The 102336-nt window shown below is 43.1% G+C and overlaps 3 protein-coding genes across 5 annotated transcripts; 1 reads left to right on the top strand and 2 right to left on the bottom strand.

The window, feature by feature from the left end:
* Positions 1–16161: 16161 nt before the first annotated feature.
* On the bottom strand, positions 16162–54830 carry pou2f2b (POU class 2 homeobox 2b). Its single transcript, XM_073485676.1, has 15 exons — positions 54731–54830; positions 26067–26132; positions 25893–25927; positions 24527–24580; positions 23416–23535; positions 22902–23231; positions 22487–22592; positions 22300–22391; positions 22024–22173; positions 21769–21910; positions 21524–21672; positions 20515–20712; positions 20185–20390; positions 18503–18576; positions 16162–16545 (listed from the first exon to the last, which is right to left on the bottom strand). Exons 1-15 carry the CDS (start codon positions 54828–54830, stop codon positions 16217–16219), a joined length of 2151 nt encoding a protein of 716 aa, XP_073341777.1. The 3' UTR covers positions 16162–16216.
* A 28188-nt stretch (positions 54831–83018) lies between these two features.
* dedd1 (death effector domain-containing 1) lies at positions 83019–95351 on the bottom strand. Of its 2 annotated transcripts, none has more exons than XM_073485482.1 (6): positions 95312–95351; positions 94806–94975; positions 93889–94396; positions 93599–93727; positions 92991–93131; positions 83019–85037 (listed from the first exon to the last, which is right to left on the bottom strand). In XM_073485482.1, the coding sequence occupies exons 3-6, from the start codon at positions 94361–94363 to the stop codon at positions 84616–84618; spliced, it is 1167 nt and encodes a 388-aa protein (XP_073341583.1). In that variant the 5' UTR covers positions 94364–94396; positions 94806–94975; positions 95312–95351; the 3' UTR covers positions 83019–84615. The 2 variants fall into 2 exon arrangements, with proteins under 2 accessions (XP_073341583.1, XP_073341582.1); XM_073485481.1 differs by having other exon boundaries at positions 95299–95344.
* A 1661-nt stretch (positions 95352–97012) lies between these two features.
* Positions 97013–100967, top strand: rabac1 (Rab acceptor 1 (prenylated)). 2 transcript variants are annotated; one of them, XM_073485154.1, is made up of 6 exons: positions 97013–97075; positions 98447–98582; positions 98792–99004; positions 99165–99262; positions 99595–99696; positions 99877–100967. In XM_073485154.1, the coding sequence occupies exons 2-6, from the start codon at positions 98461–98463 to the stop codon at positions 99963–99965; spliced, it is 624 nt and encodes a 207-aa protein (XP_073341255.1). In that variant the 5' UTR covers positions 97013–97075; positions 98447–98460; the 3' UTR covers positions 99966–100967. The 2 variants fall into 2 exon arrangements, with proteins under 2 accessions (XP_073341255.1, XP_073341253.1); XM_073485152.1 differs by having other exon boundaries at positions 97035–97075; positions 98450–98582.
* The last annotated feature ends 1369 nt before the right edge of the window (positions 100968–102336 follow it).

Raw genomic sequence — 102336 nt, 5'->3', positions numbered from 1 at the left:
ACATTTTAATCAAAACACATCGTCCTCACACCCTCTCACTGACACATACTGCACAGAGCAGCTCTCAAACACACACACACACAAACTACCCCCTCTTTCACCCAGAGGACGATCCGGCAGAATCCGGCAGAATCCTTGGCCGGTATCCTCAGTGCCCCCCCCCATCATCAGCTGGGCATGGAGACAGCAGGCCTGTAGGTGGTTCAGCTATGTGTCATACATTACATGCCAGTGCAGGGGAGGAGGACTGACACAGAGCATGTGTTACACTTGCTCAGTTTGATGTGCTCTGCCCTCGCACAGGCACCACTGTGGGTGGCATAGCTATGTGTCATAATCACCATCATCCTTTGCTTTGTCGGATTTCTCCTTGTGTGTGCGTGCCTGCTGAATGTGTGTGTGAGTGTTTGTTTTTGCGTTGCTATACTGTAGGTCCCTTTGTGGAGGTGCCGCACAGTGGGCTCATTCACAGTGTGGGAGCTGCTGTTATCCACTGATTCATTTTTTTCTGACCTGTGTGTGCCATTGTGTTTTGTGGCAGTTTGACAGCTAATGTTTTACATCATGCACGTCCTCGACTAATTATCTGTGCGTCCTGATGGGATTTATTGTGTGCAGTTATGTGTTCAGCGCAGCTCAGTTGAGAACATAGACAACAGAATAATTCACATTTTGAGAGGAGTTGAAGCAGCAGGAAACTTTTTGTAGTGTGTCAAAGAATTTATCTAACTGAAGGTCATCTCACTAGTTTTTCTCAAGTTATTAAACTGCACCTCTTCCTCTGTGGATGGAGAGAAACAAGGATAAGTAGACAACTCTATTTGCTGAAGAAGACAGCGATGTGTGCTACAAAAGCCAGATGTTTTAAACTAAGCAAACTTTGTGGTTTCTGTCCCGTAAATTGGCCACGTTGTTATGTATTATCAGGCTCACATAATTGGCTTAGCTTCTTTCTTTTAGGCTGGGTGAGGTATATCAATAAACTCAAAGTGTTTACTTTGCCAACAGCTGTTTGTCTTTATGTGATAACCTTTAAAGCTAACTACCATCACATTTGTTTCCTTCTGGACCAATCACATATGACAAAACTTGAACATGAACTTCTTCGTCAAGCAACATAAGATAAACCCCAATTAGCGACAAAACACTTACACACTAATAACAAGCTGATTGCTAGTCATCACATAAATATATATTAAGATGTACGAAAGTGATGCACATCCAAAATGTGAATAGCTTAAGTAAGTTTTTGTCATTCTGCCAGCGTAGCCATTACAGTCGCACTCTCAGTCGAGTGATTAGTCGAGACTGAAATGATCTAAATAACTACTGGGTGGATTGCTATGAAATTTGATATCCATAGTTGCAAGAGGTTGAATTGTTAAAAGTTTTGGGACCCTTTCACCTTTCCTGTAGCACCACAAGCAGATATATTTGACTAGATCCAATACTGGTTTATGAGCAAATATCTGCAAAACGAATTTGTTTTGAGAGCTAATTTGCAAATGTAAGCATACTAGCACACCAAACAAAGATTGTAAACTTCGTAAATATTATACTTGCTAAATATCAGGATGTTTGAACTGTCATTGTGAGCACTGTCCCTCTGGAAAACCCTCCGTAATAACTACTTGGAAAAGGGCATTTTCAGGAAATACTTGGCAGGTGATTGGATGAAAAATCGGTTTATCACCGTATATCTCAAGCTAACTTTAACCAATCAGATCAACAGTCGGAGAGCGCTTACACTGGAGCATGTTGATAAAACAAACTCTGGCCGAAGCCAGTGGAGAGAAGAACTAAAAAATGTTTTCCATTGAGAAAAACCTTCAGTGCCGTTCTTTGCTCTTCATTCAGTTAAAGGAGACCTATTAAGTTTTTTCAATTTTTCCCTTTCCTTGTTTTATACATGTCCCTGTGTATGTAAAAGCCCTTAAGGTAAAAGTCCACATCAACAGATGCTCCTCTGTCCCACAGAAAACACTGCTCTTGAAACGCCTTGTCAGTAGTCCCGCCTTTATTTCTGTGACTTTGTGACATCACCATGTCACACATTCACATCTTTTATGCCTAGCGATAGTTTGGCACGTAAGAATTGATTTAGCACAGCTGCTCTGTTGTTGTTAGCGATGTTCAGGTCAGGCGTGTGTGAGCTGACCAATCAGAGCAGACTGGGTATTCAGGAGGAGGGGGGCCTTAAAAAGACAGGAGCTGATGTGTTTTTTGAGCACTAAAGCATGTAACCTATTCTAGTAGTAACCCAAAATAAAATGATCAACCTGGAAATGAGCATAATACGTCTCCTTTAAAAATATTCTCCAGTTCTGATATAACAGATGCTAAAGCAGCTGCGCTAACCTGTTGAAGAGCTGCCATTGTTGTTTATAAGCGAACAGTCACTTCTACATCCAAAGCACGGCTGCAGCTGCCAGTAGTTTTTTGTTGGACGCTGATTGCTCCGAACCATTGTGGTTCTGACACAAACGCACAGCTTCAAGCCTGGCAAGATGGATTTGCAAGATCACATTATGAAGAGATCTCGCAAATCCAGCTGCCTCGCAAGGTAATACGTACAGCCCCATAACCAAAGCTGTTCTATTGTTCACTCTGGATACCAAACAGCTTTGTTGTCTGATCCTCCTTGTTAATATTGTTGAGGAGCTTTAAATCACTGAAGAAAATTAAAGTCATCATCTGCAAGACTGTGGGGAAGAGAGGAGGCGTGAGTGTTATGGAGGGCTTCTCTGGGTGGTGGGAGCTCTGGGTGATGTGTCATTCAGGGGGCGGACGGCATCCCTGCTGTGCCTACTGTCGGTGTGTGTTCATATGTGTGTGTGTGCGTGTGTGTGTTTCTGAGTGACGTTCAGATCCAATAAAATGTTGTGATGCAGGAATGGAGGAGGCACTTGTACTAAATGACTGTCATATCCTTATCTCTCCCGAAGCGCTCTGATGTTAATTTCTGTGAAGTGTCGGCACCCTGCTTCCATTCAGGTTTTCTGGCATTTTATTGACGGGGTGAAGGCAGAGGGAATGACAGAGAAGATCAGAGGAGGCGGATAAGAAGACGCAGGAGCTGAAATATACAACATATCCAACAGTCTCACTGCAACGCATTTATATGAGGCTGATTACCCCTTTGTTCTAGATTTACCCTGAAGCACTAAAGTCTAAGCACTTAATGGAAAATGAATAAATGACAGGAAGTCAAAGAACAGCAACAAATATGAAATGAGAGTTTCAGGAGGTAAGGCTCGCTGCAGACACTTATTTAATAAGGTGATTTAATAATGCAGATTTTCAAGTGACTGTCACTTAGAAGCCAAGGCCAAATCTATCTGTTAAAATAAAGCTGTAACATGAATGGAAAAATCGATTAATTTTATGTTTGTGAAAGAGACGTATTAAGAGCTGAGGTTATTTTCTTTTTTCTGCTGCCATAATGAAGAAAGGAAAGGGCAGACAATGATGCTCCAAAAGTTTGTGCAACAGGAAGCAAACAAAACTTATGTCAAATGAATGAAAACAATGACATTGTCCTTGTCCTGCCGACTAAAATCTGCAAAGATTTATCGACAGAGATATATGTTTATTCGTCCTTCAGTAAACTACGGCGACAAAGAATAGGTGACCGTAAAGAGTAAGCTAACAGCAGGCGGGAAAGCAGTGTCTCTGGTTGTAGGTTTCAACAGTGATGTCACAGAGTCTTGGAGTACACGGCGACATCACTAAATCTACATCACTTAAATCTACATTTCTGGCCATATCTTTTAATTATAATTATAAATTTGCTGCTTTTTTCTATTCATCTAATTATAAATTGAATATCTTTTGATTTTTTACTGTTAGTCGGACAAAAAAAGCCACTTAAAGACGTCACCTCCAGGTCTGGGAAGTTGTGTTGGGCATTTTTCAGTATTTTTCAACTACTTATAGATTTATGAATAAACATTTACTCAAAAGAAGCTCAGAAAATAATCATTTGTCCCAACTTCAATATGTTCAAATTAACATTTCTGTACAACACTGACAGTTACATTGTACAACTAATAATTTTAGGAAGCAATTGACAAATCTAGGCCTGTGAATTATCAGCTGAATTAATAAAAACCAAAAAGTGAGAAAATCATTTTCAAAAATGAAGTGAGTTACTCCTACCTGAATAATTTCATCTGAAAGCACTTTAACACCAATACTCTCTCCAGGTAGAGGGCAGGAGGTCTATGGGTGAGGCAACAGTAGCTTACACTGACACACACACACACACACGCACGTCTGCACACACACACACACACACACACACACACACACACACACACACACACACACACACACACACACACACACACACACACACACACACACACTGCCACTCAGGGAGGGAAACCAGATCTGTCTAGTGGCACTTCACCGCTGGCACCGTCTCTCACTGGCACCAATAACACACACACACACACACACACACACACACACACACACACACACACACACACACACACACACACACACACGCACACACACACACACACACACACACTGGCAATGTTCCTGCTTAAACTGACAGCTGGCATTCTGTCTTCTCGTACCACTGACACACTGAGGCCTTATTGGTTCCAGTTCCACCTTTACTGGGGTTCTTCCAAACCCAGTAGAATTACCGCTGTGTTAGCCGACTCCTCACCTAACCAGATATGTTGCTCTCCAGTTACCCGCTCCATGCCATAGAGCGGTTTTACAGTCATGGAGAGTGACTTTACGGGCGGCACTTCCAAGATGATGTCAAACATTTAGTGCTCCAACAATGGCACGCAGAAAGTTATGATGCCCATCAGTGCCACAGCGAATAATTTGCTCCTTCCTATAATAACTGTCTGGAGATACCATGACATTTTGACTCAGTGCTGTTACATAGCAACAACATTTGATCTAATAAAAGTGATTATCTAATTTTGGAATGAAAAAGAAAAATAACCATTTGGGGAGTATGATACGCCTTACTGAAAAGAAAACCATCAACATGAATATATGCAGTTATGGAAGAAGCACTACATGATTGAAAGCTGAGAACGTAGTAAGTGGACCTTGAGTGAAGAATTTATTACTCACAAGGTCAATAATGAATCTTAAAGCTCAACCTGACTGGGTTTTATAAAAAACAAAAAAACTCTTAGTATTTTTAGACTCAACATTTTATGATTTAAATATCAAATATGAAAAATCTTAAAAATCTTTATTGTGTCCAGTCCAAATTTCCAGAGCATACATTCACTCACGACTTCAGTATTCCTTAAAATCAATGGCCCTGCTCAAAATTGTTTACTTGAGTAAAAGTAACAATATTACAATGTAAAGTGTTGTACAAAGCAGGAAAGAGTCGTGCTTGAGTAAAATTAAAGATATCGTGTTAAAATCTGACTTTTGTAAAAGTGAAAGTCACTAGTACAAATATAAATTAAGTAACAGTCTGTAAGTATCAATAACTGTACTTAAGTACCAAGAGTACAAGTACAAGTAAACTTCACATATACTTTACAGTACATGATTATCAAATCCAATATTCAGCATTTTTCTGATTATTGGAATCAGCATTTTGTTTATCTGATTGCCTTTAAACTAAAATGTGCTCTAAAACTAAAAAAATGGCTCTCATGCAGCATATAATCTGCAAAGGAACTGGTAACTAAATTTATCAAATAAATATAGTGGAGTAAAAAGTACAATATACTTTTAAATGTGTGCTTAGGCACTCGAGTAAATGCACTTAGTTACACTCCAACATTGAGTATATGTGATGAACAGCAGGAAAAATGTAAGTCAAAGCTCCGCAGAGAGATATTTCAACATAAACTACAGAAATATCTCCAAAATGGCTCCAGTTTTGAAAAGAACAAATGTTACATATTGCTGCGACAACACAGCAACACAGATCTACCCGAGTCACCCTGGTGATAGGATCACATGCTCACCACCGCCGTCCGTGACTCAACTCGGAGGTGGGTGTCTGAAAGCTGTCACACTTACACACTCCAGCATCCTACCTAATCATCCACCTACTGTGCCACACAGCAGGGGGGAGCAGGAGAGAGGGAGAGGGAGACAGACTGAAGAGGGAGGGCGATGAGCCGGAGGAGGAGGAAGAAGAGGAGGAGGAGGAGGAGGAGGTGGAGGAGGAGATGGAGGACAGAGACAACAAAACAGTCAGACAGGGTGGCAAACACATTCTCTTCTGGTTCAGATGAGAAGGCCAAACGTACGAGATGCTGTTTGTCAATTAGCAGATGTCCCCTGACTCAGCTGAGAGAAAATAAAGGGAGGGAGGGATGAAGATCTGACTCCTCTTCTCCCTCCAGCAAGTCTGCTGGTGTGAGAGCTTGTTTCCAGGGTGTGGGGACACAGGATGTACACAGGATCTCCTCAAATGTGAGATTTTGTTACTTTTCCTGATCTTGCGTCAAAATAAACCGAATATACATTATATTTATTTATAGTTATACAACATGACATTCAAACATGCAAAGGAGCAGATTATAATAGCTCATAAGCAACAATGATTTTTCTGATTAATCTGCAAATTGCTCGATCTATAAAACGTCAGAAAACAAACAAACAACAACAAAAAACAAAACAAAAAAAGAAACAGTCAGAAAGCACAAAATAATTACTTTACTGGACTGCAAACAAGGAGAATTGACAAATTCTCACATTTTAGAAGCTGATTTTCTAAACAATGATCTGAATGATAAACTGATTATAGAAATAGTTGCTGATTAATTTGCTGTCTATTCGCTGCAGCTCCAGTCAACAGTTTGAGTAAAGGTGCCAAAAGTCACACAAGAAAATACTGTAATACTTATGCCTAGTCAAAACAACCCATTGTCTCAAGTTTTATCGGTGACCTCGATGGTTATCTATCCATAATAATAATCTTGATAAATTTTATTTCTATAATGCCTTTCACAGCTAGAGTTATAAGGTGCTTCAAAACGAGACTATAGCACATGTCGAATTTACGAAAAGGCCCAAATAATTAAAGATTTGTCAGAACGAGCGTTTCAAGTTTCTCCTAACTTAACAACTCACAAAATTGAGTGATTTTCTAAGGGAGTCTGGGGACTTTCTCTCCCTCTTCATCTCCTTGCCATTGTTGACCAGAGTTGATGTGGCTACTTTGACTTAAAATATGTTGGTGTTCAAGTTTGCAGTCTGCTGTCGTGCAAAATGTTCTCAAATTGTTGTAAATTATTGTTAATAATAATGATAAATGTTAACCTGGACATTTAAATTAATACAAAAAACATGAATATCACGCACCATTTATTATAACGCCATTATATAGACTGACTCCTCAGCACCCCAACTGTGACTGACTTCCCACTTTCCTCTCTTCAAGACAATACCACACTGTAAACGTAAAAATTTGACTTTACTTTCAAAAAGTCAGGAGACCGATTGCCTCAGAATTACCACATAAAGTAGACTATTACATTTAACTTTGACGAGCAAAAAAGTTTTAACAACTTAAAATTATTACTCTACCTTACTTGGTAAATGTGAGGTTGTCGTTTTCCTCCATTTTTTTAAGTGACGCCACTTTAAAATTTTACAGCGCGTACAATATATGTGCAAAGCTAATGAATCATAGAGAAATAAAATAAAATAAAATGCAATAAAATCAGGGCGTTCAAGAGCAATAAAACAAGAAGTATAAAACAGAGAGATAAAACAAAATATATAAGAACAACATGCACATACCATTTAGAGTTAACTCAGTGTTGAGTCTCAGCTCTAGTGACACAAACTTGGTCAGTTTGTTGTGAAAACTTTATAGATTATATAATGAATCCATGAATAAACTGACTTAAATGTCCAATTTGTAGAGTAGTTGATTGTTGAGTCAACTCATCAAATATTGAGACTTTGGTTCGGTGGTGTCCGGCTCGACCTACCTACTTGATGAGTTGGGAATGAGACTCAACAATCAGCTACTTTACAAATTGGGCTTTTAATTACTAAGAAATTGTAATTGATATTTGAATGTTCAATATTCTGGCGAAACATAGTTGATTGTTGGGTCGGTCGGGCCACCAAGCCAACGTGTTGGCATTTGACTACCTCGGGATGAGACTCAACAATCAATATTCTTATTGCACCTTTAAATGCGTAAATAAAAGAAATATAACAAGAATTTACATGTTTAAATGAATCCATCAATGAATAAGTAAAATCAAGGGGGGATTTATGGAATAAAAATAAATAAAGCACATGAAAGGGAGTTGCCCCTGGTAACACCTGATTAAATTATGTATTACTACTTGTGCTGTTATATCATTCTTTAACTGGAGTTATTTGTTTATGGATTCATGAATTCATTTGTAAAATCTTGTCTTGATTCTAGTTTTTATTGTCCAATCAGTTTTATATTAGATATTTTTCCTTGACACTCGTGGTCCTCCATAAATGAGAGGGTGAAAGGAGCAGCACAAGTATCAGCTAGGAGCTGTACCTGATGTGGCCTCTGTTGGGGAAAGATATTAAGTCTCACAGCTCCCTCCTCTGGTTAAAAAGCGACATGACAAGTCGAGTCACATTTCCTGTTTCGGAGGTGAGGTTTCTCCAGACCAACTGAAACCTGAGGTTCAAGGTGAAAACGGATATGCAGAGTCGAGCTCGACGAAAGAGGCTGAAAGAAACAAGACAAGAGGCGGGGGGAGGATCATCTGTACAGTTTTTGTCTCCTGTTTTATTTGGATGAATGAAACACTTTCAGTTACAAAAATGACTTAAAATGAACAACACTGTACAATGAACAAGTAGAGTTATTTTTCTTCTTTTTTTTTTTGGTTTTCAAGATAAATACACTAAAAGGCTAACTTGCTACCACAAGGGAGAAGAAGGGGGGGAGACAGAGAGGGAAATGGGGAGGGATTGGGAGGATGGAGGACATGTGGGGAGGAGTGATGGGAAAAACACACACACACACACACACACACAATAGGGGAACAAGCTGGCTGTTGTGACAGGGGGAATTCAAGCTACATGTATTAGGAAGTTGGCAAACAGTACGTTACAGTTGACAGTATGTGTGGGGGCTTGTCGTTGTCCAAAGAACAAGGAATCTTTTTGTCTTTTTTGCAAACTGCTGCGGCGAACCACACCCGTCCTCACCCGTCCCCAACCCGTCACGCACACACACTTGCTCGCTCGCAGGTGGAAATGTAGCAGACTGAAGCCCTCCCCTCTTTAACAGCAAACAACAAGAAACCAGTTTCCAGAAAAAGTCTTAAAACTTCCCCTTGTCAATGTTTGACAGCTCACTCTTTCACACACACACACACACACACACATGGGCGAAGACAAACATCCAGGGGTAAAGGTCAGACAGGTAGACGTTAGGACCAAACATTGGGTAAACCAAATGAAAGGGGGGAGGGGATGGGAGGGGAGGGAGGATGAGAGGGGGCTGATGGGAGTTAAGCAGTACTCTCTGGCAGCACGAGCAGAAAGGACAAGAACTTAAGAAGGATCAGAACAGCTACAAAGATACCAAGAGAAACTTCATTATCATCATCATCGTCATCATCGTCGTCGTCGTCATCATGATCATCATAATTATGAGAAGATTATTTTTCCAATGACAAATACTTAAAAATATACATTTCATCATCATCATCTTAATTATTCATCATTATTATCATTATTATTATTATTCCCCTTTGGATAGCTGAGGTTAACGCTTCAAAGACCGGCTCGCTAGGTGACGGAGGAGTTCAAGGAGAGCGGACAGGAAGGGGTGGATGGAGGAAGAGAGAGAGAAAGAGAGAAGTGAAGGATGCAGTGGAGGCTTTGTGTTGAAGAGAGAAGGTCAAGTTAGAGCTCTTTGGTTTTATTCTTTAACATCTGACTCGCTTTGCTGTGTTGCTGGAGGAAACCTTTGGACTAAAGCTGTATTGTAGAAGAGAGAGAGAAAAAGAAAGAGAAAGAAGAGAGGGATGGAAGAGAGGAAGAGGTGTGGATGAGAGTGGGTGGAGGAAGAAGTAGCAGCTTGCTTTTATGTTGTTTTCTTTGCTCCGCTCGTCGTGTCTCTCCAACGACAGTGACATCTCTCATGCCTTCCCTTCGTGACTAGACACATTTGCTTTCAGTTTTAAAGAAGTAGTTCAACATTTAGAGAAGTGGGCTTATTCACTTTCTTGCCAAGAGCTAGATGAGAAGGTTGATACAACTCTCGTGTCTGTACAGTAAATATGAAGCTACAGCCGAGGGGGTTGGTTAGCTTAGCTTAGCATTAAGACTGGAAACAGGTGGAAACATCTAGCCTGGCCCTGCCGACTGAGGTGGAAAGCATGAATCACTTTGCTGATTCAGTCTAGCCACTGACTATGTTCACTGTTTCTGCTCTTTAGGACGTGCAGTAGTAAACAAACATTAATCATAACACTTTTATTGTCGCTTCATTTCAAGTTCAGCCTGTTGCTGGTTAAAGTTGGTACTCACAGTCTCTGTTTTTAGTGTTAGAGCTGTCAAACTCTAATAATTTATGGGACTTTCTGTGTCTATCCGTAAGCCTTAAACCAGGCTGTAATACAATGTGAATCAAGGATCAAGGTCACCACTGAGGGGAGATCCATGGCTGTCTACCAGCACCTGTTACACTCTAATTGAGATCTAAATAGTTTTAGTTGACACTGCACAAAATGTGTAGTCTGTTCTCATTGAGAAAATTACCATAAAAGTCAACTATGAAAGAAGCTTAGAAGATCCATATTTAGGTTTGTTGTTAGACGGCGACCTCTAGTGGCTGTAGTAATTATTACAGCTGCAAAAGAGGAAGTGAGGAATGTCCAGTGTAAAACTAGAAGTCAACGTGAGTTTTTTTAAAAACTTACTAAGAGTTTAGTTGGTGCACAAGGAGTTATAAGCTGGAACTATTTCCTGGCCGGCTGCAAAGACTTCCTGTCCTCTTGTCATCCCCACTTGCACTTGGCTGTGGCTTCATATTTACCTAACAGACATGAGACTGGCATCAATCCTCCCATCTAAGCCTCAAAATTAATTTAAAAAATCAAGCTGTTCCTTTAAAGCTTCTTTTACAGATGGTGTTGTGAAAGTACATCTCTGAGGCGATGTGTTTGTGTGGAAAGAGAAACACTCTACAGAGGAAAGTGGAGTTTCTGAACACTCGGGTGGACATCAGGATTTGACGGAGTGTGTATGTAGTGCTGGATCCCGTGGCAGGGCATTGACTTTGGTATCATTCACTAAGGGGGTATCCCCACCACAGAGATCTACGCTTTACACCCGGTTCCTCAAACCCTGAAGTTCACAGAGTGACGTAGCTCTTTGCTTTTCCTCTAAACACACAGCAAGAGCAAAACAACAAAATGTGAGTTTGATCACGTGCACACTTCTCCCTCCGATGTCCAACATCTCAACACACAGAGTCATGAGAAGTGTCTGTATGCGTCATCTAGCAACCCCGGTCTCAGCCGTTCCCCAGTTACCTGCCCCGCGGCGCTCCCTGATACACACGGACATCAACTGGTCAATACGCCCCCTGATCAGGCAATGAAGACCTAAAGGCGAGAGAGGGCTTGGCGACCTCTGTGATAAAGTTGCTCTGAGGCATGAAGCTTTTTTAAGCCAAAAAATTGATCCAGATTTGATCCTAGATCTGCGCCAAAGAGCAGCTTTAAACCTGCAGTCCGTGTTTGACGGGGAGGTGGCAGCGAGGGTCAGATACAGAGGAGAGGGCTGTGTTCAAAGCTCAACACAGACAGCGGGGGGTGTTTTCCAGGGGGACAAGGTGTGTGTGTGCGTTTGAGGACAGGAGCATGAACCAGTACCATGGAGAAAAACTGCAATCTATTCGATGGTCTTCACAGATCAGTCCCACACCTGTGTGTTTGCCTCCACTAGGACAACGACCTTTGACCTGCTGTGTCCGCTCCCGGCCTCACCAACACACTGACCACACGTACCCTGATCCCCACTTGAACCCCGCATTTTAAAGCATTCATCTATTTGGTTTATCATCAAAGAATATGAGGTATATGATGAACTATCTCTCTTTTACATCCTACAGTGGATGAAGAAAACAAGTCGAAACCCAACTTACAGAAAAGTGGAAACAAAAAGAGTTTTAAAAAAAGAGACAAAGTGAGAAGTTAGAGGTCAATTTACGGCTGGGAATCAGAAATCACCCTCTCCTCTCTTGCCTCCTTCTTTTCTCTCTATCATGTAAAAAACTTTAGCCCCAGTTGATCTTCTTCTTTTGTGTTTTTGGTAGTGTAGCTGTAAAGCTTTCAGTGTGTTCTCCCTGTGGAGAAAATATAGAGAACAGAAGCAGCACTGCGCCTCAGAGAACACTTCACGCTGTAACTCAGGCACTTTTTCACACACAAATCACATCCATTGAAGCTTTTTTGTCTTAGGAAACACAAAGGCATGTCTGTCCAGAAAGCCTATACCAAATTCACTTTTTTTTTCTCCTTATCTCTTTAAAAGTCCTGTAAATTATGAGGTGTTCGTCCACACAGTGCTGCCTCTCTTTACCGTGAGCTTCCACTCCCCTTTAAGAGGAGCGTCGTCTCAGTGAGGAAGAGAACATCTTTATGGCCGACCATCCAATCAGCCATATTCTCTTATCAAGTCCCTACAGGACCTGGTGGTTGCATTTCTGGTATTATTTGGTTTAAAGAAGTAGGAAAGAACTTCAGCAGGGGGCCCAAAAGAAAACAGCACAAATACATCCCAGAATATGAAAAAAGCACCTCTAAAAATAAATTAAGAAATAAATAGCAAGGCAAAAAAAGATCACACGCAAATAAATCAACCCTACCCTGAATAAATAGTACAATCAAAAGTCTAAATCATCGTAAGAAGGAGAAATAAAAAGTCCAAAGAGAGATAGTTAAAATTTTTGGTCTAAAATCAAGTTATTATCATCAATGTTTTTTAGGATCTTTTTTTTTCTCAAAGTCTTTTTTGTAAGTTTTTTCTTTTTAATACATTAGCGATAAGTAAGCAGTAGAACATAGATCTTTTTTCTACAAAATCTATAGAAGCACTAACAGATACATTCCGTCTAAGAGTCAATGTGGAGAAAAGGTTTCACCTTCTCGGTGCGAACCCCACATCTAAAGTTTGGTTCGTGAAATGATTCCTTGACTGTTTTTCTGGTGTGGATCAAACCAAATATTCTTTGGATATGTTTGCGTCCAACTCTCAAACCGTCAGCTTGACTGAGGCCGTCGCTGTGTGCGCTATTCTGTATCTGAAGGGTCAAAATTAATGACAAGACATCACTGCAGACCCGACACATTTGACTTTTTTCACTGTTAAGCCTCCCGTAACGTACAGAAGAACACACAGTTCCACCTCAGACAAACTGACTCTAACCCATCTCGGTGCCCTCATGCAGAGGAGGCAGCTCCTGTTCCTCTCTACTGTGTTTGGTTTGGTTCAGTATTTGGTTTGGCGTTTTTAAGGTTTGCTATTCAACTTTGTTTTTGGCTTTTTGTGTGTCTTTTTTTTCTGCCAAGACAGTCTGTTTCTTTATCTAATAAAAATCTGGAAGCTAAATTTTCACAGTATTTTTTCCAACCACCTGATAAAAATCTCTAGCACGACTACGAAAAAAATAAGGAGCTCTTGTAGTAAGTAAGCGAGTACGTTATTCCAAATGAGTTATAAGCACTAAAGTACAGTACATAAAACGGCATCAAGAGACACAGCAGAGATTAAAACAATCAGAACCAACCAACAGAAAAATAAAAACAGATTTTTTTTTTTTTAGAAGATTTCAGTTCAGTGAGGTCATTTGCGTTTAGCTCCATCCAGGACCAGAGAGCTGAGCTGGAGAGAGTGAGAGGCAGAGGAGGGGAGGAATCATCGTCCTTCTTTTGGCTCGTCTGTCTATCTGCCTGTCTATCTGCCTGTCTATCCATCCCTCCATCCATGCTACACAGTTTCAGAGTGGGGCGAATGCTGCAGCCCTAAAGCTAACAGACAGACAGACAGATGCTTTGCTCTCTTTCAACACCTGCGCTTCGTCCTCCTCCTCTCCTCCCTCCCTCCATTTGGTTAGGGTTCTTTTTGGTTTGTTTCTGTCATTCCTTGGGTTGTGTTTTTTTTGGTTTGGGTTTATTTTTGGTATCCTCTTACAAAAAAAGTGTGACGCCTGCTCCCCTCACTACAGTGTGTCCCTGCTTCGCCTGTCCCAGTGTACCCTTCTGCCAGGGGGTTCGGAGTAAAGGATCAGTTCCCTCAATAAAGCTTCCCCCTGTGGGTTTTTTTTGGACGGGCCAGGTGGAGGGGATTACACCAGGGGGCTTCCAGTGGTAAAGTCCTGTTCTCAGCCCCCCTTCTGTGTCTTTATTGTGTTCATATGTCTTGGCTGAGGCTCTTTACAAAGAGCTTGAGACAGCCTTGAGAATGCTTTGGTTTCCATTTGAGAATTAATGGCAGTCTGAGGTGGAAAATGACAGTGAAATGTGACTGATGGAGTGATGATGGAAACAGACAAATATCAGTAAACATGTCTAGACAGACAGGTGTCGAAGGCGTCTATGCTGATTGACGAGGCAGGAACGAGAGGCGGCTGTGACTAAACTTGGCTTTATTGACTTATTTAGCCTTCAGTCTCAACAGTTATTACTTTAAATCTCCAATCACAGCCCCATTTCATACTTTCAAAACGGTCGCCACTCTTAACAAACGTCATTTTCAGTGTGTGAAGTTTCCCAGGGCATGTTCATTTAGCCGTGGACTCACCGATAATGGGTTATCTTTAAGAGTGAGGGAAGAGTGGTCTGATTAAGAGCACAAAATTTCACATGTTTAGGCCTTAATGAATTCACCCACACCTTGAAATCAACTCGCAGTAAAGTGTGCCAACTCTATTTTGGATCTATGGCACTTGGTGAGCATCTTTGCGCCCTTGTCATCTCTGTTCCTGCAGAATAGTCACGTAAAAAAAATAATGCACATTGACAACACAAATGCATGTGATGAAGACGATGATGATGACACTGATGATGATGAGGATTCAAATCGGAAAAAGCTAACACTTAAAAAGGCTGCAACAATAAATAGGAGCTGGATTGTAAAATGACACTAATAAATAATTAAAAAAAACAAATGGTACTTCTCAAAATGTAAAAAATAGATGCTGAATAACAACAAGCCTCTGTCAAGGAAATCTGAAATGCAAAGTTGAGAGGACAAAACTATTCTATGCTCTTAGAACCAGAGGTAGTAAAGAGACTAACACATGGAGATACAGCAGAACCCACGAGCTCCTGACTCGTCTGGTAACAATCTTTTACAAAATCATCGAAAAAAAAAAAATAGAGCGTGAAAACCTACGAGAGACACATGAGCTGACACAAACAGGATGAGTCGATGGCGGGATGGAGTGGCTCTTGATGTGTGTGTGTTTGTGTGTGTGTGAGTAGCAGTAGCAGTAGCAGTAGCAGTAGAGTCCTGGTCCTGGATAGCTTCAGTATTTACACGTCCTTTGAATAAAGCTTTTCTCTCCGTATTTTTGGTTTTTGGTATTTGGGATTTTGGTATGGTTGTCGTTTTTTTTTTTTTTCTTTTTGTCATTGTGTATTCCTCCTCCGCCTCCTCCTCAGGTAAATTTTTGGTTTAAACTTATCCTCCCTACTCCTCTTCCTTCAGACCCGCAGCTTTTCGAAATGATAATAAAAAAAGGAAAAATGTAAGCACAGTCCTCCTCTTTGTTTTTTTGTCCTTGCCGCCATTCCTTTGTCACATTAAAGTTATCTTTTGTCATTTTTGGTTTATGCACTCCGACATGCATCTCCGCCGTCTCTTCCATCTCTTAGTCAAAGAGTCATTGGTTTGTTTTCCTTCAGAGAGAAAGAGTGGTGAGGCGCCATGTCGATATCACGTGTTATTGACAAAAAGGTCCCACGTTGCCTCCTCCCCGTCGGTTTGGATAGATAAAGATTTTTGGTTTCAATCTTCCCCTTTCTCCCACTTCTCCCCTCTTTCACTTCTTTCCCTCCCTCTCTCCTCTTTCATTCTGTGTATTTTTGGCATCGAAAGACTGGGAGAGACGGAGAGAGAGAGAGCCATTGCTAGAAAAATAACGGAAGAAGAGCGCAAGAGAGAGAAAGAGATAGCTTTGGTGTGAAAGGCGAGGTTCTCGTTTCCTTCTTCCTCCTCCTCTCTGATTGGCCCTTGGGCGCGGTCACTCAATCTTGGCTCCGCCCAGAGAGGGCGGGCTGTGTGCCATTTCGCTGGAGGAACAGGAAGAGACAGGGCTGGAGCAAGGGGAAGGAGAGCAAGGGGTGGGACTGATGCTGCTGGCCGAGGGGAAGGGGGAGGGCTGGGAGGCTTTGGCTACGGCGGCGCTGATCAGTCCAGCGCCGGGGTTCTGGCCCATGTGGAGGAGGGCGGGGTGGTTGAGGAAGAGGGAGGAGGGGAGGCCTCCTCCCTGGCCCGCAGAGGCCCCCAGCATCACCTTACTGGCCCCCTCAAGACTGGAAAGAGGCAGCTGGCCACCACTGGCTGCTAGGGCTGAGGGAGGAAACGACAGGACAAAAGGGTTAAAGGAATATTCCACTTTTACAGTATTTCAGAATCAGAGTTATGTATGTTTTCACCCATGTCTGTTTGTTTATTGGTTGGTTATTTTGTCGGCAGGATTACACAAAAACTACCGAAATGATTTCCACAAAAATTAGATGGAGGATGATTCTTGGATGCTAGGTCTGGTGTGGTTAAATTATGGTTAAGCACTTATGAGTGGTTTAAACATTTTTCGAGTGATACAAAGCTATCAGGTGTGATCTTGGATTATTGAAATAAAGAGGACTGTTGGCAGATGTGTGCGCTCTACATAGTGCCAATTTACTTTCATTTGACACCCTCTCAGGTAAATGTTTTGATAAAAGTGTATCCTCCCTACTCGTCTTCCTTCAGACCCTTCAAAAAGGAAAACAAACGCAGTCCTGCGCTCTTTTTTTTTTAACTTGCTGCCATTTTTATTATTAAAAAGTCAAATTCACTTCTTTTGAGTTGTTGTCTTCTGGTATAAAGTGTTTCAATGTATGTTATCATCTCTCTGTAAGGCTTCCTCATTTTCAGTCCAAAGCAAAGCCAGAGAAAGTGCCTGAACTTGTTGCTTTTTCAGCAGAAGTTGTTGGAATAACCGTCACCACCTCTTTTCAAAGGAAAGTACGGAGAGGATCCGCAAGGTGCTTGGATTACAGCTGCTCTGCACAGTTTTCTGGAGCGCAGGTTGAGAAACTTTTCCAAAGAACATGATTTCAACACTGTGTCAAATAGAGATAACAGCTCGTTGTAATAACTGTATGTTGTCTACTATCTAATCTTACCGGATCAGATACAGCACTGCAACAGGTAAGCTGACGTGAGTGGTCTGTTGTTATGGAAACAAGTTTGATGACTGGATGTGAATGGCGCTTCACGCAGCTACATGTGAACGCAGCCTAATAATATTTCTGATCACATAGCAACAGAAAAACAGCTTTTTTTTCCTCTTCTTTATCATTTAGCACCACGACTACTGAAAGCTCGAAATGCCTTGTGGGTGCACTGCATTATGGTCTGTCGAGCCTACTTTTGGTGAAGAAACTGCCTCCTCAGTGATCGATCTCTTGGTGTGTGAGTGTTGAGCATCAAAGCGGTGTGAAACGGTGAATACAAAATATAACTCTGACACCAAAATCTGATATTTAAGGTAACGATGAAGATGAATAAAAGCCTCCAAACGACTTAATGACGTGCAAGAAACACTGAATTCTGTCTTCATGATGAAATGAAGAGATGAAAGGTGAAAGATGAGTGACAACACAGACGTACATGCACAAAAACATGGCCCACACATTAATGTAACCGTTGTCAGTCACACACAGACACTTCATGGGGTGGATTAATGGACGTCGATTGCGACACGTGAGAAATAAGTCACCCTTCCTCTCTGCTACTCTGAGCAAAAACCCTCCACTGCCTATTCATCCATGTCTCCAGCCTGCCGTCTACCAGCGCGATTTGATTCACCTACCATGCATAACTGCATTACTCATCATCACACTTCTCTTTTTAATGCATCTCTCTCTCCCCCCTTCTCACCCTCGCACCGCAAAGTATGATTAAAAATTAGCTCTGCTGACGGTGGTCGGGACTGTCTGGTGGTCATTTCTGCAGGATCGCTTTTGTGCTATTCTTGCATCGTTCTCAAGTGTAGGAAGGTGTGTGAGAGTGGATGTGTTGTGTACAGTATGTGGCTGAGTTTGAGCATTTATGCGTGTGTGGGAGTGTATGAGAGGAGGGAAATGTATTGCCAGAACATAACAACTCTTTTCTGGGTATTTTTATGTGACCCTGAGATTCTTCTAGAAATGTTAGTCTTGACCTCTAAATGATATTCTGCTTATCAGTTATCAGTTTTGTGTCTTCTTCTTTTAATAATAAACCCATTTCAGTGTCTCTTTCTCTCACACACACACACCTTGGATAGTGGCCAGGGGATTGTTACCTAGGAGGGCTTGGCTCATCCCTGTGTTAACTCCCATCACAGTGTTCCTGTTGTGTCACACACACATACACACACACATACATGTGCAAGCATATATACGACCACAGACAGGCAGAGGAGAAAAGGTGAGAAAAAAAGCAGGTTTAGCAGCAAGGACAAGCAGAGGGCAAATTCAGCCCTGCACATATAAAGTAGTGGCAGTAGTTAGCTGACAGTCGGCTGTAAACAAGAGGTTAGAAATGCGGAAAGAAACGTCTGAGAAAATGTTATACAACACCAAAATAACTATCCATTTATGTTAAAGTGAACGTGTATTGTGCTGTGAGTGTATCGGCATGTCGTATTCACCTCAAGTTTGCAGCAAAATCGGTAATGTAGTTAGACACGTCACCGTTCTTTTTACCCATACGCCATAAGCTGAAAACACAAGAACCACACACACAAACACACACAGGGTTATAAAGCACTGCTGCACAGGGGAAGCAGTGGTGGCGCCCAATGGGGTGTTGGAGTATCAGTGTGTGTGCGTGTGTGTGTGAGCGCAAACAATCACTGGGTGTGTGTGAATCAATCATTTAACTACAAACTGCAGGTGAACCGAGCATGGTGCAGTGTAGCATTCATGGTGAGTGTGTTTATGGAAATGTGTGGTTGTGTGTGTTTAAATGTGTTTGCCTACAGTTATTGAGTGGAAACAGTGAGGCTTTAATCAATATTAATGGTTCAGATTGGAGTGATAACTCAAAAGGAAACCAGCCACAGCTGTAACACAAAAAGGGTCAGTTCACCCAAATTTAAAAGTGCTATAGAGAAGTAAAGTGTGGACCATCAGGGATCTTATTTCAGAAAAAATATGTATAGCAGTGAACGGCGAGAGACAGAAAATATTTTGATCCTGCTTGAATTGGGCCTTGAATTACACATTTGATGTTTGTCAATTTAAAAGATACTTTTAAAGCTTGAGAAAGTCGCAGTTTGTCATGAAACTTAAGACTGTGAAAAAACATAATTAGAAAAACTGAGAAAAGCTTGCTCTTAAATGTCAAATCACAAACAAAATTCCATTCACCTTCACTGTGTTGGGGTGGAGGCAGAAATCTCAGGGTTATATTGTTCGAAAAGAACAAGGCTAATGTGTTTATAGTCGTTCTGAACGGCCACATTTGATGGCAGACAGTAATTGTTTAAAAACGGGGAAAAAGCGGCACATTTTCAGACAGCCTCGCCCTGAAGCAGTCATGTTGCTGCACTTGTTTGTACACATGAAAGGTGGCAGACATGGTTGTCGAAAATAGGGCTTAAGGGAAAATTCAAATCCTGCCAACTTTCTTCCCTGGCCAGTCGCTGCATGAAGTGGGTGTGAATGTTGGATAGTGTAAGAAAGTTAAGAAAATTGTTGGCCACGTTCCACGGTCAGAAAAACGTGGGGGAACAGGGTTTCAGAAGCACACTGACCCAATTTAGAGACAGATATCTTAAAACATGGCCAAATAAAACAATAAAACTATATGAAAGTCTGGATATTTTTAAAGGTATTTGGAAAATATGATTTTTAAAATAATTTAGGTGAAATGACGCCCTGACCAGAACCACTATGAAGTACTGGTATTGGTAAATCCCAGGTGCTGTACTGTGAACGTCTCGTGGCCTCTTACCCTGTGTTAAGGTTGAGTGTGCTGTGGCTGGGAGTGGCTGGGCTGGCCGTGCTGCGGGGAGGAGGAGGAGGAGTCACCGGGGAGGGTGCGGAGCTGAGGGAGGGGTGGGTGGAGGTGAGGCTGGAAGTCAGGGGGCAGATGGGGGACATGGTGGTCACTGTTGTGCTGTTGAGACTGGTCACGGCCTGCGACAGCTGGCTGGACATCTGGCAAAGAGACAGAGGGACAGAAAGCTGAAAAACAAGTTTTATTATCAACTATTCATTAAAATACACACAGGAAATATACTGCGAGGGCTGCAATGCATTTGTGTCTGGGTTGGATATTTACCATGTGAGGGCTGTAGCAGGGCGGTTTGTGCGTAGGTGGGGCAGTGGGGGGCTGGCTGGGCAGGGGAGGGGTGGCACTGCTGGGATTGATGCGTTTCTCTTTCTGCCGGCGGTTGCAGAACCAGACCCGGATCACCTCCTTCTCCATGTTGAGCTGCTCGGCGATCAGCAGGATCTCTTCTGAGGTAGGCTTCTGGTTCTGCAGGAAGGGAGGAAGACGGGAAGTCAGGTCGTTTCAGCTGTGCTACATGTCAGACACATGATGCTAAACTTAAAGAGCAACAAGACATAAATCATCTGTGTGAGGTGATACAAAATTTGGTAAGGTAAGGCAACAAACTTACTCAGGAAGTTTAGGTAAATATGATGCTTTGTGTAATAAGTTACCTTTTGTAACATACATACAGTAACTTAGGTTTACATCTGTTAACTTCCAGACTTAAGTTGAAAGAAGTCAACAATGTCCTTTGGTTTCAGAGGGACATAAACGGCAGTCTCATGGGTGAAAGTCCTGTGTTTGTTTGGTCCCGTCCATCCACCCCAATGCCCGCCATACTTGGACTTTCTCACTCTTTATACTATATCTGTCTTTCAGAGTACGCAACAGGAAGGATCGGCATATCACCTGCACATGAAACTGAACTTTGGCGAAGCTGCTGCACACAATTTTAAAGTCTAAAGTTGTGTTAGTTGTTTGCAGGTCGTCTGGGCAGGTATTAAGATGATGATTTAAAATCTTTTGTGGTCCTAACAAAATTTGCTCTTACACAATAACTGTAATATTGTGGTGAGAAAAAAACACACTGATCTTTATTTACACATACCAACTCTATAAAAGCATCATCAAGATTCAGGTTGAGATCAGGTATTATTAAATGAGTCACAGTCACACTTGTTTTATGTTGGTGCCAGGAAAAAAATCAATCCAAGAAAAACATATGAATAAACTAAGAGTGGATAATACTCTTTAATTGGCTTTTTCAAATTTCTCAATGAAACAATAATCTTACCGTCATGAATGCGCGTTCCAGGGCCACACGTACATTCGTCTCGATGCTGGTTCTCTTCTTCCTGCGGCGTCCAGGAAGCCCGTCGAAGCCCATGGAGGGCGAGGTCAGGGAGCTGGGGCTGGGCAGGGTGCTGTCTATAGACATGGTCTCTGATGAAGGAGAACAAACATACAGAGTCATACAAGCATGTACTTTAAACAGATGATAGTCAGAACGTAAAGTACTGTTATTTTGTGAGAGCTCACCTGCATCATTGAGCCACTTCTCCAGCAGTGGCTTCAGCTTGCACATGTTCTTAAAGCTCAGGTTGAGGGCTTCAAAGCGGGAGATTGTGGTCTGACTGAAGTCATTGCCATACAGCTTCCCCATGGCCAGGCCAACATCTCCCTGGTGGAGAGATAACAGAAGGAAATACAGTTTTAGACAAGTGGGAACATGAAACATTCAGCTGTGAAATAACCTGCACATTCACACACACCACTGTAGGTGTCTCTCCCTACCTGTGTGAAGCCCAGTTTGATGCGTCTCTGTTTGAAAGTGCGGGCGAACTGTTCCAGCTCCTCCAGGTCACTGGGCTCCTCGGGGTGAGAGGTCACTGAGGGCACCGTGGTCATGCCTCCACCACCGCTCATCTCCACACTCTTATCTCGCTGCAGCAGGTGTGACGTCAGAGGAATGAAAGTGAGACCGAGAGGGAAAGAGAGCTTTTGTTTATCACCGGTGCAGAGGCTGAGTTTTCCTTTTCCGCTGACTAACACTTGAGAGTTTCCTCATACCTGTGCTTGGAGTCCCATTCTAGTCGGAGCAGACAGCAGGCTCCCTTGGTTTTGCTGAGGTAGCGAAATAAGATTTGGTGTCGATAGGAGTCCTGAGGAGAAAAACAATCACATTATAAACTATAATCATGACAAAAAAAGATTTCATTTGAACATTTACAACTATTCCAGTAAGAGGCCTGCTCACCTTGCTGGCCCTGCTGTGGCTGTGGGAGGAGGAACTGGGCCGGAGACGGGAGCGAGTGGCCGGGCACCAGCACCAACGACTGAAGCTGCAGCAACTGCTGGATGTCCTGTGAAATCGAGAGAGAATGGACAGATCAGAGAGAGAGAATAATCATTTCTAAGAATTGATTAAGGGCTCAGTCATGCAAAAATGTGTCAGTATGTCATGTATCTACAGCTGAGGTGAGGATGGAGTAGGAGGAAAAACTTTGTTATTGTGTAACATAAAAGAAAACATAATGGAAAGTGTGTGCAGTCATGCAAGGTGGAAACTGTGAATCATGAAATATACAGTAGACACGCAACACGAATTGTTCCATGGCTGGTTCCTCAATCAAGCCGCCCATCAGGAAGTGGCTTTGATTGGCAGTCAGTACCTGGGCGGTGAGCTGGATTGGCTGGGAGAGGGTGAGCTGTGGAGGAGGAGGTGGGACAGGGACACTTTGGGCTGTCTGTTCCTGTGTGCTCTGTCCCTGTCCCTGGGACTGCGACTGGGCCTGCTGCCCTGTCTGTCCCGCCTGCTGCTGCTGCTGCTGGGCTTGCTGATTTGCTGCTGCGGCTGCCTGAGCTTGCTGATTGGCTTGGGCAGCTGCGTGGGCAGCGTGAGCGGCGTGGGCTGCGCTGGACTGCTGCACAGCTGCAGCCAGGAGCTGCGCCTGAGCCTGCTGCAGCAACAACTGCTGCTGGGCTGGCAACAGAGCTGTCAACTGGCAAAGAGGCAAAGAGAAGAGAGGAGGGGAAGAAATTGAGACAGAGCAGAAAAGAAGGAAATGGACAGAGGGAGACAAAGAAGGAAAGAAAGTGTTCAAAAAGCAGCACAAGAGAAGCAAGCAGAGTAAAAGCAAAGCGAAGTCTGTCTGTCTGTGTGCGTAAGTTGTAAATCCGTCTCACCCCTGCTAGTTGGGAGCCGGTCAGCATGAGCTGTGTGTGTTGCAGGGCCGTCTGTGAGGGGGTCGGGCCGTGTGAGAGAGGAAGGGCCGGGGACATCTCACCACACTCCTCCATTTTAGTCTGTGTGTCCAAGACAAAAAAAACAGAGCGGTTAATGTAGATGAACACTAGATAAAAAAAACAAAACATGAATTCTGTAAAAAGCAGGCCTCAATAATTGAAAAAGAGAGCAAATATCAAAAATATAAGACAGGGAGCTGCATTTCTTAGAACTTAGCATTAATCAGAAAGGCCAACAACTATCTCAGTTCAATTTAAATCAATTCAAAGTAGCTTTGGCAACAAAACATGAGCAGAATAAATGTAACTTTTGCTGTTAAAAAACTATATATACAGGTAAGTAGGAAAAAAAACTTTAAATAAGAAAATTTAAGACATTTAAATCTATACACATAAATACAAAAAGTGAGAACAACTACATAAGCTTACCTGGCTACTTAACAATACGACAGGCAGCGTTGATTATTAAAATTGTATGTAAAATTTCAGACAATGCTCATCATCAGTCACACGTAAGCTGATCACAAATGTTTCTCCACTCTGTCTCAGGGAATGAGAGCCCACTAGTCTGTCTCTCTTTCTTACAAAAAGGGATGAACTTTTGTTCCAGGATCGGGCATGTTTGAACGGGCAAGTGGGGACTCTTCCAGCGCACTGATTTGCATATCCCATGTGGTATGCAAATTAGGGCCAATTTCACCTTTTGGTGGCTGAGTTGTAGTATCATAGATTTATTGCACTTCTGAATGTGCTTTGTGAAGGGTGAGTGCCATCATACTCTCACTGAATTTCTGTTTACATTCAAGGTGGGGGGTGGGGGTGGGGGTGGGGTCGACACATTACGAACCTCAACGTTGAGCGTGACAAAAGAGAAACTGAACGCACGGCGATGAACAAAGAGCTGAGGCAGCTATACTGTCAATAAAACCTATTGTGTGACGTTAAAACACAAAAGATGCACAAACATAGGGCCAGACATACGCACAGACATGCACAGGCAGCTCAGTAACTTGAACTCACACACACACAACACACACACACACACACTCACCTTGCTGCTCAGGGCTGGTGAAAGGGGAAAGGGATTGACTTTCATTGACTGAGCCTACAGGAGGAGAAGAAGACACAACTTCATGTGAGAAATTGCTGCAAAACATGACTTTAAATGCATAAAGTTTTGTTGTTTCTGGGGTGTCAGGATAATCCTGATGTTAAAAATCTAAATATTGACATTGTGTTAATAATACACATATGACAATATGGTCCAAATAATCCAGCAAGATGTAAGGCCTCGTGCATCTTTTGTTCATCTGATTGCCTTTTAACTCGTAATTGAGCGTAATTGTTCTTTCTGTACACTTTTCTTTAAAGTTATGATTACAGACTCTCTCCACCTCCCCGATCGTATTTTAAGGGAAATTTAACAAAAAAAGAGATCATAAAAAATCATGAATTTGTTTGGACACGTTAATCGTGTAGTTAAAATCTGATTTGACTGGTTTCTATATTCTTTCTTCATACAAATATTGATGTAACAGTTGCTTTAGTTTTTAGTTTAAACACTCACTGCTCACTTCCAATTGTTTAAATGTGAGGATTTGCTGCTTTTCTCTTTTTTTTTATTTCATTGCTGATTTAATATTTTTGGATTTTGCACTGTTTTTGAACAAAACAAGCACCTCAACATGTCTCCTGAGAAGCTGTGATGCACATTTTGTATTACTTTCCAGAGATGTGGACTTCAGTCATTGTGACTTGGATTTGGGTCGACTTCAGTTACTGTTTTGATGATATGTAACTTGACTTGAGACCCAACTTGGACTTGGAAGTTAACGACTTGGGACTTGACTTCACACATGATGACTTGTCAGTGTTCGTTTGATGTTTTAAGTTAAGTTTAAAAAAAGTTTTTTTTGTCTGGCTGCCAGTATTTCACTGCTTTAAAAGCAATGGGGAAGAAATATTTTTACTGAGGAAAATTAAGAAACAAATAAGCCATGGTAAAATGATTTGTTTCACTGATCATCAGTTATAAAACAATACATTTCACTGTCATACTTTTTAAACTGGTTACAAAAATTGGTCAATAATATCATTATTAGACGGGTACTGATACCCAGTATTTTCTCTTTATAAAGATCAAAAACTGCATAAGATAAGACAATAAGACTGCAGAATCCTTGGGAGGGGAAGGGACTTGACTTGAGACTTACTTGAGACTAAATGATTTAAGTCTCATGTCAGTTATTTTCCGACATCATATGGACGAAAGAAATACGTGAAAATAGAATCGACATATTAATTGATGATGGAAATAATCAGCCCTTCAAACTGTCACTGTTATCTGTCTCAGTACATCAATCATGTAGGTGATCGCGTCGGAAGATGAACGTAATAATGACAGGAGTCAGATGTACCTGGTGATTTGATTCAGGTCCATTCCGCTCTGAATCTGCGTAGGAGGGAAAGGAAAAAGTGAGAAATTGATCACACGTGAGAGCACAAACGCACAGAAAACTGACATTAACAGTGTCACGCATGTACAGCCATTTCTACACAATGCATACGTGTATCTAACATGCACATCTTACCTGTGCCCTCCAGTGGTGAGTCAGCCCCGACTTTCTCCACCTCTACTGGCTTTGACATCCTGATATCTGTCAAAGGAAGACAGATAAGATAAACAAGTCAGCGTGCTTGACTCTTAAATCTGTGTCAGAGAAGAAGTGCAGACAGAAGCAGAATATCAGACATTTACGAAGCAGATGATCAGAATCTCGATGACGAAAAAGGAGAAAGAGGACAGCCAGGGTGTCGATCTCAGATAGGTCAGGGTTGAGTGTTTTTCAGGTCACAGACTCCATGCCTACACACACTGTACAACAAACACTGTGGCTGAATCATTCACAAGTAGCATTGAGCCCACATTCATTCATTCTTTCCAATTAGCGGTTGAACATAAGAGTGGGTTGCCTCAAGGTATTTGCTTGTTCTTAAATTAGAAAAGGTGTTTACGTGGGAGCAATGTCTCATGTTGTGTGTCATTCACTACAAGACCACATCACTTCCTGGTTGGTACTGCAATGGGACAGTCCCTATGGCAACGGCAGTGAAGGGAGGAACACAAGAAATTCAAGTCTTTAATACCGTTTGTTACAAAAGGAGTGGCAGCAGAGAGCGAAGGAAAGATGAGAAAGAGGGAATATGTGTGTGCGTGTGTGTGTGTGTGTGCGCGCGTATGTGTGTGTGTGGTTGTGAGCATGTTTATATACCTGTGTGTGCGTGTAGTTTTGTTTTGTTAATCACCCGCTTGTGTTACAAGATTTTTTATTTGTCTGTAACCACAAACTGTAAGACAACTTTTTGTTGTGTCCATTTGAAACCTTTTTTTCTCTTTCGTTCTCTCTCTCTCTTCCCTCACACACACACACACACACACACACACACATGCAGACACGCAGAGCTACTTCCCTTTTGTGAAAACATGCAAATCTGCCCAACGACCAACTAATTATATCTGCCACCTGCATAATAAACTCTCAGTCTCCCTCCTCCTTTTTCTCTCTCCCCTCTCACCCCCTCCTCTCCCCTTCATCTCTCCTCTCTTAGTCCTGTTTTTTTCTCATGTCACCAAGGCAAATCATTTCATGTTCCCATCAGCTTATTACTGCACCTTTTATCAAGTTGATTCACCAGACACAGAAAGTACTCTTACTGGACTTTTCCGCAACTGGTCAAGCATGGTTTTCACCATTGGGGGGCAGCAGTGACACATGGAGAAGATGACACACCTGCTCCACTGACCACCACTGACCTGATGCCACTTTTAAACAACAAAACCATAAATCCACTGCAGTCATTATAAAAGACGAGACCTTACAGATAAAAAACGAACCACTCCCTTGCTGAACGCACATTCAAAAGCGGGAGAAACACATGTGTATCAGTGAATCAGATGTGAGAACAGCGGACTTTGGTACATGCAGTTTCTTGAGAGGAAGGGGGAAGTGGCGATCAGCTAGAAAAGCTCCAGTCTGCTGCCACACTGGTTATAACCTGGGGTCAGGGAACACACACAGACTGACCGCAGGATTTCCCTTAAATAAACGGACTTCTGCAAAAAAGTTAATTCGGTCACCAACCAGGATGAGGACGTAACATCTGGTTAATCTATTATTAGGGTCAATTGGTGGTTATTCCAGCATTACAGGGGTCCGGTTTTAGCTATAGGACAAGTGTCCAGTGTTGCTCAATTTCTGGTTATAAAAACCACGGAATTTGCACCAATGTGTAACGTTTTCCGCTCAAGATGCACACATTTCAAACATGCAAAACAGAAATAATGCGGCTGAGTTGTAGCATCAGAAATCATCAATATGTGCAGTGTACAACACCAAAGCCAAATCCACCATATAAAATGATTGGCCAGCTCATAAAACAGCCGTAATGTGTAGTTCCCAAAGTACTGCACTGCATGCTCGCGGGACACCCGGGGAAGGTGTGTATTGATTCATGGTCCAAAATGGCCTACAGACAGTAGCATGGTGGATAATGTGGTCAGTAATACAGTGGTGGGACAGTATATCAAGATGCCGTGTCTTTTTTCTCACTTCCCCTCCCGACTTCCCCTTGTACCGGGTTGAACGCAGAGTGCTAAACCCAACACTTACTGTCAGCGAGGCTATTAATATTAGCCTGGGTTCTCTCTCTCTCTTTCTCTCACTCTTTCACTTTATCTTTTAAAACCTCTCTCACTTTTACTACACATTGTTGCACACACAAGCAGTAGTTGTCTACTTCTACAATAAGTGAATTTGTCTGAACAAGTTTGAGAGACAGTAGCAGCACCTCTTGCTCATCTTTGTATAAAAACTTAATTTACAGGAGAAGCATTTTTCCAACTACGAGTTTAAATCACTATGTCCTTTTCGTCCTTCATTAAGCTGTTACAGCGTATGCTAATCTTACAGCAAAGCTCTGGGTTTATCTTTAACCTACTGAGACCAGACAGCTACACCACACTCACTGTTTCTTAAACAGACCAAACTTAATGCTGTATAATCCTGTGTCATGAATAAATGATGCAATAAAAAAGAACGAGGAACAACAGTGTCCGTGCTCAGTGTGGACTGTTTCTGTTATTCTCCTCTGGGTATTCTGGCTGAGCTGAAACTCCGCTGCAACCATCCTGAACACCCCCCCACCACCATCACTATCAGAACCCATCACCCCACTTCCTGATTCAGGACACAACCCCAGCACCAAGGGGGGTGTCTGGGAACTGGAGTCATCACGTCTTCTAACGACGGATTTCAAAAGCTAACAAGAAATATTTTCCATCTAAATCTGAGCGTCAAAGAGTCAGCAGCTTCAGCACGTCTGGATGAGGGCGAAGAAATTAGTTTTGTTCAAAATTTGAGGAGACGAGGAGCTGAACATAAAAATAAGAATTTAAGAATTTAATTTAAGAATATAGGGAAAAAACCTGAGATGTCACAGCAGCAGCAGCTGACCATCAAGGCTGTGACATTGTTGGCTGTTTTATCAGCTAATGACTTAAAATGAGCTAATTAAACCCCTTGTAAATAGAGGGAAATGCAGCCCCCCTGACAGTTTAAACTTAATACAGAATTATGTCAAGAAATGCACTGTGAGCAGATGAGTAGGGTTATAAATGCAGGAGGCAAGACGACTCTATGAACCGTACCAATAATTAAAATTTGGGGGAAAGCCACAATTACATTTCCTATTAATTCATTTATAATTCAAGTATAAATTAGCAAAACTTTTAAACTGCTTAGTCAAAATTAACATGACTCAGATAGTAAAATCTAACAATAAATGTACAAACTGGAAAACTAATTATACATTTTTTATGACAGTTTTCTGGCACTAACATGAACCTTTGTTTTATTTACACTGTGGTGTTTTCTTCTTCGCTGCAGTTTGGGGCTGAAGATGTGTCACTCTGGTCCGAGCAACTTAGCGAAGGTCGCAGCAGTGACCACAACAGGTTAGGAAGTGAGTCAGTGATTTTCTAACCCATGAATCATGAATCACTCCTCGATAAACAAAGATTGTCAAAAAGACACTTGTCAACTTTTCAGAAATCACATCACAAATTATGAGCTAATTGACATTTAAAACATTTATTTCTGGTAATCTGTGAGTCAGCTGACAGCTGGCTGCTGTACTTTTCTCTGAGAGTTGCCGTCGGTCAACTGTGACTGCGTCTGTCACCCCTCTCACCCTGAGGTGACCGCTTAAACCAGGCCCCAGGTGAAGAGTGTATGCTTTGTTTTCATATCATTTTACTGAGAATGACAATTATTTTAGGCATTTCCTCTTTTTGGTGATCTGTCTTATTTTTCAAAGAAGTGTCTCTGTATTTGAGTGCTCTGAAAATGTGTCTTGAATTAAACAACGCAAATTAAGATCTGATTAAGCAATATTCAGTGTGACCCCGACACGTCCAATACACACACACACACACACACACACACACACACACACACACACACACACACACACACACAAACGCACACACACCCACACACAGAAAGTTAACACCGGTTTCAAAGTTGCACAGGGAGAAAACATAGAAGCCTAAATATCTGTAAATTGAACACAAACAATTTAAAGAAAAGCTGCGCTATCGTCACAAATGAAAAACATCCACAAAATATCCTTAAAAAACTTTTTTTACTGTACTCTCCTTCTTAGCATTTAGTACTCAGGATAAACACACACACACAGTGAGGCATTCTATGGGCTGGCGAGGTGTCTGACCTTTCCCTCTGCCTGCGACAGACGTCCACCCCTCCATCCATCCGTCCCTCCATCCATCATCCCTCCATCCATCCACATCTTTCTCTTCGCACCCCCTTTCACTCTTTGATGTTCTCTAATTAGCCGAGCTTGTTAGACCCAGTGGCATTAATCAACAGTGCCGACACAGTTCTCTCGAACACACTCTCTCTCTCTCTCTCTCTCTCACACACACACACACACACACACACACACACACACACACACACACACACACACACATACACACAAACAGTGCCCTCTCCCTCACGCAAAGCTTAATTGGTCTTGGTAAATGAGGGCCAGCAAAGACAGGGCTGCACAGACAGTCACTCACCTGGCAACCACATACTGGAGAAGTCCTTTGCTGCTATTGCTGCTGTCTTGGTCATATCTGTGTCTGTGTGTGAGAGTGTGTGTGCGCACGCTACGTTAAAAAGAAAAACTCTCACTCTCCCTCTCTCCGTCTCTCTAACCAAAAAGGAGGAGTGTATTAAATCATATGGTTGAGAGAATCACTCTCCCTCCCTCCCTCCCTCCATTCTCTCTCTCTCTCTCTCTCCTCTCGCACATGACAGCCACACCCCCAAAGCCCCACCTCCTCCCCACATCCTGCAACACAACAGGAAGTAAGCCTCAAAAGAATAGGAACTCGACACAGAGGAGAGAAAATATAAGACAAAAAAAAGAGAAGACAAAAAAAGAAAGGGGGACACGCAAGAGGTTAAAGAGTGGGAGAGTGAGTGAGTGAGCGAGGAGATAGAAGAGATAGACGAGGTGAAAAAGAAAAAGAGGGGGATGATGGCTGCCGACGGAAAGTGATGGCGCGGCTGGAAACAGACACTCACTCACTCACTCATTCACGCACGCAAGAGAAAAACAGCAAGCTTGACATTCTGAAAGAGCGTATGATACATTTGCACCACACATGACCTCTAAAGTCTTCTACAACTCATCTGATCAGAGCTTCTCCTCAACTCTTAGAGATTTTAACAAGCTCTTGTAGCCTTGTTTTGTCCTGTTATATCTGTGTCTGTGACTGCGGGGTTGTTGTTAGCGAGGACATCAGTGGGTGTGAGGTGGTCTGTCGAGGGAGGTCGACACCAACAAGAGAAGATGTGAGACATCCTCACCTGCCAGCCACAGCTCCACTCCAGCCCGATCGGAAGGAAAAACCCAGTCACATCACTCACTGTACCACTGACCACCTCACACTGTGGGCTGCACACAGTGATACACCACAGAAAGTCACAAATTGCCACATGTGGCGGGTAGATGTGGCATGAAAGTGGAACATTGCAGATAAACTAGATATGACCCACTATCAGTGCCACCCACTAGGATTAACACCCTCAGAACCTGCTAAATAAGTGAAAATTTGAATCTTGAGGAAGCAGAACAGCACGTTTCAGCAGAAATACTTTCTAGATTTTCACATCTGAGAGTGTGGATGTGCCGCTCTGATTGTAACCCAAGCTGACCACAAGGTGGCACTCTTGATTCTCTAATCCTGATCACCACACAGGTCCATCTACCGATGAGGAGACCAGGCGGACCACTGATCACCCCCCCTCCCTCTCCTTCTCCTTCTCCCTTGGTCTGAGTTCACTAATTCAAAAGCTAACGGCAGCAGAGTTCCCAAGTTTAACCTTATAAATACTTTATGTGGTGATTTACAACAGCCCAATGTACTGCTGGTGGATAGACGCTCACTCTCAAGTGCATACGGCACTGTGCTAGAGGTTTTTTAAATCTGTCCTCACATACATACAAAATACTGATGTTCTGACATGTTAAATTATATATATTTACCATGAAGAAAATATCAGTGTACAAACTTTGGTGAGATGGGTACAGAGCTTTCCTACAAACTCAGAAAATGCACAATATTTTGAAGTAAATAGCTGGATTTAGAGCTGAATTCATTTGTTGATTAATGATTAGTCTACCAAAATAAAATTAAAGGGGGCACTTTGTAGTTTGAAGAAATTCAAACTCAGAATTTTAATATTTACAATATTAATGAAGTACGATTACAAACTCGGAAATATACATCTCTTCCACAACTGAATAAACATGCTGTTCTCAGAGGAAAATAATCCCCAGAACACTGTTTGAAGCTAGAAAGGTGGCAGGGTCCGCCAAATATAAACAGTAAAACAGTATGAAACTGTGCTGTCCTTTAAGGTCAGTTTGTTTATTCAGTCATGAAGACAAAGAGAGTTTGTTTATTTAGTTTGTGAAGGCATAAAAAAAATGAATCAGTCAATTATTCCCCAAAACTACATTGCACACCTTTAACTGGCATAATTTCTGATAATCGGTTGATCATTGTGGTCATGTTTCAAGCAAAAATACTGAATTCAAAACCTCTCAAACATTTACATTTTCTACTTTTCTTTGTCAAATATAACAGTAAACTGAATGTTTTTGGGTCTTGGCCCAATGATCTAATAAAACAAAAAATTTGAGAAAGCCACCTTGGACTCTGCTGGGGTTTTATGACATTTTTTAGACAATTGACTTATTGATTCATCTATAAAATACTGTAATCATTAGTCACAGCCTGAGCAGGATTTGCTTCCCCAGTTCTTTCTTTTATTGTAGTGCTAATAAAACAAAATATCACAATCCGACACCTGCAGGTTGGAAACCCACCGACAATTCCTCATAATCACTAGATGTGTAACAATCCAATGATTCGGAGCGATATAGCAATTCAATGATCAACGATCCAATGTGATTGATGCAAAGTGAAAACATCGATCCATATCATCATTTTTAAAATACCCCTTTTTTAAAAAATTGCTTTGTCCCTGTGAGCCAAATTTTACACTCTTGTTGACTGTTGCTAAACCATGTTTTGTGTGTGTTAGTTTAAAGTAAATCTTTCTGCACATTATCGCTTACAAATATTTATAATTATTTATGTGTTGGTGTTTTTATGGTCAAAAGCAGGAAAAAAAGTGGTGGCAACTTCATCTGCAACCAATGTTTTTCATGTACAGATGGTATAGTTTCATATCGATCGCAGGCCCCTGAATCAAATCGATTCATAATCGTATTGAGGTAGACTTTGTGATCATTGTTCAAAGAATTGAGATAATATTGTATCGTGCTGAAACTGGTGATTTACACCCCTAATAATAACCAATTATTATTCTTTATTATTGATGTTCTGGCCTTCATCACAGCCTGAACGCACAGATTTGATTGTCGACCTGTAAGTAATCAGCCGCGATCGAGAGTGTATTCGGGGATGTTTGTGTGTGAGTGAACTCATCGGCCAGGCCCGTCCGAGGAAGGTGACAGACTGCGTGTTGGGAAGGGGGCGTTTCTCCAGGTCAGAGGTCGTCTGGGCAGCCCGGCTTTGGCCGTGACCTTTGTTCAAACTCCAATCTACCCACGTAACTACCACACTGTGTGCTTTTGTCCGTGTGTGTCTGTGTGTGCATACTTGTTTGGGTAGCTACAATAGGTGGCTAAGTGTGCTCTGTGTGTGTGTACAGTTCATGGCCATGGGGGGCCTTCCTGCTCCAAGGAGGTCAGACCGAGCAGCACTTAGATGATACTGGGCTGACGGCAAATGGTCTCAATTCAACATGAGATATTAATTGTGATATTATGGAAAAGTTTAATATATTTAAAAAAATTAAAAAATAGTGTTGTATTGATTGTCTTAAATAGGGAATATGAGCTATAATTAGTGTGTTTTGGTCACCAGCAGAAGTTATGTCAGTGAGATAATAAACACACCAACACATACGCACATTTATATACACACACACAATCTGATAGTGGGACCCCTGGGAGGAGGATGGGGGGAGGCTGGGGCCTCTAGAGCGCCATCAATCACTCCACTGTCAGAGAGAGAGGGAGAGGCAGGGAGGGGGGATTGGGGGAAGAGGGAGAAAACAGTAAAGGAAGGGAATAAAAAAGAGAAGGGAAAAAGGTGAGAGAGAAAGGATGTTAGCTTGGGGTGAGGCAGGTGGGAGGAGATTGTGTGTATAATGGGTCATCGCAGGGACAATTCTGAGGTCTCCAAACCAGTTCAGCTTCCCTCCGCGGCTCGGTCCTCCTATATCTAGTGCAGCCTCGGGCCTGGAGCACACACAGGCTCTAATTCATATAATCCATCATATTCCTCTTCTTATAGAGGGGGACAAAAGCGAGGCTCAGTGATGGACCCACCAAGTCCTATGTCGCAGTCCAACAGCAAGACTCTATTCTGCAAGGTGAGAGATTTAAAATCCAGTCTAGTGTATAGATGTGTGTGAGTGTGTGCAGGTGTAGCCCCATGAGGAGTCGCAGGATTATAAACAGTGGGTCTAACAGTGTGGAGACTACAGAGGTTGAGGTTTTGTATGAGAAGCAGCAGGGGCTAAAACACACTCACACTGTTGGCTATCATGGGACCTGCGCCATCTCACACACACACACATACATGCCGCCTACACCTTTACAACACCTATCCCTCTCCTGTCCTAATACCTCTCAATCGCTCCTTTTCCTCTGGCCCCCTCCGCCCCTCCATCCTCTCTCTCTCTCTCACACCGTTCCCCTCCTCTCTATATCATCTCGGCAGCCCATAGGGAGCCGGGCTTGTCTAGACAGACACCGCTCTCTCCCACGGCGCTGCCAAGGTTGAAGCTCAAATCTTTTTCTTCGCTCCTATCACAACCTCTTCTTCTTCTTCTTCTTCTTCTATTTCTTCTTCTGGCACAAGAGTGGAGGGACAACCGAGAGGAAGTGGCCTTCATCGCTGGCTCGAGGAGCATTGAGGCCACTTAGGACTAAACTGTTCACTTACACTGACAAAGCAGGCTGTTCATGAAACTAGCCTTCATATCCAGCCAATTAGAATACAAAAAAATGGGAGTACTTTAGTGGTCTTTCTGCGCGCTTTCCGCCCACCCGTCCCCTCTTTCACTTCGGCCCATTCTTCACCTGCTCTTCCTCTTCCTCCTTCAAACCCTCTCATCATCATCCCACTCTTTTTTCACGACCTTCCCCCCGTTTTCTTCCTCCAATTTAAACTTTCTCCTCTCCTCCTCTGCCTCTCTTTCTCTCTCAGACCTGCTGGTCAGCAGCAGCTGTGACATCACTGGCCACTGTTCTCCGCTCGGATTGGACACTCGGCCACGTTGCCAGGCAACAGCAGTGAAAGGTCTCAGTGTGAGCGTGTGTGCGGCGTGCGCGTGTTATGTGTGTGTTTATGTCTGTTTATAGCTACGTGAGTGAAAGGTGTGTGAGCGATTCTCCTCGCCTTGCCCTTTATCTGTGCATGAAGAATGATCAGAACAGATCTACTTCTGCGCTTTATCTCAGATCAAAGCATGTAGATGATTGGGCTGCCTCGCCGCTCTCCTCCACCACCGAAGAAGAAGAGGCATGTGTGTGCATTGCGTTAATGAAAAAGAAAGATGGTAGGAATGTGCGTGCGTGTCAGTGTCTGGACTTGCGTCGAACCAAATAAATGTGTATGTTCGTGTCGAATACGGGTTTGTGTCTAAATGTGTGTGCGTGTGTGTGTATCTATGTGTGTAAGCCCCCGGGAGCGGGTGGTTATTGTATCTGACACAGCGGCTCTTTCTCGCGCCTCATATTTCTGGGCCGATCGATTCCTCTGACTCCCGACAAGACAATAATCGCACCTCCCTCTCTCACTCCATCACTACCATTATTACTGACCTCCCCAGGGAACGAACAGGGTGGAGGGAGGGAGAGAGGGATGAGGAAGGAAGGAAGGAAGGAAGGAGGGAGGGAGGGAGTGTGAGGAATGAGAGGGGGATATAGAGTTGACAAAATGAGCCTATGATGATGAAAAAGCAAAAAGGGACAATGTCGAAAACGAGGCAGGAAGAGTTGGGGAACATCAGCGGGGTGGAAAGGAAAAGAAGGTGAGAGAGAGGAAGTTGAGATAAGGTGATGGAGGGATGAAGTCCGAGGGAGAAAAGAGGGCAGGAAAGATAGGGATGTGACATCGGTGTGAGCCGATACAGTGAAAAGAAAGAATGGGAGAAAGCTAAGGCATAAGGAGAAAGGACAGGAAGGAGGCGAAAAAAAAAACAACCCACCAAGCAATATAGATCACGGCGAGAAAAGAAAAGGAGGACACAAGTGAAGGAGTGCAGAGAGACGGAGGGGCCGAACGGAGGGACAATAACGGAGAGAATTAGTGGAGGAGAGATGAAGGATTCGCACTATCTTCTTCTAATAAAGGAGAGAATGAGAGACAGGGACCGGGGGAGGGAGATAGAGGGGGGGAGGGAGGGGTGGGGGTTAGACTGAGGTGAAAGAGGGAGAGACATAAGAAATATATAGGAACACACACACACGTACACACACACACACACACATATAGAGCGATGGCTGTAGCGCTGTGGAGGTCAGCGCTCAGAAATATTATTAAATTGACAAGAGTACAATAGTTGATTGGCAGGCTGACTCCTGCACTGCCATTCAGTTGAGAAGAATGGAGACAAGGACTCATACACACACACACACACACACACACACACACACACACACACACACACACACACACACACGATGCATGCACATCTGCACTTTCACTGAACAATCAACACAGCATGTAGAGATGCGCACACACGCACACGCACACACACACACACACACACACACACACACACACACACACACACACAAACACGCAAACTGTCTTTTGTCTGTTTTGTGCGCTGTGTGAGCCTGTCACTGCTGTGTCTCTATGCTTTGAATCCAGATTACAATTACAGTAATTGGCTCTCAATTCAAGGGATTGCTGTTTGACCCCCTCACCTCTCCCTCTCTTTTCTCCCCCGCTCGCTCCCTCACACATCCCCACACATTTTGCCTCTTCCTCCACCTCCTCCTCCTCATCAATATTCCTCCACCTCCTCTCTACCTGTATCGCTACATCCATCTTTCTCTGGGTGAAATCCCTCTCCCCCCCTTGTCCCTCCCTCCTCTCACATCCCCTCTCTCCCCCCTGCATCCACACACACTCACACACTTCATCCCCAGATATAACTATCCTTCCTCCTGTTTTCCATCCATCCTTCTCCCTGGTTGTTTTACTCCCCTTCACAACACCATTTTTGCCACTTTTTTCTCCCTCGTCTCCCCCTTTCTACCTTTCTTTCAGATAGTTGGGGAAACGGGGAATCTATTGTATACTTTATTCATGCTGTATTTATTATGGAGAGATAGCTGTTCAGCCATACAGTCAGGGGGATATATTGTGCATTTGGGGGAAGAGGTGAAAGAGCGATAGATAAAAAGAAGGAGGTAAGGAAAGGGGGTGATAGAGGTGGTGGTGATGGTGTGTTGGGGGAGCGAGGAGGAGGAGGTGGGGGGTTAGGAAATTGGTCTGGCTAGCGGAACAGCTTTTCACCTCTCTCTCCCTCTCTTTTTCTCTCTCTCCCTCTCTTTCTCTCTCCCTCTCTCTATTCTGCTTTGTATTCTGCAGAGATGACAGGGGGAAAGCTTTATTGCTCCGAGTTTGTATCGATCGGGGCCCCTTTGAGGGGGGAGGCCGGGGGACGCGCTGAGCAGGCCCTTTCTCAACGACCGCGGCTCCAGCAACCACCCCCCTCAAGCCTTCCCCTCCTTCTCTCTCCTGCTCCACCACCCCTCCTCCTCCTCCTCCTTCCTCCAAACCCTCCTCTTGCTCGCTAGCTCGCTCTGAAATTCAAATTCAAGGCTCTTATTCTCAAAGGTTAGGAGAGGGAGAGCACGAGGAAAGCAAGAGAGAGACAGAGAGATTGAATGAAAGAGAGATGGAGGCGTCTGGCTTCTTCCTCTGACTGAGGCCCTGAATGGAGCTGGGATCTGATAAGCAGAGCCCACAAACACAAACAAGGGAAGAAATAGAGAAATAAAGGAGAGCAAAAAAAATGGCCAAAAGAAAAATATATCAGCTCCGGTCGTCTTCTTTTACCCTCTCGCTGTCCTGTCCTCCTCCCTACTGTCTCTCCATTTTTTTTCCCCAGGTGAGAATGATTTTGTTGACAGGTGAAGAATGAGCCAGGTTTGAACATGCATAAACCTGCTTCTGTCCTACTTAAAGGGACACTGGGAGAGCTGTGATACACAAGAGACAGGAAGAGCACACATGGATCACACAGAATACTAATACTAATTATTTCAATGTGCAAAAAATAAAATAAAAAAGCTTCTATAACAGAAAGACAAATATCAGGGAGTTAAATAAAACAAATCACTGCGCTTCAGGCTTCTTTTTTCACTCTCCTGTTTGACAAGCATTAAACAAAAAGGGGCAAGACCCAACGTCAAAGCCACGGCCAACTGACCAAACACTTGACTCATACATGGAAGACACACACACACACACACACACACACACACACACACACACACACACACACACATACACACACACACCACACACACACGCATGCACAGACAGCCTATTTATCCGTTAATGGCATGCACAGCGCTGCAGTGAGGCTGGGGAGAAGAACAGATTGTCCATCAGGGGGTTACAGGGTTCAAGTCCATGACCAGAGGGCTAGAGGAAGGTTAGGGGGTTGTAGGTTCAACTCCCAGGGGATGAGGAGGATCCCTGCTGTCTCCCGTCCCCCCCTAAAAACCTCCTCCAGGACAATATAACCCCCCTACTTCACCTCCCTCCACCCTTCTTTTCTCTTCTCCATCCCGCTGCTGGCCCTTTTAAGCCCTGCTTAGTCTGATCACACACGTGTAAACCTGAGCCTAGCCTCCAGACTCTCTCCAGTGGTCTCAGATGGGCACATGCACGCGCACACAACACACGCACATTCACATGCAGTCACACAGATAACTCACCGATTGCACAAACATATTCATAAATCCAACACAAATGATTTGCTCTTGCTATCTTTTGTTTTCCCACCTTACAGCGGATCATTTTATGTAGGACCGACATCGTGATTGAAACGGTTTCTTCCCTTTTCCAGCTCCATCTCACTTACTCCTCTTGTGGTAAAGACCAAACAGAAACACCGCGGCATTGCCTCGGCTATCAGTCGCAGCAGATGTGAGTGGATATGAGATATTTGTGTAAACATTGGATACATATACTGTATATATATATTGTCATTGATATTGCTTGTGTGGTTTACGTGCAGCTCCAGATTGAGCTCAGTGATAGAGTATACATCAGAGACTTCAGCCTGATGCTACACGTCTGATTCATAGTAGAGAAGACACACACACACACACGCGAGAGCGTGCACGCACCTGCACAAACAGATACACACAGAGTACAATAACCTGCAGGCCTATAACCTGCCTTGTTGCCTGGATGGGTGGATGCATTATTAAACACTCAGGATTTCATATGTAGAGACAGAATATGAATGCTGCACTGGGTCCGACTGTGTACATTCGCTTCTTCGCTCCAGTCTTCACTCTTTTACATTTTTCTTGAAACTCTTTAACTTATTACACTTCATATTTACCTAATAAATTCAATTCAATATTGTCATTCTGTTTCTCCATATTGTAATTCTAATACTGCTGCTTTTGTTTACTCTGCATATACAACACTTATTGCACGTCTGTCCATCCAGGACGAGATGTTGCTGTTTCTCCTTCTCTTTCCTGTTAAAGGTTTGTTTTGTGGAGGTTTTCCTCGGATGGAGGTGTCCAGATTATAAAGCATTCTGAGAGAAATGTCTGATTTCAAATAAATAAAATTGACTTGGACTCTTCTAGCAGTGACAGCATCATTTGGTTGGGCCAATGTTCCAATAACACTAGATAAAAAACTGTTTGGAAAAAGAGGATCAGATAGAATATGGATCGGGGCCTTTCACTAGTCGAGGATGTCCACCTTGACTTCACAAATGAGACTTATGAGAGATCATATTTTGGAGATGAGAGGTCATAGGTCAGATGGTAAATCCATCAGATCTGATCCGCAGTCATCATAGAAAGCCGCGGAAACCAGTCGAAAACCGCTGGATCCCACTGATTAACCACGGCCCGCACACGAAGAGCGGTCGAACGGTAACTAAACCACAACACGAGCGCTGTGTGTGTTTACATCTGTAGGGCGGGCGGGCCGGGCCCCGACTCTCACGGTAATCGATGAACGAGGGAGGAAAAGGAGGTAGCGGGCGAGGCAGGGATGTGTGTGTATGTGGGGGAGGGCGGGTGGGAGAAAATCGGTAAAGAAAGCAGGTTATCTCCCGTCATTAGGGGAGGGGGAATCCCCGTCTGGAGGGGGGGGTGAGGCGGGGCGGGTGAGGAGGGGTGAGGGAAGACCGGGGTTCATTGATAAAAAGGGAGGGAGGGAGGGAGAGGGGAGAAGGGGAGACTATGTTTGGCATCAAGAGAGAGCAGACAATTATCTGTATTGATTAGAGCGGCCCAGTACTGTGAAGACTGAGAAAACTATGACTGGATCAATAGAGGGAGAGAGAGGGGGGGAGAGGGAGGGAGAGAGAGGGAGGGAGTTAGAGGATAGACAGACCAATAGAGAGAACAAACGACAGAGATAAAAGACACATATAATGACAAACATAAAGAGATAGAAACATAGTTTATGGTGCAAAACAAAGTCAAAGACCCAAAGTGGCATAAACAGTACGAGGGGAGTCGAGGGGGGAGACGGAGGGAGTCAATGAAAGCACAAGGAGATACATTACATTGTTGATGTCATTACTCTTTATCATTGATTTGTCAGCACAGCCACAGAGTTCATTCAACAAGCCCACCAGAGCCCTCCCATCACCACAGCGCACAGATAAACAGAGACTTAAAAAGGCATTAACTAAATACACGCTGACTGACCACAAACCGATCTGAGACTGGTGGACGACAACAAACCTGGCAACCCAGAGAAAACTGGCAACAAAAGGTGGAGACCACTGATGTATTAAGAGAAGTGGAAACGATGTTGCAGCCGGTGCCACATTTATACCAATGTAAATTGCTCACAAGGCACATAATGCACATGGAGAAAGTTTTCCTGGACTTTTGGCCTGACAGCATGCTCCTATTAAAGGGTAACTCCACCAATTTTACACATTTAAGTGTGTTTGCAAGTCTTGGGGAGTGCTGCTGCACATGAGAAAAAGGTTGTATAAAGCCTTTTGTGGCTCCAGAGGAAGCTGCATGTAATCTGATAAGTTGCCTCCATTGATGTTACTCAGTGACTAAGTTGCATTCTGGGTAATGTAGGCACCAGGTATTACAAGGGAAGAATACCTGTCGGAGTGCAACGCTAGGCCAGTTTGCTGCTGTCAAAATTCGGTGCCTACATTACCCACAATGTATGTTTGAGACTTCCTGTTGGCACACAAGAATGGCTTGAAAATATTGAGCACGTTTATGTTTCCGGTTGTGAATGAGAGAAAGTCTTTCTAGTTTGTGTCAGGCGACCGAGGATTAGTCGTGAGCTATTTCTGTGAATAGAGACGGCAAAACTTCCTGTGAATGCTCCAGGCTGTACACTGACATGAGAACCAAGAAAAATAAAAGTCAAAGGGTTCCCAAAGTACCAGTTTAGATGAATACAATTTTAAATATTTCCTTTTTTTAAAATCAAAAGAAATCTTGTTTTGATTCTATTTCTTTTCTCATATTTTTATATCTTATCTTTATAACATTATTTGTTTAATGTTATAAGGATTTGTTTACTACATAATAATGTAGTTGTATAGTGTTTTCGAGTGTGGAAGTGTGCAAACCATTTGCTTGTTTTTTATTGCAAACCTTGTGCAACATGTTTAGGCGATACTTAATTTTGGTCATGCCAGTGAAGCTCATTTGAATTTGAGAGAGGGGTGAAGAGAGAAAGGATTTCAGATGAGAGAGGGAGGAGAGTGAGTGTTGGAGGGGGAGCTTTGAAAAATATCAGGAGGGAGGAGGTGCTCAGGTAGGGGGCCTTGCTGTGGGGCCTCTTTTTGTCCAGAACAAAAACCAAAATGGTGGAATAGGAGTGGAACAAAAGGCGCACGGGGGGAAACAGGAGAGTGACAACCTGTGCTGAGTAAAAACATCCTGCTGGCACACACACATACACACACACACACACACACACACATGCACGCGCATTAATCCCTAATCAGACCCCATTGAGTGTGTGTGCATTTACCCACTCACCACACTTCCGGTTGCAACTTAAATTTCATGGAATCCTTGGCCCCATTACCCAGGCAACCCACACACACACACACACACACACACACACACACACACACACTAAACACGGGGGACCTCATCTGTCATTCCTTAGTTTATTGAACATTACAGGATGATAGAATTCAGCCTCCCGCTCTCTCAATGTCTTCTGACACTGAAGAGGAACGCATTGTCAGAAAAGGTTTATACAAAAGCAAACAAACAGATGAAAAAACATAAACTGCGAATGGGGGGAGCCAGGCTGGATATTGAGGAAACCTTTGGTAAGGGCAGAAAATGTCAGGTTTGACAAATGACCTTTTAAACATGGAGCAGATGTAGAGAGTCCTGTACACTGTGGACAGAGGGCAGCTCAACTGTCTGTCTCTTAACAGCTAGTGAAAAGATAAGCGTCACTGTTCCGGACTGTTAAAATAAAACACTAACGTTACTACGAGTTTGAATCAAAATCTCGAACAAACCAAAGCCATTCCTAAATCAAAAGTGAATTTTACTCTAGCGGGAAAAGGGTGGTAAATCCGTTTTGGAGATGAAATAAAAACCACAAGAGGAAGCAAGACAAAAGAGAGGGGAAAAGTGTAGAAAAGCATTTGAGATGAGCGTTTACATGTGCATTACTATCCTGGTCTGGAGCCTTATCCTGTTTTTTGGGGGGATGTGGCATTCACATGGAACATTAAAAACCTGGTTTCTGGTCATCTGCTTGCAGGTGTGTCTTGTTTTCTCACCATCCCAGCCACAGTGAGTTGGTTAAGAAACCTGGATAAGTAGTGGAAGTACTCCAGATACCATACCCTAGGTTTTTGAAGATGTTTACATGCGCAAAACATAACCAGGATACTCCAAAACCCAATCATAATCAACGCACTCACAGCTAAAAAAACAAACAAAAAACAGTAAAGTAGAAAAAAAAGAGGAGGACGGCAGCAAGTAAAGAAAATTGTGACAAAGACAGAGAGGAAGGGAGAACGGGACATGAATTACAGGTGTAGAGTTATGCATGCAGGACATCACTGGACCCCTCCTCCAGCCCTTGGGAATGGGCACCTTGGAAACGGTCGCTAAGGGAACAGCGTACTGAGAGAGGGAAAGAGAGAGAGAGAGAGAGAGAGCAAGAGAAAAAGAGGGGTGGACAGGATGGTTGAAAAAACAAATTCAAGAGGTACAAGTAGATAGCTGATGAAACACTGGATTCAACCTTAATAAAGACAAAAAAAAAAAAACCCTCAAGAAAAATGTCCATTCCATAACAGACCAGCGTTTACCTTCCTCTAGTCCCATTCCGCAAATGGGCCACCTCTGCTCATAAAGGGTGAAAAAGCAAGCTCCATCACAGCTAAAGCCTGCATTGTCCTCCTCCCCCCCATATACTCTGACCTCTCATCCACTCCAGTCATTTAGAGAAGGGAGATTTAGTGCGGCACCCATGCAGCGTGATGGTAAAAACCAGCACATGATAGAGAGGAAGAGATGGCCTCGGGTCTCCGGTTTAACACATTGAGAACTATTGATGGAAAAACATGTTGATGGACAAAGAGAAGCTGGTATAGTGAAATCCAGGCTGTTAATGTATATGGGTGCTTGGAGGTCATTTTGAACCAAGAAGCTAGAAGCTCGGTAAGTGGATTGAGAAATTGAAGTTAGCACACAACACCCACTTTGGTCTTTTGAGGCGTCGGAGTGATGAACACACACGCCCAAGCCCACGGGAAAGAACCGACGTGCCTTTCTGACCTCGGCAAACTCTCCTCATCCCCGCAGACGACGCAGAGTCCACACTGACGCACACACACAGCGGCTGAATGGATGCACTTTGACTACTCCCGCCCTCTCCTTTGACCAGAAAACAAGACATCAGCTCCCAACTGATCAACATCACTGCATACCACATCAAATAACTGCAGCTGCAATGAAAAAAATATATGGATATACAGAGTTTATGCACATATCAAACACCTACAGTGTGCATGCAGCATATTTGCAGTATCATATACATATCAAAGGCTGAGATTTGGTATGCAATATAGATTTGGTATGTATGCATAATATGTGATCAATATCTTTTGCTGAATAAAACATGATGCTGGCTTTTGACAGGCCGATTTGAAATGGAGATGCTATGCGAATACAAAGGGCTTCGGTGAGATTGGCCCTGAACCCTCCACATACCAGCAGTTCACATTTAGACGCTCTCACCTGAACTCTCCATAATGCATGAGCTGCCTGAATATATATCACCCCCTGCATAGCTCACACACACACACATCCACATGCACGATAATGCAGGAGCGCACTAGTGTGTGCACAATGACAGGGGCTTATACACACAAGATAGCCATGCACACCTACTCGCACACACACTCGCGCAGCTGAACGCAAAACAACCCAAAGACTCCATGGTGAGAATCTGATACCGTACATGTAGAAATACAGCGAGAAAAAGACACAGCCTATTTTGTCTCAGAAAGAAAGAGAAAAACAAAACTTTTTCTGTAATTTAGAAGTGGCGTTTGGCAACCATAAATGATCCATTTCGCCAGCAGAAAAACGACACAACTGTTTTAAAAGCTTTGATTGCTATGAAGCATGTAGGGGCCACACATCCAGCGAAAACTTAAAAAAAAGAAAAAAATAAGGATAAAAACACACTGGTTCTCTTCTTTGATCAAGTGGTGTGAGACACACAGGCAGTGCTTAATCAAAACACTGGTAAGCCATCCTGAACTTCTAGGCTTTCAGCAGCAGGAAACAGGGTCAGGGTTGCTGAACAACTCAGTGTGAACTGGCCTGTGTGTGTGTATGTGTATGGGTCTGCTGTTTGTTTGTGAGAGGCCAGTGGTGTTTGTGGGCTGCCAATTAATACACACACAGTTTTTGAAAGGTGGAGTCAGCTGGAGCGAGGAATGAGGAATAGAAAGTTAGAAAAGTTAAGACGGATGAACAGCCGGTATTACGGCAGGGAGCATTACAGTACAGAGGGGCACATTTTGATTTAAATTACATTACCTTCTTATAATGGCCGGTAGTAAATATGCATTTACAGGGCAGTATGTCTGTTTTAGAAGACAACTGAATTTACTTAGTGCTTCTATCCCTCTGCCTCTCTGCCCCTGCTGGTCTTTAACCTTGGCCTCTGGTGCTTCTGCCTATCGCAATAAAGTCACCCCTCCTCCTCTTTACCTCTCCCTCTCTCTCCCCCTCTCTCTCTCTCTCTCCCTCTCCTTTCTTCCCCCTCCTCCTCCTCTCTGTCTCTCTCTGTCCCTCTGGCACCACTGTTGTCCACTGTTCCACTCATTCATAGTAAACACTATTGATTTTCAGCAGGGAAAATAAAAAAAAGGCCATGAATTTTAATGCCCCTATCTGTCCCCTTCTCCATCTCTTCCTATCCCCCCTGCCTCTCCCTTCCCTTCCCTTCCCTTCACCCCCCCCCCTCCTCCACCTCCACCTCCACCCCTTCTTTCCTGAGGGGAGGATAAAGAGATGGGGATCGTGTGTGCGTGTGTGTGTGTGCGCCGTATGTGTGAGTGTAAGGTGGTGGTGTACAGGGGAGGGGGGTTGCATTTCTCATTTCCCAGCTGTGCCTCTCTCACACAACTGCTGCCCCCTCCTCTTCCTCCTCCTCCTCCTCCTCCTCACCCCCTACACCTCTCCGTCTCCCCATCCTATGCTTCTCTCCTCCTCCGTCCTTCTCCTCGTCCCTGTGTCGCTCCCCTCTCCTCTTCACACCGGCTTCGACTCCTGGGAGTGGAATCAAAAGGAGCTCACACACACGCTGATTGTCACACACAGATAGGGGATGTCCCACTTAAACAATCACATGCACACACACACACACCGCAAGTGATACAACCACCCCTCGGTCAAGGCCACGCACGGGCAAAACAAACATATACATATAAATGCCCTGATTTATACACACATAAACACACACACGAGGCACTACGAGTGACACCAACCATTCAGCGTCAACGCATTTCAGCAGCGGTGGAGTCAAGTATTTAAATTTCCTTTTCTTTCCAATCACTTCCTGCTCTATCCCCTCTCTCTCTTTCTCATTGCATTCATCTACCTTCGAACGCCCCTCCACCCTCTCCCCACTTCTTTTTTTCCTCCACCTCCCTTGCCAGGCCTCTCTCTCTCTCTCTCTCTCTATCTCCGTCTTCTACTCTGTGTATTGATTTTGCTATAAGCGGTGTCCCGTTTGCGACAGGTTAGCACAGACAGACAAAGGCAGACTTCATCAACCAGCGTTAAACACAGGAGCCACGTCCTCAATAATCACTCCATCACACAAAAGACGACGAGAGAGAGAGAGAGAGTGGAAAGGGGCATGTAGGGAGTATTGACGAACAGCAAGGAGAAGAACTGATGGGAATAAAAGGGTTTTGGGGAATTTTCAAGGTTGTCTTTTTGTTGTCTGTAATTTGGAGGAAGCGTAGGGAAATGGATTTGATAATGGGAGAGTCATGCATACACACATGAACAAACTTGTCGTCTGTCTTAAAATATGTGATTCTGTTCGTCTCCTCTTTGTTGCATTTGTTCTTTTTTCTGATAAGCACACTCACACAGGCTTATTAATACTTGGCACTTGGCGTATGCATATGTTTGAAGGATGTTCAGTGCAACACTGGCTCCAATTAGTATCTTACTCAATTTTTGGTTGGTTCCAAAGGAGGAATTTTCTTCTACTGACCTCATTATAACAGCGAGTGTATGTGGACTTTGCTGGTCTTTTTTTTTTTTTAAACAGTCTGAATCTATGTGTGTCTGTGTGTGTGTGTGTGTGTGTGTGTGTGTATGCACATGCCCGCATGTGTGTGTGCGTTTATCTGTGTGTGTACGCAGACAGTTTTCATCTCCACTTAATCTCCCGCTCCTAATTCAGAGTGTACATTGAGCCGCCTAATAGGATGTGACTGGAGCGCCTGCTGCAGCGCTAGCTAGCTAGCCGCTAATGAGAGGGCCGCCACAGCCGGAGAATCAAAGCGCTTCATCAGCACTCCTAATTACTGTAAACCTCGTTAGCTGGCTGGAGAGCTAACATCTGCTCTCGCTAACAAAGTACATCCAAATATAACACGGACCTGGCCTGGCCAAGTGAGAATCAAAGTCTGCGCTGCTACCACACCCAGTGATTTCATTGTTCTAGTCTGTGTTGCAATCGTACTGACAGCAGAGGAGGTTTGTTGCTATTCAGGTTGGAAGGAAAAGTCCAAGTTCAATGCTATTTACACTCTTAACGACGATCAATACACATTTTTCCCATTAACTGGGGTTACAGAGGGCTGTTAGAAAGTGTGTGTGTGATGTTCAATAGTACACTGAGGTCTGAGGATGCTAATGTTGCCTATCTATGAAGCAGCAGGTGTGTGGACAGCAGGTTTCCATGTCGCTCTGTCTGTTTGCCCGCTCACCCCCTCTCTATCTCTGATCAAAGCACTTCCTTTCAACCCCCCTCACCACCTTCTGCTGTTCCTCTCTACCTCCTCCACCTCCCCTGGCCTCCACCTTCTCCCCCCATCATAATTTGACTGATGATTACACTTGTCACTCAAGGCAGCATGTGGCCAATTAGGAAGAGGGATGATGGGGAGGGGAGGGCCCAATGAAGAAAGGGGGATGGGGGGGTGGGTGGCAGGAAATTTGGCGTACAACTTTTCATCGCTTGTTCCACTCAGGTAGCCTTTTTAGCTCTTAGCTGTGGGAGAAACAAATATTCGTTTCTGTTCAATTTTCCTTAAGAGACTCAAGAAACATCCAAGAGCCGCTCTTTCTCCCCCTCTTTCCGACGCTCTGGCCTTGTCTCACACTCTCTTGGCCACTTCAGCGTCTCTCCATGTTCCAGGGTAATCACAGACTCATTTAAAGTCACTTTTGTACACTACCTCTGACTGGTGGTTAAGAGTGCGACCGCAGACTAGGCTTTTATGGGCCTTAATGTGTCCTACAGACACTTTGGCAACCAGGCTGCTGCTGCCAAAGATGCGGGGAGAGGGAGGGAGTGGGAGAGAGAGGACAGGACATACGAGGCCAACAGCCATGGCGACTTAACCAGGCTGAAAAAAGGGGGAACGAAAGAAGATGAAAGAGGAGGGAGGGAGAGGGACGTGCACGACAAAATGGACAGAACATGGGAGCGTCAAAAGAAAGGGGAGAGAGAGGTCACTTAGTCACTCCTTCGGCGCCCCCCGCTCTGCGCCTCCTCCCTCGTCCCCTTTACAAGCAGACAAAGGGACAGAGGGGTGCAGCCCTTGTACAGAAGAAGGAGGGGTTTACGCCTCCCTCTGTCATCCCCCCTTTCTCTTTGCCCCCTAATATTTACAGACAACCAGTGAATATTTTCAGCATGGTTAGATGTAATTAGCAATTAGCAACACACCGGAGGTGTATCCACATCTAAAATGTTAATTTAGACAGGAAAAAAAAATCTATTGGAGTATGTTTTTTAAGTTTAAAATCAATCATATCTTGAGTATTTTTTAATATCCTGGCGCTTGCTTTCACAAGCAATGAGAAAAAGAGTGGGACCCATGCACTTATAAAAGAAAGGCAGAGTAAGAGAGATTGCACAAGGGAATGAGAGGGAGAAGAGGTGGTGGAGTACAACAGATTAATTTCAGAACATAGCGCTCCTGCCAAGAGAAGGATGGAGAGCAGGAAGGATAGAGGGGATAAAGAAAAGAGAAAATGCCGAGAAGAGAAAGAGAGGAGGGAGATTAAACATGCATTCAACTCTCTCAAAAGGGCTGCGCAGCTTCTGAAGAGTCTCCGTTGTGTAGGTGTGTGTGTGAGCTGCGTGTGTGTGTCTAAGCACTCCGGAGGGTGCATTTGCGATGACGTGACATTGCTTATAGCGAGACATGTTCGCCGCCTGCGCCTCGAAACCCCCCGATCGGTACGCACTCTCATCCACCCTCACTCTGAAGGACAGCAGTGGAACCCCAAAGGTTAATAGGACCCCTTCATTATCATAAATCTTATCAGCTAAATGAAATGGAGAGAAGGACCCCTGATTTAGTCGTCCGCTCTTCTGGGCTAAGGGGAGACACCCAATCAAACCTCTGGATTTTATTGGTCTTTTTTATTATCTAAATGTACTGGCACATGAGCGGGGTGCCAGAGGTGACAGCCTGCAGCAATCAACAACGAAAAAAAAAAAGACAGCGGCTGGCGAAAACACATTGTTGGTGTGTTTATGAGACCGCAGTCATCTCAGCAAATAAGGCGGCCTAGACGTTGCATGTTTTGCTACGAAGCTTGGTCCCTTTGACCATGGGAATGTAGGGAGTGTGCAGCAGAGCCTATTTTTGAGACGTTTCTTTGAATAAATCAGGCAATCTTGGGTGGAAAAAGCACTAAAATCAGCTAATCAAGTGCTCAATATGGTCAGCGGGAGTTCAGGGGCTTGTTTTGACTGCCTAGGCTGATGTGGGTGATTGGCGGCGTGTAGCGAAGCCCACTCCAAGCCTGATCACAGCCAGGCCACCACTGACCGAGCGTCCACACACACACTCTCAGTACAACAGGATGTCCCCCATGCAGAGGTCAAGTATGCTTGAGTTCTCAGTATGTGCATCATCTGTATGTTACTGAAAGGGAGCGAGAGAGAGAGAGAGGCGGCAAGAAACACAGAAAGAGGTATAAATCAATACCCAGAATGGAGTCAGGTGGTTTGTATGTGTTTATTCCTGCTGATGTGTTGATTAACTGCCTGCGCACACACCCACACATGCACACACACACCCCATCCATCCCGCTCTGTGTGTGTTCGCCAGGTGATAGGTCTGATTAAGTGGCCAGCTCACCCGGCCTCTGATTAGGACTAATGCTGGGCTGTATTTCACTGGACACAGCGACCAAGTGCACAAAATTATTCCTACGTGTGTGAGTCCGTGTACGTGTGTATTCAAGAATAATGGATGCTAATGTAAAGGCTTCTCATCAGGCTCTTTAAATGAATACGTTTGCATGTTTTCTTGCTCTGTATGCTCCGAGTGTCTTTGTCAGAGCATGCATGTGGGTAAAGGTCATTGTTTGGCAAAAATGTGTGTGTGTTTTCATGGTTATTAATACGCTAATGGCTGATGAGGATGTACTATATATGTGTGTGTGTGTCCTGTTGTGTCCCTGTCCCCAGGAGCAACTCAATACCACTCACTTCTGCTAATGAGCTGTGGGGCCTCATCAGCATTAATACTACATTAGTCTCAACCAACGCACACATCAGTACACGCGCACACACATCCGCAAGCTATATATAAATACAACCTACTGGTGCGTATGCACACCTGTGCAAATCCATAAAAAGGTAAAACAGTTAATAGGATTAAAAGGAATTTTTTAAACCTTGCTATAACACAAACAGTGTTATCGTTGCACACTTAGAGACAGGATTTGTTTGGATTAATCTAAAACCGTGTAAAAGGTTTAATTCCCAAATGTTACGTATCGATTTAAACAGAATAATGTCACTTAAAGTGCATAAGAGCAGTCGATTACATGCTCAGAAATTATGAGATATTGACTTCTCTGTTGCCAGATGATTTAAGTAATGATTACTTTTAACAAATTTCTTGGAGCTGGTTTTAAATGCTGTGCGCCTCATTTCATAAATGCATCAGTCAAACATAAGACGTCACCGCTGCGGCTCCTTTGGGCCCTCGTCCGTGTGTTGTGAAACTGTGTCGAGGGCATCTACGTGCGCCTAACATACGTAAATAGCCAAACCCATTAGCTCCTGAAGCATTCTGCCGTCAGCCTGCTGCATTCAGTATCCTCTGGCTGCCTCATATACTGCAATCTAATTCTACTACCACTGGAAGAGGAGAGGAGGGAGAGAGAATTGTATTGTGACAGAGAGCAGGAGGGAGTGGGAGGGAAAGGGAAAAGAAGAGGAGAGAGAGGGCTACAGAGAAGGAGAGAGGTAGCTTAATGCAATAAAGCATGTAGTATTGACATCTTTCTCGTGTCTATTGATTCCCCATTATGTTGCTAACAAACCCAGGTTGACATTTTGTCATTTGCAATCATGTTAACACTGCGACTTGCACGCTCCCCTCCACAAACCGATCTATACCTACACACACTAGTTTGCACATGTGCTCACGCTCGTGCACACATACACACACACTCTGTTTGCTCTTCCTGTAAGCGCATGCATGGTCTCACATCATGTAGTCATGGAGGAACATGTGCCAGAGCCCCATAAACATGTGGAAATGTCTTAAAAGTACACAGGAAAAATGGACACAGAACTGCAGACATGGTGATTAATGGATTAAGACTCAGCATTTTATTGGAATAAATTGTTTGATTGGCCTCACATGATCAGGAAAAGTTACGAGGAAAACAAATGTCAATAAATGTATGCTCAGTCTCACTCTGTCTTCAATTCAGAGACAGAAATAAAGACAAAAATCTGAGGTGTGTGTGTCTGTGTGAGAGTTAGACAGTATATGGCAGGAGATGGTGGTTAATGGTGTGTGACACAAGGTGCATAGCTGAGATGAACTGAATCTAGGTGTTTGTGTAAGTGTGTGTGTGAAAAAGCGAGAGAGAAAAAAGCAGTCTCCAGTCTCCTTGATGTCCCATCATATAATATCATATCAAGCCCTGCGCTGTGTGGGAAACCTGCGGTTTCTCCTCTATGTCCCATTAAACTTTCATACACCGGTTAATGCTGATGGCTCCACAAACCACTTTACTACACATACACACACATAGTTCACATAGCGGTGGCCCTGACCTGTACCTTCACAGACACAATGCCATTAAAAATAGAACAAAACCTGGATCTGTTAGAGCAGCTCGCTATCCAGGTGGAAAACGGTCTAACATGCTTGTTTTATGCTATATGATGGTCCGTCTGTTTCATGACCATGTGTGTGTGTGAGCCCCCACAGGGGTTGTGCATGAGTGCTCGAGGCCTGTTGTAACATGAAAGAGAATGAAAACACAAGGGGCAGAGAAGGGTCAGGTGTGGCTGAGTCAAACACTCCTGCTCCGACCTCTGACCCCGTACAGAGCTGCAACTCAAAGGAGTCAAGGAGCTCCAACCACCAGTCAAAAAGAGAGGAGTTAACTGACAGCTCAAGTCGAGGGCTCTACAACTCCTGTAAAATCCTGTGTGTGTGTGTGTGTGTGTGGCAGGGGGGTATTTGAATTTTCTTTGTGAGGGGACAGATTAAAGATCAAGGGCACAACAATTGCACTTCTGTGGTGAGTCGACTCTTCTGCAAGTAAAAACTTTCACGTGATGCTGCCACCAACAGCAGCACCGTCCCGTTTCAGTCCTGTGATGCTGAACTGACCTCGAACCCTTTAAGCGACAAACCCTCTGAGTTTGAAAAGGACAGCACCTTGTACCGTGTTATCAAAATGGACTAAAATCAGCATAGCATTGTAAATCACTGTTATCCCACCATCTAAAGGATCCAGCAGCCTGTGTACACATCCCATCAGTTAGCCTGCTTATTCAGATGCCGGCCCTGGCCCGGGACGCTGCAACATAATGGCTCATCCGAGGTTTACTCTCACCTCTCAAGCTCAAACTGGGTTTTCCTCTCCCTCCTCGTTTTTCACTCTGTCATCTACTCTTACTTTCACCCTCTTCTCTCTCTCTCCCGCTCTCTCTTTCCACATTTTTTTTTTATCTCATTCTGACATTCGCCATTTTTCAAAGTGCGGAGCGCGAAAACTCCTCCTCCCCGGTCCCTGCTCCTTCCCCTCGTCCTCCCTCCAACCCCTCTCCCCTCTTCAGTGTGTATATCTCTAGAGATATGGAGGGTAACAGGTACCTCTCATCCCTCTACACTCGTTCTCTCTCCCCCTCCATCACCTATCCCTTCACTGTCACATGCTGACTGAGTATGTGGAGTAAGGGTGAAGCCTGGCATCTATGAAATCAAATGGGCTTGAACTGATCTGGAAATGAGAGGGGAGCTGTGCACTAGAGGGGGGGTGCCTGGCCCTTTAAGAGCCCATCCACCGGCTAAGGTGCACACCAGCCACATTTACGCACCATTACGTCCTGATACGCAAGTTGCTGTATGTATATGCATTAGTGAATAACTTCAATACTGAAAAGCCCATTGACCTCTTATGGGTATACTCCCTCACTCGCCTATACGCTGCAGTCCTTCAGTGCGCACACAGAGGACAGAAAACACATTAGAGCCAAAGCATCCTTCCCTCTCCAAAGATGCAGAGGGGGGATAGGGCTGAGCAGCTGTTGCATGTCTGAGAAACAGTCGAAGCTGGACTGAGCTGGAGCTCTCTCACAGCGACACTCAGTTACACACTGAAGCCAGGCTGGCTGCTCCCACCATGCGTCCTTTTATTCCGCTTCAGCGCAGATGAAACGCAGACGGCGCCCCAGCCGGCACCCTCCCCCTCCCTGACTCCACACTCCCTCTGCTCCTCCGCTTTCAACCGTGCAGCAGCCGAGCAGCAACGGGACAGAGAGATGTAGTCACTGGAAGTCTATATCCAGTGGTGTTTACAAAGATGCGAGCCTTGTTCCCCCTTAGCGACGAAAGCAGTCACCACGGCGAGCCAGAGGTGTTCGTCAAGCTCAAAACCGAATCACCAACAAATTATCTACATGAATAAAACACAATCGCAAAGCAGTGTGAAATAAAAACGAGAGAATAACGCTGTTTCCTCTCTCTCCTCTCGTACGTTCGTACTCCTCCGTGCACCTACTCTCTCCTTCTATCTCCCCCTCTCCCTGCTTCCACCGGCCCAGGAATCGATCTCCGCAGGATCGATAAGTTGGCATGAATATTCCCTGCCTGCCGAGAGTCTAGTTGGGGAGAGACGGAGGCTGAGGCTCAGGCGCAGGCAGTGGAGGAGAGGGGAAGGATGGGGACGGAGACAGGAAAGAAAAATACTCGGAGAAAGGAACACATAGGCGGCGTGGAGATGAAGCAACACACGGGTGGAACAGTGGCGCATCGCTCCACAGAACGGACAGCAAAAAACAAACGGGACATTTTACGCATTAAATTCACAATCAGTCTGGACTCTCCAGCGCGCTCTGGAAAGCTTCTTTGAATCGAGCAACCGCCCCGCGAGTGTAAAGGACTCTGTTAAAGCCTCCAGAAGGAGCCGGAGGAGTGTGTGTGCGTGTCCAAGTGGGTGTGTGCGCCGACAGCTCTCCCCGCTGCAAGCGCATCGGCACCGAGCAAGGCGGGGCGGGTCTGCATGGCCGAGCCCCGAGTCTGACCGACATGGAGGATGTGTAGCAGGGAGAAGAGAGAGAGGGAAGGAAAAAAAAAACATGTCTTACCGGAGTTGGAGCGGAGAGCCAGAGGGGACTTGAGACGCCAGGCGTTGAGGTCAGGGGCAGTTCTCTGAAACACGAACGGCACCGGCAAGGGAACAAACATGATCTTCCTCCGGCTTCTTGTTTTGATGCAAATAATGTGACAGAAGTAGCACTGCTATCAGCTCTGTCCTCTTCTGGAGCGTCTGTGTCTTCGTCCGCTTCTCTGGTAGACAGCTTCGGGGGGATATTTGGTATGGAGAGCTGTGTGTACACATGTAGCCCGGCTGCGCACTTTTTATTTACATGTGTGGCTTCAGTTTTGGTGTAAATGTGCATAGAACATATATGTCGGATGGTCCCTTGAGTGCAGTCCAGACTAACACACAGACGGATAGACGGGAGATCAGAGCTCACTTCTACCGGCTACAGGAAAAAAGTTGTGTTACAATTACAGGCCTATTGTAGTAGTTTGGTAATAAAAGGCTGCGTGTCACCTGTCTGTCGATGCACCTGCGTCTCTCTGCTAAAGCGTTCTCCTTGAGTAAACATAAGAGGCCCGGGAGCTTATTCTATCCTCTCACTCCTCACCAGTAGTGTTTCCTATAGGTGTGAAAAGGCATGAGAACAGTCGCTAGCCTACTCCTGTGTAGCATCACCGGCCGGGCTGTAGCTTTGGTATTCGCTTTGCAAATTTAAAAACAGCACAGTAAATAATGATAGTACATAGAAACGAGACGAGACTGTGTAAAAAGGCCAGCGGAGTTTTTTTTTTAATATAAAGTCTTATTTGGATTTCTGTAGTATTTGGTTTGATCTATTGTATTTGGTCTCTAGCTGCACGCGCTCCTTCTCCTCTCTCCTTTTGCATGAAGGCTACATATAGATACAAGACATTCATCCGCTCGCGCGAGGGCAGCGGATCGGCGTCACGAGCACATTTAAAAACAGCTTCATTAAAGGCTATCATCAACAAATAAATAATAAACAAGTGGCGGAAGAAGAAGAAGAAGAAGAAGAAGAAGAAGAAGAGGTGGCGGTGGTGGTGGTGGTGTGGGGGGGAAAGGCTACACAGGACGCACACACACACACACGCAAACACACACACACTCACACAAACACAACGCGCGCGCTTGGCCCTGACGCTCCTCCTCCCTCGCGCTTCTGTCACAAGGCAGTAATTAAAACGCAATCAATCGATAGATAAATAAATAAATAAACAAACAAACACAGCGGGTAAATAAATATTTTTTTAAAAAAACACTTCAAACAACGGGAATAGGAATAAAAAAAGCGTAGAGAATCCGGTTATGCTCTCCCGTTTTCTTTTTTCTTTTCTGTATTTTTTTATCGGAACACTTGCCTATCTCCGTCCATCCGTCTGTGTGTCTCTGTTTTGTCTGTCTGTGTGTCCCCCGTTATTATTTGGGAACCCCAATAGCTCATTCGACCCGGCTCCCTCCAGGATTGTAGCGATCTGCCACTAGGCTGGCCGCAACATTGAGGCGAGAGAGGACCCGCTACTACTCACACATCGCCACCCCACCCCCGCACCTCCCTCCCTCTCCCTCTCCCTCCCTCCCCTCCCTCCCTGCCTCCATCCCCTCCCTCCCTCCTCTCCTCTCCTCTCCTCTCCTCTCCCCTCCATCTCCCTCGTTTTCACTACCGCTGCAAAAGGTATCCTGTATTGATTTCTGGATTTTTCCCCCCCTCTTAATAATACCGGCTATAATGATGCCGATGGTGATCAGTGCATTAGACCGGCCTGCTTGGGAAGTGATGAAGACCCGACAAGAGGATCCGTGGATACCTATAGGTGCTTAGCGCTAATACCAGCATGCACGCAATTAAGTTATCTCATCACTGCTGCTTTTAATAAGCCCCCCTGAGCGCGGGAGGGTGCATCATTATAGTTTTGTTCAGATATAGCAGGACGAGAGCGACCACTGCTGTTCCGAGCATGAGAGATGTTTAGGGAAAAAAAGTACATTCTGGTGAAAAATGCATGAAACAATAAAGAATAATAATAAATAAAATGCACGAGAGAGTCTAGGTGTCAGGGGAGAGGTGATCACCACCTCCCTCTCCCTCCTCTCCTCCCCTCCTGCTCCCCGGATCCTGTCTCCTCCGTCCCGGCCACGCATGCCGGCCTCCCCCAGCATGCCTCCCTTCCTCTCCCTTCCTCTCCTCCGACATGTTACACGCTGTCAATTACAGGCCAGCATCAGTCAACGCCGACCGCTTACACACCAGATTATTGTCGATATAGATTTTTAAATAGAAAAATCTATACCCTAAACATCGCAGTCAATACGGGCAAATCAATAGGAATGAGCGAGCTCCCTGCTCTCCTGTTGGGCCCTGGGAGCCCCATCATCCCGCAGGACTGTTTATACCTGCTCACTCAATGCTGCGGCTGATTATGAGGCCAGTTTTCATGGAGATTTGCTCATAAAATAAATGATTTTCCATCACCACCACCACCACCACCAGTGTTGTCATTTGATCAGTCATCAACAGACAGCCATATTGTCAAGAAATGTGTGCCGCACACTAAACTGGCATATTCTTAATTATGAAAAATGTGTCATCCTCTGGAGTAGACAACCAGGTTTTATTGTCCTTCTCCCTCCGCTTCACCTATGACAGATGACATCCGCAGGTCCAATGAGGGTAGAGGAGGAGGAGGAGAAGAGGAGAGGAAGAAAGGAGAGGAAGGAAGCCGATAGAAGGGAGTAAATGAGAGGGAAGGGAGGTGAGGCAGGAGGAGGAGAGAGGAGAAAGAAAAAGGAGGGAAGGGAGAAGTGACTAGTTGTCCTTCAAAGACCCCCTTCTCTCCACAGAGGGAGCCATGCGCGCCCCCTTTCCCTCCTCCCTACACTCCTTCCAGACAAAAGCAATTATTTCTTGTAGAATGTAGTGTGGTTGTGCGCGTCTGTGGAAGAGAGGAATGGAGGGAGGGTGTGTGAGATTGAAGGAGGGGAAAATAAGATGGTGTTGGAGGGGTAGAGGAGGATGGGGAGGTGAGGAGGAGGAGGAGGAGGGATGCTAACACCTACAGCATCCACCCCTACGTCCTCCGCGCACTCCTCTGACCAAAACTCTTCTGTTTTCCTGCTTCTGACACGGAGGCAACAGAAGAGAGAGAACTATCAACTGGGTATTCACACGTGTAAAAAGACACCATCGACACACCTGTGCAGGGGTTTCAGATGAATTAACAAACAGTGCATGCTAAAACTTTTCAGAAACAAACTCTATATCTTTCCCTGACCGGCTTCTTCTCTTCTTATACAGGTTGACAAGTAAGATACACGCAGCACACAAAAGCTGTGATATCTGAAGATGACATCCATCTATCTCATCTGTGAGTCTGTCCATCTGTCTGTCTGTCTGTCTGTCTAGGCTCGACCACCTAAATTCAGCGGACTGCCCCCCTCAGCGTGCTTCTTGTTTGGTGCCTATAGGGCCCCTGCAGCGACTCGGCCCCTACAGTTTTGCTCCCCAGGGACCCGGAGAGACCCATGGGCCCAAGAAGGGAGAGGGAGAGAGAGGGGAGGACAGAGAGAGGAGAGAGAGCTCCCCTGGGGGGCCGCTCCAGCCAATAACCCCTGCTGGACGGCTCTCATCGGGGGCCCACACGGTCTTGATTGTCCACCTCCCTCCCTATCAAGCCTCCCAATCCATACAGAGATATATAGCTGGTTCCATTGTTTTCTAGGCTGTATCTTCCCCCTGCTGTATTGAAAAATGCTCTTCCAAAATTGTCTCTCTCTCTCTCTCTCTCTCTCTCTCTCTCCTTGCCTCTATTTTTTTCAGATAGAGAAATACTGTAATGGATGTAATATTGGATAGTGGATACTAGCAGGAAAAGGCCAGTGATTAGGGATGATTATTGTGTATTTGATGTGCAATCTGTACTTTTTATCATCCATGAAATTAAGAAACATCTATATTACTGCCATCTCTAAATTTGTAGTTTCTTTCTACACGAGAATGCCCAAACAGTTTTTATACAAATAACAAAATTAATATGACTTTTATTTAGCTTGCTTGCGCTTTCAACATTATGTCTGTTCTGTGCTTTTGCAATTTATCGCTACTTTTACTTAATATTATAAACATTTTAAAAGTTGTCATAATGTCTTCTGCAAATTGAGTAAAGATTCTATATTTATGAATCTGCTCATTGCATTTACTTCTCATCTGTTGTTGTTAATGCACAAAATGAAATGTGACTGCTGAATTAAAAAGTCAATACAATTTTGCAACCTTTCTTTGCTTTTCTTTGTACGACTTCCAGATCGGAACAATTATTAACAACTTATTTATCGTCATTTATATATTTTCTTACACTGACAATTGTTATTCAGTAATGATCAGATGCACTTACACACTTATGTGACGCTTTAGGTTGAAAAAATAAGAGCAGTACTGTTAGTCTAGGTGTTAAAAATACTTTATTTGCAGATGGAGGTTTGGGGACTTGTTTTTTTTTTTTCTCTCTCAAACAAATTTATTCATAGAAAACAATTTGTTCAATTCTTCAACACAACATGTTTTCCATGTCATGTGCTGTAGGTCAAGATGTGGCATGAAATATTTATCCAATCAGAAAGAGCCAGAAGTATCCTTAGGCTATACATTAGTCATAACACAGGCCATGCATTAGTCATATAGTTTATTGCACTCTTGGTAATTGCCTGTTATTCATTTTTTGAATGATTGATTTGACTGGTTGAAAACACAGAGTTTGAATATTGAACAAAATTATTTTTTTATTGTAAATGATGCAGAAAAAGATCCGGCAGCTTCTAACTGAGAAATGACTCTCCCTCCATGAAACGGCATTTATCTGTCAGACCGCGTGTGTGTGTGCTTGTGCAGTTGTTTCGTGTGCACCTTTCTCTCTGTGTGCGTGTGTGTGTGACCCAGCTCATCCGCGGGTGTTCGCATCCATGTCATGGTCGTAGTTAAATGGTGATGTCATGTTGACAAACGAGCTGGTTGAATTAAATTCTCACTCATCAATAACGGCGTCGGTCGGGAATCAATAGCAGCCAACAGTGGCGTTACTGGCTCTGTCAGCGGCCTAACAAGGCCCTATTAGAATGGACAACGCTCTCTCACTGTCGCCCCGTCCTGTCTAAACCCAGCAGCACGCAGGGCCAACGCACTCTTCTCATATCCTCTCTGCACACACACACACCAATAACACGCAGCAAAATGCAATATTCACATAAAGCCATGCTCTGACATGATGTATAGATTTGTCAAGATAATATGGATATGATGCATGGGCTTTTATGAGGTTTGTTTGTTGGTGTCTTTGCCAGCGTTTGTGTGTGTGTGTTTGTGTGTGTGTGTGTGGGTGGCTAAGTATTGTTTGTGAATCTTGGCTAGTGCCAATGGCAAGGTTGTGCAGGCTTTGGATCCCAACCACAGAGTTCAGATCCAACCTAGATTCAATCAATCCGAGAAGACACACATGCAGGAGAAGAAAAAGTGCTCTGTGTGTGTGTGCCTGTGCCTGTATTTAGATGTCAACGTCAATACACAGCCACACAAAATAAGTCCCACATGCACACCAAGAGTGATAAAACTTAAATTCAGACTCACAAACACAGATACACATGTTGAGACACACACAGACGATGACTGCTCACCACTATCTCCCTCCCTCCACTTTCCCTTCTCTCCCTTTCCTTTAGCCTACAAGCAGCTGATCCAGCTAAAGCTCTTGTTCTTTCTGTATTCCTTGTCTTTTTTATTAGTTTTTATTAACTTTGCCTCCCTCTCTCTGTCAGCACTCTCAATAATCAATGCTGATATATTGCCAATATCCAGCTCAGTCCCTCGTGCCATCTTTCACCGCGGCTCTGTTATTGGGGGAGATTGGCCCAATAATAATGATATTTATTATAGATATTTATTATCTGGGTTTGTGGCAGTGCTGCGGACGCACCCTGCTGAAGACTTACATGCCGGCAAACTCACCTCGCAGACACATAAACGCACACACGAGAACAGACACACATACTCACAATCTCTCTGGGACTCTTTAATTTACACCGGTAATATCAGGCGATTATTCCCCATACAGATAGTGTAGGGTTATCAGCAGTGTTAGCACACAGTGACCATAACCGTCTATGTATTCACTCAACATTATAGAGTCCACTGCACCTGTGTGTGTGTGTGCGTGTGTGTGTGTGTGTGTGTAAAGCCGAAGGTTCACCTATGGCAGCCTACCGGTGCTGAGCAGTGTTTAGAAGCCAAGGGAGGGTTGATGGGAGGGGTCAAGATTCAAACAGCGCTTGGTCAGGGGAGGGGATGCAGGAGAGAGGGGACTGGACAATCTGGCCTCTCGCCCTCCATCCAGCCCCCCCCCCCCCTCCTCCTCCACATACACACACATACATACGCACACTCTCCAACCCCCCCAGGCCTCATCTACACCCCCCCATCTCCCTCCATCCCTCCAGTAGCCAGGGCCCCAGACGGTAATCCACCCCAGTGCTCCTCATCCTTTCATGTATTGATTTCCTCTCCTGCGCCACGGTTACATGTCGCACCCACGTCATTGGGTCCCGGCTGCTTCTGCTACCATCCCCTCCCCTCTCCGCCTCACCCGTCCACCCACCCTTACCCCCCCCACACACACACACACACACACACATACACACCATCTTCAACAACAACAACAACTAAAAGAGGAGGGGTGGTGATGGTGATGGTGATGGTGATGGTGGTGGGGGGGTTCTACACCCAACCCATCGAGGGGAGAGAAAAAGAGTGGGAGGGGGGCTAAAGGGAGGAAAAAGAGGGCAGATAAAGCACTGCAGTATTTCAGCAGAGCAACCAGCATTTTACAGGGATAGAAACAAACAGGAGAAGATGGAGAGAGAAATAGCAGGAGAAAAAAAAATCTGCCCCCGGGGGTTGCAGAGGATATTGTGGAAATTATCAGAGTGCGACACACGCTGGAAGTCCATGGCGAGAGATTTATTTCGAATTTGTCTCTGACAGTGAAATTCATCACTGAGTAGGCCTGTATCTGCTCTAATTCTATAGACACATTTGGACGCGGACGAGGAGCCATTGTAACATTTTGTCAGAGAAGAAAATTCACTATGAAAGCTGCTGATTGAAAATTAAAGGGGCACTATTTAGTTTTGAAGAATAAATTATAACTCAGAATTTTAATATTTACAATATTAATGAGGTAACAAAACAAACTCCCCATAACACTGTTTGAAGCTAGAAAGGTGGCAGGGTCCGCCAAATATAAACAAAGTAAAACCGTATGAAATTGCGTTCTGTCCTGTAAGGTCAGTTTGTTTATCCAGTTTATTTAGTCATGAAACAAAGAGAGTCTGTTAATTTTGTTTGTTTAGACATAAAAAGTCAGTCAGTGAAGATCTTTATCTTTTGATTAAAATGTATTCCCCAAAACTACAGAGTGCACCTTTAAGCAGGGATAATGTTAATATTGTCATTTTTCTGAAGAAATGACAAAATTCTCTATATTATATATTTTTGTAAGCTGAATATCTTTGAGTTTTATAGCGTTGGTCTGAACTTTTTCTGATGATCTCATGATTATTGATAAAGAAAATAATTATTTATTGCATCCTCATTCATGATCAAATACTCTTAAAATACATAGCATCCAGTCTGCTCTCAAGCTAAAAAACCCCTAACGTTGATTTGTAAAATTCAAGAAAACACCAGGTGGAGATGTTATCTTTTTGAAATCCCACACTTTTTGAAAAAACTCTTGACATTAACACTGAAATGAATTTGTGTTTTTAAACATCCATGTGATCAATTTGTGGTCAAAAGTGTATCTCAGTGTGTGTGTGGGTGTGTGTGTGTGTGTGACATCCCTGAGTGAACGGATGAAGTATGTATGAGACTGCGGGCTGGGAGTACGACAGGTCAAGGTTATGTTTTGAGTGTGCATTGGACGAGGTGTGTGTCTGTCTCTGTGAGTGTGTGAAAGGTGTCTGTGCAGCCCAAGGACAGGGTATGAGCCTGAGTGCGTCATGCTGTTGTGTGTGTGTGTGAGTCTGTCTCTTAATCATGTGTGTACATGTGCACGAGCTGAGAGGGACATGTCCGTGTGTCAGATGTGGCTGTGTGTGTGTGTGCTGAGTCTGCAGGTTCCTATTTCTCATCTAAAAAAGCGGTCAGTAAGAGTGACCATCAGGCAGTTGGAGCCTTATTGTCTGCAGGAGCCTGCATGTGTGTGTTTGTACATGTGCAATCTCACATGAGTAAAGAATTCTTCGTTTATCCATGCATGTGTGTGTGTCTGTGTGTGTGTGCGAGAGTGTGTTGTAAGGCCATCCCTATCAGCAGAGCAAACACAGGCCCCATCACTACAAGGCAAACAGCAGCTCGGCCCAGCGTATGCATTTAAAACACTTTATCTCTCATTGTCCAACCAACACACACTCTGCTATGAAATAATATGTTATTTTATAATTTTTTGCAGATGCAAACTTCCAGCAGAAAATGTAAACACAAAACAGTATCCTCTGCCTGTACCATCATCATCACTGTCATTGCCAGTTTCACCATCACCATAATAATGCAGCCATTAAAGAGCACTCTTTAAAACATCACATTTAACGTCACTGCAGCGCAGCACTGCATTAGCTCAGACGACGACAGTGTGATATTGAAGTTTTTCCTCCCTGTGTTGCCGACAATAGTTGCTTTTTCTTGCTTGCCATTTCAAAGCACTTATCTTAAGTGGATCTACAAAGAGTAAATTGTAATTGCAACACAGTAATGCTACATATGGTCCATATATTGTGTGTGTTGTGCGAGGCACTCAACTGCACGCTGAGACAGAAAAGCAGCAAATGACTTTAGAAAAGGTTAGCGCAATTTGGTCAAGTACGGAGGCTATAAAAAGAAAATGCTATCAACTGAATGTCTGAATTTGAGCCTCGACACTTAAACTAAGAAAAGGTCAAATGCACATGCAGACACACACACACAAATATACAAACAGATCCAAAACACATGTATGTTCTAGTCCACACACACGAAAGGAGGCATAGTTTAGTTCACATGTAGTTTAGCTCACACACACCTAAACGTGCACCTAACGTGCACGCACACATACACACAGTCTCGGATACAGCCAATTAGGTCCACCACCTTCAGAGAAACACCAGTGGGCATGTAAGATTCGGAGTCCAGCGGGCCTCTAAAGCCTAACACAGTCATAAGCCAGAAATAACACACACACGTCTCCAGTAGGCTCTGCAGACCATGTGAAATAGCAAGGCAAAGACAAAACACTCCATTCCATCTCTGACATTTCCAATATCTGTCTATCCCTCATAAACCTCTGTTCACCCATAAAGCGACTCATTCTTCACAGATGAACATGTTCCATCTGGGCGACTACAAAGCCGGCAACTCGCTGCCTGTCCTTCCTGATGCTTGTTATAATTACAAAATTATTGATTCTCTTTGCATGGCTGGAACACAGCCAGACGTTTTAAAGATAAAACGGCTTAAATCATTACAATTATGTTATAGATTTGGTGTAATGATTTAAAAACAGTTTATCTGTCCGTGTTGTTTGCCCTTTTGTTTCTTCCCTGCATGTATCTACCTGTGTCGACCTCCCCTTGCAGCTCATAACTCTGTTTTCCCTCTTCACCTCCTGCTCTTCCTCTTCTCCTCTCACTCTGTTAATTCACTACACTGTCACCGGTCAGTGTATTTACCTAACACCAATCTCTTTCCTTTTCCCCTCTTCCTCGCCTCTCAATCCTTTTCTCCATCTCTGCCCCTGTGAACGGCGAGACTGTGTGAGTGAGTGTGCAGGAGATTTAGAGCGGGGATCAATAAGAAATTTAAAAATCAATGCACTTAGCGCCAGGAAATCAATGGGCCTAATCGGGATGCCAATCGGCCCAGTCAAAACAATTAAGAGGGAAGAAAAATGTTTAACAACCTCCTCTCTCTTGCTTACATAGACACAGGGGAGTGAGGGGAGATGGAGCGAGGGGAGACGGAGGCCTAAAGAGGAATATCAGAGGCAGACAGAGAGGGATGAGATGGAGTGATATATGGGAAGGAAAGGCTCAGGAGAGAAAGCTCAAAGCTTAGACCCAAGGAAAGCAGGATTGGAGGGAGGGGCGGAGAAAGGCAGGTAGCGAGGGACAGCAATGGTGATAAAGAACAGTAAAAAGGAAGAATATGATGCAGTGGAGTGACAGTCATGAAGGACAACAGAGGAGAAAAGGAGGAAGTTGACAGATGCTGGTGAGACTCGGCCTCACTTTTCACATGAATATTCTGCCGTTCGCTCCAGAAAGAAGAAGAATCAAAGCTGAGGGTCACAAATAAGGTCATGGTTTGTGATCAGAAACCCCCAAAAAGTAATACCCTCCCTTTGGAAGTGGTGCTATTTGCTTCATCAAAGGCATCCAAACCAGCTGCTCCCCATGGTCAGACACAGTACAGTGTAGCACTCATCCTCGCTGGACGGCCAATCAACTGACAGCAGAATCACAAACAACCGACACTTCCAAATCAACGATATCAAAAAGGAGACATTTCTCTCCCCCGTTTGAAGCGTCCAATCATACCTGATGTTTGTCCGCCCGGGCGCCCAATAAGGAAGCTGGGGCTAAGTGCGGGAACGGCAGAACGGGTTGGTTGGTGGGTGGGTGGTGGTGGTGGAGGGGGGGGCTAATTTGGGGTCAATCAATAGATCTCCCCTCTCTCTATCTTCTGCCTGCTCACCACGCTAAAATCAATGGGAAAGCCAATAGTTCCCCGCCCCAGTGTGGATTAGTGAACACACAACTAATCAGCCAGTCACTGAAACTGACATCTCAGCTATTAACCTATTGATACGGGAGACACGTGTTGATCACACACAGACACACTCGCACACACGTACAGAGGCACATTCCTATACAAACATCTGCTGTGATGACGAGCAAATTCCTTCAGTTCTGGACACACAAACAGAAAAATTAATTGGAAATCTTATCTCTTGAAATGTCTTGAAATATCTCAAGTGAAATTATAAATATTCCCAAAACAATATGGCCTACTTTGTGATTCTTTTATACATGTCTTGCCCCGTGGTGTGATGAGGAGAGGCATCACTCCGAGCAGCAGCGATAAAGTGTTTAACAATTAGACTGACCAACGACTTCGACAATGTCCTCTGATTCGGTCGCAGCCAGGAGCGGCCACTTTGGATCTTTTTCAGCCTCTCTCTCCTCTCCAGCCCGACATCACATCACATCAAATCACGTGCCTCATCTTTTCTCTGGGATCCCTGGCTTTAAGGGTCAAAGGGGGGACTCAAAATGACTCTGTGTGGACGCCAGCTTCACTCTAATTCAGGTTTCAGCCACTGGGCAGCCATCATCAGCCTCCGTTAAGGAAAGAGGGGAGTACGTGTGAGCGAGGGAGAGTGTGTGTTTGCTTGTGACATGGTGGCGCTCTGCCGGTTTCGGCCTGATACATAAAAGACATTTTTGAATAACTGGTTGTCAAGATATTGTGGAAATAAACTGCAGAAATTTCAGGGTTTCATGAGTTACCTTCTAATATAATTCACACCGCTGATTTGTGAAACAGTTCACAGAGAAGCAGCTGATAAGTGATGTGAAATATGCCTGTCAAAAATCACATTAAGGACAATAAATTGCACAACTTAAAAGAAGCCATTGGTGAGTTTTTTTGTTGCCAAAACACCTTGCTGAGTCTCCTCAGGAAGATAAAATAATATGTACCTGGCTCTTAAGAGGAGCACTACACAAGGATCATTTTTCAAAAATAACAGCCTGACTAGCTTTCATCCCTTACTTTTGAAAGCCCTCTTGTTTTCTGAGATTGCCTCTCCTTCCTCTGTTCCTCCTCCCCCTCCCTCCCTCCCCCTTCCCCTCCCCTCTCTGTCATGTTTTAGTTTTCATATGTTGGTTTTGTTCTTCCTCATTTTCCCCTTGTGTAAAAAATGAAAGGCTGAAAATAGGATGAGTGAGGGGGGGGGAAAGGCAGGAGGCGAAAGCAGCGACTGTACATCGGTGAAATCACTGTCTGCAGTGCTGAGACTGCTCTCTTCTCTGCACTGACAGTTACGGACTACAATACAGCCCCCAAACCCCATCCATATACATCACACTTGCGCAAACCAAACCTCGATCCATAGACAATGCAAAATGCTCCCTCTGCCCAGTGCTGAATGACTGTATACCAATGTGATATTCTCACAGCATGACAAGAGGAACAGCATTGATCATTCAAAGGCAGCTGCATACAAAACATCCTTTAAATCGCATTCACAACGCACAAGTTATTTGAAAAGCTAAAACCCGACCCTTGCATGTTTTTTGAATTAGTTATCAACCATGCACACCGTAGTGTGACAGGCGAGGCAAAGCAAGGATAACTGTCTGTCTTTTCCTATCTCTTTTTTTCCTGCTTCTTGACATCCTTTCAAGCAATCCTTTTACACGTTAAACGCACAAAGAGAATGGAAGTGAGAGGCGTATGAAGTGGAGTGGATTTTGTTTTCTTGTTTTTTTCTTTCCCCCCTTTTTCCTATCTTCACAGACTTTATTACCATGGTGGACCGAGCATGAGAGGCCGGCAGTAGACATGACTACATTTAGGCCTAATCCACACCTCTTCCTCCACACTGTTATGATGGAGATGGTGAGCGAGAAACTTATTGAGTGAGAGACGTAGAGGAACAGAGCGGGAGAGAGAGAAAGTGTGAAGTGGGTATTGTTGAGATGTCCAGGCAAGTCCGGATGCATTGGTTCCGTATAACATTCCTATTCCACTTCAACTGCCATTCTGGGAGAACGCAATCCTGATTTCTCGCTTGAGACCCAATATCTGCACCATACAAATAGGAGGATATGGAGGGAATGCGATACAGACTTGGAATATGGCTCTTTCTTCTTATCCTGCTCAGCCACATTGATGTTTTTTGAGCCTTTCATTGCTCAGCCAAAATGAAGTCTTTCAGGGCCGAAGCCATTGACAGATTAAGAAAACATATCCTATTTTGTAGGACATGACAGCGGCTCTCTTGTTATCTGAATAATATGAGCGGTGCTGAGGTTGCACGGAAACACTATTTGTGAAACATTGTGTGGTTAAACTCGGGGTGAAATTACAGTCCACTCTCACAACACAAAAAAAAAAAAAAGAAAGAAAGAAAAGTCGTACCTTGAAAGTGAAAGTAGTTTTTCACTGTGGTTGTAACATCAATTTTGATTTTTTTTTTCTCATTCATTACATTCTGTCATTTTGTTCTATAATTGATAATGGAAAAAAATCTGTCTATGATTATCCTCCACCATCCACAACCCAAAAAATTCATATTCCTCAGGAAAGGCTGAGCTATACATGGCAACACTGCTGAACCCTCACACAACAGAGAAACTGATGGGCTGGAAATCACTGAGGCCAAATCACAGAAAATTGATCACATCCAACAAAATGGCCGCAGTGACTAAAATTGGTGTGAGCTCGAGCCTGCTCGGGACGGAAAAAAAAGAGAATTCCCCGGCAAGTGGCATTGTGACAACTGCACGGTAATTGTTCCTACATCGAAAAATGATTTCGGAACGATATATTCTGACATTAATTGTGACGGTGACAGGAGTGACATTTAAGCAAGCAACATAATGAAAAGAGACGCTGGGCGGCAAAAACAGGATGTGTGGATGATAACAAAGAAAACAACGGGGGGAACAAACTGAAAAAAAAGGTTCAAGAGATGAAGGAGAGAAAATAAGGTGTGCTGCAGTCATCTGGAGTGTGTAAAAGGGTTATGCTGAGAGGTGGCATGTTCAGATGCGATAGACAGAAAGGAGAAGAGGGAGGAGGTGGGTAACAGAGAGGTACAGGGAGAACAATTGAAAAAAAGGGCTAGTAGAGAGGGAAGAAGAGATTTAGGATTAAGGAACGAGTGTGGGGTAAAAGGAGGAGGATTAGGGGTTTGGGTGAGAGAAGGACAAAGTGAGAGGCGGGCGGCATGGAGGGGAGAGAAAACAGGAGAGCAAGAGACACAGAAAGAGGAACTGTACAGGGCTTTTGACGGAGAGAGCAGGGATAAAAAGATGTATTTTTCCTGCTTCCTCTGTTGTCCTCCCTCTCCTCTGGGCAACTTCCCGCTGCTCTCCCCCTCTCTGCTGCCTTCCTCCTCTGTCTGACACAGTGGGAAGATAGGTAGGAAACCTAATCGAGCCAGACACACCGGCTGCTCTCTGCTGACACTCACAGGCGGAGGGAGGGCACTACAAAATCTGCTGACCAGCCCAGCCGAGACCCCCCTCACCTATCGGCCGGAGCGGCCATCAATCCGGCACAATAGCCTGGAGGAGGCTGGGGGAGATGGGATGAGAGGGAAGATGTGGTCCTGCGATGCTCAATGGGTAACGCATGCCACTAACATTGTCAAGAATTAGGAGTTTGATTCCTGCTGGGCATGTGAGAAAAATGTGTGGGTACTGCAGGTGCCTGGCATCCATCACCATCAATGTAGAGAATACACTGGCATCTGGAAATATTGGTTTTACAAAAGGGCTCTTAAGATGAATAATCACTCTTACAACCTTTAGCAATACAATAGCACTAAAACACTGTATTTAAACTCTTTTTTTTAATTTATTCATTTGTTGCTCAAAAGACAATTTGTTCTTGTTATGGACAAATGTCATGATTTATAATTCTTTTAATAAATAGCGAGAAAAAAATGCACTTGTCGGATAAAATCCGTACAATTTAAATTGACTCCATATTTAGGAAAATGTGCCTTTATTTATTTTCATTTTGAGAGTTTATCAGAATAAGTAACCAACTGTAACTTTTGATTGGTATTTGTCATTATTTCTGACATTTTAAAGTCTAGATTGAATTGTAAAAAATATCATTACTCAATAATTAAAATAAACACGTCCTACAAATTTGCAAAGCTGAAATAATAGAAAACTGTGGGTGCTTTATTTCAGATTTAGAAAATAAAACTGTTGTTGTTGCCTTACTGATTCTGTTACATGACTTAATGTGAACAGGTATATTAATAAACTAGATATCAGATAACCAGATGTTGTTTATACATCTGCTGCTTTTTTAATAATAGCTGTGAATTTCTCTCAGTGTAGCTGTTAGATGCTGGTAATTCTTTTTTTTATATTTTAGCAGTTTAATACCTATAAAAGGTTGAATCATTGGAGATCACAGTGCCGTAGCTTAATGAAGGTGAAGCTAAAACCATCGCTGCTTGTAAACCACTGATGAAACTCACAAGATGGTTGAGTTTACATTCATTTTACTCATTTTGTTTTTTCTTGTGAAATTACTTCCTCTGACACTTAAATTCAAACTACCTTAAAAGAGAAAACATTATTATATTGTTGTGTCCGCCACTCTGCATAAACACACATGGTTTCATATGAAATCAAAAGGGTAAGGTGTAAACTTGTATGGACAAAAGCGAGGTTATGGGTGTGGCAGGGTGCCAGGGCGCAAGCATGTCCGCGGGTCCGAAGCTGTGGCAGTGGGGGCTGACGCTGTGCTCCGTCCTGCAGGTAAAATGGATGAGGGTCAGTATTTCGGGGGAGAGTCTGCCTCCCTGGTCATTGTGTGGGGGGAGGTAGTCATTACAGACTGACCGTTACGGTGACAAGCAGTGACACACTGAGGCTTCTCTCAGGGGAATTAGATGGTGGACGGACGATGGGATGTGCAAAGGTTGTGTGGACATTGTACGCGCGCTGCATTGTTCTTTTTTTACTCTTTATACATCAAGTAGCTAGGTGTGTACATGTGTGATTGTGATTTTGTGTTTCCGAATGTGTGTGTGTGTGTGTGTGTGTGTCAGTGAGTGTGTGTGTGTCCAGGCTAGATAGCACACATTTGCTAATCTGGAGGGGGTAGCCAGAGGAAGGGGGTAGGGTCAGAAGCTGAGGTCAGGTGTTAATTCACTGCTTCAAACCAGAGCCGAGCACCAAAACCAGGGGAGACCGCAGCGGAATAGATTGACCAAAACCACAAGGATGCATTCAAGGTCCACTGTGGTAACCACCTCTGTCTTCTCCTCCTGCCGATTTCCTCTTTGAATTCCCTTTCGCTCTTTCTTTCCTCCCCTGTCCTAAATTTCACCTCCTCTAATTCCATCTTTCCCCCTTTCACCATCCTCTGTGCTCTCCCTGGCCGGTCCAGTCGCCTCCTCCCCCAGCTGTTAGACCCCCAAAGGTCAGTCAGTCTGCAGGGTCATCAGTCTAGGATGAAGCTGAACTCTGACCCCGGAGCCCTTGATGTATTCCAACCACAAACCCGCAGACACACTCACATAATGGACATGTGTGGCCTCACAAGAGGCCCGTTTCATTGTGGTCATTTTTGATCAATTTATCACTTCTCTTTTGTCACTTATTGAAGTCCTGTCTGTGCTGGTGAAGCCTCGGTCTGTACGGCTGTAGTACCGGTCGAGCCGTCAGGTTAAGAAAGACAACGCCATCGACCGCGGGATCTTTTCGGATGATTAATCAAACCATCATTTATCAGCTAATCGATGCGGCGATGATCGTGAATTGCCAATTGATTATATTCAATAACCACAATTGATACATGAGTATGTGGGGGTGAAAACACGTTCTTCCACACGTGCACACAAATGGAAAAGCATCACCTAAATGAAGGTCTTTTTCCTGACAATTTCTCTTAATTTCCTTGCAGCCTCGATGGAAACATATTACTGACGACGAGCAGCACCATCACAATATGTCTGACTCTTTGGTTCTTGATGTTTTCTCTGAAGCAATGTGTCTTTTTTAATGTGTAACACGGGCGCAGGTTTTGTTTTAACATTACGGGGGACACATATGAAGCAGGAGGACATTTTGACCATCAAACACTTCATTTCCTGCATTCTGGTGATTTTTATGCACCAATTTTATTGTGGAAATTTTTTTATTTATGTATAGGAGAAAAAAAGCAACTCGTCACAATATAAGTCCTCTGGTACTTTCATGTTGTTATTGGGGGGACAAATGTATATGTTGAAAATACTGAATGTGACTCCATCACACCAGAAATCTACGCCTACGCTGTGTTGCATGTGAAACATATGCAATAACTTTAAATTAAAATGAAACCTGACTCAGTTCACACAAACGATATCTAAAATATTTAACATATTTATATCAATAATATAATATTTTTTCCAAAATAAAATGTTGAGTAAGAAGACAGATTCTTTCAGGAATTATTAACACTACATGCAGCACACTTTAAAAAGATCTGTCTGTCATTTTGGAGTGAAAGTTTTCTCTTCAGGCAAATCCCTATATCAATATATTCCGTATATACCGGTCACTGCTGGTCCCCTCTTGTCACAAAAACGATGCATCGTGCAATTGCAATCTTTCCGCCTTAATTGAGGAACTGGCCAAGCGACCTTTGACCTGCGGGTCATTACCGCATTGTGCACCCGGCCGCGGAGAGCAGCCACACCATTTGGGAGGGGAGTCGTGCGCAGAAAATGGATTAATTTTGTATGGCCTGTGGTGCTTGATACCGACTGGAAGTGGCCGCTAACAAAAATGTATAGAAAAAAAACCTACATCAAAGCCTACAGGAGCCGGGTCGGTTTATATGACGCCAAGAAGTGAGCCAATAAACCGTTTATGAAATGAGCTTTCGGACAGGCTGCGTTAACATAAACCATAAAATTGAATGTATCGGTGGTGCGGGTCTGTTTCAAGTTGATAAGGTGCGGGACAGGGTGACAGGGTGCCACTCCTGCAGAAACAGACCCAGCTCGTATGCGGGCTTTTCATTGTAACCTGCATCTCAATCCTTTTTGGGATGGTCTGTAAAATATTAATCATCATTCTCCCTGAACAAGCTGCTTTTAAAATCCACGCAGAATTATGAAAAGACAATTTTACAAAGTTGTGGTGTCAGCTTGCAGTCTTCTGCTGTTATTCACGAAGTGTGCGGGGGTCATTGTTGATTCATATCCTCCCAGTGTGTTTGATTTGACTCCCTCGTTATTATAGAAACTTTATAAAACTACACTTAATCCCGCTGTCGTCCTTGCGATAAATTTAGAAGCGAGAAAATTTGAATATTTTACCTTTCACATTCCCTCGAAAAAAAATAAAAAGAATCGTTTTCCGTAGGCTATCTAAATATTTGTGAGATAGTCAGATATAAAAGTCCGCACGAGTTTCTGCTGTGTTTGAAGGCGACGAAGTGTGACTCCAACATCTTGTGTTTTATATTCGCACAAAGGCGAAATTCTGCTGTAAATAACAGCATTATAATTTATAATACATAGAAATGATCAGAGCAGGCTTCTAGGTGAATCACTCACATTAAGGTGCAGGTGAGAGGAGGGGCTCGCTGTTTAAATGTTCCGAAATATTCCTGAACTTTCCTGCAAAGGATTTTAAATAACTCCGGCATTAAAAAAACAAATTGGCAAAACTAAACACGCCTAAACTGTAGGCTGTAGTTTATACTGTCAGGTCACCGTAATACTGATTGTAATAGTGCAAAAATAAATAAAACATGGGCCTTATGGGGTTTTATTTAAATAATATGCATACATTCATAAATAGATATTTTAGCGCAACGAGATCTGCAGGATAAGCAGCGATATTGAAAACGATCGGAGGTCTGAGAAGTGGTAAGGAAGTATTTTATATTCATATGTAAAAATATCTGCTTTAATATTTACATATTCTCTGTCGAAACGTCGATGTAGCATCGACACCTGTAGCGAAATGAGTTAAATGAACCGAGGTGATCAATGAGTTTGAGTCCAGCGATGGATTCTCCTGTATCCATGTGGAGATTTAGACTTTACATGCAGAGCAACAGTGCTCAAAGTTCCCATCACAGCTGCTGCAGCAACGATTCACATTCAACATTCAGCTCGCCTTTAATTCTGTAGTTCAATTTAATTTCAGGCGACATTTTAAAACGTTTGCAAATAACCAAATAAAAGGAGATTTTTTATTTTTTTTAATATTAAATCACGCAGATGATTCGGAAGAGTAACGCACACAAACACACACACACACACACACACACACACACACACTTTAGAATATTAAAATTTAAACTGATGAGATGAGGAGTGACAAATATAAGGCGTGATTAAAAAAAGGGAGGCTACAGCTCAAAAAGACAATTATTGACGAGCCTTATCAATAATATTCATAGGAATGCAAGACACGAGCCGCAAAGAAAACAAACATTTTCATCGTCCATACATTATGAAAACCTTTTAACACATAAAACAAAACAAAAATTCACTATTATTATTATTATAAGTGTTATTATTATTCAAACTTGAGGTGATTATGTATTACGACGCGGTCTGGCCTGAATAAACTGAACTTGATGACGTATCTTGGTGCGAATATGCAACAAAGTCGTGACTTTTATTGAGACGCCCTTTGCTAAATAAGACTCGTGCAATAAATACAAATAAAGAATACAAAGTCTCTTTCTCTTTCTTCAGAGCTGCAGTTTGAACCAGAACTGCTCTGCTGACCAAAACGTGCGCACCGGTCTCATGGGGGTTTAAAGTCCTGTGTGCTCTGTGGTTCACACCTCACATGTTATCCTGCCTCTGAACTGTTTACACCTGCAGCTTCATGTGTTTTCATACAAGGACATTACTATAATAATCTGCATGACCAGGAGATGAAACACACACACACACACACACACACACACACACACACACACACACACACACACACGATACCACATGCAAGATTTCCAAATTACCACACAAACTTAAACATACCGTCAGTTTAACACAGGCCTCACTCTGAATATACCTCCTGAAATCAAAGATGCGACCCTGGGACTCTCGGGCCTTGTGACCGTGTTAATAAACAGCGTGTCTCACATTAACACATCCTGTTCTGAACATGTGTAATGATCTGAAGGTTAAGGTAACAGGAGGCATTAGTGAGTACACACATGACCTTGTAGTGTAGTCATTTTAATGGAGAGCAAGGGTCAAGCAAAAAATGGACAGAAATGTGTTCGGAAGCCACGTTTGAACCGAACCAAACCTCAGCCATGATAATACGGGACCAATGCCCCCCGTGAGGTGCCCATCAGTGCCAGATTGTGCGCAAATCATCACACTGATAACGTAAATGATGTCTCAGAGGTGTTTAAGCGTCGTTCTGGTTGTAAAATGGCAGGATGCGAGGACTTTGTCACGCAGGTGAGGTGATGCTGAGGAGCTGTGTGTTAAATGATCGTCTGGCACCGCGCAGGCAGCAGCCAGCGGACAGCCGGAGCGCAGCGGCCAGGCGGAGAGAGGATGGAGGAGCCCCGGCTGTGGGAGGCGTCCACCGTCCGCTCTCCTCCTCTCCTCTCCTCTGCCGGTGCGAGCTCCCTGCTCGGCTTTATAAAGCCCACGGATCCCCTCCTTTTAATTGATTTTCTCATAATTAACTCAGTCTGTCCATCGATTTCCCTTCGGCGGCGTATCAGCCCTCACCGTGCTGAGGTTTTATTGTGCTATCTGCGGGCATCGGGACACCGACGAGCAAATATCGACCACGCTGATTAAAAACCCCACAGCGCGGGTGAGTGTGGCCGTAAACCGCCGTGTTACAGGCTGCATTATGCACAAATTAACACACAGGTTGCCTATTAACGCACCGGCCTGCACGCCCACCTGTGCGTAAAGAGCTCTCAGATCAGACGTGGCCTTTCACAATTAATCAAACAACAAAGAAGATGACTACTGAAGACGGAACAATGGAGTCTAAATAGTGTAAATCGCTGTATTTCTCTATTCAATCATCATTTCTCCCTTGAAACCGAGCGCCCATGACTTCCAGATGTGCATGAATTCAAATGTGGGCGGCATTACGCGCACAATCAAAACACAGCGTTCAGCAGCGACGACAACCACCGCCACACATTCACTCACGTCGTTTATATGAGGCGAATAATGTGCACGAGATACGCAGACGATGAGGGAAAACAGTGCAGGCGCACAGCCGCATATGCATAACACACAGAGCATATTCCGAATCAAATATTCCCGCGATAATACAACATGCAGAGCAGGCAGGAAGACACAACGCTATTCGTCCACGGAGCAAAGGAGCAAGGGAGGATAGGGGAGAGAGAGAGGGAGAGGGAGAGAGAGAGAGAGAGAGGGAGCAGGAGAGAGAGAGGGTGAGAGAGAGAGAGTCAGAACACGAGGGTTGCCCCCGTGAATTAATTTCTACCTAATCAATAAAAAAGAAAAAGACCATCCCCGCACAAAAAAATCATTAGGACCGATATTTCTCCAGCCCATCTCTCCCTCCCTCTCTCTCTCTCTCACCAGGACGGCTGCCATGAGGGATGCCGGGACTAAAATCTTTCTTGAATTGACACAGAATAGAAAGATTGTGATTTGAGAGAGGGGAAAGGGTGGGAGTGTGTGTAGTGCAGCTGAGCAGAGGAGAAGGTGAAAAGACACATGGAGGAAAAGAAGTTAAGTCTGCGGGATGCATATCTGAGACACCCACACCTAGAATCAGTTTCGTTTGTGTGTGCGTGTGTGTGCGTGTGTGTGTGTTTTGTGGAAAATTTACCAGTGCTTCCATCGGTGAACGTCTCCATCCCCGCCATGCGAGCAGCCTGTCTGGACAAGAGAGGGATGGAGAGCAAAAAGATGGGGATGGGGGAGAGTGTGCGAGGAGGGGGGGTGGTGTGGGGGGGAGGCGGGAAGAGGTGCATGTGAGAGGGGCCAGTGTGTGGGGCGGTTGATCTGGGTTGGGGGCTCAGCATTAAACTGAAGGGTGGAGGGGTTAGAGGTGAGGAGGGAGGGGGGGGGGGCAGTATGGCAACACCCTAACCTTTCATGTCCCCCTTTTCTCTCTCTCTCTCTCTCTCTCTCTCCGTGTCCCTCGGTGTCCCTCTTCCTCTCTCCATCTCTCACCCTCGACGCGTGTCTCTCAGCGGTTTCCATGGCGACCCGGTGGCTGTGGTGGTGCTGCTGCTGCTGAGGAGAAAGGGGCGCGTGCATGAGATGGAGGCAAGGAGGGCGCGAGGCGAGACGGTCGTTTGAAGTGCAAGGAGGCGATCATGACACATCTGTGGTAATTAACGATCATCTGGAGCATTAAATATCACTGCACAAACATCATGTAACGTTCCCCTGCAGATGCCACTGTGATGTTTATGGTGCTCACTGACTTTGTAGGTGCAACACGTTTAAAGGGCCCACTGTGAGTCTGCATAATAACACCATTAAGTATGTACAAACACACCATAAAGTTATGCAAGTTTGAATTTTAAATCCGTCTGTGTCGCGGCAGGTTTCCCTCTCACTTCTGTAACTTCATGACAGGACAGATGTTCCTGGCATGACACAGTGGATATTCAGCAGGAGCTCTGCTGCTTTGAATATGAGGCCTCCTCAAATTTTGTTCATTCATCTATATGCTGCCACCTGCAGGCCACAGACACCATGGTCCTTCCTGCTCAGCATGAGCTGAGAATCCTGCAGTTCCTCCTGCTCACACAGACACACACTCACACCCACAGGGACTCCTTCATAAATTTGGTTTGCATGTTGTATTTGATTTATTAATGCAACGGGTCTGATTTAAACTGGCAACGGACGAGATTTCTTTGTAACATATCATAATGACGTAAATGTTGATAGCACAATGTAAGTGATATAGAGGAAGAAACCACCAGCGTTTACACTGGTTCCCTATAAACCTTGCCTTCACTAACAGAATTTTGTCCGCCACTGGGCACGAAATCTTCCGGGAAAAGGAAGGTCATCTGATGATCCAGTCAGGTTGGCAGCCTGGCGCCAATTCTGTCTGCTTGACACAGACTAAATTATTAAATACACTCATGTTTTGTCTTGCGTTGTTGTTATTTGCAACTCTGAGGAAAACGGACACGATCCAGTTGTCTTTGCAACAGTGGCAGCAACCACAATACCACTTGAAAATGCTAGGGGGTTAATTGGTCTGTTGCCACTCTCATTTAATTTTGTACGATAGAAAATGATTTTTTTTCAGAGTTTCTTGAATTACTGAATAAGGAATATGCCCACTCACATTTAAATAAAAGAAAAAACTGGCTATTAAACTGGTTATTCTGGCTTAAAGATATAATATCTAACATTTCTGAATTAAGGTTTCATTGTGAATTTATTCAAGGTAAAAGTGCGCATCACTTTAAACACTCCTGTCGCTGTAACTTCTGTGTGAGAGTCAGGTAATGAGGAAGGAAGTTGGCGAAGGTGACTAAACACAACATGAATAAAACTTTGATACATTACCTCGTCCATGAACATTTCTGTAGATAGATTTTCATCAGCACTAGTGGTTGTTAAACAGTGAAGACAGCGTTGTCAGTATTGTTGTACTTGTATGATCATTTTTCCGTCTGTACGATATGCGATCAATAATGCCAAAAATGCCATAATGTACGTTAATTTGTCCATTTTGTAATGGTTTTAGTCTACACAGTCTCATTTTAACTCAATTCCTGACATGATAAGGATAGCAAAATATGGATCTCAGGCCTCACATGACCTCTTTTCAGCCAATCATGTTTGGTATATGGCCATGAGGATGAACGTGATTCGCGAGCACAGCTGTTGTTTCTCCTCCCGCACTCATTCGAAGCGACTTGGAGGTGGAGCTTTAACTTCCTCGCTGAGGTACACTGCGTTCAATTTGAGTTGTTTTTAATACACCAGTGAGCTCAGTTTTTAATTTAAAATACGTGTTTTCATAAAATAGCACATTTGCGCCTGAATTGTTTTCGTGGTAATGACTCGCGCTTGATAGTTTTCCCCAAAATACAATATTTTTAAGCCTCTGGTACGTTTGTTTAACATTTCCCATGTGAAATGAAGACAATGACTCCCATGATCCCATGCTACATACGTCTTTTGTTTTGTTTTGACTGAGAGACCCTCAGCAGCAGAAATTACATACTGTGTGTTTAACAATTACAAATCATGAACTCCATCTTACAGTCATGCATGTGGAAAAACATGCTCTTACGTTGTCTGGTCTTAAAAATCTTGTTTGAAATCTGCTGCGACTGACCACAAGCTCTACAACCACACACACAGAGCAGAGGTAAACCAAGGAAGAAGGCTTTCGAGAAGATCACCTAATCTAATTTTCTTTCCTCAATAAAAGTGGTAGAATTTCCCCCATCAGAGAGATGTACCATATGCTGCAGGGTATACATATAATAACGGCAGCCCCAGTGGGCCGGCAGAAGGCTGTAGTGTCTATCAGCTTTAGATGACACGTTTCGATAGGAGACTGATTTAAGCCTGAGCTACCACAAGATGACTTGAGTCTCCATCCAATCAAGGAGGTGCGAAGAACACCTGCGGACAGTGGAATAAAGTCTACAGGAGGATGATGGCCGGTGTCTTGCCACACAACCCAGCATTACATTAGCTTTTTGCAACCCAATACAATTTGCACCATGGAACACAAACCCACCTCTGATATCTCTATGAAGTGTTTTAGGCAATAAACCGAGCAGTCGCCTCACCAAATGTTCAGTGTGCTGTGGTGTAAAAAAAAGAGATAAGGGGCGCTTTATATATTTGACCCCAAGTTATTCCCTCCTGCAGGTAATAGAAAGTGAAACACATGTTGAAACTGATCGATTCATTAAAAAAAACAATCCACTTTTATTATTTGCCACGTTGGCGGCTCCATCATTGTTTCTCTCTTACCATGGCTTCCCCCGGTTGTTTTGGTCCCCAGTTGACTGCATCACACCGTCCTGCCCCAGCTCTGTCACCATAGCAACGGATCTTTGACCCCATCTGTGGAATCCTTGACCTGGATGTAGATCAGGGAGGCATCAAGGGAGCCCATTGGCTGGAAGCTACTGAGCTGAAGCCGCAGAGGAGGGGTGACTGTGGTGGTGGTGGTGGTGATGAGGTGTGGGCTCTGACGGTCAGCAGCAGGCCGGGAGGATGGCAGGATCCTGGGGTCCGCTACGGCTGGAAGGATTAAATCGACCCTTCAGCTCTGGCCTGCTCTTCCTTCATCACTGTAGATTTGGACAATAAGGGTGATCTTTAAAACGATGCTTCGACATTTTGGGACATAACGCTCGGCTGCTTTCTTGCAAAGAGTTAGATGAGAGCATCGATACCAATATCATATCTCCCTGTCTGTAAGTGTTGAGCTAGCCAGTTAGCTTAGCGTAAAGACTGGAAACAGGGGTTAACAGTTAGCCTGGCTCTCAATAATAAAGGAAGTCATTGTTCCTGGCCAATAGTCTCCCACATAACACAATTTGTCTTTTGTATGGATTTGTATGTTTGGCTAGGCTGGCTGTTTCCCACTGTTTCCAGTCATTGCGCTAAGCTTACCTGACCGACTGCTGGTTGTAGTTTTGTATTTAACCAATAGATATGAATGTGGTATCTGTCTTCTCAACTCTTGGCAATAAGCTTAGTTCCCAAGATATCAAATGATTCCTTCAAAGGTCCAATTGGGTTTCATTCCTAAATTGTCAAATACTGATGCTTTGGGTGCCCCAGGTCATCAACCACTGACATTGGTAGATCAGGCCAGTCATCAAACCCAAAGCGTCAGTACTTGACAAATTGGGAATGAGACTCAAAAAACAACTATTTTCCAAATTGGTCCTTTAAGCATCCAGAAGGATTGGGGGATTTTTACATGAGGAGGTTCTCTGATAGCCAAACCAGACTGTGCAGTAGCCGCAATTTTATTTTGTAAGCTTTACAGAAAGATGGAATAGGGTGGGTTGCAGAAATGTCAGTAGATGTAGAGGTGAGTCCAGTGCAGTTGTTGGAGCAATGTTGTCACCTGATGGAGACGCCTCAGTGAAGACCTTCAAATATCCGATTCCTCTGGGAGAAGACAGCCCGATGGAAAGAAGGGTGGGACTTGTTGACGGTGCTCTGCTTGTGTCTTGTCCTTGGATATTTGTGAGCATAATGTTCCTGAGTGCTCTAGATATGCGTCCCAATTTCCTTGACAAACAAATCCCTCATAGCGGCAGGGTCATCCAGAAGGGAGTCACTGTTCAGAGGAGGAACATGACAGAATCCTTTGAGTTGGACCTCTATAGTTTTGCAGACTTCTCAGAGAGAGTGCCTCAGTTTCCCTGTGGGCATCACATCGCTGGTCTTGCTTTAAGGCTGGGTGTGGTGAGAACTGGGCTTTCAAAAAGCTCAGTTTTCCCCAAGGCAGGCCTGGGGCAGTTTAGCTGGCCATCAAACAAGGCATACTCTGAACAGGGTAGAAACGGCCCTATCAGATATATTCCCCTGAGGGTTGGTCCCACTGACTGTTCTCCATGATGGCAAGTTAATAATGAAACTTCATTTGTACACTCAGCAGTGTTTTGTGGTATTTTTAAGGGGCGGGCGTGGTCAGAGTGCTTTTAACTGAACCAATATGTTGTGTTTTTAAGGCAGCAAGTGACACGGGAGTAACAATGCACTAAATATTTAAAACAAAAGAGACAATGAGTTTAGCTTTGTTGCAACGCACTGATAGCTGCAATTTGTGATCACAGTGGATTTAATAAATATACTAAATCAAGGGATAAATTATTAACTTTTGCTGTAAACCTTGGTTATTAAAACTAATTGTAAATCATAAATACATTTGTTAAATCCCCGTTGTCTTTGGGTTTTAATATAACATCTTTTTTTTGGCCAGCGTTCATTATCACGTGCTGCCTGTGCTTCAAGATGAATTTTACTTCAGGTACTTAAACCTCTCCAAGATTTCTAAATCCCTAAATTATAGGTCACAGTATGACCTAACCTAAAACCTGTCATAGAGCGAGTAAAGAGTGCTTGCTTAGATTTCCTTGACTTTTTAAAGTGCCCTTTAGCCGACATTTACATTATTTATTCATGTGCTTGAGGACTGTGTTGGTCTACATCTGAGGACTTAATTATTTCCAAGGACGCCCAGCGCTAAAGTCACCATCATTAAGAATCAACACATGTATGACAAATTAAAATTTCTTAATGTAACAGTGAAAGGTATGACATATAAAAGGAATAACATGCTCATTATATATGTTTGACCTCCACTAATAGATTCTGAGGAGTTTGTCATAATCTTTGCACTACAGTGCTACATGAATAAGAACTATAATGTCATACAGCTTTGAGCCCACAATCTCAAAGTAACAGGATTGGACTTTGGCTGTAAGAAAGTTAGCAATGTAAGGCTATTAAGGTATCTGAAAACAAAGTAAGAAGAATTTTAAAATCCATTTTATAGCATAGAGGCAGCCATGAAATACATTGGAATATAGGTGTCCTGGTGGAGGTTAAGCTAGTTATTTTGTAATGAATGCTAGCTGAATGTCGAAAACCACAGTTCATGGAAGATTTTAGATGACCATCTATAGAAAGTTATCTTACAGAAAGAAAATGACTTTTTTTTATAAATATATTATTCAAAGTGTAAATGTTTAGTGTTAGTGATTGATATCAACAAAAGCCAATTTTCTGGTTAAAAATAAAAGTCGCTGTCATTACATCCACTTATTGCTGGGCCTTAAAGTAAGTGAATGGTATAAGGAAGAAAATATGGCAAATAGGTGGGCAAGTTGGATAAGATGTTCGAAGCACACGGCATTCTAGGCTTTCATCATGCTGACAGCTTAGAGCAAGGAGAAATAATTAGGGATCTGATCCACGGTGACCTGCATTCGATGGACCACTTCAGACCATTTGGGGGCAGGGAGAGGGCACACTCCCACTAATACAGGTACAGAGGGTGGAGGACCGGGAAAAATGACAATTCAGAAAAACTGAGAAAAATAACAAAAACAAGCAGTGTAACAAAATGTGAGACAAAGAGACTCAAGATAAGATGGTGGGATTTCAGAAGATGAAAAGTGGTGCTAGGTCAAAGAGGTGTCAGTTAGATTTGCAAAACGCGTATTTTCAGAACTTTCTACAGAATAAACTAATAATTTGTTTTAATACCATATATAATTTTTACCCCTTTTTTAAGGCCGTCTGAGTGTCTTAACAAATACTTTAGGTATATGACAATCTGTTTATGAGATGTTTTTTCCTATTCATATGGACAACTTTGGTAGTGGAGTGAAACTTTCTTGGCAAATTTGAGTAACCTAACTGTAAAACAAATACCTGTGCATTTCAAGAATTGGCAGCAAGATTAAAATTGCAGCAATTTTAGTTTTTGATACAACAAAGGTTGTTTTGTAAATTGTAAAAGAAAAAATAGTCATCAAGCACCAACACCTTTCGCCCTCAAAACTTTATTATTCACCAGAAATAATGTCTAATATATCATGATTTTTACAAAAAGAATTGCCATAACAAAAGCAAATTTTGTTTTTACAAAAACTTCCCCAGAATTAGTTTTTTTCTTCCTATGCATGATACAATCATGCATTAAAGTAATCATTCATCAAAGACACACAAAAGTACACAAAAACATGTCCATTGTCTCTCCCTCTGCCTGGCCCTGCAGAGCACTGCACTTCAGTCAGTAGCAAGTCTGCCTGCTTAAGTCGTGCCTGTATGAAGGGACTTAGAGGAGGGCCCTTATTGATCGTCTTCTATGAGTGAAGTCCAGGCATTAGTTCCAGCAGGGTGAGTAGACAGCTGTCCGTGAGCCACTCTACAGGGCCTACATAGCAGGGCTGAGTGGAGCTGGGATGTGCACTTTTGATTTTGATCTCCCCAACATCACTTCTATTGACCGACGCACTGTCCTGTGCTTTACTTGCTGAGAGAAGCACTTGCCGAGGCCTAGCTGGAAGCCCGGACACAAGCCACCATTGCATTATCCGGGTTGCTGTTGACAAGCTTGGGATGATGAATCTTCCATGGTCTGCTGAGGCCTGGCCCTAATCACTGCTGTCATCTACTGGCAACTGCCGTATCCACTGACCACGGCAATCACAAGTCGAGTTATCGTGGTACACAGGGCTGAGAATCCCAGTGTTTGTTATCTAGGTGTGTATATGTGGACTAGGCTCTCCAAAGTTAGACACAAAGGTCAATCTGAGCTGAGAGCAGCCCACTTTTTTATCTGTGCTCAATTCTCTAATATATTTTTAAAGATCAGAAACTTTTCCATGTCCTTTAAATCAGTTGTAATAAGGATATACCCGTTGGCACCATCAATAATCTTCAAGTCAAACATCTGTTTGGCAGTAAAGCACAATTTGTTGAGTATAATCGTGTGTTCGTATTTGAGGAAATCAGGAGCCATGTTGGAATCTGAATGCCTACCGTCTGTCTATGCATACATTTGGGCAGACTGGTGAATACATGCTTAGTTTGACAGTGGCCGATTTATTTAGTCTTTTATTTATTGACCATGAGTATCTGAATGTGTAAACACTTTATAGTTATTTGAGGCATTTTCTATAATCTGTGGCAGCCCAGTTGTCTTAACCTTATTTATTATTACTATTATTTATTGATAATGTTATGAGGGGCTTACCACATGGTCTTGTGGCACAGGCTTGCTTGGTCCTTTCCTCACTGAGACTAAGAAGAAAAATCTTGATACATCCTGATGTCTTACAAAGTAGCACCTGTGCATGAATCCAAAGGAAAGCACAATGATCCATCATTATACATTTTTCTTTCACAAATGATGGTAATGTTTCAACTAAAAGCTGACCATTCTGAAAATGCAAGGCCTCTCATGAAAACAAACAACAGATGGTACGTGCTGCCATCTAGTGGCTACTACATGGATTGCAACTCCAAAAGTAAGCCTTAAAATGCTTTGAAATATGCCTGTAACCACAACTTCTAACAATCTGTACTATTCCAAGCTTCAAGGTAAATGTAATATGGTCCAAAGAGTCTTCCGAGCCTATATAGGCCAGTGAGTCTCTGTGCGCCCACCATTACTAGATGACAGCAGTCTCCCTCCACTGCCAGAATTTGCTCTAAGCACCATTCGGCCCTCCTCATAGTCGTCCTGGTCCACACTGATCAGCAAGCGGACGCCCTCTGAGCCTGCTGCCATCCTCAGGGAATCAGTGATGAAGACTCCCTTCAGGGCCTCCAGAAGAGCTCCACTCAGGTAGTCGCTCCAGAAGGCGTCAAGGTTCTCCAGCTCTGTGAACTTGATGTCGCAGACGATGGAACCTAGGTCTCTGGAACGAAGCAGCGTGTTGGCTTGGCTGAACAACTCAAACTGTCGCTCCAGGGGCTGCTGCTTGTCCGAGGAGACACCATCACGGAGTGCCGACTCGTGTTCCAGGTATTCAGCCCTGACGCGCAGGCGGACATCTGAGGATGAAGAGAGGAGGGAGCAGTGGAAGAAAGTAGGGGTGACAGTGTGGTAGAGGAGAGTTGAGGGGTGAAAGTGAATAAAGATACAGTGAGGAGAGTGGGGAGGAAAGAGAGAAAAAAGAGAGCAGCAAAGGGTGAGAAAGAAGAGGAAAGGTTACGGAAAGTGTTATAAGAAGTTAACAGCCAAATCCGAGGGGCCCACATGACAGACAGAAAGGGGAGGGGTCAAGAAGTTGAAACAAAGGGAAGAGAAATGGGGACAACACAAAATCATTATAAGACAGCTCATTTAGCTTAACTGCATTAGTGCACTACATTAAGCAGGGATTTTAAAAAGGGGTTCAAGAGCACAGAAGAGTTAGCAAAAGAGAAAGTGACCCAGGAGACTACTAACTATACAGGAAATTGTACACTGAAATACTTAAAGAACAAATATAATGGTGCAGCGAGGCAGAGCAGGCTGTTAATTACGTGGTGCACTGGAGCTAAACCAACCAGACTGTGTGCATTTTTGTGCTTAACACTGCTGCAACCCCTTGAGTTTGTATTGGTGAAAACAAATTTGACACAGCATCGAGAGAAATACTCTGCAACTGAACGAGCGTCGTTGTTTTCTTCCCAGGCAATTCAATCATTTTAAGTGTTCCTGTCAACTAGATGATTCAGAAAGACAGACGACACTGGATGCTGGAGAACTTTCAGTGCGACATCCAGCATGGTCTACATAGATCACGGCTATCATGTAGTGACTATATTCAAATTAACTTGACACCCTAAGCAAATATCGTGGTAACAGAAATGAAAGCAACTTAGCAGTGGCAAACCCTGGAGTGGTGTTTTGTTCCATCTCGGTGTTTAAAATCGCCATATTCATTTTGATCAACATGTTTAATGCTGAGTGCAGATGCTGGAGTTCCGCAGTAACAGGATTGGCGGTCATGCAACAGCACAGCGAGAAAGATCAGAGGATACATACTGTACTGAGCAAGAGCGCGGCTGAGATCGTCCCCCATGTCATTATTCCAGAGCTTCGAGTTGAAACCAGCGGCTGACGACTTTTGCTGCAACAAAAATCCATCTCTCCCACTCAAAGCTCTTCAGCAGAGGTAAACAGTATTCACTACCAATGACATCTATTTCACTTGAAACATTCCCATCAATGTCTCATTGCAAAGAAACCTTTATTCTGAGTAGTTTTAAAGCCACAATTGCATCTCTAGGTATGCAAAACCAAGCCCAACCAAAACCATTTTGCTGTTCTCCGTCAAACTTTGAACAGAGGGACACGTAAGGTGAAATCAAGTTACTCATTTTTGGAGGAGTGAGCAGCAAATTGATAACGGATAGTCATAAAATATGTCTTCACATCACTCGGATCACTCAGAGTTATATGTGTAAATCGCATGATAGGAAGACAAAGATGAGAGTTTTAAATGTGGCACAGGATCATTACAAGAGCACCAAGGACCCGACTTGAACACATATCAAGGTCTGCTCCTGGTTAACTAAACAGTAGCTGTGAGTCACGTTTACCCTCTTTCCATTCATATTTTGTTTGGGGCTATGGGGAATAGTGCCAGACTCGAGAGGGATGAAGTTTGGAAAATGCCAACATTAGAAATGCAAATGTTGAATTAAGGCATTGATTTTGCATGTCTTAACATTTGTAGGAGAGCAATGACCAAACACTGGCTTTTGCATTCATGCTTCATAAGGCTGTAATTAGATTACTATTAAAACAGAGGACTGGATCAAAAGGGACATTTAATCGATATGGTTTAAGAAATGTTTAAACTATGCAGGGTGGGAAAGATCCGATAGAAAGCCCACTCGCAAACGGAGATCATTCAATTTACACTTAAATTTGCTCACACAAGAAAATGAAAAAACATTTTATCTTCATGAAATCATTGTGGTACAATAATATGAAACATTTTCAAGGAAATAACAAAGATGACTGTGATTTGCAAATTATCAAACCTTTTCTACATTACAATGTTTAATATGACTGATACTAGTCTGTAACACCTCTTCTTCAGGTCATTCCATTGACAATACACACAACATACCGGTTAGAAAAAACTTTGTCATACCACAGAAAATGAATGTTCTGACAGAATGTAAAGTGCCGAGTTTTTTGTTTTACAACACTGATTAACAGTGGACTGCTAATAGCTGGTAAGTCTATTACATGGCCAAAACTGCATCAAAATGAAAAAAGAATAGAAAGAAATGGTTCTGATTGGGAATTCAAAAGTTATCGGACAGGGAAAGGGCCCAATAAAGTTCCGCTCAGTATGCTACCAGGTGGGGCGATATGACTGTTTACCTACGCTGGTAAAATTGTGTCCATCAATAGAGATTTGGCAGTACTGTTTCCATCGCGGGAGACATCCTTTAAGGTTTCTGCTCTATATTCGTAACATTCTCACGTTACGTAAGAGTAAGTTGGTGGCGGTAACGCACCTCTAATTCCTGTAATTTTTACACTGACAGGTCAGGCTGGAATTTATTTGCAACCTGTTAACCTTAAAACCTGTAACAGCTTGAACCGGAAAGTTTCCATTTTGAAACAAAGCTAGTTTTACTGGTTTGAGTCTTTTGTTTTTAACTCACATCTTTTCTCATGTGAACCATTTGTACTAAAGTTAAAAATAAAAGAAGGAAATAATCAAATGTGATAAAGTATGGTACAGATTGGTTTTAAACTATTTCTTAATAGAATTTACAAAACAACTGCAAATCAAGATATATACTGTTGCTGTGATATATTACGTATACCGTGATAGATTTTGGCCATATCACTCACCCCTAATAGAAAGCCTGTAGGAAACTCTTGCAGATTACAGACTACAGGATTTTCACTTTGGAGGTCTTTATCTGTCAATCAGTGTTGAAAATGCATCCATTGTGATTACATGTTGCAAAACAATAATACATAAAAAAGTGCAAGGTGGGGGGCTGGAAACATTTCGTTGTACATTACCCTTGCAAGCATATTAGCAAAGCGGCAGTGACAGGACGTGCTTAAGCATTTCATTTATCTGATTTATCACAAATAGTCAAATGGAGTATCTATATTAAAAGAGGGGGCATAATACTGAATATCACCTAACTTTTGGCACTCTTATCCAATATTCAATACGGACTCAGTGAAATATTAAGTTGAAGTGCTGTTAACAGTTCGACCTTTTGGATCATTACACTGTGTGAGGGCTGTGGCTATGATAAACACCTGCCCTTCATGCAATTACTGTATTTATGGATGGCCTCCATTTCTGCCTCCCCATTTCATACTGAGCAGGATGGAGGTAGAGATAGGGTGCACTGAGGAGAAGGCCATTTAAAACCACAGGAACACAATGATAGTCATTTTGTTAGGGTTACAGAGCACTTCACGCTTCATCAGACACAGAGACATCCACTTAGACAGGACATTAGGAAGCACAGCTTTCATTTTCTCACTTTAAACACCAAGCCCGTCTGGCTTCCTCCATCTCACCCCACCAAAAAAAAAAAAAAAAAAAAAAGGGAAAAAAAAAGTTTAAGTACCCATTTACGAGGAGTCACTTGGCACGGAGAGCTTCAACTCTTTATCGATCCGTTTTTCTGCTGAATGACTGACCAAGAGAGTGGAGAGTTAGGGGAGTACTGAGAGACAGGCAGACAGAACTCTCCCTCTTTTCCCCATAGACAAAAATTGCTCTCTGTACCATTTTGCGTAGTTTGAGCATTTAGTGTTCGTTCTCTCCCACTCATTGTGTGTAAGGATACTGTTTTCCTGACACACAGGTTGGTCTGTTTAGAACTGCGAACACAGAGAAAGGAGAGAAAGAGAGAGAGAGACAAGCACAAGTGGGTTGGATATCTGTCGACTGGGTTGTTTCTTCAACATCAAGCAGGCATGGCACAGCACTCACTTCTCTTAGTTGTTCTCTTAGTTGTTTGAGTCAGGGCAAGTTTAATCAGCTCAGAACTGCCTCTACTGTAGCTCTACAATATTACATGTGGCTCAGTGGGATGCTTGGGATCACTCTTACCTGGACCCCTTACCCTCACCTTCACCAACCCATTATTTAAGCTCAAAATGTAACGTTAGTCAGACAAGTCAGCTAAACCAAGTAAGGGTCATACCAAGCATCCCATTAACATGGCACAAAACCAATACTGAGCTGAGGCAACAAACACCTTATGGGCATTTGTAATGGCAGTTATTATTGTCAGAATGTAATTGAGACACTTCACTGAAAATGATCGGAGAGATGAATCATGACAAGAAAGAGTATTGGAGGTCTTTTTAAATGCTAGGGGCCAGCATTGGACTGAACCGCCCTATCTATCTCTGCTCCCTCTTGACAAATGCACACCCATGGCTCACACAGGGCACAGAGATAAGATACAGCAGGAGCCTCCTTCAGCAGAGCACTGTTGGGTTATTTTCCTCAGAACTGCTCAAGTAAAGGTTACACTGGCATTTTTTAACAGCTGTCTGTTGGCGGCCATTTTAGATGTCCTGAAATAGAATACACGGCCAGTCCTTATTAAAAGGATGAGCATCCAAATTGGCAGATGTTCAGAACCACTTGTAATGAAGACAGTGTGAGGCGAAAGGATAGCTCCAAAATGTTTCCCACATGCATGATAACTGGCACTTTCACAAACATGTCCAACATATTTCTATTTTGTCTTCGTCCATTTCGCTGGTCCGAACTGTTTCGAGTTGAAATAATCAGCATTTATTTGGTGTCCTAGACTGAGAGCCAAACGTTAACCACAGATAACCTAAAAATAGACAAAACTGATTATTGTCTTCTTGTTTGGTTTCCGAAACAAATGTAACATCACATTATAGTTTTCTGATTTTATCAAGTCAGTAACTACAACAACACAATAGTGGAAGGAGACAAACACATGGTGAGTTACGTTTTTTGCCGGGGACAGACGCTGTTTTTCGAGCAGAAATGTGACGAAGAGTCAGCAGGACAGACAGGATGACAGACACTTTTCCACGTATAACTGCTGTATTTTTTCCTCATGTAAGTTGCCAAGGACACTACCAGTTACCACATTACTGCTGTTTGGTCCTGCAACGTTGCTTTGCGGGGCATTTCTCTTTTATTTGATGAGTGAAGGATCTGTTGGGCTGTCAGACTGTGAACACCATCAGATCGACACGCTCCGCGCCTCAGACTTTTCCATTCACACAGACGCTGGCTCATCTCTGCTGTGGCTCTGATACTACCTCCGGAGGTGCATCAGAGCCGCAGCGAAACTGTCCCCCCTCTCCACATCTGACACTTTCACACAGAGGACGATGCAGAGAATCGGCGCATGATTCCCAAACTCAAAGGGCAGCGTGAATGGGGCTAATAGGTACACTGGCATTTGCAACTTGTAGCACCTTGCTGCTCAATTTAAGTCTTGTGAGCAGGGACAGACCAATTATCGGCCTGGCCGATTATCAGTACAGATATTCACCATTTTCCGATTGTCGGAATGTTTTTTGTTTGTCCGATTGCCTGCAAGATAAATTAAAAAACGTAAAAACTACTTTGGCTCTGATGGAACCGCCTCTCTCAGTCTGTAGTCATCACTGTAGTTTCACTCAATATCCCGGCCACTACACTATCTGATTGGTTACATGTCATGAGCAATAGGGTGTCAACACTGAATATTCTGAATCTACAAAGTCAATGCCTGCTAGTATTAACAGAAATGCGTACAAATGTCAACACTGCAGACATGGACATAAAAGGAGCTTGTTGGCCATGTTTGTGAAAATGTGTCAAGTTCACCAGGACTGCAGAGAATATCAGGGAATTGAAAATACACTTCCTCTACATACATCCCCATTACGATGGTTTTAGTGAGATCAAATGAACTTTGAGTTGTCCAGAGATTTTCGTTTCTTTTGCATGTTTGCTTGAAACACCAGCTGGGAACTTATTTGAGGCTTACTGCTGAGGACTCTGTTCTGTGAAACACTGACACCAACAACTCTTGTCAGAAATAGATAAATAAGGAATCTCAAACAGAATGTTTCCTCATTCAAAATTCACAACACTAAAGAACATTACAGGATCATTTTGAGAGAGTTTCCTGAAGGGTATAGGGTAGGGGGCAGCTACATTACACAATCATCGAATAAGGAGCAAAGCGGCTGCACCAACCCCTGTTGTAACAAGGGGGGGAGCCTCTTTTACCTTAGGCATCGGCCCAGACTTGTGAGAGAGTGCATGACTGAGTCGATCACGCACTCTGCGGTATGTATGGACTGAGTGGACAGACAGACTGTTTTGTTTTGTTGTTCAGTCTCCCCCTCTGTCTCCATGATCCACTGTGTCTTAGGTTACAATCCTGAGTCAACCTGGTGGAATCAAATGCGGAGTCAAGACAGCAACATGTTCATAGTCACAGGCACATCACTCATCCTGAATAGCTAAGAAGGGCTGTCTTCATTGCTACGTGATTGTTTTTTTCTTTTCTTTTTTTAAATCAAGTCAGAATCATCAGCCTTTTGTTGCATTAAGTATTTTTGACCAACAGGCAACGATGGAGTTCAAAAGAAATGTTTGAGAAGGTCTGCATGAATGACTAAGCAAACTTCACACGGAGGGCAACTAATGTTAGTGTTATCTCAATCACAGTGTGCTGAGAGAAACTAGCATAGATTGATTAAAAGGCAGGCAATAGTGGAAACGTAAAGCAGGACCCTGATAATGGATTACATAGCGCAGCTTCGCAGCAGAGTTAGATTGCCTTTAACAACTGCAAATAATTTCTCAGGAAGAAATGTAAGGTTTGACAGTTGATTTGTGACAACTTTGTATCAAGCTTGACAATAAAGCAGAAAAAGGGCTAGTGATGACAACTTTCTTCAAACAGAGTAGACAAAAGGACAGGACACAACCTACCAGTTTGTGCTCTTATCAACAGCAGCAGCTTTGCATAGCTCAACGGGTTAGAGAAAAGGTGAAATGAGGGGAAAATAATGTAAAGAAGGGCCAGATGGAGAAATGGCCAGGGCAACGATATCTCCTTGATGTTGTATGTTCAATTAAGAAGATGCTGAAAGTGTTAACATTTACAGCATAACAATGAAGAAACAATGTGAAACAGCTGATTCATAAATTAAATTTCAGTCAACTCAAAGGGAATTGCATGCATTTTTTTCCCTGTGTGCAAGAGTTGACCAACTTGTTTTGTTGTAGTTTTTGCAGAAAGCTGTCAATCAAACAGAGCCTTTAAATTGTTTTTATATGTTTGAGATGTAATGTCAGCAACTGCTGCACAGACAGTGGGTAACTTTCTGGTGTCATGAGAAACAAGATTGAGTTGTCTGACCAAAACAGAGTTCTTGCATTGCTAACAAGTAAGTACTTGGACAAAACCTGTATACTATACTAAACAATAAATAACACCATAATTGGTTCAGTTCTTCTGAAGTTTGTTAGTAACACAATAATCTTGGCTTCATCAAGGTGAAAGGGAAAATAGCTGAAACATTTGGTGAATAAAGCATGATGTACTGGAGAGGAGTTGTGCGCTCTTCAAAGTAGGAAATTAAGTGAATAAAGACAGTTTACACAATCGTTGCTTTGGCATGCAGATTTTCACATTTAGTTTAAAAAAAACATTCAATGAGCAAGGTTTCTGTGCTTTAGGATTTTTTGGAATGATGGTTTGAAAAAACAAGAAAAGAAAAAATTCAGACTTGGTGTGAAAACTCCTCAACTCTAGCTAAGGTTCAGCCAAGACAAACAACATAAGGAGACAATACAGGAAATCTGGTGATGCTGGAGGTGAAAGAACGATTGAAAATGAACTTGGAGTTTATGCCTTTTATGAAAAGAAGGGAAAATGATCTTTAAAAGAAAGTAGCGGGATGAAAATAGGGGTCAAGAGATGAAAAGCTACAAAGGAGGTAAGGAACACAGAGGCTGCACTTACTGCAGGAAGCATTATGTGGTGGTTGTGGTGGAGGGAGTGGCGGGCCTTGTCTGTTTGTTTTCTTGGGCTTACGGCTCCAGCCATTTCCCCTCTTCTTCCTCCTCCTCCTAACAGATGGCCCAGGCATAGGAGGGTAAATACCTGACAAAAGATGCATGGAGCTAGTTTATGGAATTCAGACGATATGGATGGGACTGGTTGTTTGGGACTGCCACAGTCCTGTTTTATTTCTGTTTCTGTCTGTTAATAATTCCATGTTTGGCTGTTTCTGCTGATATCTGATCAAAACATCATTTTTCCTCATGGAGGGTTCAACACAAGTGTATGTAACCAGGCACCAGTATTACATGTTATACTGTAACTGAGTGTATTATAATTTTGACCTGGGGAAACAACTTTAACAAAACAATGTTTACATTCCTAGCACAACAGAAGGATGGAACAAACAACATGAATACCAGCGCCTCTTCACCAAGAAATAGGTACTAGCATTAAGTGTTGTGTAAATATTGTACATGCCTCAAGGAATGGTAAACAGTGACTGTGGACAGGTTTGTGGAGACACTCTGGCTGTTCTAATGAGGTAAATACTATACAAGTGTACTTACCGGTTCTAACCTGCTGTGTTAAAGATGAAAAGGGCATTTCTGTCTGCCTGCAGCTGTATTGCATTCCAGACGCTCGCTCCAACTCTATGTTCTCCATACCATAACACTGTCCACTTCTCTCTGGAGATACTGAAGAGCATAAAAACAGATTAGTACTATCAGGCCATGACTAGTAAGACAGGAATGCATTAATGGCTGACACGTTCTAGTAGAAGATTTTAAAAAAGATGCAATAAGCACTGAACATAATCTCAAAATCTGATAATGACAAAACCGTAGTTCATCCTCACCTGTCCTTCTTTTCTTGTGTGACACTAAAGGCAGCAGGTCATGACGAGTGAGGATTCTCAGTAGTTGTAGTAGTGGCTCTAGGTTGCCATCACTGAGATATCCTTGCTTCTCCAGCTCCAAAAGCAGCTCAGAGCCACTGGTGGGCTTACAAGAGGAAACTAAGGGAGCCTGGGAGCTCTGAGGCTTTAACCGCCTCCAGGCCTTTAACAACTCAGGACTCGGGGAGACGCCCGAGTCGTCTTGATCGCCCACATGGGGCTCAACTGTCCAGCCTGTTGGATCAAGCGGGTGCGGTGCAGAACAGGTTTCATTCAGAAGGAATGACAACACCTCAACGTCGCTCACTGTCAGCTGAGAACCAACTATTTCAAAGACCTCATGGAGGGACAACATTCCATAGTAGTCTAGGCACTCTGTTTCATCCCAGTAAAGTGAGTATCTAGATGGGTACCCTGGGTGATGCACTGCGGCCATGGCTCTGCCTATAGCCCTTCTCCACCTTCCCAACTGTTAAAAGATTTTAAAAAAAAAAAAAAAAAAGATATACATTACATTTAACAGACAAGTTAAACAGCATATGTTTCTACTGTAGTGTCTAAGCGATATGAGGCACCCAACCACCGATATTACCAAAATGATGCTGTGCTCTACACCTTCTGTCTTCCTGTCGAGACTGCATCTTTTATCAACACAGGTTTGACCTCAATTTCATGCCACTGTGTGGACTCGCAACTAAATTTTGGTCTGAAAAAACTGAGAATAGCACATCTCGACAGCGACACTAATCGCAGACTAGCAGTCATTAAAAAACAACTACCAAACGCTCGTGCTTTGAAATACACTCGAGCTAATGTCAATGTTATCGTCACCGCACATCAATGTTTGAGGCCAGTTTTAGCAAGCTCAGCAGCCCTACCTTTATCCGTGTCAGCTCGACGCCTTCTTTAAAACAAGCAGTGCCAAGTTTCGGCTGTGAGTGTGTTGTCTTGTCTTTGCCCCAAACCAAACGAAACTAGGCGTTTCTCAAAAGTCCATTCGCAACCGGTGGAACAAATTACCCCTTAGGCACATTACGTAATCACGTGTCTGAGGAGAAAAAAACAACAAAACATGACAAGCACATACAAATCGCCTGTTTCACGTTAGCTATAAAAAAAACACATTCATATTAGAAACTAGTGCTTTACGTGGAGTGACACGATGTAAACCACAGATATCCCGCTCACCTTGATGGGAATCATCGTGCATTAGCGATATTAAACAGATAATTTGCTAGCTATGAACGTTGTTAGCTGGTGGTAGCTATGCACGGGCCTTTATAAACACGAGCCCTAAGTGATAAAGATATCAATGACAACGTTAAACAACAGGTGTTAAAGTGTTAAATGCATTTTCGGAAGGATACTTACACATTAAACGTACCTGAATCACTCGCTTTCCTGGTTGTTAACGTTGGGTGCTGTGGCAACTCCCACATCTCGTGCACTGACAGCCACACAATAACATAGAGAAACCGACCAATCACAGCCGGCCGCATGCGTGATGACGTCAGCGAGCACGTTTCCACTGATCTGGAAAAGACAACATCCAGAGAGATTGTGTGTTTGAGCAGAATTGGGCTGATTGAGGAATTATCCGTGTAAATGATCTCTCTTTGATACTAACGGTGTATCGCTAAGTTATGAACGTTTTCTTCTTATCAAATATTTCCCCGTCACAAATAGAGAGTTTTTGTAACTAGAGCTATTCCTGATGGCCCTATGCCATACCTATTCAACTGGAGGCCCCGGTGCTAAATGTGGCCCTTTCACAACCTCATTCCGGCCTTTTAATCATTTTGTTGGTAGGCTAATTAGCCCATTCATTAGTTATGTCTGTTGCTAAGCACCAAATACTCTTATTTCATAAAACAGCTTCAACCCAGGCTATTTTAAAGGACCTATTTGTAAGAAAGTTGATTTTTGAGTCTCATTCCCAGCCCATCAAATATTGGCACTCTGGGTTTCCCAACTCATCAAAAACTGACGCTTTGACAAATTAGGAGTGAGACTCAAAAAAAATGTTTTTAAGCAGAGGGAATACATACGAAATTCAAGCTGACAACCTACATCTAAGCTTAAAAAGGTGCATTGTTTTTTCTGTACTTTTGTATACATAATTTATTTTTCAAATGTGAAAACTAAGAAAGTGCATTGTTTTAACACATTTAAATTACAAGCTTTAGAGGGCAGATAAGGGAATGTAAAAGTCTGGCCCCTTAGCAATTCACTTTTTCAAACTTCTACGAAAGAAGTTGAATAGGCCTGGCCTATCCCTTCTCATGAAAAGTCAGTTTCAGTTTCAAGAAGCACTTAGAGTAGAACCCCTTTTGCTGATAAATGGTATTAATATTATGGACTCAAAATGCAGCAACAAACATACAGGTGATACACTTTATGAAAGGAGGAAAATGTCTCGAAGACGGAGAGCCTTTCGGGACAGCATCTTTACAGGCACTGACTGACAGAGGTCCTGGTTATTGCCATACAAGTATTGTATTACTAATAAGATTAAAAAAGCACACATCAACATTTTACACAATATATATCCAACACATCTCTCTCTCTCTCTCTATACATATACATACATATATATATATATATATATATATATGTATATATATATATATATATACATAAAACAAAATACATGTGTTAAACCACTGTCTAATGATGTACCCATCTATCTGTCTACTTACTTTATTTTTCTCATTTAATTTTCATCTTATGTTCTGTACATATATCTATATGTATTCTCCTTGTTGGTTTCCTTATGTAGCCTTATTTTCACTTACATTTGTTTTGTATGTGCTACTGTTTGGTTTACCTCAATTTTTGTAAACTGTTCTCTTTGCAATAAAAGGTTAAAAGAAAAGAAAACAACAGCTGAGATTGTCACAGCTGTATCGAGCCATAACATATTGCTTTTTATATGATGCTATGTATGTGACAGAGTTAAAAGTATTCAATATGTCAGCCAACAACTTTAATGAGAAGACGTACACAACAGATGATGGGCAGTCCCCTGTTCGGTCAGTAGGGGGCGCTGTTTTCTGCTCAGACAGCAGGAAGTCAAATAACATCCACATCACATCCGTGAAACATCACAGCAACAAACGGTCTGAGGCAGTCCCACCAAAGTCCTGCTGTAAGTATATTTGACTAAACGATTAAATAATTTGAATGTTCAAACATATCTTGACCCTTTGAAACATTTACACACCGGCGTGTTCAGTACTGTGATGTGAAAATCTGCCCGAACCTGTATTGGACCTGAGCGTTAGCCGAGAAGCTAGCAGTGGTAATCTTTTGAAGTTGTCTTCGTGATTAACTTTTAATTTTATATTTAAAAGCAGACATGTACAGAATGTGTTAAATCTGTCAAAGTTGCTGCATTAATGAATATGTTATGCATGTATGCTGCTGACAGTTTCTTGACTATCCGGCGTGTTCAGTAAAGTGGCAGTGACCAAACCCTTTGTTGACGAAAATCTTCCATTACGTAAATACTACTGCACTGTGAGCTACGTTAGCTGCGTGAGTGTGAACTACTTAAACTTACTTGTTGATTTAGCTTACAATTACTTTCTTGTAAAACTTTGTAATTTAACATGAAATATTTCACTGTTATTTGAAGCATTTATATCGCATTTAATTATACTGTTAACTACTGTAAACTATTACATACTGCAGTATTCGTCAGTATTATCTGCACTGTAGTTATTGTGTGGTACTAGGCACATACCTTACGCCTCTATTTGTAGTAGCAGTTCAATTTATGAATGTGATTACATAAAAGTTGTGACATGAAGTTTAATTCGATCAGTTTTACAGTTATTTTATATTTTGTTACTTATATATTTTATTTTTACTTACTCTAATTTCTTACAGTCTTCTCTATATTTTATTAAAAACTCTCTATATCGTCAATAAACTCCTTTGGATTCTGAAATGCTGTGGCGCTTTTTTGCAAGGCCACCTAACAATAATTTATAACTGTTTTGTTTTTTATCAATTATTTATTTATTTCAGATAACTAATGGGCTAGTGAGTCTGTGAAATATAATAATGAAATATTTGAAGTAGTGACAAATAGTCCTCACAAGTTTAAAAATCCCAAAGTGATGTCTTCTTGTTAACTCAACTGATGATGCTGCAGAAAGTGTTTCATCTTCAGTATATAGTACCTTAATTAATGAGTAATTTATCTAAATAGAAATTAATGAATTATCTGAGCTAGTCACCTTTAGCGCTTTTGTTTGAAATGCAATGATAGCAGTGGAGCGATAACAAAATGATGCTTTAGAGTAATTTATTTTGCTGAGTAGAAAACATTTTATACTAGTCAGCTGTAGCTATCTGGTTACTTTGTTGGTTGTCTGCTCAAGTATCTGCTACATGCCTACTAAACCCAGTAGACAAGAAATTAATAGCAAGAAAAGAAGAGGGTGTTATGAAACAAAAAAAGTATTGAAATTGTATTGATTTTTATGTTTGTGCTATTACTATTCCCGTGTAGCAGACAGTCTTTAGATGCAATCCGGAGCTCCAAAGGGGGAGAACTGCCTTGTAGACATGGACAGCAAGGCTGGAGATCTGTTCAGTGCTGATGATGCTCATCCAACTGGCACAGGTGGAGCTGGAATCATGGCAAAGTAAGGGCCCATATACTTTTAGCGTGATTTGCACCAAAGTCAAAATGCAATCGTAATGATAATGCTATTATTGAGAGGGCTTGTGATTCTTTGTTGCTCAAATTTCCTACCTTCTATAGTGCAGATGGATGATATTAAGTAGTCCATCTCCTAACTTAGATGTTAGCTCCTACTCTATGTCTTCTTAATGTCTTTGTCTTATTTTATAGGCTGTGGCTCCCCAAAGGCTTCTCAGCCAGTATGGCTAAAGAGTGGATTGACAGGCGCCGGTTGTCCATCCGACCTTGGGCCGGCTTCGTGGACCAGCGCAAGTTTTCCAAACCCCGTAACTTTGGAGAGATGTGTCAGAGGGTTGTGAAAAATGTGGAAGTTTACAACAGCAACTATACCTTCATTTTCCTGGGTCTCATCCTCTACTGCATGTAAGGCCAACAAAGAGGAAATCCTTTATGTTGTTTTGTTGTTTTGTCAATGGGAATGTTTTCTCTTCCATTCAATAATTTAAGCTTTAAACTAAGATGTAAACCAAATCTAAAAATGCTGCTGTAATTAACACCAAATGTTGATGTTTCTTCTCCTCAGTATCAGCTCTCCAATGCTACTGATTGCCTTGGCTGTGTTCGCTGGTGCCTTCTACATAATTCACCTCAAGTCTCTGGAGTCCAAACTGGTTATCCTCGGTAAGTAAAGCTGCCAGGTATGCCTTACAACCCATTAATTGTGTTCTGGCTAAATATAGTGAATTCTTACACTAGTAGGTGCACTGAAACCATATTGTAAGTAATATAAACCTTTGTCGTTGTGTGTGTCTGCTCAGATAAATCAAGCCTACCAGGTTTAGTCATGTATTTGTAACAAATTTTGTTTTGGAAATATGAGCTTATATTTCAGAAATGTAAAACAAAACTGAAGGTTTGTTTTAGCAACTTGTGAATATAAATGAAATTTGTTACATGGCAAGTCTCTGACTTTTTTTTTGTGTTGTTAAATGTGTAATTTTCTTGCCAACCAGGCAAGGAGCTGACTGTCCCTCATCAGATGAGTCTGGCTGGAGCTGTCTCTCTTCCTGTGTTCTGGTTGGCCGGAGCTGGAGCTGCAGTCTTTTGGGTTCTAGGTAAGTCAAACCAGGGAATGCAGGAATATTTGTTGCAATGCTTGTCAAGGCACTGTAATTCTATATAGAATATATATTATATGCATTTAATGTTTATATTAAAGCATATTCTACTGTTGCATTCAACCTTCATCCTCATTATTTTTCCCTTCACATTCCTCTTTTCCATTTTCCTCTCAGGAGCAACTCTGTTTGTGATTGGCTCTCACGCTGCGTTCCGTGAGCTGGAGGGATCCGACATGGAAGAGCTCCTCATGGAGCCTGTTTGAAGAGCAAGCTGATCTCTCAGCAGGTGCTGGTCGCCCGTCAGCCATCACTTTGACCCTGTGACAACACCAGCCCAGAGGAGCTGAGGAAAACCTGCTCCTTGATCTGTTGCTTAGCTATGTATACATCCTGCATTCCCTGCAATATGTACATCCTGTATTACCTCCTCAGCTATGTGTACATCCTATATTCCCTGTAACTTACCTAAGCCAGTGTACCAAGAATGCACCTTGTCTTGCGTCTGTCGCTGTTACAAACTGTATGACCTTTTTAAAACTCATTCATTCACATAACGTACCAGATGCACAAACAATTAATTTGTAAATTAATATACAGTATAAGCAAATTGTCATACAGCTTATATGCCTTTTCTTGCATATTTCATACCTTGGATGCCTCTGGTTTGTATCAAGTAGCCTCTGGTTCCCTGCAGCATCTCACATACAGTGACATATCTTTCAATTTATTAATCTGCTGGGAGTATCTCTGCTGTAGAAATCTACAGAATTGGTTTCTGTATCTTAACCATCTGACGAGATTGCTGATTTCTTATGTAAAGGTAATGTATACACAGTAAATGCAATGTTTGCTATTCTAAATGGCTAAAAACGGATTTATTTTCCAAAGGAAATGTGCCATTTAAAGCTTTAAAGATAATGATCATGTTCGAATAATTAAAATGTATATCAAGAGAATATAAAAAACATTTTTTTGGGTATTTCAGATAGGGGGCAGAACATAGATATGTTGATAAGAGGAAATCTTAAAAGGTCAGTACATTGTAATGGTGTTTTGTATTTGGGATAAGATGGCACTTTGCTGATTGTCTGTATGCATATTTATCAGCTCTGCTTACAACATTCATATTTGAAGGTCATTCTGTAAACCACAAAAAATTCTTTGTTGAAATTCATTTTTCATTTGTTTACATTTGAATGTAAGTTAGGTGTTTTTGTATTTATATTACATTTTGGAAGTGCAATAAACCCCTGATGTAAAGGTAACACTTCACTGGTTTCTCATTGCCTTTTGATGTCACATTATTTTATCCATATTATTTTATATGTGACTAAAATATATTATTATTTTTAATAATAATAAAAGTCATGTCAAGTATTAATTATATAGCCCAAAACCATGCTCTGTCCTCAGACCCTCGGTTTGGGTAAGAAAAAACTCCTACAAAAATCTTTTTTAGCGAGGAAAAAATGCACAGAGGAGGGATCCCTCTCCCAGGACAGACATACATGCAATAGATGTCACATGTGCAAAACTAATACGTTATAGGGGCACTATGTACTTTTGGAGAAGAAACTCAGAAACTCAGAATTCTGATATTTGAGATATTAATGAGGTAATAATACAAACTGAGAAATATTCCTTTTCTCCATAACTGAATAAACAAGCTGTTCTCAGAGGAAAATAAGCTCCCCAGAACACTGTTTGACTCAGAAAGGTGGCAATAAGTAAGTAAGACAGTATGAAATGTTGTTGTCTTCTGAGGTCAGTTTGTTTGTTCAATCCTGAAAAGAAGAGAGTTTGTTTATTAATTTGTTTAGGCATAAAAAATCAATTACTTATTTTTTCTGAAAGCTTCTATTTTACTGTTTGTTTTCTTTTCCTATTACATGTTCAGAATAAAAATAAAAATTCAGATAGTCTCTTCTATTAAGTCAAAACTACAGTTGACTCCATGGCAGGAGTTGTCGTGAACTCAGCGGCCATCCTCAGTACTTAGTCTGTACATTTTCTCATTATTCCGCTCTGGTCTGAATACACAGTGGAATAGGACAGTTCCAACTCTCGTGGCTCCTCTACTCTATCTCTACTACTCTACCACACCAAGCACTGCAGCACTCGCCAACCCCCTCTTGTCCCCCTACGATCCCCCTCTTGTCCCCCTTTTCGCGTGACCCCTGTGACCTGTGCTCTGTGACAGCACAGCGAGAGGACCCCATGCTCAGGTTGCCAAGGCGATGACCTTGGAGGGCCCCAGTCAGACACACACACACACACACACACACACACACACACACACACTCGTCCACAGACACACTCGCTCACACACTGCGGCAAAGGCGAGCGATCGATATTCTATTATACGGAGGGTGGCGAGGGGGGGAGGGAGGGAGCGAGGAGAGTTGCACTGCAGTGAGCTCACTGCAGAGACACAGGGGAAATTAGAGAGAGGGTGAGAGTGTGAGTGTGTTTGTCAGGGAGAGTGACAGAGAGAGAGAGAGAGAGAGTGTGTGTGTGTGTGTGTGTGTGTGTGTACGTATGTATGAGAGAGAGACAGTGCATTTGTCATTGGACAGCAGTGCCAGAAAGTTTTTGTGTTCCTCACTCAAAGGAACATGTCCTAAATTTACAAAG

Source organism: Pagrus major, chromosome 17 (assembly GCF_040436345.1).
Source record: "Pagrus major chromosome 17, Pma_NU_1.0".
Taxonomy (NCBI): Eukaryota; Metazoa; Chordata; class Actinopteri; order Spariformes; family Sparidae; genus Pagrus; species Pagrus major.
Note: the sequence above shows the minus strand (reverse complement) of the source record. Positions and strands in the feature narration are given on the sequence as shown.

Bases quoted from the DNA above. Each gene is read 5' to 3' on its own strand.
- pou2f2b (XM_073485676.1), bottom strand. From the start codon at position 54,830: ATGTTTGTTCCCTTGCCGGTGCCGTTCGTGTTTCAGAGAACTGCCCCT. The intron at 26,133-54,730 runs GTAAGACATGTT...TTCCTTTGACAG, and splicing joins GGCTCTCCGCTCCAACTCCG to ATATCAGGATGTCAAAGCCA. The intron at 22,174-22,299 runs GTATGAGGAAAC...CACCTGCTGCAG, and splicing joins GAATGGGACTCCAAGCACAG to CGAGATAAGAGTGTGGAGAT.
- dedd1 (XM_073485482.1), bottom strand. From the start codon at position 94,363: ATGGCCGCAGTGCATCACCCAGGGTACCCATCTAGATACTCACTTTAC. The intron at 93,728-93,888 runs GTGAGGATGAAC...TATGCTCTTCAG, and splicing joins ACACAAGAAAAGAAGGACAG to TATCTCCAGAGAGAAGTGGA. The intron at 85,038-92,990 runs GTAAGTGCAGCC...CTTCATCCTCAG, and splicing joins ACCACATAATGCTTCCTGCA to ATGTCCGCCTGCGCGTCAGG.
- rabac1 (XM_073485154.1), top strand. From the start codon at position 98,461: ATGCAATCCGGAGCTCCAAAGGGGGAGAACTGCCTTGTAGACATGGAC. The intron at 98,583-98,791 runs GTAAGGGCCCAT...CTTATTTTATAG, and splicing joins GGAGCTGGAATCATGGCAAA to GCTGTGGCTCCCCAAAGGCT. The intron at 99,697-99,876 runs GTAAGTCAAACC...TTTTCCTCTCAG, and splicing joins TGCAGTCTTTTGGGTTCTAG to GAGCAACTCTGTTTGTGATT.